Raw genomic sequence first — 144,179 nt, 5'->3', positions numbered from 1 at the left:
GCCACATTGGTCTAATTAAAATGTTAATCAGATTGTGTCATTTATCTCGTTAGAACCCCCCCAATTCCACCACCCCCAATGACTTTCCATCACGCTCAGCAGAAAAGTTATGCCCTACAATGGCCTAAGAGTAGAATAAAAAAGGAGCACCATTGATAACTACATCAGAACAATACACATTAGTTGGAAATTTGGGCAAAGTGAGAAGTGAATTTCACCTATGTGGATTTGGATCTTATGACCTACTAGTTTTCCCTTGCTTACCCTACTACAGCTGCATGGTGCTTCTCACTGTTTCTTGAATACACCTAGGCATGCTTCAGCCTAGGCCCTTTTCACCACTATTCTCTTTGCCTTAAACATTCTTCTCCAAGATACTCTGTCAGTCTGCTTCCTCACCTTTGAGTCCTTACCTTCCTCAGTGAAGTCAGGTGTCCTCTTGATCCACTATCTAAAACTACCACACAGCTAATCTGTATCCTTCTCCAGCTTTATTTTTCTCTTTGGTCATTATTACTATCTAACAGGCTATATATTTTACTTATTCATTTTATTCATTTTGTTATTATCTGTGTTCCAACGTAGGCACTCAAATATATACACTCCCTATAGGCAGGGATTTGGGAAAGGAGCTCCCTCAATAGACATTTACCTTTAAGTCTGACCGAGGGTGACCAAAGTTATTCAGTTCAAGAAGCCTCACTTCTCCAATATGGTCCATCTCACAAGAAACAAGACTTTCAGCATCTGGAATGTGGACTGGTTAGGTAAATAGAAAGAGCAAGGAAAACACTCAAGGGATAAGGATATACTTACTCATGACAGGAAAAAAGGAAGGTGAGAAAATCAAAAGAGAACCTTGGGGGCTGGCGTAGGAGAGAAGCCTCATAGAGAGGGAAATGGCTCTTAAGCTTGGCCTTGAAGAAAATGGAACTGGAAGGAATGAGGAGGAGGAAGAAATTTCTGAGCAGGGAGGAAAAGTTGGCAAAGCAGGAACAGAAATGATGACGGTATCTTAGTTTGGATTATCCCTCAAGCCGACCTGGGGGGAGGACAACTTATTTACATGTAATTCCAGGAAGCACAAGTGGGGAAGGAGAGAAAATGACACAGAAAAGGGACAGAAACTAATCAAGTGTATGACAATGACTGGGTAACCGCTATGGGCACTGTAGCTCAATTTTCCTGGAGAATCTAACACATTCTATTAGCTTTCTATAGCTGCTATAACAAGTTACTACAAACTTAGCAGTGTAATTCAACAGAAATTTATTATCGTATAGTTTTGGAAGTCAGAAGTGCAAAAATGGGTCCAACAAGGCTAAAATCAAGGCATCAACAAAGTTGTGTTCCTTCAGGAACTTCTATGGGAAAAGCTGTTTCTTGGCCTTTTCCAACTTCTAGGCATTGCCCACATTCCTTGACTTGCTGCCCCTTCCTTAACAGCCTCGCTCCACTTCCATCATTACATCTCTTTCTTATAAGTCCCCCTGTGATTACATTGAGACCACCAACATAATTCTCCCCATCTCAAAATTCTTAATTCAGTCACATCAGTCATCAAAGTCCCTTTTGATCTGTAAGGTAACTTAGTCACAGGTCTGTGGGTTAGCACGTGGGTATCTTTGGGTGACCATTGTTCCACCTACTTAGATACCATGTGGAAAACACTTCAGAACCATTCTCCCACCACTACAAGGATGGGAAACTTGGGGCACACGACTCTAATTTCTAGCCCGGACGACTGGTTGCAGGTTGCCCTGGGCTGTACCTGCATACAGCTGAGCAAATTCACAGATGTAGGAGATAGTCGCAGGCAGAGAAGAAGGCACCAGGGATGGGATGCTGCCAGTGGTCAGAAATTGTTCCAAGGGCAGGGCACCACTGTACCTGGTAGCCACGATGCAAACAGAGGTTAAATAGGGAGTATGTGTGGGGAAACCATAGGAATAGTATTGAACAGATAAGACTGGCACAGATGATGCAGTGCCCCAAAAGCCAAATAATTGATGCTAGGGAAACGTGAGTTTTTAAGAGAGGTGATGAAAGCAGTATTTTAGGGAGATTTATCTCACAGGAGAATACTGAGAGCCCAATACAAATAATGCTCTAATAATCCAGAGGTAAGATGATGAAATGCTATGACTCAAAGTATAGACCCAAGAATTGAAAGGAAGCAGCAAAGACAAAAAAATAAATAAAGGTCTTGGTACTAAAAATAGGATTCAAGGAGAAAGAAAAATCAATCATAAGTTTTCTAACTTAAAACGCTGAAATAATAGTATCTATAGGGAGTTGAGAATGAAAATTATTTTGGAAGGACAGATTGGTTCAATTTCAGGTTCATTAAATTTGAGATAAAGTGGTGATAGTGTATACCCAAATTGAGCTGTCAAGTCATAAAATTTTCCTAAATATCCCTCATCTACACATTTCTAATTAAATTAGAAATCTTATTCAAAACAACCAAGATCACTACCATTTTATTTCATGGGTAAATGGGAAAATATTGTAAGAATTCTCATTATTCCATTTCCATTAATATATTTCCAAGCAGCTCTCCAAATTCATCTATATCCCTTTTATTACACATTTAATAGGAAAGTAGACTTTCTTGAACCCAGAGTTTCAGACTTCTTGTTACAGTATTATTAAGATACTCTACAGACAAACAAGAAATGCAGAACTGTGTATTGAAAATTCTATTGGTCTTGGAGTTCAAACGTCTGGATCACAGCCTTACCTAGCCCTTACAGCATCTGACTGTGCAAACTTGGGTGAGTCACTCAAGTGATCTGAGTGTCTGTTTTATTGTTTGATACTGAGGGATAGGGAATGTACTACTTCTAATGTTTCTTCCAGCCCAAGAAGCCTCAGCTGTCAGCAGACAAACTGCCAAATTCATCACCAATTTGGTCAAATTCTAATCACTCTAATATCATACACATGTTATCTGAGTATATTATTCAATTGTCTATTTTTTAAAGCCAAAGTAAAAAGAGTTAAATGAATGCTGTGAATTGGAACTACCGCGAAGCAACCTGCATTAGTTTTATTAACAATATCTTACATTTGGTAGCACTTTATAGCAATCTTTTATATATTCTTCTCTTACTTTATCTTAAAAGCTAGTTTATATGCATGTTAATATTTGTCTCATTTTACAATTCAGAAAACTGAGACTCAGGCGATTGCCCAGGATTAAACAACCAGTGATAGAGTCTGAACTCAAACTCAGCACTGACACCAAGTCGAATAGTATTTTTATAACACTAAAATATTTCTCAATATGCCAGACATGTAATGTCTAAATATAATTTGAGACTTTAAGATAGAGATTTATTTTAACAAAGATAGTTTACTTACTGACAAATAAGTCTTATATTTTGTAATTATGACTTGCTGTATTGTAGAGTACATAGCATTATATTTTTAAGAGTTTACATCATTTACGTATCTATCTGGAGAAGGAGACTCTCAGGATAGAAAACATGTTTATCTGTATCTACCATGTGGCCTGGCACAAAGTAGGTTCTAAAAAGCTTTGAGATATGAATATAGTGAGTTTAAATGGCATATCCATGGAGTATTTTATTTCTGTTTAATACTTATAATTGCTGTCTGCTGTCTTTATTGTATGAAAGATGTTAAAAGTTACCGTACATTTTCACAAGGTACTTATTTAAACTGTCATACAAAAAAAGCTGTAAGTCAGAGAATAGACAAATCCACAATAATAGGTGAAGTCTTTAAAAATACTCTCCTAGTAATTTATTGAATGAGACAAAAAAGATAAGAATATAAAAGATCTGAATCTATCAGTTTTACATAACAACCTTTTTATTCATTCAACAACTACAAAATGCACATTTTTATCAAGTACACATAGAATGTTCACCAAGTTAGAAATCTGTTTGGCTACAAAATAATTCCTAATAAGTTTTAAAAGATTGAAATTTATAGAGCATGCTCTCTGATCACAAGATTTAACCAGAAATTGTGAATGAAAAGATATCCACAGGAAATGAAATAGTATGTGAAGAGATATCTGCATTTTCATGTTTATTGCAGCATTGTTCAGAATAGCCAGCATATGGACTCAACCCAAGTGTCCATCAGTGAATAAATTGATAAGGAAAAGGTGATATATATTCACAATGGAATACTATTCAGCCATAAAAAGAAGGAAATCTTGCCATTTGTTACAGAATGGCTGGAACATTTGGGGAGGGGATTTGGGAGGTTGGTAAAAGGACACAAAATTTTAATTAGTTAGGAGGAATAAGTTCAAAATGTCTGTTATGCAACAGGGTGACTATAGTTAATAACAATATATTGTATTCTTTAAAAATGCCAAGATAGTGCATATTGGGTATCCCCACCACAAAAGTGATAACTATATGAGGTAAAGCATATGTTAATTAGCTAGATTTAGTCATTCCAAAATGTGTATATATTTCAGAACATCATGTTGTACATGACAAATACATATATTTTATGTCAATTTTTTAAAAATATATACACACGTACACACGCACCTGGCGAATCCCCCATTTAGAATTTTAAAAAACAACTTATAAATAACCCATAAATAAAAAACAAATCACAGATGGAATAAGAAAATATTTTTAATTGAATGACAATTTAAAAAATTGTGTGTGTTTCTAAACTTGTGAATACTACTAAATCAGGGTTTAGAAAAAAACTGATAGATTTGTTTATTTTCTAAAGAGGAGAGGTTCAAAATCAATTATCTATGTGTCTCCCTACAGAAATTAGAAAACAATAAGCAAATTAAACCTGAATTAAGCAGAAAGAAAATAAGGGAGGACTCAATGAAACAGGAAACAAACTATGGAGAAAATTCACGAAGCTAAATGTTAGCTCTTTGAATCTAAGACCTTTGAAAGATTAATGAGGACGAAAAGAGAGAGAAAACACAACTTACCAATAATACAATGAAAGAGAGTTTTTCCCCAGCGCTCCTATAGATATTACAAATATAATGAGTATTATTTGCAATATTATGGCAGCAAATTTGAAGGCATTGAGATCAGAATAAAAGAAAGAAAACTGACTCAATTTGAAGATGATATAAAACTCTCAGCAGTTAAAACAGAAACTGCTAAAACTAACAAGTGAATTAATAACATTGTAAGATACAAGGTTAACATACAAAATATAATTACAGTCCTATATACCAACAGCAAAGGTTTGGAAAATAAAATTTAAAACAATTTTTTAACACATGGTAAAAAAAAAATTAAATATTTGAGAATAAATTTAACAAAATACACACAAAACCTCCACAAAAACTATTTCTGAAAGAAATTAAAGATCTAAATAAAAGGAGAAATATATACATGTTTATTGATTGAAAGACACAATATTGTTAGGATGTTAATTCTTCTTAAATTGATTTATAGATTTAATACAATCTCAATACTAACACAAGATAATTTTTTAATATACTTTGATAAGATGCTCCTAAAATTTATATGGAAATGCATAGCCAAAACAATCTTGTAAAAGAACAAATCTGGAGGACTTATGGGTCCTCACTTGGAGATTTATTACAAATCTATAGCAATGAAAATACTTTGATATTGGTACAAGGATAGGCAAATGGAGAATAAAGTCCAGAAAGAGACCCACACTTAGCCAATTGATTTTTGACAAAGGGACTAAAGCAATTTAATGGAGAAAGGAAAATCTTCTAACTGATGAAATATAAAGAAGTCTATATCATACGGGAAAAAAAAACCCTCAACTCTTACTTACACCATACATAAAAATCAATTTGAGATAGATCATAGACCTAACTGAAAATTCAAAAACATAAAGCTTTTAGAAGAGAAGATAGGATAATAGCATTACTACCTATCAGTAGGAAAAGATCTAGATTAGACACAGAAAATAATAAGAAAAAAGGAAAATATTGACATATTGGACTTCATCAAAATTAAATATCTGCTCATCAAAGGAAATTGTTAAGAAAATGAACAAGCAACCACCACTGGGAGAAAATATTCACAAAACATATATCTGATCATGGACCCATATCCAGAATATGTTAAGAATTCTTAGAATCCAAAGTTTTAAAAGACAACTCACTTTTTTTAAATGAGCAAAAATGTGAACACTTTACAAGGAAAGATGTACAATAGTCATTAAGCTCACAAAAGTGCTCAACATCATTAATTCATCATCAGAATATTACAACTAAAGTTACAATAAAATACCATTTATAGCCACTAGAATAACTAAAATTAGACTGAAAATATCAAGTGATGCATATGATGCAGATACAATTTGAACTCTCATTCATTGCTGATGAGAATGTAAATGGTACAACCCCTTTGGACAAGTGTTCCTCGGTTTCCTGTAAAGTTAAATATTCACCCCTACTACAACTCAGCACTTCATTTCTGGGTATTTATTAAACAGAAATTTAAAAACATCTGTTCACACAAAGACTGGTACACAAATATTTACAAAGTTTCCTTCATTATAGCCTCCAAATGAAAAAAACTCAAATGTCCATTAACAGGAAAACAAATAAATTATAATATATTCACAAATGGAATACTATTCAGCAACAAAACAGAACTATTATAATAAAACATGAATAAATCTTACAGACATTGTGCTGTGCTAAAGGATTTGAATATGGTAGAGTACATATAGATGAAGTTCCAGAACAGGAAAAATTAATCTATGGCCAATAAAATCAGGAAAACAATAATTAAAGGAAAGGCAAGGGTATTGACTCAGAAGGGGCTTCAGGCAACTTTCTGAGATGATGAAACTACTCTCTATCTTGCAGATGTGTGTGCTTCACATCAGTGAATGCATTTGCCTAAATTTGTTGTATTTTCCACTGAATTTTGTGCATACAAAATTTTGGTATATAATTTTGCCTTCAAAAAATGTTGCAAACAAATATTGAACTCTTGTTTGGAGACTGGCTTTTCACGGTAGTGTGGGTTAGCAATTCTGAAACTATTTTCTAGGCATTCTAGTCTAGAAGGGTGTATTAGGGCTCCCAAGATAAACAGAACCAATAGGATGTATGTAGATATACAGACAATAGATGGATATAGATATAGACATAGACATAGATATAAAGATATAGATGTAGACATGAATACAGAAAAAAGATAGAGCGATTTATTTTAAGGAGTTGGCTCACATGTTGATGGGGGCTGGCAAGTCTAAAATCTACAGAGCAGGCTGGCAAGCTGGAGACCCAGGGAACCACTGATGCTGCAGTCCAGAATACAAAGGCAGTCTGAAAGTGGAATTCCCTTTTCCATGAGGGATCTCAGTCAGATGAGTCCCACCCACCACATGCAGAGTAATCTGCTTTACTCAAAGTCTACTGATTTAAATGTTAATCACACCTAAAATATCTTCACAGCAACATCTAGACTGTTGACCATATAACTGGTTACCATACTCTGGCCAAGTTGACATATAAAACTAACCATCACAAAGGGATTTACAACTATAAAAATGAAGAAGTTTAAAATATATCCTGTGACACTGAATTGGAATTGGAGGTATCAGTATGAATGCATGGTTTCTACTGAATAGATACAGCTGCATGTACACCCACATTCACGCACACACATTTCCTACCTCTGTTTGCTGACAAAGCCTAGGAACAAGGACAGGCCAGTAGTAGTAACCATACCTAGCACGGAGATTTTAGTTTCTAAATACCATTTTACACTAAATGGCATCGAGGCTCCCTGGAGAAAAGGCTGATTCTAGGTCTGGGACAAGGAGGGCATAAATGAGCCTAGAATATCTGACTTACAGTACAAGAAAGTACTCAAAAAGTTATGTAGACAACAAAAGGACACAGAGACCAGTGTGAAGAGGCCCCTACCAGACAATGAAAAAATTCTGGAACAATGAATAAATAAATGGAGGAGAAGAAAACATCCTTTGAGTAGTGGAATGCTACTCTAATACATGTAGAAGTAACAAGGAGAAACACATTCATGAATGCTAAAATCAGTGAATGAAAATTTTAAGGAGCATCATTTACATGTTATCAGTGTATCTCCCCACAAGTTACTTGTTAAATCAAAAGGAAAATTATTTTACAATGGAGAGACCTGGCTGACATAACCTTAATGATAAGCAGTTTTGGACCAAGCCAACATCACATGATTCCTGACATGATGCACTCAGAAGGACACGAATCATTGCTGTGGTATTTCAGCTGAAAATGGATAGCTTTAATATAATCATGAAAAACTGTCCCACAAATCCAAATTGAAGGTCATACTACAAAACAGCTAGTCCATAATCTTTAAAAAATACCAATCAAAACAGTCAAAAACGACTCACAAACTGTTCTAGCTTAAAGCTGGCTAAAAACCGAAGGCAATGCATGATTGAATTGCTTCATTACTAATTTACTATTAGATGGATCCCGGATCAGGGAAAAAAAATAGCTATAAAGGAAATTATTGGGACAACTGATAGAATTTAAATATGGGCTGTGTACTAGATAATACTAATGCACCAATGAAAAAGCACATGGTTTCAATAATTATACAATGGTAAGGTAAGAAAATCCTCTAATTTTAGCAAGTATACAAGAAGAATTATTGTAAAAGGGTACCATATCTCCAGCTTATCCTAAAATGATTAGGAAAATAAACTATGATCACATACATAAATATATGTGTAAATATAAATATTAAAAATACAAATAAATTATACATGTATATTATAAACATAACTTATGAATTTATAAATTCATAATTACAAATTTAAATTATATATATTCATATGAATTTTACAAATACATATAAATATAAATGATAAAGCAAATGAAATAAATGTAAACAATTGGCAAACATAGATTAAAGAATATCCAGGGTACTTTTGCTGTTCTAGCAACTTTTCCTTAAGTTTACATATAAAACTAAAAACAAATCAAATAAAAACTCTAAACTACCAAAAAAAGCCTGCAGAATATTTTTAAATGAGTATGAAGTTTCTTATGCACAGAAAAATACTTACCACAAAAAAGGTGCTCAATATATATTTATTAAAGGTTGAATGAATAAAACTGTCTTCTTACAAATATAAAAGCTCTTTGTAAGTTAGGAAAAAACTATGAAACAGTAAAGGTTTTATTAAGAATTCGAGATCCAATCTTTATAATTCATACCACATTTTTCAGTCCCCAGATAATCATATCACAATACACACCATGCAAATATTTTTACTTGATTGGACAAATTCGAGCACAAAGATAAACAAGAAGTCAATTTATCCCCAAAATCATTTTGGCTTTTCTTCCCAGTGGATTTAAAGATAGGTTAAAAGGCTAACCATGCAGTCACTTTCTACTTCAACCTGTACATAACAAATTAGCTCTCAACTCTTTAACTCTCATGGAGCGTGCAACTTTTCTTTTGTGTAAAATATTGAACATCTATTTGATAAGGTTTCGGGATGCCTTTCAGAACAGGATGACATAACATATTTTCTGTTTCCCATATGATCCATCCGTCATTTTTACTGCTTGATGCAGCATGTCACTAAATTTGTAAGAAATCCATTTCACAATTACACCATCCAGACCACCTGGGTCAGAGTAAAAATCTGTCTTCATGAAGGTTTATAAGTTGTTAAAAATGAATATCTGAGAATTTGAATAATGATGTACAGTAATTTTTATTACAATTTGATCACTATAAACACTAGAAAAAGTTTATTAAAATCATCTTATTTATATTTTGAAGGAATGATAACAGAAAAAAATATTATTTAGTGAGAAAAACATTCTTCCAATATCCGCAAAGCTATCAAGATTTTAATAAACAACTGGTAAGCCTATTTCTATACAAATCTAGGCAATTGTTATTGTAATCCACATTTGAGAGCAAAACAAATATTGAAACTATGGCTCTGTTTAAGGAAGGAAGCAATGTGAGAGATGCTGGCAATAGTTATCAATGGTTTATTATATGCTAGGGACTACATTCAATATGAATATGCAGATAAGAAGACCCTATCACAGTATGCAAGCAGGAAATACTATAAGGAACATTGGAAGAAACCTCACCTCACTTGAGGTGGCACGCTTCAATAATTCAGTGAAGGCGTCCAATAGGAGCTAATTATGCCTAAGCTGAGTTCTGAAGGCTCAGTGAAATCTATCCAGATAAAGAAAGCAAGAGAATGTATTTCCCGGGAAGGGAGCAGCAAAAATGAAGGCAACGGGGTAGGCAAAGACATGCATGCTTGGAAAACTGCAAGGAGTTCGATAAGCCTGGAGCAAAAGTTGACAGCGAGTGTAATGACAAATCAGACTGAATAGTTGATCACGGACTTGGGTATAAAAAGGCTAGAATGCCATGGCAAGACAGCATGGATTTTGGATTACATCCAAACAACTATGGAAAACCAATAGGGAAATTTTAACTGAGGGGGTGACATAATCTTTTTTTTAAGAGAACATTTATTCCAGTGGATTTTAAGTGCAGTCAGACAGTCATCAATTCAATGTAGATATCTCGAAGGCCTGATTAAGTTGATGATTGAGGAGAATAACATGGAAAAGCACTTCTTTTTCCTTCTCTCCACATTTCCCATCAACAACACATAAAATACAAACACCACCAAAAAAGTATGGAAGGTGGCTTCAGACCTCCTCTCCACCACTTCACCAACCCACCTGCTCACTCTGCTCCCAGGAGGAGAACTGATTGACCCAACGGACAGCACAGGGGAAAGGAAACGGCTCCACTGTGCAGGCTTTGCCTCTAGTTGCCTTTGAGAACAGACCCACATGAAGGAGGGGTCATTGCCCTTCTCCACTGGAGTCCACCACACACTAACAAACCCGTGTCAGAGTCCAGGGACTGCCTTTCAGAGGCAAGTCAGCAGGCCCATGTCTACTTAGAGATCCCTGTTTTCAGGATTTCTCCTCAGGTGTGTAAGTTGAGTTTCTGTTCCCTGTGCTGTCTGCTACATAGTGTAGGCTGTACCGTGGTTTCCCCAGATGAATCCTGAGATTCAAACCTGGGTAAAGCAGTGGGAAGCCTCATTTTGACCATCAATTCAGGCTTCATTTTCCAACCCAGTTTTAGCAATAATAAAGGTAATAATCTTTATCAGACTTCCACGTCTAATTCTGGTTTAGTATTCAGAATCAGAATTTCCAACAATAGGGAGAGGAAGATAGAGTTCACAGAACTATAGATGAGTATAAGGTGGAGATAAAGAAAAGGATAAGAGAGTCAAAGGTGGCCCCTGCATACAACACTTTGTCAACAGCTTCTCCACCATAGTCACGGAGAGCTGAAATTCAGAGAAGAAGCAGTGATTCATCTAGCTTGGAAAATAAATTTTTCTCTAATATGCCATCCTTGGTCTCAGTGTATTCAGGCAGAAATGCCTTGGCAGGACATTCGAGGAAAGGAGGAATGCCAGAATATACATCTTCAGCCCACAGCACTAAGAGGAGGCAAGCAGAGGGGAAACAGTTTTATTAACACCACATAGTTACTGCCTTCCTTGCAGGTAGGCTGAGACCTGAGACCTCAAATTAGGGACTCGACCAGCAGTGATTCACATTTCTGAGAAAAGTGCTGTAAGACATTAAGTGACATTCAAAACAAATTTGTTATTTCAGGTAAAATTAAATAAGTGTCACTGACATCTCACATTATGCCTCTATGCGTAATGCATTCTATTTTTCCTTTCTCGACGTTAGGATTTGAAATCTAAGCAGAGCCAAAATCCAATACTCCATCATCCATTGACTAACATATTTTCCAGCTCCTTCTAGGCCTGTTTTCTCATGTTGTGAAATCTAAAACTATCCAAAGAAAATGTGTGCTGTGGATTGACAAATTTCTCAGATAACTTGCCACTTCATTATTTTTTGGTGTATAATAACATTGAGAATTAGAACAGATGTTGTAATATATGAACTGAAATCAATATAGCATTTTGGTAGAGTATGGAATTTCATGTTATCCTAATACATCCTCAGGGATCAAGCTTTTTAAAAAATTAATGCTTGAAGAACTGAGTAAAAACAATAAATTCATGTCTTTAATATATTAAATATTAATAAACAGTACCACACAAAAATTTGATTGCAATATTGACTGAAAGACATTAACGTGTTACATCCTACCATTTTATAGCCTGGAATATCAATAATTTAAGAAGAACTTATTCAAATTAGTTCTTGCTACTACGAATATAAAGAAATTTTTTACATAGTCTATTTTTTACATAAATGAACACTTTGTTTTGTCTTTCCCAGGAGAGTAGGCATAACGAGTGATGTGTTTCCACTTGGCAGTATTTCTTTTTTTTTTTTTCAAAGGAGCATTGGCTCACTTGATACACAGCCCTCAAACAATATTTGTTGAATAAATGAATGAATGAATGATGATCACATGTGATCCTGATTCATCGATACAGAGAGGAAGAGAGGTAGTTTAGGCAAAAAAGGTAAAATAAAATTTATTTTTAATGAACAAAAATCCTACTATTTAAAAAGGGAAAGTGAAAAGTAGAAAACCAGAAAAGAGTATCACTCAAGAGCTATTTTTTAATTTGGCTACACTCCACCACAACCCACCCGCCCCCTGCCCTGCCCACACACACACACAAACAGAGGCTACCCCGTCTATATCACCCCTCAGATAAAGCTAAAGGTGGGTCATAAGGAAAACTCTGGAAGCATAAAGAGCAGGAAATTTTTATCAGTGCTTTTTTTCCATTCCACAATACATTATCCTAGTTATTGCTCTTTATTTCAAAGAAAAATAATTGTCAATCAAGAGCCCTTGGTATTCAGGAAAGCGGTGTTTGTAGAACACACTCAAGCTTCTCAGAGTAAAACATAAGTTGGGAATCTGGAAAACACACATTTTCTAAATTCCTAATAATATATTCATATGGAAAACTTACTTTCACATTAATAATACTCTAACCCAATTGACTCCACTAAGAAACAGAGACTACCAGGTTTATAATTTGGATAAATAGTAAGCTACTTGTATCAAATTTACAGAAGTTCGACATCATAGATGCTTCAGAAAATTTCTCACATTTGGAATGGTAGACTAAAAAGGCTATACTTGCTCTTAGCTGTACTACAACTCAAAAGAAATCCTGCACTAGGCTTGGTTAACACAGTGTTCCATCCAAAAAAAAAAAAAAAAATTCCTCGAACAGTACAAATAATCTCATTAATAAGGCAAATAACCACAAACAGGCAAATAATCTCATAAATAAGTCATCAATAATATTCTGGTTGCCTGAATCACATTTGCAATGGTTTAAATTTATCATTAAAGAATGGAATTGACATTGAAACGTAAAACATGTAGATAAAATTAATAAATATTGTATCATCATGTGTGTATCTTGCTAATAGTTGGTTAGTAAGTAGGACAAAGTTCTTAAAAGACATCTACTAAGTTTTGATAGTTTCTTAAAAGACATCTACTAAGTTTTGATAGTGATTATGCCTGTGTACTTGGATTAGAAGTGATATCTTTTTTGTTTATCTGCATCATTCAAATTTATTTTTATAATACACAATTAAAAAAATTATATTCATGTTCATGATATATGGTAATCACTTGCTAATTGAAGATAAAAAATTAGATTCACTTTCCTTTTAACTTCCAAAAAAAAAAGGCTTATGGCTGCTTACTCGTGTGTCTACTACAAGAAGTCTGAACTCTGGAAATTCCTGTCAGTCCCTCATTTACTGCCAACTTTAGCAACTGCTTTTGTTCATTTTGATAGCTCAGCTGCCTCTTTACTCCCTACAGATCAATGGTGAAGCTCAACTACGTGAATCATAGTCACTTACCACATTTTATTAATTTAGTTGAACTTGGTATTTCTTAGCTGTGGGTTTCATTCAACTTTTAATTTTCTGTGTATAACAGAAGGAGCAACTCATTGAGGATGTACAGCTCCAACTTTTCTCCTACTGACTTTCTGCTCCTTTTGGAAAATCCCATCTGCAGAAGAAAACAGCAATTGGACAATTTGATTGAATGTGCTCCTGCATGTAACCTAGAAGGGACTTCAGGGATCAACTCCGGATTATAGTTCATGGTGGTAATTTTGTCAGCTTTCATGCTTATAAAAGTACGACATTATTTTCTTAATTAGTAATTTCAAACAGTTTTCATGTGTTGAGTTTAATGGTTCCCTCACTGTCGACACCAGGATGTTGAAGCAAGATCAGTTTCCTTTTGCTCCTGTCTTCTCCTCTCCTATCCCCTTATAATATCCAATAACTAATCAAAGTAGTTAGGCCTGTGTTATTCCAAGGAAAGTCTTCCAACTCTGTCTAACTACTCTTTCCACAGCTGGATGAAGCTAGCCATGTAGGTAACAAGTTTATATTTTCCAGTACATCTTTATTTCCACGCAGACAACCACCCTTCTCTGTGGATGTGAGTCTGAGGTGGGATTTCCCTATCATCTCTGTGAAAGAGTAATGAGAGAAGCTGAGGCCCAGGAAAATGAAGCAACTTGGCAAGACGTCCCAGGTTCACTCTCTTCAGCCATGACCATCCCCACTGGGGACTGACAGCTGACGACTCTCTATGGGCAGTAGCTTCCGGAGTGAGTCCTGCGTTCCTGAATGTCCAACGAACAAGGTCATAAGGAAGATAGTGGAGCTGGAATTAACCTGGGAGTGTACTTACTTCAGGTCTCCTTCTTCCATTTAATTGGCTGAGCACTAAATTCATTCCAGCCAATAATCAACCACCACACAAGTTCTAGGGCTTCACGACCAGAAATGAACACCCACCAGAACAAGAAACCAGAGGTTTCCCTCAGCCTCTCTTACTTCCTTTTTAAATATCAAGATAATTCATGTGTGCCCGGTGAGATGGCTCACGCCTGTAATCCCAACACTTTAGGAGGCCGAGGCTGGAGAACTGCTTGAGGCCAGGAGTTGGATGCCAGCATGGGCAACATAGTAAGACCCCTTTTCTACAAACACACACAAATGGCAGGAAGATCCCTTGAACCAGGAGTTCCAGGACTGCAGTGAGCTATGATCATGCCACTGGACTCTAGACTGGGCAAGAGAGTGGACTTTGTCTCAAAATAATAATAAGAATAAGAATTCATGTGCTTAGCTTTAAAAGATAGTACTACAAAACTTATAATGTAAAAAAAAAAAAGAGTCCTTTCTACCATACCCACCCTTTTAGACCTCCCAGGGCTCTCTCCAGAGGAAACCAATTTCAACTCCTTTTAGATGTTTCTTCTGGTATCTGTCTCTATACTTCTAAATGACAGACATACATATCTATTTTTGACTTGACCGTTTCAAACATTATTGATCAGTTTCCTCCTATGAAGGATGGAGATTTACCTGTTTTGTATTCCCACAAACTTGCTCTCTCAATCCTCTTCTACCACCCCCCTCTCAATATCACTCCTCTCAATATCACAAATGTTAAGCAATGGTCATAGCTCACATTAATAGGACTTAAATATTATCCACAACTGATTCAGATCATGTACTAAAATTTTGCTCCTCTTGGAATTGCCAATTTTTGCATTTTTCTTGTTTTCTATACACCTAACACTAATTCTTACCCAAGTTATTTTAAAGGACTAGTAAAAAAAAAAAAAAGCTCCTTTAATACAATCAAACGTCCTAATCAAACAGTTCCAACTTCTCTTTCTTTGCTGCAGGGCTCCAGGAGCACTCCCTATCCCGCTCCAGCCTGTTGTCAGCTATACCTGCTGCTCAGCTGGCCCATGGTATTTCTCTCTATCCACATCCTGGAGATTTCTTCTCTCCTGCTGGACTCTATTTTCTGGACCCCAGGTCATCCTCATTCATGGCTTCTCCCTCTTTCTGTTGTAGCAGATCAACTGTTCACTTCATGAGATAAGAGTGCTTTTAAGAGACATACATTTTTTAGAATTCCCATGTCTCAAATTGTCTTATTATAGCTGCAATGTATGATGTATAATTTGGCTGGATGTATAATTCTAGGTTGAAAAGTTAATTTCCATGGTCAACTTGCTCCTTTGTCCACCAGTTAGTATTATTGCCCTTGAAAAATCTGTCATCCTGATCTCTGTCCCTTTGTGTATATAGTCTGCTTTGGTTCTCTTTGGAAGATTTTAGGGTCGTCTTCTTCTTGGTATTCTGGACTCTTGCAATTATGAGGCTTAGCGTGACTCATTTCTCATTTATGTGCTAGATACCTGGCCAAACCTTTCAGTCTAGAAACTGATAACTTCAGTTATAGAACATTTTCTAGCATTGTGTTGCTATTTTTCTTCTCTCCATAGTCACTGTCCTCCTTTCGAAACTAAGATTAGCTAGATGTCAGATCTTCGAGCTTGACTGTCTACCTCTTGTATCCTTTATCCTTTTGCTTATATTGTATCTCTTTATTTACTTGTTTAGTTATAAGGAAATTGCATTAATATCTTCCAAACTTGACTAACGTTTTTATTCCTGCTCTAGTATTTTTCATCCCCAGGAGCTCTTTTATTCTGCAATGCTTTCCTTCTGCTTTTAAAGTATTCTAGGATAACTTTTCCAAATCTGTCTGAGGATGATTTTTAGTTTTTTTTTTTTTTTTGTCCTGATAACTGTGCTGTTTTTCCCTCTACTCCAAATTCTCAAAGGACTTAAAAGCTAGCATTCAGTAAACAACTTATTTTTTTCTCAGGAAAATATGTAAGTGATCATACAGCTGAGGAGACATGGGTTATTAAATATTTTGTATTAATGATTACTCTGACAATTTAGTATCAAAATAAGCTTTTATTTATGCCCTAATCAACAGCACAAATATGAATAAATGCTAGCACAGAAAATCAGAAATTCCTGACAACTATTTAATCAATAGTTACTTGCTCCTTGTCGGACATCAGTGAATGAGTGAGAGCATCACAGTGACCAGTCCTCAGTCAGACAGATTCTTTTCCTTCACAATTAGCCCAACATAAACAAACAAGTTAACACTTGTGTACATATTACATATTGTTTATTATTTACTTAACCTTGAATAACCTCAAGAAAATCCAAAATGAGGTTAAGTGATGCAGTAGGGTTTTAGGGTTTGGTTTTTGGTTTTCCTTATAAAAGTAAAGATTAGAGGTTGTGAAACAGCTTTTTTCCAAAGAAGAGGAAATGAAACGTGTTGATAAATTCTTAGGAATTTAGGGACCAGGAAGTGCATTTTACAACAAGTATCTTAAACATATTTCCATGCTTAAAATCTACCTCTCTGGCAATTTCCCTGATAGCTGAAGAGGATATGCTAGTTCATTTTTCCATTTATAAGAACATAAAAAAAAAACAAGGTTTTAAGGATGAATTATCCCTTGTAGCAGCTCTGCTTTCTCATGGAATGTGATCTGTTCACTGAAAACAGGCTACAGAATGAAAAAGCAAAGACAATTCACAAGGAAACAATGAACAAAATGAAAACAAGGTAAAACTTAAGGCACATATTGGAGCATATTTTCTTTCTCTCTTTTTTTTTTTTTTTGATTATTTTACCACTCACTTCTATTTAAGCATGTAAACATTGTCAGGAAGGTTTTATTCCCATAAACATGACCCTGTCCTTAGTTTACCTTGTGTCTTATAGTGCCTCAGTTTTGCTATTACATAGCCTAAGGAAACATTTTGGAAACATTATATCATTTATAAAATCCAGAATACTTATTAACTTCAAATGAAAGCAATGATTTCTTAAAATACAAAAAGCTAAAGAATAAAAAATAAACAATTTTTAAATTCTGTGATTTCTACCTGCAGAAAAGGGTGTAACAGAATTGTTGATCAAAACTATAATATATAATCCCATAGTGGGATGTTTCTCCAGTTTGTAGTTAATGATTTTAAAATGCACACTAAATTCTAAATCTGTGCCTATAAGGCTCTCATGAAAATCTGTAGGTTATTTTCATATAATAAAGAACACAAAAATTCCATTAACCTGATCATTAAGATGAAGCAATTGATTAATAGTGGAAGAGAAATCCAGTAGCATATACAGGAAACAGGGGCAGTGGTACCTCTAAATAAACTCACAGCACAATTAAAACCCAATTTCACAACCTATTTCTAAGAAAGTCTATTTCTAATAGTCAAAATATTCATGGATTCAGTTAACAAACATTTATTTGCTACTCACTATATGTCAGCCATGCGCATGGGTGTTGGCAGCATGGACATAAACAAGACAAATTCCATTTCTCCTGAAAGTCCTCACTTGACTACTAGAGATTGCCTGCAAATGACCATCACAGGAGGGTCAATCTGCAGTATCTTCCACTTCCAACCCCCAATAAGAGCCACTGGATAGCCAGACAATCTGATATCGCACCACTTTGGCTTCTGTTCTGTCACCTACTTGCCTTCCATGATTAATTAGCAATCAAATCATCAAGTCATGCTTACCTCTTTCCTCTTAGGGAAGGGTCAGTTTAATTGTGGATGCCCAGACACAAGCTCAACCTTCCAAAACACTTTCAAAAAGACACATCAATGTGCAATTTAAGGACCTGATTAAGTATCTTCTCCAGCTTTAGTATGTTGATATTGTTTTCATCTGTGGCTTATTTGAAGTCTCCAGTGTTAGACTTGACCTTTTACTTTTTTTTTTTTTTTTTTTTTTTTTGAGATGGAGTCTCACTCTGTCACCCAGGCTGGAGTGCAGTGGCACAATCTCAGCTCACTGCAACCTCCACCTCCCAGGTTCAAGCGGTTCTTCTGCCTAAGCCTCCTGAGTAGCTGGGACTATAGGCACCTGCCACCACTCCCGGCTAATTTTAGTATTTTTAGTACAGATGGGTTTCACCATATTGGCCAGGCTGGTCTCGAACTCCTGACCTTGTGATCCGCCCGCCTCAGCCTCCCAAAGTGCTGGGATTACAGATGTGAGCCACCGCGCCCGGCCTGACCTTTTACTTTCTGGCCTACCCTCTTAGTGTCAGACTGCTCCCTTCTCAGCCACTCCATACTAGTGTTTCCATGAGTTAAACTGCAATGAGGAAACAGCTGCTGAGACAGTGGAAATCAACCCTGGAGAACAGGCTGGCAGGAATAAAGGTGCAGATGTGGGAAAGTACCTGGGAAACCCAGGCTCAATAATGAAAAACAGGACTGAAGAGGAGAGGCCAAACAGGTAGGGTAGATCTATTTTCCAAGTTGAAAATAAGGATATTATAGTCCTTTTGAATTTGGGGAGCTATTTAAAGTGTTTTGACAAAAGCAGTGACGTGCTTGGAGCTATTAACAATTTTTCAAGTTCAGTATATCTTCAACCTGATGTACACTTTCCCAATCCATCCCCGTATTCTTACTCCTTTCCTTATCTAACTTGGATCTGATGGCTTTCTTTTTTAACTATTTTCTCCAGTACCTCCAATCCCCCTAACAGCTCACTCTCACTGAGCTGACTCACCTGTTTCCAGCTCTGGGTCTTACCAGCATTGAGCTCTGGCTGCCCTTGCCCATACACAGCCGAGCCTTCCTGGAGAAAGTCACCCAGCTGTCCTGGTTGGTACCATTTCAAAGTTACAGTTGCTAACACAAATGAGGCCTTTGAAACTGCTAGACAATTCTATTTATCCTTTGTCAGCTTCTTTTCTCTGCTCCTCTAGATGCCCTCCCAAACCTTTACCACTGTCCTCAAGCCTCTGATTTAACCCCAGGCTCTTTTGAAATCACTTTTAACTTCTCTGCAAATTTATTTAATCTCCATTTATCTTTATATCCTACCCTTCTATTTTAACCTATTAGTAAGCAGTGACAAGCATGTATCCAAACCAACCTGGACTTTTTATTCATAGCTCCGAATTCCTGGCTTTCAGACTCTCAGTTTCTTCATTTATAAAATGGAAATATTAGCTAATGCCATTGAAATAAAGATTAAATAAAATATGTACAAATTGCTAGCATAGTCCCTACTGTTGAATCTCTTGGAAAATCACAGAGAACAGGGCAGACCCAGCCCTGGCCCATTTTGTGTTATAACATAGCAAGAAAAATAAACAATAAAAATGATACAGAAAAGGTAAAGAAAGACTGCCATAAGAGCATTTCACAGAGAAACTAAAGCTAGGTCAGGGGATCAAGGAGGAACTTCCTGAGAAAGTGACATAACCTGGAACTTTAAAGGATAAGCTAGAGTTAGAAGGGCTTATTGAGGCAACAGACTCCCAAGGGCAGCCAGAGAAAGTGCTGCAGGCAGGTGGACCAGCATGTGTGCTAAGTCCTGAATCAGAAGCATAGCAAGGAGGTGAGAGTGCACTTCAGTGTGGGGGTGCAGGGGTTGGGGAAACATGAGCAAGGGCCAGATCATGCAGTGACTTAGAAGCCATGTTAAAAATGGGGGACATTATCCTAAAGTAATGGCAACTGCTGGAAAGTTTTAGCACAGAGATGACATTATCAAATTTACATTTTTTAAATATGCTTACTAAATCATGGTTCTCTAAGCCCACCTCCTTCCAAAACTAATGTACTTACCTCTCATGTTTATTATGGCTATGTCTTCCAAGACTAATAAATTGGAAATTTTAAAATACACCATTTGAAAATTAATATATGGATGAGTTAATAAAGTTCAGTTGTCTTAGTTTGGGCTGCTAGAGCAAAGTACCATAAACTGGGTGACTTACAAACCACAGAAATGCAGTTCTGGAGGCTGAAAGCTCAAGAGCAGAGGACCAGCATGATCAGGTTCTACTAAGGACTCTTGACTAGGTTGCAGATGGGCCAACTTCTAACTGTGTTCCCATGTGAACTAACTCTCTGGCCTCTTCTCATAAGGGCACTCATCCTATTCATGAGGGTTCCACCCCATGACTTAATTAACTCCAAAATGCCCACCGCCAAACACCATCACATTGGGGAATGGATTTCAACATATGAATTTTGAAGGGAGACAAACATTCAGTCCATTGCAACCATTAAAGTCCAGGTAACACATCTGAAAAGGGAAATAGGTTGTTACCATTTTAAATGTCATGTAAATGCAGTAAGTTACTGGATACTTTTGTTCAGGTACTTACTGCACCCTGTATTTCACCTGTGTTCTGGTACTTACTACACTCTAAAATCAGCTTATGATGTCTTACTTATACCTAATCAGAGGTATAAATAATCATAATCTTTCTTCTCTACTATTTATTGGGTTCTAACGTCTCTTTTTGTCACTAAACTACCAGGTAGGATCTTTACACTTATGAAGTACAGACCCCAAATCATAGTAGGGCTGACTGTTGTCATTAATTCTCAGCTCAAATATAATGGAGAAAGGCCCTCCTCCACCATACTACTAAAACAGCACCCTCTCTATTATCATCCAGTTACAGATAATTCTTCACAGCAATCAGTACAATTTCAAATGAACTGTATTGTTTACATTTCATTGTCTGGGTTGCGCTGGGATAGTACAAACTCCGTAAGATCACAAACCTTATCATCTTTTTCTCTGCAGTATCCCCAACACAAAGTAAGTGACTCAATGAATGTTTGTTGAATTAATTAATGTAACTCCATTTACAATTATATATCCCTCAGTTTTTATTTAATCATCAAAAATATTCTGTGCTGTGATATTTTTATCTTCAATTTCAAAGAGATAAAAATTTGTAAAGAATGAAAACCAGATTTGAAAAAAAAATTACTTCTCTAATACTTCTATTCATAAACAACCCAAATATTATCTAATATAAACAAACATTTCATTAATCCAGTCCTGCTAGCCTCTATGACATTAACGAATTTAACTTTATTTCAAATGAGTGTGTGGGATAGATACTTGTGATAGGCAATAATAAAAAGTAAATTTCAAAAAAAGCAACTCTATTTTTAATTTTTATGATTATTTGGGCATTTTAAAGTATAAAATTCGAAACTTTTTAGCAATTCTATTGATTTACTTAACAGTAAGTCCATCTATTTTCCCAATTCTTCTGAATTATTTCTCATTAACAATCAAAAAACACATCAACAAATATTTTTATATAATTAAAATATACATTCAAATATTTTTTGGTTAATATGTGTGTATTTATTTATACTTTCATAGAGAAGGGAGTTCTTACTATTTTAAAGACACGACACTGAATTCTAGACATGTGCAGCCATGCAAAATGAAAGTCAAATGAATCCCATTACATTCTTATTGGTGTTTTCATGCCTCTATCTGTCTTTTAGAACATAAAAGTCATCCACTTTATACTCTGTAAATGTATGTGCCCTTTATATTCCTGAAAATTACAGACAGCAGGAATAATAAATAAATGCCATCCTTGTTTTTTCTATCTTTTCTAAAACCCATTTACCAAATGAAATCGTCTAATTCAATTCCAAAAATAGTTAAATTTTTAGATCTTTAATTAGTTGCGTAAGTTGTATATCCAGGAAAACTTGTGGAAGTCCTTTTTCATGTCATTCAATGACTTTGATAAGGAAACAATTATAAATATTTCCAAAACATACCAAATACCCACCCTCCACTACATAGTTACCCTTTTAAAATAATTATGTGCTGACAAGTTGCTATAAATCAGTTCTTGGGTATCTTTTGAATCTAATCAAGTCCTTTGACACATTGGTAAATAAAGTTAAAATTAATTTTTTGTTTGTATTATAGGCAGGAAACAAATATTTGTATCTAGGCAACAACCATGTAAGTTAGATTTGTTTTGTAAGGTAAAGTCAAGCAGTGGCAGTGCAAAAATTGTACTTCTTTCTCAACGGTAGCAGGATGTTACCATCTTGAAGACTGGCACCAGCTAGAAACCAAAAACCAAGAGATTTTGCTGTTTGCTCCTGCTGAATGCAGTCATTTCATTTCTGTTAAATTCTATGTTTTGGACTGAGATATACTGGATATTTGTTTTTTGGGGTTTGTTTTTTGTTTTTGTTTTTGTTTTTGAGATGGAGTTTTGCTCTTGTTGCCCAGGCTGGAGTGCAGTGGCACCATCTTGGCTCACTGAAACCTCTGCCCCCTGGATTTAAGCCAGTCTCCTGCCTCAGCCTCCCTAGCAGGTGGGATTACAGGCGCCTTCCACCAGGCCCGGCTAATTTTTTGTATTTTTAGTAGAGACAGGGTTTCACCATGTTGGCCAGGCTGGTCTCGAACTCCTGACCTCAGGTGATCAGCCCACCTCGGCCTCTCAAAGTCCTGGGATTACAGGCATGCCACTCTATACTAGATATTTAAAGTAGCTATTGTGTGTTGGCCTTTTCCCACTAATCCACACCTTAACCGCAAAGAGACATATATCAGAACATAATCTTATAGGCCGGGCGCGGTGGCTCACGCCGGCAGGCGGATCACGAGGTCAGGAAATAGAGACCATCCTGGCTAACACGGTGAAACCCCGTCTCTACTAAAAATACAAAAAATTAGCCTGGCGTGGTGGCGAGCGCCTGTAGTCCCAGCTACTCAGGAGGCTGAGGCAGGAGAATGGCGTGAACCCGGGAGGCGGAGCTTGCAGTGCGCCGAGATTGCGCCACTGCAGTCCAGCCTGGGTGACAGAGAGAGACTCCGTCTCAAAAAAAAAAAAAAAAAAGAATATAACCTTATAATTGGAAGATAAATGAAACACTTTGATTTTGATAATAATAACTGTAGAAATTAAAGTGAAATCTTCTTGGCCTCTTGGAAAAATATTAGAAAATGGGAGCACAAAGTAGGGCTTGCACCTTCTACATTCACGAGGAGGAAGCATGAGTTCCAAAAGTTGAGAAGCACTGAGCTAGAGAATGCGCGTGCCATGAACTGCCCCAGTGAGCATACAGTGATGATGTGAGAGACCAGAAGAACAGATAGTCAGTGTGGATGGAGTGGAGGAAACAGATAGAGGCTGGAGATTTGGGTGGAGGCCAGATTACTAGGGCATTCTTGGTCATAATAAGGAATTTAGATTTTATTCCAACTAGAGGGGAAAGTCATTAAAGTGTTAATTGCACATGATTATAGTGGATTAAAACGAGATAGAAAGTGTTGAAAGAAATAATAAAAAAGCATTCCCTGACCAGAGAAATCATTTTTATAAAGTGAAAGAGATCTAGAACACAATAGCAAAAAAAAAAAAAAATCCAATTAGAAAGTGGCAAAGTATGTGAATATACATTTTCTCAAGAGAAGAAAAATAAATGGCCAACATACCTAAGTAAATATGTTCAAAATCACTAATCATAAGGGAAATGCAAATCAAAACCACAATGAGATATTATCTGACATCTGGTAGAATGTTTTGCTATTAAAAATATACTGTATATAATAATTTTAAGTGTTAGCAAGAATTGGAGAAATTAGAACCCCTCTGCTCGGTTGGTGGGAATGTAAAATGGTGCAGCCACTATGGAGAACAATATGAAGGTTCCTCAAAATGACTACAATTTAAAATGTAAAAACTATTTTTAAAAAACATGATCTAGTTATCCCATTTTGGGTACTTATCCAAAAAATATTTAAATCAGAATCGCAAAGAGATATTTGCACTTCATGTTCACTGGAATGTTATTTGCAATCCAAGATATAGAAACAACCTAAATTTCCAACAGTGGATGAATAGATAAGGAAAATGTGGCATTTACACATGATGGAATGTTATTTAGCCTTAAATAAGAAGGGAAACCTGTTATATGTGACAACATGGATGAACCCTGAGGACATTAAGCAAAATAAGCCAATCACAGAAGGACAAATACTGTATGACCCCACTTATACTAGGTATCTAATGTAATCAAATACACAGAAACCAGAGAGTTGGTTGGTAGTTGTCAGGGGCTGGAGCCGGAGGGGTTAGGGGAAATGTTTGCCAAAAGATAGAGAATTTCAGTTACAGAGGAAGAATAAGTTCAAGAAATCTATTGTGTATCATGTCTACTCTAATTAATAACAATATATTATATACTTGAAAATTGCTAAGAGAGTAGATTTTAAGTGGTCTCTATCACAAAAACACAAGCATATGAGACAATGCATGTGTTAATTGGTTTGATTTTGTCATTCCACAGTGTATACAAGTTTCAAAACATGTCATACACCATACACATGTATAATTTTTTATTCATTAATTAAATCAATAATTAAAAAATAAAACTATTTTTTCGAAAAGAAAGATAAACTACAGACTAGTATCTCTTATGAACACAGATACAAAAAGTTTCAACAAAATATTAGCAAATAGAATCAATGCATAAAAAGAACTACACATCATAACCAAGTGGATTTTATTTCACATATGAAAGCCTGGTTCAACATTAGAATATCAGCCTTATCCATTACATCAACAGGCTAATGAAAGATAACACTTTTTTATCAACTGATGCAGAAAAAGTATTTTGACAATCCAAAACCTGCTTATGATAAAAACTCTCACCAAACCAGGAATACTGGAGAATTTCCTCAACTTAATGGTGAATATTTATGAAAAACCTACAGCTAATATTAAACTTACGGTGAAAAATTAGATACTTTATTGCTATGATTAGGAATGAGGCAAGGATGTCTCCTCTCATCCTACTTTTATTCAACATTGTACTGGAATTCCTAGGTAATTCAATAAGATAATAAAAGCAAATAAAAGGCATATGGACCTGAAGAAATGAAGGAAAGGGATATATAACTAGGTTGAAGGTAACAAGGGCAGGAGAAACAGAGTGGGATTTTGTGATAAGTTTTGGTTTTTGGAAGGGAACACTTTGAGTATGCCTATGACATAAGAAGTTATATGCCTGGGACAAAGAAGTATGCCTGGGACAAAGAAGTTATAAAAACAAATATATTTAAGATGTATAAAACAGAGACAATAATCCATAAAGCAATGCTCCTCAGAACCAGTAGGGAACAGGATTCAGAGTAGAAACAAAGGAAGATAAAGTTAAATACTCCCAGAATTGTCTCAATCACAGACAAATAGGGGCAGTAGAAAGGGAAGAACTGGGTCAATGGCTCTCCAGAATTCTGGGGTTTTCTACATTTCAAAAAAAAACCTCTAGGCTACCCAATTTCATTTCTTGAAATAGTTATTCTTTCCCCTTAGCCTCTGCAAAAAAAAAAAAAAAATTCAAATGAAAATTTCTGTTCTCCCTCCCTTCCAATCCCTGACTCATAGAATTGTTGCAGTGTTTCAACCATATGCAGTTTTGAAAGATTTTTATCTCCAATTACTAATTGTTCTGGGCTTTTCACTTACCTATAGTCAATGGGAAGAAAATCCCCTGAGAGAAATGAATTATGGTAATTAATAATAATATTGATAATTACTTCTTACTGAGCAATATTTTGTGGCAAGGTAAACTGTATCTGCTCTGATGCTTCACCTCACCCTAGCTGAAAATTAGATACCACTGCAGATTAGATCTCTAGGCAATTTTTAAAGTGCAACGCTTGTTTTGAAACTATTCTTAAGCCAAACTGGTATATAACATGAGGTGAATTTATTAGGTATGGTTGTGGAGGAAAGGTAACTTTCATCATATTTTATGCTTTTTAAAATATTACTGGTAAAATATTACCTAGGCTAAAGAAAAATTGGCTCACTGATCATAGTAACTCATTAGAAGTTGGAGAGTAGAATCTGTTTCCTGGCAAATGTTTTCTCCTGAAAACTGGAAAGAATCATTTTAGCTGAAGCCAAAGTGAAAAATAACCTCATCATGCCATATTTGAGAATGTCAAGTAAGCAGAACATTAGTTAAACTAAACTTAGCATTGTATTAATAGATGCCAGATTAGTTTATCATCACCATCATTATCATCATCATCATTGTCATCATTGAAATTAAATTTTGCTTTAATTTAATACATAGCTTGAAGATGATTTTTTTTCTCACACAGTTATGTGTGATTTTAGTATCTTTCTGATGGTTAAATCATCCTTTTTGATAATCCTTATTTAATTGCTAAAATTTGGTCTATGGTATAGTAATTTTAAAATATTTAATTTTTAAAATCTCCAAGATAAACAGGATTTCTAATGTAGAACTACTTTTAAGTAGGCAGTATTTACTACTTAGATTTTTAAAACTATAACTTCTAACCAGTCATGTAAAAATAAAGATGCCATATTTCTGTAAATATAGGTTTTTAAATACTTTGCTTTTTTGTTTTAGAAAATATGTTGCTCCCTGAGGAACTGGAAAATGGCAATGGCTGGGTCCAGTGCTTGAGTGTCAGAAAGGGAAGGTAACCTGCAAAAGAAGGCTTGCACCCAGGTCCAAAATGCAGCTCAACAAATGAGCAAGCACAAATATTCAGAGAACCAAGACAGAATAAACCAGGAAGCCAGAGAGACAAGGAATGAAGCCAGGATAAAACCAGAGAAAACCTCCAGATAATAGAGAAAAGACACCAAATTCAGAGATTTGCAGATCCCAAATTGCAGAACGTTTACTCCAACAAGATTGGTTGCTGGTCCAAAGTGTTTTCTTGCTCCTGGATCAGGATGTTCTTGAGGCATTTAAAGGGTTGATGTGTGGTCTAAGAAAACAATAATAATAATGGTAGAGATTAGTATGTTAGTACCCTGAAAATATTCCTTTTTTCCTGTCAACAACTTTTATCCACCTTCATTAGGGATACACTACAAAGCCAGAAAAATAGACTTTGTTCAAATAATATTTCTAAATTTCTCTGGGGTTCTTGGATAAAAGGAACCACAAATGAACTATATTAATTTGATCTCTAGAGTTTATTTTTCAGATACTACCAGTATTCTAGGACATAGATAAGAGAGTTAAATGAAATTGAATGGGTGCTTTGGGAATTTAAAACAGATTTAGTCATTCATTCACTCTTTTGTCGATTCATCAGACATTTGTTGAGTAATTATACCATGAGCAAGGGAAAGTGCTAGACATTGCAAACACAGTGGGGAAAATAACCCCTGCCCCCAAGGGATTTATAGTCTAGTAGAAAATATAATGATATAAAAGCAGATGTAGGCCGGGCGTGGTGGCTCATGCCTGTAATTTCAACACTTTGGGAAGCCGAAGCGAGTGGATCACTTGAGGTCAGGAGTTCAAGACTAGCCTGGCCAACATGGTGAAAACCTGTAAAAATACAAAAATTAGCCAGGTATGGTGGTACATGCTTGTAATCCCAGCTACTCTGGAGGCTGAGGCACGAGAATTGCTTGAACTCAGGAGGTGGAGGTTGCAGTGAGCCAAGATCACGCCACTGCACACCAGCGTGAGACTCTGTCACAAAAAAAAAAAAAAAAAAAAAAAGCAGAGGTACATAGTATACAGGATACATATCAGAAACCCTTGTCCCCAACACTCCATAAGTCCATAAGGAAGATGACAGGATAGGGATCAGGGAAAGCTGTCCAAAGGTTGAAAGCAAACTAATATTTCTGGGCAAAGGTGGGAAAGGTTGTGAGAGAGAAACAAAGAAAGATGTTGTTTCAGGCAAAGAGAAACATATGAGATGAACTAAAGACAAGAGCCCAGTGCATCTGAGGAAACAAAAGAAAATGCATTCAGACATTTATTCAACAAATATTTATTGAACCATTAGGTGGCTGGGAATAGAGCCATGAAAAAGAGAAACAAAGCCTCTGCTCTATTACTGTTTACATTTTGGTTAGGCAAAATACATTTAAGGCAGAGGAAACAGTAAAAACTGCAAGGCCCTGATGTGTTTGAGAAACAAAGAATGGACCAAAGTGGCTGCAATATACTGTCCAAGGAGAAGAGTGGCCTGCAATAAAGTGGGCATCTAGGCAGAAATCAAGTCCTATATGGCTTTCTTAGAATAAGAGGTTTTTATTTTATTTGCCACCAGACGGCTTTAGGCAGAGGAAGTAAGTAGTCTGATTTACATTTTTCAAAGATCACTCTGACTATTATGTAGAAAATGCATTGTGGAGAGCTGACAAAGGAAGCAAGGAAATCAATCAGAGTCTACTATAGTCAGCCACGATAGAGAGAATGCTGGCTCAGTCTAGAATATAAGCACTGGAGATGACAAAAGTGGTTGCATTTTGGATATAGAGTTTTGGAGTTAACAGCACTTATCCATGAATTCAATAGACATGAGGAGCTAAGGGGAAAAATAAATCAAGGTTAACACAAGTTCTACCTGGCTGGAATTTAAAGAGAATGATGAGGCTAGTAAGAAATACACATCTCCTGTCAGAGTCTAAATGTTAATACCAAGGGTAATGAAAATATCTTAAAAGATTTTAGGCAGCTCTCTTGCTTTGAGCAAATAATGCTCAAAGATCATTGAGTGATTTGAAAGATTACTCTAGTAGAAAAATTCTTATTCAAAATAGCCTCAAAAATTATAAGATACTCAGAGAAAATTCTAAAAATATTGAAAACACTTTCATAGAGAAAAATATAAAGCATTATTAGAGGAGATAAAAGAATAATTAAATGAAGGGATATGCCATATTCATGGATTGGAAGACTCAGTGTTATAAAGATTTCTGTTCTCACTCAAGTTAATGTATAAATTCAGTGCTATTCCAATTAAAATCCCCAAAAGACTTTTTAAACGTAACTTAAAAACATGGTTCTAAATTCATATAGAAGAGAGCCCCAATAATAGATAAAATCATTTTGAAGAAAAGAATGTGTAGAAGGAATTGCCCTTCAGATATCAAGATCTACAAAAAAGCTGTAGTCATTAAACTATGTGATAATTTACAAATGAAAGAGAAATCGACTTATTAACCAGATACAGAGTTCATGAACAGAGCAAGCATAAAAGGAAAAAAATACGGTAATAACTTTTCAAAAAATCCTGTGAGGAAATTACTTAATCAATACATGGCCTTGGGACAACTAATTATTCATATGGAAAAAGTAAAATAAAATTGGTCCCTAGCTCACAATCTACCCTTTAACAAAAAGGAAACAAAAGATTCAAAGGCTGCTGTATTTTAGGGTTGGTGGCAGGAGGTTGAGGTGCTCTCACCTGGTGGTTTCTTTTTTTGCGGGGTAAGAACGCCCAATGAGAGTGACAGCAAAAGTAAGAGAAAAACATGTTTGAAAAAACAAAGAGCTTTGTAAGTTGTGGAGAATAGGAGAAAGAGTTGTTCCAGGCAAAGGTAGAGGAAATTCTGGACAGTATTAAAATACCATAAGAGATAGGAAACTGAATTTACGGTGGCACCCATCTCAAAGCTATTCAGCTTTCCAACAGCTTTCTGGTATAAACTTAATGGAGACATTTTGCATAAGTTGCTGATCACAGACTAAGAAATTTAAAAATGGGTTGAAAGGAGTTAAGAATAATGCCAAGAGAGTGATAAAAGTGATTGAGTATGAACTACAAGCTGGTCAGGAAAGAAAACAGACACAGGAGGAGACAGAAGAATAAATATAAATCAGTTCAAGGACCTAGGTGTCTCTTTATTTATTTAATTTTAATGGAGGCAAGGTCTCACTCTGTCACTGAGGCTGGAATACAATGGAACAATCCTCAGCCTCTGAGTAGCTAGGACTACAGGCATGCACCACTATACTTTGCTTATTTATTTATTTATTTATTTATTTATTTATTTATTTATTTATTTATTTATTTTTTGTAGAGTCGGGGAACTTACTGTGCTGCCCAGGCAGATCTTGAACTCCTGGCCTCAAATGCTCCTCTTGCCTTGGCCTCCCAAAGTGCTAAGATTACAGGCATAAGTCACCATGCCAGACCTGTCCCTTTATTTTAGCACTGATGCAGTGAAAGACACTAAATGAGAAAGAATGTCTTAATTTAAAATTTCAGTGGTAAAGTGTCTGAGTAATGACAAGGCCAAGGGAATGGTCACAAAAATGAGTGACTGAAGTGGAGTAGAGGTAAATAACAAGGGAAATGAGGCCCTCAAAGAACTGGGAATCCAGCATTTGGATCCATCATCATCAGAACTATTGAAATCAACCAGGATGAAGATAAAATATGGAAAAGAAGGGAAGACAGGAAACCACATGCTTGTCTTCTCAAAACCCATGAAATAAGCATTTCCCTTTTCTCCACGGTACTTATTGAATTTTTGGGAGGAGCGATTAGAACCCATTTCCCAGTTTAAGCCAGGTACCTTGGCAGTGCTAGAAACTGCTGTAAGGCTGACAGTGGAGAAAAACGTAGAGAAAACCATAAATAACAAAGAGAAAAATTATAAAAATGTAACAGCCTAGGACCATTTACCACAGTGAAAAAAAAATAGCCCTACATACATCAGAGATCCAGAAGATAATATCCAAAGCACAATATGATAACACAATAAAATCCCAACAGTCAGCAAAGCTTAGATTCTAGTCCCTGTTCTCCCTTGGGACAGTCTCTAGGCTCAGTTTCTGCAACCATCTAATGAAAAGATTAGACAAGACCATTTCTAAATTTATTTCTAGCTCAAAGAATCTGTAATGTAATGTCCGTAATGTGATCCTGATATATCACATGATAAAAGTAAAAGATTTTTATTCAGGAAGAGATTATATGTCATAAAAATATCAAGGTGGTACGTTTCCATTATTTGAAAAAATTCCCAAATGGAATATTTTATTTTCCAAGAATAGAGATAAATTTTTAAAAACATTGTAATAGAGACCTAAGTGAATTACTGTATTTCAGAATTCCTTTAGTCCATAATCTAACAACATCTTGTAGAGTACTCTCTTTGCTTTATTTGTGTTAATGTCTCCTCAAAATTAGACTGTGAGTTCCTTCAATATAATCTTACTCAGCAGTTCTCTTTTCTTCTCCAAGCCTGTTCTCACAAGCTCTGGGTATATTCAAGACACAATATTTTTAATGTCCAAAATGAATAAAGACCACATCTGGAAAGTGTTCTCTAAAAGTTTCAGATGAAAAGGTACGATTATACCCACACACATAATACCCTAAGAACTTCAGCCCAGAGCCTGTGATTGTCTTATCTATTTCAACAGAAAACACTTAGGAGACTCCTGATATCCCACATCAAAGAGTTGGATGGGGCTGTTGGGGGGTGGGTTATGTAATGTTAAATGGATTTTTGCACATCAAACAAACCTATTCCTAGCCGTTCCCATTTCTGGCTCATACATCAAGAACTGCAAGTGTTTTTAAAGCATATTTTCTCCTGCTCTGCTTTCCAATTAAGTTTAAAAAGCATGTCAAACACACAACTAGAAATTTACAACTGTAGCAGAGACCTAGAGTTCAGATTATTCTTATTTTCCCCGATGTTTTTCAACACAGATCACCAACATAAAAAATTATTGCAAAAAAAGTTAAGAAAATGACAGTTCATATTTTAAAGAATGCAAAGTGAGGTACTAACTAAGATGACAGCAATTCTTTAGCCCAGGCTTAATGCTTTAGTGAAAAGATAACGCCAGGCTCCCACTCCCAGCAACTAAAGCTGCACCCATCCTTGGCAAGAAACGACAAATAGCATCAGCAACCTCAAGCTCATGTGCCGCGTTCCTCATATTAACTTTGACTATCCTGGTTTGTCTCTCCATCGAACACTGAGAGCTTCTTCCAAGAAACTTCAAAGACCCCTCAACAGCAAAAATAAAACACGTCAGGAGAATTGGGCTGTTGATAGAACAAAATTTACAACACTCTCTACCATAGGATTTGAACATCTCTTATTCTATGAGGATTCTGGCATTAAAAGAAAAATAAAATCCCTCATTCATCTTATCGTACTTAAAAACCTGATGCAATTTCAATAGATTTTCCAAATGTGGACATAATCCAAATTTGTACATGGGTTTTTTTTCATTCATCAATATAACTCATAATCATAAGATACTAAAGACAGAGTGGGATAAGAAAGGAATCATACAAGGAAACAGAGGCCCAGAGATCATCAAAGGGCAAACACATAGTGATAGAAGTAGGGCTGGAACCCAAGATTCCTAATTGAGAGTCTAATTTTCTTTCCACTACATCAAGATGCTGATTGTGTCAAATTTCATATTAATATATTCACTATTAATAAAAACACCTATTTTAGGCAAAAGCATTTTCTTTTTTTAGAATTAAAGTGTGGCCCACTCTTTAAAAAGTATAACAGTAGTTGGTAACTTAGATTTTTATGCCATTCTGGTATGTTTTTTAAAATAGGCTAATACAATAATCACTTATCAATCAATATTAATCATTATAATTGCTGTAGCACATGTATACACTACAGAAACATAGTAAATGGGACCACAACTGTTGATGTTAAAGAATATACACATAAACTCTTACCTTTTCTTTCTCATGTATAATTCTGAAGTACAAAGTAGTAAATGAAAACTTCACTGAATTCAATCATTAAGAGAATAGTAGAAGTCAGCTTCCCAAACATGCATACTGCTATTGGTTATAGAGATGGTGATTTAATATTTGTACAAATCACCAGAAATACATATATTCCTAGAATCCTCCTTATTAAACTTAAAAGGCCACCACACTCTGAATCTAAATATAATGTCAAGTATAAATAATTTCATTGTCATTATTCCAACAACTAGGGAGCTCTGGATGTATAAACAGACTTAGCTAGAAAGAAAAAATATCCATAGCACATTCATACTATACCAATTCACCAATATATTACAAATTACATATAAATGGGCATAAAAGCCACCACAAAGAGGTTTGACATCTGCCTATGGTCAAGAGAATTCAACTCCTATTGCATTATTAAAAGCTAATGTCTGTCATAATTCTATTTAGGATCTGCCTCACAGGGCAATGGAAATGACCTTTCATACAGCAAACTTGATTAGAATCAGCCCCAGGAGAATATCACATGATTTGAGATTATACAGAGTTGGGACTACTGCTCCATTTTTCATTTACTCTGCACACTTCCCCTAGAGCTACACAGGATGCTAAAAAATTAACTCTTTCACTTCCAAAGTCACTTCCAAAGGTTAATCTGATTACATGTTGTTTTTTTCCAAATCAAAGGCACGTTAAATAAATAAATAAATACAGCATAAGATGAGCATTAAAAGTTCTCTATAACTACCATGGTGTAAAAGCTACTAAAAAATTTCCCTGGTACAAATTATATAAAATCAGGTATAGAATACCTCCTACAAAAGATAGCATGATAATTAAAAGTGGGCCTTTACAGAGGAGAGATGTTTATCATATCCAATCTTTCTGAAGTCTTAGCAAATTTTTCCTCTCTGCGGTTTCTTCTCCAATTATCTCTAAGACACTATTCTCTCTTGGTTCTCCCATTGACTCCCGCTTTCTCCTTCTCAGTGCCCACCGGGGTTTGTCTTCCCCTGCCTCCCTATACATGTTGGTGAGGCTCATTGTTTCAACTCAAGAATTTTTAGAATCTCATTTTACATAGCCTCTTTTGATGAGTTCATCTATTTTCATGGATATATCTATTATCTATATGCCGATGAAACTGCTAAATATTAATATATATTCACTTTAGGGCCTACTTCATTTATTTAACAAATACAGCATTTTGAATACTTTTCATGTGCTGAGCACTATTCTGGAGTCTGGAGGTACAACAATAAAGTAAAGGGGGAATTCATTTGTGGTTCATTAACAAGTACAAATGTACAGTTTGATGGAAGAAATAAGATCTAGTGTTTGATAGATCTGTAAGGTGACTATAGTTTATAATAATTGGTTATACTTCTATTTTATATTAAAATATGATCTACTCTGTATATTCAAAATAGCTAGAAAAGAATAATTTAAATGTTGCTAGCATAAAAACAAATATTTAAAGTGATAGATATCTCAATTAAATGGATTCGACCTTTACAAATCACATGAATGCATTAAACTATTATATGTATCCCAAAGATATGTGCATCTATGATACATCAATTTAAAAAAAATTTAAGTTACTTTCATCTTAGAGATTACATTCTAGTGGAGGAAGGGAAAAGCAACAATAAGCAAAATAAATAAGCAAAATACATATTAGATGGTAGTAAATGCTATGATGAAAATAATGCAGAAGGAAGAAGATAGTACTTATTTGAGCATTAAACAATAGGAATTTAAAGTCCAGCAAAATAAAATCTTTCTGCAACAAACTTTGGAAATTTCATGTATATTTATTGGGCCTCATGTAATAAAACAATACAACATCTCACATCTTAAATTAATCCAAAAAGATTAAAAACCATCTTTCATTCTAAAGTCCTTAGATCTTCTCGAGATAATGTGAAGTATAAAGTATGATCAGTGTCACAGAAATCTTATCAGTAAATAATTTTAGTTTATTTCCTCTGTACTTTGTGGAAAAGACCATTGGGCACAGTCCTCTGTCCCAAGAATGTCATAATGCCAAACCACTAGTGTGGTGTAAGTTCAGAGGCAATGGACAAGCCCCCTAAAGCAGCATTTTCAGTAAAGCTTTTCATGAAACACTTACTCTGATAAATATTAATAGGTGATATAGAAACAAATAATACTGTCACAGGATCCTCAGGGTGTTGCTTTTCCCTGGAAAGCTCTGTGGCCGATGGCTCCTTTGCCCGAGTTTTGCTTGGACCCCCTGGGCTCATTCCGCCACTCTGCCTGGCAGGCTGTGCTCAGCTCTCGCTAGTGGCCTGGATCCCACACCTGCAAAGGTTGAGCCAGGTGCAGACTGGCAAGGGTTGTGTGAGCAAGCCAGCATGAGGTCAAGCCACTGCACACAGGCAGGGACACTAGCTGTGGTGGGGAGGGCAGCTCCAGGTGCCAGCATGGGTGCCAGCTCCCTTTGAGGCTGTGGCTAGACCAGGCATACTGCAAGCAGCTTCCATGGCTGGCAGTGGGGAATGTGGTGGCACCCAGAAGCTTGGAGACAGCAAGAACTGCAGAGCCCCAAAGAGGGTGTCACAGCCCTGGCTCAGGGAGCTCCTAGGTCATCACCCACAACATGGTGAACAAGGGGCATGTTTCAGCCTTTTTTCCAGGCCCACCCATGGCTGCCCATGGACCAATCAGCACATACTTCCTCCCCTCTGCAGCCCATAAAAACCCTGGTTACAGTTCTTTCAGCCCTACCATTTGACAGGTCCCCAGTTCTTGTCCTGTGTCCAGAAAGAATAAGGTATGCCAACAAGTAGAGGGTGAGCAAGGTGAAGAGGTACTTTATTGAGCAACAACAGCTCAGAGGAGACCTTCAGTGGATAGCTTCTCTCTGCAGGCAGGGCATCCATTGTCTGTTCAGCTCTCAGCAGACAGGAAACACGCAGTGGTTAGCTTCTCTCTGCAGGCAGGTTGTCTTTTTGTCTCTCAGAGTGTGGCTGAGTCTAGGGTTTTTATGGGCTTTAGAGGGGAGCAAGTGTGTGCTGATTGCTCCATGGGTGGCCATGGGTGGGCCCAGAAAAGCACTATAAGTTCTCACTCTGATCCACAGAATTGGCAGCCCAGTGCCCAGCCCTCAGGCCGTCCATGGCCTGAAGGTGGGGTTTCACTGGGACCCATCCCTTTCCACCCAGGAGCCTGTCTGCCTCCTACTGCCATTAACCTGCCATCCATGGTGCTCATGACACCCAGGCTGTTTGTGCTGAGGGGTGGCTGCAGGCCTGCACCAAGCTGCCCTTAGTCTCCCTTGGCCTCCCTCCCATGCTCGTCAGTGCCCAAAGTTTGGAGAGGATTGAGGCAGCAGGGGCCTGGCATGTCAGCACTGCCCCAGGTGTGTGCACACTCAGCTGGTTGGTGACAGTGCCTAGGCTTGGCCACAACTTTGCTCCAAAATCGAAGCAGGTGCTGGGAGCAGGGAAAGGCTAGGCAGCGGGAGCAGGCACTTCCAAGCCTGCAGGGGAAGAGGGGCTTCCTGAGCCCCCAAGAGTGCTGAGATGCCCGGATCTACAGCCATGGCTGGGTGGCTGCCACCCAAGAAGGTGGAGCTCCTGCCCCTCCAAGTTGGAAGGGGGCAGGGCTTCTGCCTGTTCCTGGCTACTGCCAGGCTCCATGGAGCATGCAACCCCAGCTGCATCTCCCCCATTGCAGCTGGCGTCATGGCAGCGGCTGCTCCAGATGAGCTACTGCTGCCATCAATAATCATTCCTTGATATCTTTGGACAGCTGCTACCAGGATCTCCATGGATACCAAAATGTAAGGGTGCTCAAGTCCCTGATATAAAGTGGTTATTTGTATATAACCCATGCACACCCTCCCCTATACATTGAATCATTGCTTGATTACTTACAATACCTAATACAATGTCAATGCTGTGTAAATAGTTGTTATACTGCATTGTTTAGGGAATAATGACAAGAAAAAAGTCTGTACATGTTTAGTATAGACACAACTTTTTTTTCTTTTTTTGAGATGGAGTCTCACTCTGTTGCCCAGGCTGGAGTGCAATGGCACAATCTCGGCTCAGTGCAACCTCCACCTTCCAGGGGTTCAAACGATTCTCCTGCCTCAACCTCCCAAGTAGCTGGGAGTACAGGCACCCACTACCATGCCCCGCTAATTTTCATATTTTTAGTAGAGATGGGGTTTCAATCCTGTTGGCCAGGCTGGTTTCAAACTCCTGACCTCAAGTGATCCACCTGTCTTGGCTTCCCAAAGTGCTGGGATTACAGGCATGAGCCACTGCACCCAGCCCAGGCACAACTTTTTATCCAATATTTTTTGATCTGTGGTTAATTGAATCTGTCAATGCATAACTCACAGATACAGGGGGCCAATCGTAATTGCTTTTCCTAGTCAAATACAATTGCCAAATGCCACGTTAAACAGAATTAAAGAATTTTTTTTCAAAAACTGAGTCTTAACTGTCCTAAAGTGAATACTGAAATCCCAGTATAGGGATAAATACCCTTTACTAAACATTTGACCATAGAACCTTCTTTTAAAAAGTTACTTAAGACTCGGGTTCCCTGAACATTCTTTCAGAATTGTAGGCTTTACCTACTTATTTTTAGTCCATACCTCCTATTAAAAGTCCTCAAAAGAGCTTTACAATTTTGGCCCATCTTTTTAATGTGGGGTTATTATACCAAGAAATATGTTTAGAATGATACGAGTGTGTCATATCTTAATGTGTGACTGAGGGCAGACTTATTTTTTAGTTGACAAATAAAGAGTATGCATATTTTATGGGGTATGATGTTTTAAAACATGTATACATTGTGGAATGGCTAAATCAAGCTAATTAACATAATAATTGCCTCATATACTTATCTATTTGCATTTAGAATACTTAAAATCTACTCACTTATGTGTGGACTCTAAAAAAATCAAACTTATATAAACAGAGGAGAAGGATGGTTACCAGAGGCTGGGGAGAGGCAGTTGGGGAGATGTTGGTCAAAGGGCACAAAATTTTAGACAGGAGGAAGAAATGTGAGAGATCTTTTGTACAACATGGTGACTATAGTTAATATTAATATATTACAGATTTGATTATTGCTAAGAGAGTAGATTGTTAGTGCAGAGATTGGTGATGGAAGCTACCCAGGAAATAAGGAGTTGATATGTTGAAATGGGTGGAGGCAGAGAAAGGAGATCATAAAGGGAGAAGAAAGCCAATAGATTATCTCCCTAGAGGCAAATTTCTCTTACAATTTTGCTAAGAGCTAACCGTAAATTGAATAAATCCATAGGTTTAACAAATGTTAGTTAATCTTCCTCCCTCAAGCCTTCCTTCGTATTTAAAAATTCAAAGTTCCTTGAGGATACTGGCCAATCATTTAATAATATTAATGGTTCTCTCCTGGCTCAGTAAAAACTTAAAATGCAAGTTTGGCATCCACTATTTATAACCTATCATATTAGCTCGTTTACAAGCAAAGGAAAAAGCCGTTGAATCAGAGCTGAGTTGCTCACGTGTACAACACATGTAAAGAAAAAAATTAGAGTCGATTTTGCCTCTAGATCTTTTTGAGATCACAACTCTTCACATATACAGAATTTATGTATATTAACATTACCTATAACTGACAAGTAAATGACCTATTCCAAATTAGCCATTATAATATCTGTGTATATCTATAGATGTAATCAAGCGAACAGATGTTTTTCCACTTAATACCTGAAGGAATTATGAATCATGTTACTATGCTGCTGTGGAAAGCATGTGTTTGCTATATGGAAGGAAACAGGAATTTGTATCAATCAGATTGTAGTCTGTACTTTCCTTAGTTACAAGCTATGGAAATTTGGCAAGACTAACATTCAATGCTGTTTGAACTGCAGCCAGCCACTTCCCCACCACCAACTTCCCTAGTCCTAGGGTTTTATAAACTTACATAATTTGTCCAGACCTGTAGGAAATTACGCACTGCAGAGAAAGTTGCTGATATATGAACTATGTTAAAATCCCCTACCCACCTTTCACTAAAAATTACTCTTTGTCCTGCTTTGGCACAGAATAGTAGGCTTTAACTACTTATTTTTAGTCTATACCTCATATTACCTACAAACAATACAATAATTATACCATAATTTGTATAATACATGTAGAAATATGTATGAAGATTGGAAAATTTTTTAGCTAAAGAAAGAACATAAGAATTGCTTTATAAATAAATGATGGATCCAGAAATCCTCTCGGTTAAGTACTTTTTCTATCCTTTGAGCCCTACCCAGTGCTTTGGTTCACATTGTAGTTTCTCCCCACATCTCACCCCTATTGAAGGTTTAGAGACTCGGGCTAATTGTCATTCATAATTCTATTTTTCCCAACAATAATAATAATAGCAATAATTATATGATACATGTTTATTATCTTATATCATATGCAAAAATACAGTAACCTCATGTATCTACTGGTTCCACAGCTGCAGATTCAACCAACAGATTAAAAGTATTTTGAAAAAAATAATAAAAAAAACAAAAATTTTAAAAATACAAGTTTAAAAACAATACAGTATAACTACTACTTACCTAGTATTTACATGGTACTAGGTATCATAAGTAATTTTGAGATGATTTAAACTACAGGGGAGGATTGTGTAGGTTACACAGTATGCAAATACTATGCCATTTTATATAAGGGACTTGATCATCTGGGGAGTTTGATATCTGTAGAAGTCCTGGAACCTATTCCTCAGGATACCAGAAAGATGACTGTGTATACAAATAATATCTTTTTGCAATGAGCCCTGCCTAGGCCACTTGTTCTAGGAACATAAGGATTTATCTAGCAATGCTATATCTCAGCTTCGAAAAATTAGGTTTTCCTAAACCTTGTCATGTAGTATATTATCTGCAAAATTATAAACTGCATCTTCCTAAAAGAAGACTCGGATACAACAACTAGAATTATTTTCCTTAGAATTTGGAAAGTTATGCATTAATACGCAAAACCCTATTTTCCTCACTTTTTGTGGACTGTAATAAAGTTTTGCAAAAAGCATTTTCCTTATTTCCACATTTTGGGTCTTTCTTCACATTATCCATCAAAATCAAATTGTAAGGCTTTATTGAGGATTAGTTGTTGAATGGAGCATTTCACAAAACTGTTTCTTATATTTCCAATCAAAAGCAGCATTATTCATTACCTAATGCAAATTTTAACTAACAATTTCAGGGAATGTTTATACTGAAAATGCTGATGGTGTTTGCCCAGGCATGCACATATGCACACATATGCACATACAATCACACCCTAATGAAATTATCTATATGGGAATTGTTTCAATGTTAGGATGCAGGCACTGAAAAATAATGAAATAATTGCATATGTGTATAAAGTGGAGGTTTGAGATTGCTTTTAACAGACATAAGACCAACACTATAAAATTACCAAAGCAGATGAAATACAGGAATCTGCATTTCACTAACAAATGCAATTTTAAAATATATAATGTTATAGCCACCCTATATTTTTATACTGTTTTAAAATTTGTTTACAAAATTGACCATTAGAAATCTTGTTGGGTTGCCCATTGTTTTCATATCTGTTACTATACAAAAGGTCTATCACATTGTTTCTAATAACCTGTTATGTATCGATGCTTACTTTTCCAATCCATCATCTATTTATAGTTGCCTATCAAAGGATATGTCCACCATGATCTTTTAAGTACCAGTTACTAAATGTATGCTGCCCAAATGGGAGTTCACATTAGGAGAAATCATCTAAGAAAGTCACTACTCTTTTCTATGTCACAATATAAAGAATACTTTTGACACTACACCTAAGGCCCAGATTATTTTCAGCTTGTATCACACTTCCTCATTTACTCTAGTCTATAGTTTGTAATTAGTTTTGGCACAATATCAATACATTAGCTAAGGTCATTTCCCTCATTCCTTCATCATATACAAATAAGTATATATCACTTATTGTAACACTAGTTTTACTGTAGTGTATCCTCATACTTTTGTTCCGTCTTTTTCCTGAACTTACACAAATAGGCTGGCTTGTGAGCTCATTTATGTTAAACATACTATTTTAAATATCAGAAATATTTTATATTTCATTATATCTTTTTGCCTACTTATGCTTATTTTCAATTAAAATGCATATTACTTTATTAAAATTAGTTTTATTCTGCTTCTCTTCATATTAAAATTAAGCCCAGATAATTATAATAATTATAGTTAAATTATGTGTCTAGGCATATTATACTACCTGTGAATTTTATTTCAGTATGGTAAGAGAGAAATTACAAATAACTTTTAATAAAGAAAGGGTTAAAGTAAATTGAAAGCAAATTGTTTTATAGTGTAAGAACTTTCAAACAAAGGAACTAAAAAGTCTTTTTAAATAAATATTTATGCATTAAACAGTATTGGAAACAAGATTATTCCATATAGAAATTCATGAGGATTAACATGTTGACAACTTCCTATTATATATTCATAAACAGCATGTAAAGAATAATAATGGAAATGCAATGAACAATATTTTATTGACATTAGTTATAAATTCACCGAATTTGGGCCCCAAATTTTAGGCATTTTGTCATTACATATTTTTAAATTATAGAAATAATTTCAAATTGTTTTACACAATAATAATAATACTTTATAACAAACAGTTGCCTCCAACTCAAAGAACACAACAAAAACTATGTATGTCCCTCAGGCTTTTATAAATATGCATATGTGTCATTTTAAAACATCGTAATATTTCATACCTTATTTTTTCTTTACTTAGCATTTTTCCACTGTTAATTCACAATATTCATAGCTATCATTTTTGTCATTATAGAGCATATTATTAAATAGATAAATTGTTATTTACTTAAATATTGTCCTAATATTAACCCTTTATATTGCTTCCAGTATTTCACTGCTTTAAGGAACAGCGCCATAAACACATTCAAGCATTTGCATTTTCTCCATATTTCAGATGACTTTATTAGATTAACATCCAAGAAGTGTGATTATTTGATTAGATGTAAAGAAAATGTTTACATCTCTTGGTAAATATTGCCCACATAGGTTATATCCATTTAAATATCATAACCAATACAATGTCTCAACACCGTTTTCCTACTTTGGAAATTCACCATTTTAATTGAAAGATCCTGCAAAAATGAATAGGATATAGCACTTTGCCTTAAGGAATTAATAACACAGTATGAGAAACAGAAACCTAAATAATCAAACCGAAATAATAAGCACTGGGGTAAATGGTGTAATGGAATTATTAATTTATAATAATCTTGTTATAAATTAATAACATTTGTATAAACATACATATTTATGTATTTTTCCCTTCTCTCTTTTTCATTGTCTTATTTAAATATATGATTTTTTAGATCTTTTTATCTATAACAATATTTGCCTTCCGAGTGGTGGGTTTTCAAGCTAGGGCCTATGTCATCTGAGAAAGTGTCTACCAGTGACAATCACATTTCTGTTTTGATTCAACAGTGATAATCACGTTTCTGTTTTGATTCTGAAAATTCCATACGGTGTAGGTATTAATGAAATATATCACATAAAAATTAGAAAAATAGATTTATTTTATGAATTTGTTCATGAAGTGTTTGCACTTATTTTCCAGAATCATAATGGCCAAAAGACAAAGAACTATATGAAACTGCCGACACTTGAATTTATAAAGACCGATATAAAAGGCAATTTCATTGATTCAACACAATATACGTGTGTGTGTGTGTACTTTTGTTTCAATATTATGTATACATTCCACCAGAGGAGAGTAAGGATGCAGCAATCTCAGAGGAAATTACGTTTGTGCTGGTCTCTACCAGATGCACAGGAATTCACCAAATAAAGAGACCAGCTTCCTAACAAAGAATTCAGAATGAGCAAATCCATGAATGCATGAAAGAATCTGCTATGGCTAGGCCATAAAAAGGGCCCAGCTTGTCCAGTGTGCAGTTTCTCTATGGAGGAAGGGATGGTGACTGGAGGTAAATAACAACAATCTTTCGGCCCTAAAAACTGTAGCTAATTCACAGCAATGTCCTAATAATTAGCCATCCTAATTAAAAATTATTGTTCTGTTCTAAAAGGAGATGCATCAAATGTTTAGATATATAAATATGCTTACTCTTTCACTTAATGCCCCCAAACTACTATACTACAAGTAGTTCTTCTCTTCATTGACATGATATTTTCCTCCCTTCTCTAACAGTCAGCCATCACATCACTTCTACCTCTAAAAGTTTTCTACTACCTCGGGCCACCTACATGTTATTTATCAACAGGAGAACAGGAGGCTGAAACACTATATAACAAACATACTAAGATCATGTCTAGTTCATTGATATAATCCCCGGATGAAAGCCTTTTTAACGAAAAATGTGAGCTTTATTACTGGGACTTGGTGAGTATAATTTTGACTTTCTGTGGTCTTTTTGGCTTATTTTATATTCAGAATTTTGTTCCACAGTCAAACATACAAAAGACTAAATTCTTGATCATCTGGGGTGATATTTACTTACTGGACTGAGTAGTTCAAAATTCACATGCCTAATTTCCCAGAGCCAAATATAATAACCTATCTGATGAACTATTGTGCTTCTGAGCACTGAAGTCTGAGAGGTGCAATGAGTACAAATGCCCACCCAGATGTGACTAGAAAAGAAGAGGAAAGTACCTCCTCCAGAGAAGAACGACTGGAGACAGAATCTGTATTACCATTCAGAGTAAACTTTTATATTATTTCTACTCCTTCGCTGTCTTTTATCCTTTGACCGGCCAAAGTTTGGAACACTATGCACCCCCTACGTAAATCTAGTTCTGCTGAGCTGAATACGCCATCAGTTACCAAGACCTGTGGTATATTCAAATTTTAGAATTAAAAGAGGAGAATTACTAACTTTCCCAAAAGGAATTCTAAAAAAGGCATATTTACTAATACAATGTTAATGTATTTTTAATTGGCCGAGTTTGCTTCACTTGGTAAAATCTGATCCTACAACTATGAATGCAAATCCAAATGAATTGCAAAGTCTGTGTTGGTTTGTTGGGCTGATTACTTTTTAAACTTGCTCTTTGTAATTCAGAAACTTGTATAGAGAAATGCAGATAAATAATGAAAGCAAGTAACACCAGAATTAGCATTTTTCCGTGCTAAATCTGATCAAGGCTCTCAATATGCAGCTTTTAGAGTGGTTTAATATATAATTCCATTGATTTATCTTGGTGAGAACAGTTAAGATTTCTAGCTGTACATTTCCTTAAACCTAACAAATAAAAGTTCGTATTTTATGCTTGGAAAGAGCCTTACAACATTTTCTTCAGCCAAATCGATTTATATCCAACAGTTATTATTATTTGACCATTATTATTAAGGTCTCACTGAGAACTAGTTGTTATCCAAGTCCACTTGCCAAGCGGTCAAATTCTTATTGTGCTGACAGTTTTTGCCATAATGGCAAATACGTGTCAAAAGCATTTTTCTCCAGTACCAATGAAATTAAATACCACAAACACACACTGAAATAGTGATAGCAATAGAAGACAATCACAATCATACTTCCAGCTTATTGACAAGAGAAGTCATACTAATTTTCAGGCTGATGTATTAAAAGACTGCAAAACTCAAAGATGAAATGCATCCCTGAGACCAAAACTTTATGGAAGAAATTTTTAAAAAAGAAAGGAGACAAACTATGTAAACATGGTAGATTAAGCATACATGTTTTTCCTACTGACACCACACAGAACAGAGAATTAATAAATTCTCAAAGGAATAAGACAACTCTAAAAAAAGAAGACTGGCAGTTAAAAAACATAAAATAAGAGGTGGAAACAAGTTGAAATCTAATACATGTGTGTTACCTAATTCACCTAATCTAAACAAGCCCAAAGAAGGAGGATGCGACTATAGGTTGCTGCAACTCCTGGAAACACTGGCATCCTGAAAGTGTGTCCAGAGTTTGTTCCTTCGGGTGGGTTCATGGTCTCGCTGACTTCAAGAATGAAGCTGCGGACCTTCGTGGTGAGTGTTACAGCTCTTAAAGGTGGTGTGTCCGGAGTTTGTTCCTTCAGACGTGTCTGGAGTTTTTGCAGTGGGTTCCTGTTCTTGCTGACTTGAAGAATGATGCCGCGGACCTTCACCCTGAGTGTTACAGCTCTCAAAGGTGGCAGAGACCCAAAGAGTGAGCAGCAGCAAGATTTATTGAAAAGAGTGAAAGAACAAAGCTTCCACAGCGTGGTACCAGACCAGAGCGAGTTGCCTCTGCTGGCTGGGGTGGCCAGCTTTTATTCCCTTATTTGTCCCCACCCTCCTCCTGCTGATTGGTCCATTTTACAGGGTGCTGATTGGTCCATTTTACAGGGTGCTGATTGGTCCACTTTACAAACCTCATGCTAGCTACAGAGCGCTGATCCGTGCGTTTTATGGAGCACTGACTGGTGCATTTTACAAACCTCTTGTAAGACAGAAAAGGTCTCCAAGTCCCTACTTGACCCAGGAAGTCCACCTGACTTCACCTTTCAAAAGTGTGTGGGTTGTGACTAAGCCCAGGAAGGCTGGTTTAAAAATCAGATAGAGCTGGCCGGGTGTGGTGGCTCACGCCTGTAATCCCAGCACAGGGAGGCTGAGGTGGGTGGATTACGAGGTCAGGAGATGGAGACCTCCTGGCTAACACGGTGAAACCCCTACTCTACTAAAAACACAAAAAATTAGCCAGGCATGGTGGCAGGTGTCTGTAGTCCCAGCTACTCAGGAATCTGAGGCAGGAGAATGGCATGAACCCGGGAGACGGAGCTTGCAGTGAGCCAAGATAGAGCCACTGCACTCCAGCCTGGGTGACAAAGCTAGACTCCGTCTCAAAAAAAAAAAAAAAAGTTAGAGAGATCCCTAGACACTTTGACTATCCTGCACAACCAGGAAACTCTCCTTCTGCTACCCTGGCTGAAAATGTGAGATTTACTCTCTGGAGAGTTTAGTCCAGAGAAGCTCTGAGCTAAAGGATAACAGTCTGAGCTAAAACTAAAAAAGAAGTGCCAAACTTAGAAATGAGAATTTAACATACTGAACAGAGAATAGCATGCATGCATTGATACCTCTAAGGTTGAGAGATTTAAAGATTCTAAAGAAACAGATCAATTCAAGGGAAAAAACTCACAGAATCAAACATTTGGTGGGTTTGAAAACCCCAATGAAAAAATCGGAAATCCACTTGGCAGCCCTACAATCCATACAGCCCCAATAAGCTTTTAAATGTCTTGTTCTTAAATATAAATAGCCTACAATGGCTAGATATGTAAGGACGCCATCCAACTTGAAAGAGATTCACTAAAATAAAACAAAGATGCTGCGGAAAACAGGAGAAAAGCTATTTTTTCAAAATGTTAAGATCCTCAGATGAGAGAAAATATTGCTTTTAGGAAACGAGTAGGATGCCATAAAAAAAAAAAAGATTTGAAAATATCCACAAAATAAGAAAGAACTACCAAGAGTTTTTAAATGTGGTGGTATAAATGTAAAAATTCAACATTACTTTTGTAATATATGGTAGGGGAAATCTCCCAGATACTAGCAAAACACAGAGACAGAAAATAGAACAGAACCTTATAAGATCCAATAATTAGCTAATTCAGTCTTTGCAAGTTTGATACTTTATAGAGTTTTAAATGAACAGATTTTAGAAATATACAGTATTTTGAATAATGCCTAAACCTATAGAAATTTTAAAAGGCTAAGATAGATAATGATAATTATACAACTCACTTAGGCATATTTTTCTACTCTTTGTAGAACTTTGGTGACAATTTTGTGGAGTAAGTAAAGAAATGTGATTTTCACCTAGCAAAGTTTAAATTTTCTGAAAGAATGAATAAAAACTGATCTATATCACTAATTGACTTTTCTTTACATAGCCAACTGATTCCCCTAGATATCAAGATAAACTTATATAATTTAAACTGTTGTCTACAGAAATAATATTCTGTGCAGGCTACTTGGTAGAATATTAGACTTGGAAACAGAAAGATGTGAAGATTTTTTTTCTATGTCCTTTTACATTTATCCCTTTGCAAGCAACCTGTCAGTACTATTGCCCAACTTTATTTAACAGGACAGACAGTAAAATTGGAATTTTCCTCACCACACCACCCTCAAATGGATGGAATTGGAAAGGGAATGGGAGGTTCAGGTTTTCTGTATGTATGTTCTTTCCTATCCAGAGAACAAACATAAGAAAGTTCTGTGATACCCTAGCACATATTTTGGAGCAGGAAAAAAGAGAAGAGTGATTGCTCTTTTGAAAAATCAGAAGTTTATCATCTGTTTAATAATTTAGAGTTTATGGAAATCTTTTTCTTTTCCACAAATATTATCCTAAATCAAGTTTTATCTTCTTTTAGCCTAAATTAAAACAAATAAATCTTTGGAATGCAGTATTTATCATTGATTAAAAAAAGTTTTTTCCTTAAATTACATTTTCTAAATATATCTGAGTTTAATGGAATGAAGTTTTAAAAAAAAAGAAAATGAAATAGGACAAGAAAGATTTTTTTAAATAGCTATAACACTAAGTATATCAAACATTCAACTAATTAGAGTTCCAGAAAAGGCAAATAGAGATAACATAGAATGGTAGATAATTGAAGGAAATGTATTTTTTATTGAAATGTTCAAGAGTCAGAAAGGTATCTGAAATCTCAAGACCAATAGTAGAAACTAGGAAAAAATATTTTAAGAGATAATAGTATTCACCCTCAAATTACATATTCATCCAAAGTATCAATCGAGAGTATAGACATAAAAGCATTTTCAGACATGCAAAATCTGAAATGCACCCCTGCATATACCTTTTCTCAGAAAGCTACTATAGAATATGCTTCAGCATAAGGAAGGAGTAAAACAAGAAAGAAAGAAAGAAACATGGGGTCTAGGAGGAACTAGAAGACCAGAATAGGGGAGGAAAAAAAAGAAAATTCCAAGTTCGGTGGTGAAGAGATATCCCAGCACAACAGCCATGCAATAAGCCTGGAGAGCAGTTAGTGCAGCTTGGAGGAAGAGAGAGAAGACTCTGAGGGTACAATGGGAGGAAGCAGGGTATATAACAAAGAAAAAGAAATAAAAATGAGGTTTTACCTCATGTACTCTATCAGATTAGAATCTAGAGATCTGAGAAACAGAAACACATATTTGAAAGCTTGATACATGATTCTAAATCAGTGGGGAAATGTAGGATTAAGCAACAAATAATGCCGGGGCAGTTGCTTATTTATATGTGAAAAAAGAAATTGATCCCTTTCTAACACTAAACCAAAATGTTGATTCCAGATGGGTTTTTAATTTTTTTTAATTTGGAAGAAAATGTAGAACAATATCTTTACAATATGGGGATAGGGAAGAATGTCTTTCAAAAACACCTGAAAAGTGCCTTTGGAAGGGGAAAACTAACAAGTCTGACCTCACTAAAATTGAAACTTCTGTTTACTAAAAATTCTTTAAAGAGAATAAATTTCCTGATGTTTTTGGTTCTATTGAGAGGAGTCTGCAGGGTAGAGAGAAATACAGAAAACTAAACAAACAAAAACTAAGGTAATTATTAAGTTCAGGAAAAACCATTTAAATGCTGTATAAGAAAGAGTGATCATTATATAGTAAGTCGCTAATATGTATTTACAGTGTTATTAATCTTAACACTAAATATTGATTTATTTCAAAATCATCATATAATAATATTGGGAAGAATATAGAAGCGAATATTGGGAAGTATATAGGGAAATGTAAGAACCAATCTTTCTTCTCCCATAACAGTAATTAAAAATTAAAAGTAACAGCTAGGTATAGTGATGTGCACCTATAGGTCCAACTACTTGTGAGACTAAGATGAGAGAAACACTTGAGCCCAAGACCTGGGAGACATAACAAAACCTTGTCTATAAAAAGTAAAAAAGAAAAATTAAATTTAAAAATATTAATGAATTTTAAAAGTAACAATAACAACTGATAAGGTTTGCCTGTGTCCCCACCCATATCTCAAGATGAATTGTATCTCCCAGAATTCCCACGTGTTGTGGAAAGAACCCCGGGGAGGTAATTGAATCATGGGGGCTGGTCTTTCCCGTGCTATTTTCGTGATAGTGAATAAGTCTCACGAGATCTGAAGGGTTTATCAGGGGTTTCTGCTTTTGCTTCTTCCTCATTTTTCTGTTGCCACCACCATTTAAGAAGTGCCTTTTGCCTCCCACCATGGTTTTGAGGTCTCCCCAGCCATATAGAACTGTAAGTTCAATTAAACCTCTTTTTCTTCCTAGTCTTGGTTATGTCTTTATCAGCAGCATGAAAACGGACTAATACAACAACTAACACATTTAGCCCTTACATTTTATATATATTACTTTATTTAATCTTCCCAACATTCCTATAAGGTAGGTGCTATTATTATTCACATTACTTTAATATTTAGAAATATGAATTAAAGGCCAAAAGAAGAGGTAAAAACAATTGCCTTTTCATTTTCAACCTATGTCATATAAAATATTAGAAAAGGATGATTCTGATTAAGTTATCTTATAATAATATTTGATTTTTTTCACCAAATACATACTTTGATAAAATAAAAATAAAAATCAACTAAAAAATTAAACTTGCTAACTCTTTTCCCAAGCATATTGTCCTTGTTTATCACCTACAGTAATGTAAATAACCTAAGTAAAAGGACAGATCTTGATTCTAGGTTTAATTTACCACTTGCTACTCTTATATAACATGGTACTTATATCTCTCACACAATGGTCCTTATTTCTTTGTTATAAATTTATTCTCTATTACTAAATGTTGCAGTCAGAATTCAGTTGTTGATCTCCTAACCTCTTGTCTTTTTATACTCACTCCCTAGGTGACCTCATCTGATCCCCTGGCTAAATACTGTTATGCACTGATGACTTCCACATATAACTCTAGCCATTAGTCTTTTCATTAAATTCTAAATTTTTACATTGAGGGTGACCACTCACCCCTAGGACAGTTCAAGTTCATACCTGTCTTAGCTTCCCACAAGTTAGTAGTCCCTTTCACTCTAAAAAAGTGCCTTGCTTAAAATGATCAATTATTTGGTCACCCTATTATATCTGACTTACTAATAATGTCTGCATTTGAATTTTAAATAAAACTCTGAAATCTAAATAACCAAAACATAACTTTTTATTCCCTTCCATAAAACCCATCTTCCCCCATATTCCACATGCCAGAAATGCAACACCATTCTTTCTGTTTAGAATAACCATAAATCATAAAAGTGTGGAGTCATCCTTAGCTCCTCTTACACCCCACAATCAATCAGTTATAACTTTAAAGGGTATCTAGGATGTGAGCATTTTTCAACCCCTCCTGCTCAAGGATCTTTGCCTAAATCCTCTCACATTTCTCTCACCTGGGCTATTGCCACTTCATATGTTTACCAATGGCCTGAATATATGTTCGCTCAGCCCCCATACCTTCTCAAAACCTTTCAGTGAATTTCCATTCCACTAAAAATAGAATTCAAAGCCTTACTCAATTTAGCGCCTGGCGCCCTCTTCAATCTGATCTCACTACTCTATTCATTCATTCTGTTTCATCCACACTGCCCTCTTTGCTGTTCAACAAACCAAAAATGCTTGAAGCCTTTATAATTCCTTTTTCCTCCAGCTGACATGCACTCCTCTCAGTTAATAACAAGGTTCATTCCTTTCCTTCAGTTAAGTCTCTACTGAGGCTTAATAATAGCTACAACAGAGGCATCTCTGACCATCTAATCCAGCAGCCCCTATCACTTTTTGACCTTCATCTTGCTCTATGTCATAGCCCTTATCTCTATGTGACATTACATGTTTACTTCTTTTGTATACAGTGTATGGTCCCACACTGGAGTGTACATTACAAGAAGGCAGGGAGTTTGTCAATTTTATTTACTGCTGTATCTCCAGCACTTAGAATGATGCATGATTACAAATATCTGAGAACTATCAATAATTTACTAGGAAATGAATAAGGATTATGTGAAAAGTCTTCTGTGGGCTGAAACATAAGGAAACTAGCACTCTTTTAGTGCCCACTGTGTAACCGGCACATTACTGATGACAATGAGGAGCATTTGCTGCATGTTTATAACACAGCAGTCATGGTATTAAGTGCTGTGCTTCCACTAGCCCAGAATTCTCACAAAGACTCCAAGAAGCAGTTGTTTCCCTTTTGAGAGATGATGAAATAGGTTCTTAAAAGGCCAGTGATATCCACACAGTCACACAGCTAATTAGTAGCTACACCAACTTTCCAATCAGAGCTATGTGAATTCACGGAGTGTGCTCAGAGCTGATGAGTGTTTTTCTTCCCAAGAAGTTTAACAATACATATGCATTATTCTCTAAGGTTTGAACAAAAAAACACTCTAATCTGAAAAGGAGAAAAAAAACAGAAAAATAAACATAAAGGGAAATATATTCTTTTTCATATGACTTCTACATAAATCTTCTCTTAAACTCATTATTATTATTATTTAATTTGTCAAAGTATCATTTAATCATTATGACTAATGAAATTCTAGAAGGACATTTACAGAGAATGTAAGTCATCTCCTACCTTTTCCACTTTCCTACCCTCAAACATACACAAACATATCAATATCTGCATCCAGAGCTTTCTATACTGTTTTTGTTTTATATTTAAAAAGGTATCTAATTGTAAACATTATTTAAATCAATTTGCTCCTTCAGTTAAAATAGCAACATGGTCCTTCAGTTTAAATAATCATCTCCATTGGTTCACCAGGAACATCTCCTAAGTGAGCCAATAGAGATCTAAATGATTCTTTTCAATAGTTGCACAGTATTCCATAGATTGAATGTAAAACAGTTTCTCCAACTGCTCCCCTAGTGAAGGATATTTGGGGTGTTTTAATGGAATTTTATTATCTGTAGGTTTTTTGGAGATTTTTGACACCGTTAACAATGCCACAATAAACAGCTTTTAAAATAACCTCTTAAATACTGATGTTTTAAATTCTGTAACATAGATTTTCATATGTAGATGAAATATTTTCATATGTTGGCCAAAGAATATGCATACATTAATTTTACTAGATACTGCTAAACACATTTAAAATTATTACAGCAAGGCCGTGCATGGTGGCTCATGCCTGTAATCCCAGCACTTTGGGAGGCCGAGTCAGGTGGATCACCTGCAGTCAGGAGTTCCAGACCAGCCTGGCCAACATGGTGAAACCCCATCTCTACTAAAAATACAAAAATTAGCCAGGCGTGGTGGCAGGTGCCTGTAATCCCAGCTACTCGGGAGGCTGAAGTGGGAGAATAGCTTGAACCCAGGAAGCAGAGGTTGCAGTGAGCCGAGATCGTGCCATTGCACTCCAGCCTAGGCAACAACAGTGAAACTCCATTTCAAAAAAATAAAAATAAAATAAAATTATTACAGCAATGTATAAAATATACCGTATCTTCATAGATACTAGGTGTTATCATCCTTTTGTCAATTTGATGGATAAGAAATACCAGCTTATTATGTGTTCAATTTGCATTTTGAAGACAACCAGTGAAGTTGAGTGGCTTCATTTTATTCCTTGGCCATTTGGATTTTCTCTTCTGTAAAATGCCCACACAAATTATTCTGCATAAAAATGAATTCCTTCAAAGGGTAGACAAATGATAGATGGCATTTGTTATTTCCACAGGCATTAAGTTGTTTCTATCTAGGTAGGTAGATTTGGCATATAAAGATCCATCTATCTAATGACAAACAAGTGATTCTTTGAAGCAGCGTCACTTGTCTTTTCACATTTCAACTTCAATATAATAACTAGATATTATTATTTATTGTAAAATTTTTCTTATTCATATTTTTGCTTTCTTAAAAAAATGAGTCAAGACAAATTGACAAAATGGCATTTTTATTAAAAGGCTTAAGTCTCATTTCTGTATTTTACATTACTATATGAGGCTCAAAAACAAAATTATCAAGAAAATGAAAACTACTTATTCAATTATAAACCTTTCAAAGTCAATCATTACAAAATTATTTTGATTAGAAACTATGAAATAAGCCTTCTATTGAGATGGAATTTTGGCACAATTTTTAAGTTCAAAGACATCTATTACACTTTTGGAGAATGGGCCATAATGGTTGTATTATTACTACTATTTTTTTTGTCTTTGAGACAGAGTTTCACTCTTGTTGCCCAGGCTGGAGTGCAGTGGTGCAAGCTTGGCTCACTGCAACCTCCGCCTCCCAGGTACAAGCGATTCTCCTGTTTCAGCCTCCCAAGTAACTCAGATTACAGGCATGCGCCACCACGCCCAGCTAATTTTTTTGTATTTAGTAGAGACAGGGTTTCACCATGTTAGTCAGGCTGGTCTTGAACTCCTGACCTCAGGTGATCTGCCTGCCTCGGCCTCCCAAAGTGCTGGGATTACAGGCGTGAGCAACCATGCCTGGCCAATTGTATTGTTTAATAGAGACATAAGTGGTAAAAAAAATTAGAACTGAACCACACTTTCAACATTGCCATTGAGTTACTTAGCAATTCTCAATATCAGTCTTATAAATATTTAATATTTGTGGAAAACTTTAAATAGCCATATAAACATAATAATATTTTTATACCACACATGTCATTCATCAAGGTGTTATTTCTCCATCTTAAGAATAAATTTTCAGACATACTTCAACACCTCCTCTAGGTAATAAACAAAAGATATTCTAACAACATAGCTAAGTATAGTATTAAATAATTTTTAACAGATATAATCATGACTCATACAAATATAAATACATGTCAAATATTTTATTTAACTTGTGAGTTAATGAACAAACAAGTAAGTTGTTATAACTGCTGAAATTAACTTACACAATTGAAAAATTAGCTTATTCCAAAAGATGAGAATAGGGAATCAATTGCACCACACCCAGATGATATTCATTTGCATATCTATGTGCAAGAATAATTTGCAGTGAAAGGTTCAGAGACATCATAGAATCAAGTAACCCGGGGGATGTACTTAGACAAGGCCTAGTTTTTCCGTTGAAGACACTCAGTAAACTTTTTGCTCTGCTTCAAGTTTTTATTGAAAAACTGCTCTCTTTCAAGTCTTTCACAAGAGTATTAATAATACTATTAGTATTATAAAGGCAAAAACTTTTCTCCTTTTTTTGACATATTTTAGTTCCCTAATAAAACCAGGTCCTGTGAATTAACATAACCATAAATGTATTATTTAAAAGACGTATAGCCAGAATCTTTTTATTCAAATACCGATCTGTTCACTCAAGTTTATTCTAGTTTATCATTGATCAGAAATATATTTTGAACTTGCTGGATGCAGTGGCTCACTCCTGTAATCCCAGCACTTTGGGAGGCTGAGGCGGGCAGATCACCTGAGGTCAGGAGTTCGAGACCAGCCTGGCAAACATGGTGAAACCCTGTCTCTACTAAAAATACAAAAATTAGCTGAGCGTGGTGGCCGGCACCTGTAATCCCAGCTACTCGGGAGGCTGAGGCAGGAGAATTGCTTGAACCCTGGAGACAGAGGTTGCAGTGAGCGGAGATCATACCCTTGTACTCCAGCCTGGGCGACAAGAGCAAGACTCCATCTCACATGCCTCTCCTATTATCTCTCATTGCTTTAATAAAACACACACACACACACACACACACACACACACACACAATAAATGTATGGGTTTATCTTTAATAAGAAACATAAAGTCAAAGATTACTAAGCCATAAGCAAGATGATCTTCACTCAGTTCGTTTAACACTAATTGGAGGTTTCAGACAGAAAGTCCTTTATAAAGTTCTATCATCATTTATTTATATACTGGGTATGTGCTTTAAAAGTTGGCTATTTAATCATCAAAATCCACAGTAAAAGATGAAAATGCACACACCGGTCAGGAAGCATTTTGTGTTTAGTTTGTAGTTGCGAATGGTTTTAATCTACACGTCAATATATATTCCTAACGCTACAGTCCTTTTACCCTATTCTTCATTTATACACCCATTTATATTGCAAGGAAAACTTTATTTATATATTTATTATTCCAATATTTATTTTCAAAATAAATACATAAGCCCAACAAGTTAGACTCCTGCCCTCCCACAGAGACTGGCACAGAGGGGCTCTATTTTTCCTGCTGATGACATTTCAAAGAGATGGCTTCCAGGACCTTGAGAGAGACATTCCTGAGTTGTAAAATTGGCAAGAAGCTTTTAAAAAGATGTGTATCTCAAATAGACAAAGAAAGAATTGACAATAACAAGTTTTCTCAAGAAAATGTTCTAAGGAAAAAGGAGATCAGGGGCCTGAGTTACAAAGAAGCTTGTTAAATTAAGTCAATTAAGGGAAATGCTAAGGCCATCTTGGCCAGACCATTCGTGGTCTCCAGTTACTTTATCTTAGCTTGGAAACAATATTCACTCATGAGCAGCAGTAAAGATTGAATACGATCATTTAAATAATACACTTTGTTTTGTATCTAACACCAAGTAAATACTCAATAAGTTGCCATTGCTATGATCATTATTATAAAGAAACAATATCACAAGATTCTCTACTGAAACCTTAAAACCCATTCCTTGGTACAACTGGAAAAATATGACAGTGCTTCTTTCTAATATGCACTTTCTAGAAGGCATATTATCACATTTCTTTTGTAACCAAAATACTACATCAAGGAAAATTAACTGTCCATATGATTGGAAACAAAAGGAAATAAAATAAGGTTTAAAGCCATTGTCTGAGTACCTGATAGTGTGCATAAAAAGTAGGGAAATGATGTCTGATATTGAAAAGAAGATATATCAGAGATGTGGAGGAGAGAAGGTGAAGTTGTCCTACAAATATGTAAGTTAAGTAATGACAAAAAGAATTATGCCACATAATAAAATAATAAAGATTTATCTTCTACTAACAAAAGAAAAATATGTAAGAAAAAAACTTGATTCAGAGATTATATTTGGGAAATATTTTGTTTTTTCTTTTTCTTTTTCTTTTTTTTGAGGCGGAGTCTAGCTCTGCCGCCCAAGCTGGAGTGCAGTGGCGCGATCTTGGCTCTCTGCAAGCTCCGCCTACCGGGTTCACGCCATTCTCCTGCCTCACCCTCCCGAGTAGCTGGGAGTGCAGGCGCCCACCACCACTCCCGGCTAATTTTTTGTATTTTTAGTAGAGACAGGGTTTCACCGTGTTAGCCAGGATGGTCTCGATCTCCTGACCTCATGATCTGCCCGCCTAGGCCTCCCAAAGTGCTGGGATTACAAGTGTGAGCCACCGTGCCCTGCCGTTTTTTATTTTTCTTCCAACTTTTACTTTAGGTTCCAGGGATACATGTGTCTGTTTGTTATATGGGTAAATTGCATGCCACGGGGGTTTAATGCACAGATTATTTCATCACCCAGGCAATAAGCATAGTACCTGAGAAGTACTTCTTTTATCTCCACCCTTCTCCCTCTCTCCACTCTCAAGTAGGCTCTGGTGTCTATCCTTCCTTTCTTTGTGTCCTTGGGTACTCAATGATTAGCTCCCACTTATAAGTGAGAACGTGAAGTAGTTGGTTTTCCATAACTGCATTAATTCACCTAGGATAATGGCCTCCAGCTCCAACCAAGTTGCTGCACAAGACATGATCTCATTCTTTTTTATTGCTGTATAGTATTCCACGGTGTATATGTACCCACGTTTTCTTTATCCAGTCCACCATTGATGGGCATTTGGATTGATTCCATGTCTTTGCTATTATGAATAGTTCTGCAGTGAATATGTACATGCATGTGCCTTTATGATTGAATGAATTACATTCCTTTGGGTATATACCCAGTATGAGATTGCTGAGCTGAATGGTAGCTCTGGGCCGAATGGCAGCTCCATTTTAAATTCTATAAGAAATCTTCAAACAGCTTTCCACAGTAGCTGAATTAATTTACATTCCCACCAGCAAAGTATAAGCATTCCCTCTTCTCCACAACCTTACCAGCATCTTTTGTTTTTTTACTTTTTATTAATAGCCATTCTTACTGGCGTGAGATGGTATCTCAGGTAGTTTTGACTTGCATTTCTCTAATGATCAATCATGTTGAACATTTTTTCATATGCTTGTTGGTTGTATGTATGTCTTCTTTTGAGAAGTGTCTGTTCATGTCCTTTGCCCTGTTTTCAGTGGGGATGTTTTTTGCTTGTTGATTTAAGTTTCTTATGACTCTGGATATTAGAACTTTGTCAGATGCATAGTTTGCAAATATTTTCTTCCATTCCGTAGGTTGTCTCTTTACTGACAGTTTCTTTTGCTATGCAGAAGCTCTTCAGTTTAACTAGATCTCATTGACAATTTTTGTTTTTGTTGCAATTGCTTTTATAGTCTTCGCCATAAAATCTTTGACAGGGACTATGTCCATAATAGTATTTCCATTTTCTTTTACGATTTTTCTAGTTTTAGCCTTTACATTTAAGTCTTCAATCCATATTGAATGGATTTTTGTGAACGGTAAAAAGAAGGTGTCCAGTTTCAACCTTCTGCATGCTAACCAGTTATCCCAGCACCATTCCTTGAATAGAAATTCCTTTCCCCATTGCTTGGTTTTGTTGACTTTGTCAAGTATCAGTTGGATGTAGTATGGAGCTTTTATTTCTAGGATCTCTATTTTTATCCCATTGTTTTATGTGTCTGTTTTTGTAGCAGAGCTATGCTGTTTTGGTTATTGCAGTCTTGTAGTATGGTTTGAAGTTGAGTAATGTGATGTCTCCAATTTTGTTTTTTGCTTAGGATTGACTTTGTTCTTCAGGCTCTTTTTTATTTCAATATGAATTTTAAAATAGCTTTCTCTAATTCTGTGAAAAATGTCATTGATGATTTGCTAGGAATAGCACTGAATCTATACATTGCTTTGGGCAGTATGACCATTTTAACAATATGATTATTCCTATCCATGAGCATGGAATTTTTTTCCATTTCTTTGTATTGTCTGTGATTTCTTTCAGCAGTTTTGTAATCCTTGTTGTAGAGATCTTTCACCTCTCTCATTAGTTCTATTCCTAGCTATTTTATTCTTTTTCCAGCTAATTGTGAATGGGATTGATTTTTGATTTGGCTCTCAGCTAGGATGTTGTTAGTGTAGAAATGCTTCTGATTTTTGTACATTGATATTGAAGTTGTTTATCAACTCTAGGAGCTTTCGGGCAGACACAATGCAGTTTTCTAGGCATAAGATCATATTGTCTACAGAGATAGCTTGACTTCCTCACTTCCTATTTGGATGCCTTTTATTTCTTTCTCTTGCCTGATTGCTCTGCAAGTGCTCCCAGTACTGTGTTGACTAGGAGTGGTGACAGTGGGACTCCTTGTCTTGTTCCAGTTCTCAAAGGAAATGCTTCCAGCTTTTGCCCATTTGTTATGATATCAGCTGTGGGTTTTTCATAGATGGCTCTTATTATTTTGAAGTATGTTCCCCCAATTCCTACTTTGTCTAGAGTTTTCAACATGAAGGTATGTTGACTTTTATCAAGAGCCCCTTCTGCATCTATTGAGGTAATCATATGGTTCTTGTTTATGTGATGAATCACACTGATTTAATCGTGTATATTGAAACAACCTTGCATTCCAGGAATAAACACTACTTAATCATGGTGGATTAGCTTGTCAGTGTGTTGCTAGATTTGGTTTTCTAGTATCTTGTTGAGGATTTTTGCATCTATGTTCACCAGAGATATTGCCCTAAAACTTTTTTTTGGTTGTTGTATCTCTGCCAGGTTTTGGTAATAGAATGATGCTGGCCTTATAGAATAAGTTAAGGAGGAGTTCTCCCCTCCACAAATTTTCGAAATAGTTTCAATAGGATTGGTACTAAGCTCTTCTTTACATGTCTGGGTGAATCCATCTATGAATCCAACTGGTCCAGGAATCTTTTTGGGTTGTAGACTTTTTATTATTGATTCAATTTTAAAACTCATTATTGGTCTGTTCAGGGTTTTCATTTCTTCCTGGCTCAATCTTGGGAGTTCATATGTTTTCAGGAATTTATTTCTTTAAGGTTTTCTAGTTTGTGTGCATAGAGGTGTTCATAATAGTCACTAAGGGTTTTTTGTGTTTCTGTGGGGTGCCAATGGTAGCGTTCCCTTTGTCATTTCTAATTATATTTATTTGGATCTTTTCTCCTTTTTTCTTTATTACTCTAGCTAGAAGTCTATCAGTCGTATTTATTCTTTCAAAAAACAAAGTTTTAGTTTCATCAGTCTTTTGGATGATTTATTGCATCTCAATTTCCTTCAGTTCAGCTCTGATTTTGGTTATCTCTTTTCTTCTGCTAGCTTTGGGATTTGTTTGCTCTTCGTTTTCTACTTCCTCTCAGTGTGATGTTAGGTTGTTAATTTGAGATCTGTCGTATTTTTTGATGTGGGCATTTAGCAATATAAACTTTCCTCTTAAAACTGTTTTAGCCTGTCCCAGAGATGCTGGCATGTTCTGTCTTTGTTTTCGTAGTTCCAAAGAATTTCTTGATTTCTACCTTAATACACTGTTTGCCCAAAAGTCATTCAAGAGCAGATTGTTTAATTTCCATGTAATCGTGTGGTTTTGAGAAATCTTCTTAGTATTGATTTCTATTTTTATTGGTGCTATGGTCCAAGAGTGTGGTTGGTATGATTTCTGTTTTTTGAATTTGTTGAGAATTGTTTTATGACCAGTTGTGTGGTCTATTTCAGAGTATGTGCCATGTGCATATGAGAAGAATGTATATTCTGTTGTTGTTGGGTGGAGTGTTCTATAGATGTCTGTTAAGTCCATTTGGTCAAATGTCAACTTTAGGTCCCAAATATCTTTGTTAATTTTCTGTCTCAATGATCTGTCTAGTACACACTCAATGGTGTGTTGAAGAATCCCACTATTATTTTGGGGTTACCTAAGCCCTTTTGTAGGGCTCTCACAACTTGTTTTATGAATCTGAGTGTTCCTGTGTTGGGTGTATATATATTTAGGATGGTTAAGTCTTCTTGTTGAATTGAATCCTTTATCATGTAATGGTGTTGTCTTTTTTGATACTTGTTTTAAAGTCTGTTTTGTCTGAAATTAAGACAGCAACCTCTGCCCTTTTTGTTTTCTCTTGGCTTAGATTTTTCTCCTTCCCTTTACTTTGATCCTATGGGCGTCATTTCATGTGAGATGGCTCTCTTGAAGACAATATACAATTGGGTCTTGCTTCTCTATCCAACTTACCACTCTGTGCCTTTTAAGTGGGACATTTAGCCCATTTGCATTCACTGTTAATATTGATATGTACAGATTTGGTTCTGTCATCATGTTGTTAGCTAGTTATTATACAGACTTAATTGCGTAGTTGCTTTATAGTGTGAGTGGTCTGTGCACTTAAGTATGTTTTTGTGGTGACCAGTAACAGTATTTAATTTCCATGCTTAGCACCCTCTTGAAGACCTCTTTTAAGGTGGGTATGGTGGTAATGAATTCCCTTAGCATCTTCTTGTCTGAAAAGGATCTTATTTCTCCTTTGCTTATGAAGCTTAGTTTGGCTGGATATAAAATTATTAATTGGAATTTATTTTAAGAATTTTTAATATAGGCCTATTCATCTTTTCTGGCTTGTAGGGTTCCTCTTGAGAGGTACGCTATTAGGTGTCTTTATTTTTTTTTTCTTTCTCATTGACCTTGGAGAACCTGATAACTATGTGTCTTGGGATGGTTGTCTTGTATAGTATCTCACAGGGGTTCTCTGCATTTCTTGAATTTGAATCTCAATCTCTCTAGCAAGGTTAGGGAAAGTTTCATGGACAATATCCTCAAATATGTTTTTCAAGTTGCTTGCCCTTTCTCTCTCTCTTTCAGGGATGCCAATGAGCCATAGGTTTAGTCCCTATACATAATGACTTGTTTCTCGGAGGTTTTGTTCATTCTTTTGTATTCTCTTTTCTTTAGTTTTGCCTGACTGAACTGATTCTAAGAACAAGTCTTTGAGCTCTGAGATTATTTCCTCATCTTGGTTTATTTTGCTGTTAATACTTCTGATTGTGCTATGCAATTCTTATACTGTATTTTTCATCTCTATCAGTTTGGTTTGGTTCCTTCTTAAAATGACAATTGTTGTCTTTCAGCTTTCGTATCATTTATTGGAATCCTTAATTTTTTTTTTGGATTGGGTTTTTACTTTCTCCTGAATCTTGATACTTCATTCCTATCCAGATTCTGTATTCTATTTCTGTCATTTAAGCCATTTCAGCCAGTTGAGAACCATTGCCAGGGAGTTAGTGTAGTCATTCGGAGGTAAGAAGACACTCTGGCTTTTTGAATTGCACTGGTTCTTTTTCATATGTGTGGGCTGATATTTCTTTATTGTTTGAAGTTGCTGTCCTTTGGATGGGTGTTTTGGGGTTTTGGGGTTTGGGGTGTTTTTTTTTTTTTTGTCTTTATATTCTTTGATGTCCTTAAGTGTTTGACTATGGTATAAAGTGGGTTCTGTCAACTGACTTCATTTCTGGAAGATTCTAGGGGTCTGAGACTCAGTTTAGCACTCCTGAGCTTCATGCTTTAACCCTGCAGGGCAGGTACCAAACACAGGGCTTTGTTCTCTGGCCCCTCGAGGGTAAGCACCTGCTGTGCTGAAAGAGCGAATGCGTTCCTGGTCTGCTGACAATAACACTCAGTGGAGGATGCCAGCTAAAATGTTTCATTGGGATGGTGGCAGCAGGGCCTGCACTCACATGTGCATGCCAGCAGCAGTGGCTTGTGGTGGGGGCATGCATTGGTGGAAGCAGAGCACTGGTGGGGATAGGGTAGTAACATCCCTGTGGAGGCAAGGTGGTGTCTAGCCAAATGTGTTGACAGCAGAGGCTGTGCAGCAGGGCACACTCACATCAGGGGCAGGGTGCCAGCAAGGCAGGTTGGTGGCATCTGCACAGGGGCAGGATAGCAGTGTAGGTGTGCATGCATCGCCGGTGCATGGCAAGGTGCATACACTTACGCTGACAGCAGCTGGGTGGTGGGGTGCACATATGTGTGCCAGCAGAGGAAGGCAGTGAAGTCCACTCACTCATGAGCACTGGCAAAGCAGTGGTGGGGGCACAGTGGATGAGTGTATGGCAGTAAAGCAGTGGGGAGAGGGGCTGCAGGTGAGTGTACCTCAGCAAAGCAGTTGGGGAAGGCTGTAGGTGGGGAGGCCACAGGTGGGTGGGTGCCTGTCAGTGGGGGCTTGTTTGCTGGAACCCCACAATGGTCAGGTGCAGTCTGCCACCAAAGGAGCTATGGTGGCCGCTGCTAGAAGTACCATAGTTGGCCATTCCAGGCTACACTGCTAGTGGGTGCAGCCAGGCAGCCACCTTGAGAGAAGCCGACAGAAAGGGAAGCACTCAGATCAGACTGGCCCCATTCCACAGGCAAGACCACCATGCTGTGTCTAGGTCTGACAGTCAACAAGGGCCCAAGCCACCTAGAGGAACTGGGTGAGCCTTGGGGGATGGGCATCCCTGACTGTGCCCTACCACAGTCGTTCTTGTGCTAAACCCCCTTGGCTCTGTACAGGCTGGAATCCTGTCCCTGCCACCTCTCCCAGTAGCTCTCTCTGTCAGCTCAAATGTCTGTGGGGGACATGGCATTCCCTGATGCTAGGATTCCGGCGGTCTATGACAAAAGTGGGCCACTTCTCACCTATTTAACTCACCCCTTCCCCTGGAGCCGCTGGGGGTCAAGTACAAGTCCTGATGCGTAGCAGTCCTATGCAGGGTTGCTAGTTTCCTCTCTCTTTCAGCCCAGGGTCTGCATCCTCCCTTTGACCACTCTCAATGCCTTCCTCCTGAAGATCTGCTCAGAGTAGTGTATCAGTCTTTTTGACGGTCTGGTCTCTTGCTGGGAGAGTCTCTTTCTGGCTGCATCTAGTCAGCCATCTTGGCTCCCTCTCCCAGGTTGTTTTTCCTGGGGAAGTTTTCATCATGAGTTTGTTACCATAAAAGGCTATAACAGGCAATGTGAGAAATTGAGCTTTTACTAAAACTCAGTAAAGTGGACAACAAATTCCAATTTTTATTTTCAACCTCATGAATACGTTTTCTTCGAAGATGCTTTTGGATAGATAAGAAACTCGACACATAAAAAATAATAGTGGTATTGGCAAAATTAAAAGGTCAATTTTCACCAATAAAAGACAAGCTATAGCACTGATTTGCTAGTGGAAAGTCAAATTTAGGTAAAACCGGATAAATATTTGCTTTATTTTTCATTGAGAGGAGAAATATTAAATAAAATATATTACCCACACCGGAACTCTTGGTAATGCATAAGAAGCTATCCAAAAAACACAACAAACCTACTGGCAAGAATTCTAGCACTGACTCACTGAAAACATTTGGATAGAATCAATGTGCATTGATTTCTGGCAGTCATGTGGTTGGTTTGTTCATAAAGGAGACTAAGCTGCTGTGGAATTTCATTTCGGAAAGCAAGTTTTAACTAGTCCTACAGAAATGTTAATGTTTCCCCTACATCTACCAAGACACCTGTGTGTGGAATAAAGTGCTTCCTATTGCATTCTTAGTGGAATACTCCCAATGTGCCAAACAAAAAAGATGGATAGGAGCCTACCCTGCAGGCTTAGAATTTGAATTGTGCTGAGAGGCAATTAGATTTGTTCCAACTTTTTTGAAAGCCAGAATCATGCACCTGGGTGCTTCCCCACAGCTTGTCCTGTACCTTCGGAGATCAGTGGAAGTGAACTGAAGGAGGCACCAGACAGCCCAGCAGGAAAGCATCATTCTGTAGCTCCATTCAATCAGGAAACTCTCTTGGTTCAAAGGGGTGTCTTTAGGTGACTGGGTTGCCTCTCCCCTCAAGATACAGCTGCAGTCTGGTCCTTCTTGGTGCAAGGCTGGTCATCTCCAAGATGGCTGAGTTAACGTTTCATGCAAGCCTGGCATGGTCTTTCAGGTTAGCTACCTTCTCTATATTCCAAGGGCACACAGGTCCAGATATCAAATTCACATAAAGGAAACTAGGCTCAAAGAAATGGGTTCGTGATAACTTAAGCAATATTGATAGCCACTGGACTAGCCATATGTGTCAGTCAGATAATCAAACTTTCTTCTTCTTAAAATGAAGTTATTTGGGAAATCTAATGCATAATCAGACTTCTGCTTAATGATAACCAACTCAGGGCAAACAAGTGAATATTTTTCTCAAGCTATAGTAATCTTTTGATTCTCCCTTTTCTCACTCAAAAGAGTATAAATATCAACCCAAACAGGATCCTCATGTCAGTGGGTCAAGTTATCTCCTCCTTGTGTAATACTGAAATTACAATGATATATTTTTACTTTACATTCTTTTTATACACAAGGGTCATATTCCGTCTGCTTATACTTACTATTACAACATCTCTCTTTTTCTGTAATCTTGTACAGCTATTACCAACATTTAACTTTATAAATCCTCTTAGATTGGTAACATTTCGGGGTAAGGACTTTCTGATAATGTGTAGAGCAACAGTCTATTATTTTCTATGGCTACAGCCAATTGTCACCAGGGAAAGGTTTCCAAATTTGTAAAAATCCTTTTTTTTAGCTTCTCTTCTAATATTTGCCTATTTCTGTTTTTCCCTAATATTTAATGTTCATCTTGTAATCTGTTGTGACTTATTGCAGGGGACTGGAGGGTTCTCGCTCTTTAAACATGTGTGTGTGTATGTGTGTGTGTGACTAGATGTTACAAGAAACATCTCCTGAGAGGTATTAAAAATTTTCAGAATTAATCAAATTTTATCTTAATTTGTGTAATAGGTAATTCAAAGGGACTTATGCTATTGTCTTGGAATTTGAACTGAGGCCCCCTGTATTAGGATTCTCCAGAGAAACAGAACCAATAAGATATGTACATATATCTCTTAGGTAGAGATAGAGAGAGATTTATTTTAAAGAATTGGTTCAGACAATGTGGGGAGCTGACAAATCTGAAATCTAGATTTCAAGCATGTTGAAAATTCAGATAAGAGTTGTTGTTCCAGTCTTGAGTCTGAATTCAGCAGGGCAAGAGGCTGAAAAAATAGGTAGGGTTTCCATGTTGTGATAGTCTTGAAAAGAATTCCTCTTTCTTCAGGAAATCACCATGCTTGCTCTTAAGGCCTTCAACTAATTGGATGAGCCCCCCCACACACATTATGGAGAATAATCTGCTTTAGTCAAAGCCTATTGATTTAAATGCTAATCATGGCTAAAATATATACCTTCACAGTAATATCTATACTGGTATTTGACCAAACAACTGGTCACCATAATCTAGCCATTTTGCCACATATAATTAACCATTACGGGCTCCAGAGCACAACGGGTGACAAGTATTTTTATATTCTAAAGAGAGGCAGCAGGGAAATCTCCAAGCTGATCAGAAATTTATTGTATCACTAAACTTCAAATAGCCTTTATAAAACTCCAACATTTTTGGACATTTACATATTCCATGTTTTCACATTTCAAATGTACAAACACAATTTCATTTTTCTTACATACATAGATAGTCACCATAATCTTTCTCTGAAGTGTTTATATTTTCTGAATTCATTGCAGTTGTCATTGTGTGATATCTTGCTGACAAAGGTACTATGAGGGAGGCAAATTAGTCAAAATGTAAACAATACTGATTATTCTGAATAGGTGGCTCCATGTTAAGCAGGATGGTGTTAATTCAGGGAGATCATATGCCCTTATGCCTGGATTCTCCCAATGACAAATCACTGGAGGCCACGGAGTTTTAATCTCTTGAACCACAGGGATAATAAATAGTGTCAGGCAAGGCAGGTATGGTTACCATAAAGTATGGGTTTCTTTTCCTTTTTCAGTTTATACATATCAAAAGGCTGGGCTTAGGCAGCCATCATATTTTACTAGAAAAGTATTCATTCAAATTCTGTTAACCTACAGACAACTTTTAAATGCCTCATATTACACTAAACTTGGTAGAAGTGCTTAAGATGAAATGGAGCAATCAAAACCAATGTGACATGCCAAGTTACTTTTCCACAAAATTCTAGAATTGCATAGTATCTGTTGTAACAAATCTCTGTAATCCAGAGTCTCACACAATTGCACACCACAAAGTGAGGCAGACATCTGAAGAAGACATCCCCACCTTTTTGCTCTTTGCCTTAACTATGGCAGTGTATCTATTAGAGTGTGTTTACAAGTGACGGAAATCTTAATGACTTAGATCAGACATTTGACAAGTCCAGAAGTAGGCAGTATCAGTGTTGATTCAACCATTGAACAATGCCATCAGTAAACCTAGGCTCCTTCTGTACTTTGCTTCACCATCCTGAATATTTTGACTCCTTATCCTTAGATTTGTCTCCTCATGAGCATAAGATGGCTGCTGTAGAGCCAGATGTTATGATTGCATCCAAAAACAAAAGGCAACAAGTAGCCAGAGTGCTCTCCTTTCATAGCACTCTCCATATGTGTGTGTATTATAATATATATAGAGAAAATGTTTCCCATAATCCCTAGATACCCAGACAGACTTATATCTCATTAATAAGAATTGGTCAAATGCTCATCATTAGAATGTCATTGGCAATTAGGACATCATTGACAGAGAAAAATAATATCATCTACTGATGAAAAAGGAAATTACCTTCCTGAGAACATTACTATCTGCCCAATACCTAAACCAATGTGGGTTTTGTCAAGAAAGAAGGATTGGGGCAATAGGCAATAGGTCAATAGGCAACAGTGACTGCCACTAGCACCTCGCTGTCCATAAATTCTTTATGAAAGTCCAAGTAATCCAAAACATCTTTAACACAAATGCTCTCTCCTCACTGTGAACATTCTTCATGGGTCTCTGCTTTCACAGTTCAGTTCTTGAATTTTCTATTTTCATTTTTTACCTGCGATAATTATCATTTCCAGATGATTTTCAAAATCAGTGCTTATGGATGATTATTGCCAAAATCTAATTTTTTCAAGCCTCCCTTCACAGTATTTTGGCCATCCCTGAGGTGCTTTTTGGAGTGCATACAAAATATGCCAACTGGTGGCATATAAGTATAAATAACAACCCTCAAATGAGAATAAGAAAAATATTGGAATATTCAGTTATTTTTATTATAGCATAAAACACTGGCAAGAGTAAAACAAAAAATTAAGGAAAAATGTCTGCAAGCTTTTCCATTTTTAAAACACAAATATAAAGCACTGTAATAGTCACTGGCAATATAAAGGTAAAAAGAGACTTGGTTGTTTTCAAAGAATACAGTTTGAGGAACAGAGAAAATAATGAACTATTAGTTATAATATGCTGTAAAATCTGCTGTAATTGGAGTACCAATAAAATAATGTGTGAACACAGACAAAGGAATGGCTAAAAAAACAGGAGTAACTGGTAAAAATCAGCAGACAAAAAAAAATTGTTTTAATTCATTTTAATGCCAGAGTGAGGTACAAGAGAAAACAATGTAGGTGGCAAGATGTATCTTAAGATCAGCCCAGGAAATAAGGAAAGTGGATCTGGAATGTAGGATGTTTTTTCTTTAAAAATATGGAAATAAATAATTTATAACAAAAATGCTGTAACATTAAATTCATTAAGTGTAATAAATTATATATTTCTTGTTCAAAAATGTTTATTGCATACCTACTCTGTGCTAACATTGTGGTAGATCTTCATCTATCACAACAGCAGGTAAGACAGACATGGCTCTCATGGAGATTACAGTCTAGCAAGGGAGTCAGGTCAGATCTTACATAAGCAAAAATAAGAAAGGGTGATCAGCATTGTAAGAAGATATATTGGTTAGGACACTTTTTTAGTTGTAAGTTAAACATACACACACACACACACACACACACACACGCACACAGAGGTTTGGCTTAAGCCAAAAATATATATATATATGGGGGACATGTAACGGCTCATACAACTGAAAAAATTTAAACATACATTTAACGCCAAGTGATGTTTGATAGACAAGTTTAAATGATGTCACCCCGAACTTTTTTCTTTGTCTCCATCCTCTGGCTCTCCTTCTCTGAAATGATGGCATTATCCAACTAGCTCTCACCTCATAGAGACAAGATAGCTATAGTAGCTGTAGCCTCATATCATCAAAATTTCAGGAACAGCAAAAGAGAGCCACTTTTCCAATAGGTTCCTCAAGAGCCCTGAGATTCACTCTGATTGTAGCTGCTTTGGTCTTATTAATAGATGCATTCTGAGCCAACAATCATAGTCTGGAGAATGTGATTGACTAATAAGCCAATATTTATGGCAATTGTCTCATGGAAACAGATACCATATTATGTCAGATCCAGCCAACACACTCACAATTATTTGTGTAGGCCTAGACTTAGACATCAATGTGTGCATGTTGTTGCTAAGCGTTGTGAGAAAATATGAACATCTTACTTTGAGAATAACTTCCTGGACCATTTCTTCTTTCCTATGTAACAAGGACTCATCTTAACAGAAATGTATTGACAATTACTGTATTTTCCCCTTTTTTTCACCTTTACACTTCAAACCACAAGAATCTAAATGAAGCATTCTACTATCAAAATGCCATAATCCAAGAATCGGGTTCTTCACCATAGCAGATGGTATTTAATATAAAGTATTATTTAACTATAATTTTGTTATGTGTTACAGTATTAAACATTTCTAGAACCTTATGACTGCCACACACTCTATAACTGGACAACTGTAAAAGCCACCATGTAACCCAAAGATATGACATTTGTTTTTTAATATCCGTCTGAGAGAAAGGATTGGGGAGCCTAAAATGGGAGATTCCTAGCAATAAGAGAAACCTGGCAGTGCCCAGACGGTCAAATAATTTAAGGGTCCCCAATATATATGATCAGCCCCAAAACCCAGACATAGTGAATGTCAAAAGACACCTGCAGAATAGAACTTGAAATTCCCTACGGATCACAAATTTGTCCCAAGGTTTATTTTACATTTGGGGAGAGGAAAGAAGGAGATAAGGAAAAGGAAAAAAATTCGTACAAAAGGAGAAAGAAGAAAGTCAAACACCTTGACACAAGGTGCTTAGTCCTCCAAGGTAGAAGTTTATAAATATTCATGTACATCAGGTCACCAGGGAAACACTTAAAATGCAGATTTTTGAGCCCTACTCCCAGACATTGTGATTCTGTTTGTTTGGAAGGAGGCTAAGATACTATCTTTTTTTTTTTTTTTTTTTTTTGAGACAGAGTCTCATTCTGTTGCCCAGGCTGGAGTGCAGTGGTGCGATCTCGGCTCACTGCAACCTCTGCCTCCCAGGTTCAACCAATTCCCTGCCTCAGTCTTCTGAGTAGCTGGGATTACAGGCACCTGCCACCATGCCCAGCTAATTTTTTTATTTTTAGTGAAGACAGGGTTTCACCTTTTTGGCCAAGCTGATCTTGAACTCCTGACCTCGTGATCCACTCGCCTCAGCCTCCCAAATTTCTTTAGGGCTAAATCAAAAACTGCTCTAACTAATAAACCCAAAATTTTAAGAAGAACTACAATGCATTGTAAGAGTAGGGGAGAGTGGACTTACCAGTTCCATCCTTCATTCCAGAGTAAACGCTACCAACTAGTTCAGTTCTGTTTTATAAATACAAGCCTGCAGAGAACAGAAAACGTGGATGAAGACCAGTTACTAGAGACATAGAGAGCAGAATTTATGATGAACACAAAGACTCCTGAAAACAAACACTGACACAATGGGGACATGGTGCATTTTTGAGGTGAAGACAGTGAGCAGGATTATATAAAACAAAGGGCTTAAATCTAGAAAGATTACTTGAAGGTCAGGCACAGATGTTTCTGGAACAGGCATCAGATCAGCCCTATCTGCTCTACCTGTAAGCATTTTAGCAAATGTCCCTAACAAATCTGGAGCTTTGGTTGATTTCCAAAATGACTTCAGGGGATTTGGGAATGTCTGTAGAAGCAATGACTAGTAGGAAATTGTGGTCATCCACATCTCCCCATGCAGATCCAATTTCTGATTCATCGGGTTACATCATGTAATGTGACCAGAGAAAAGAGCAAAGTATAATAAGCAGTCAAACTACTGCTCATGCAAATACCTGTTCATTTTCGAATCTACTAGTAATCCAAGAAGTCTGCAGTGGCTTTATACTCTCCATTAATTTTTATACCCAGTCTATCCCCATAAAGTTGATTTCTGCTGGACCTGCAGAAATTTTCTGTACTATATATTTTCACAAAGCCCAAAAATCCATGGGTAATAACTGAAAATCTAAAAGATTTTATCTCTGAAACTTACAAAATGGCCTTATAAACATATTCAAAGACAGTTTTAACAATAATTCAGATACCCAGAAAAAAATTTTTATACTGTGATGATATATACTGTGTGTGTATAAACAGTATAGTAGTAACATATGTATATATTCAGTATATATGTGTGTGTGTGTGTGCGTGTGTATATATATATATACTCTTTTTTAATCAATGTTAATTTTAGAAGCAGCAGCAGAGGGCTAGAATCAATACAGCATAGTAATTAAAAGCAGATTTTGAATTGAACTTAAAAGTTCAACTCTGCTACCACTTCTGAGATTTGGTGTAAGTTGCTTAAATCTCTCAGCATCAATATTCACACTCTAACATGGACACAAAAATATCTACCTTACAGGATTATTGAGAGTATTAACAGACATAATGTGTGTAAAGCACTTAGCACAGTGACTATAACATAGCAGGCAATTACAATGATGATATTGATGAAATATTTAATTTTATTAAATCTTAGAAGTATCAACTCAAATCGTTTCAGATTTTATTCAAAAATGTGTTAGGTGACCTAAAAGCATGCTGTACTTCTTGTTTGTCACAAAATAAGGAGGCCAGAATGGCACAGAACAGCTTTTTACCCACTCTTAACTATAACCCATGGTGAAGATGTGAATTCTAAAACAGCCGCTATCCTAGGTGATGTTGAAAATCAAAGCATGTAACATTTTTACACATCCCAGAGTACTGTGTTCATTAGGATAAAACAACTAAAAACTAAAATTCACCTCTGAAAGGGCAACCAGAATACATACAAGTCTAGAAACGCTGCATATTTGAGAATGCTAGTTGTTCTCCAAAAATTATTCTGCTCGTCTATCATGTTGACAGGACACCTCATTTCAGCTGGGCATCTAGCGAGCCACAATAAAGACTCCCTTACAAGTAGATTTGGCCAAGTGACCTGGTTCTTCGGGTCAATAAGATGTAAGCAGATGTTCCTTGAGGTAGCTTCAGAAAACTTTCCTTAAAAGGTAGGCCAGGCATGGTGGCTCACGCCTGTAATCCCAGCACTTTGGGAGGCCGAGGCAGGCGGATCACTTGAGCCCAGGAATTTGAGAACAGTCTGGGCAACATGGTGAAACCCATCTCTACTAAAAATATAAAAACTGAGGTGGGAGAATCACCTGAGCCTGGGGAGGTCACAAGGCTGCAGTGAGCCATGATCACGCCACGCAGTGGCCTGAGTGACAGAGTGAAACCCCATCTCAAAAAAAAAAAACCAGAAAGAAAACTTTCCTTAAAAGGCAGCTGATACATGATCTTCCCTTTCTTCGTTCTCCTTTGCTTTTACTTGCTAGCTAGAATATGAATATGATGGCTAAAAAGAAAGCTGCCATTATGGGCCATGGGGTGTCTTTGGAAATGGAGGACATCCCAGAAAAACTGTAAGCTAGAAGAAATCTTAAGTCCTTACTGCTTTGTGAAGCAAAGCCACCACAACAGGGCTGATCTACATACCTACAAACCTTTGCCTTACACGGATCTCACTTTCTAACTTTTTTAAGTTACTGTCATTTTGGTATTCATCATTGCAACAATTATGTCAAATAAAAAATTTGGTATTAATATAAAATTTTTTTGGTATTTTGCCACCTTTAGGATATGATCTAGTATTTATTATAGTTATACACATTATTTTATTTATTCAAAATTTTTAAAATAATTTTTCTATATGTTTAATGATTCTTTTGATTCAGTGATTTATTTTATTTTATAAATTATATACTTAAGATATTTAACATCACAGATTGAACAATTTCAAATATTTTATGCTCCACAATCACCAGATTTTAACATAAAGGCTCAGAAACGTAAACAGTCATTTGTCTGGGACACATAATTCTTGGGATGCCTTCTGGTAGAAAGAGAGAAAAATTCATGACATACTAATAATTCTCTAAAGTTTATTCTGTGCCTTCAACATGTTAGAAATTATTCTCCTCACTTTCTCTTTAATTAACATTGTGATTTTATTTCTGGGTTTAATATAGAACGTGGAGGAATGTATTATTTACAGATCAAAAGAGATATTAATGAGAGAAAAATTACATTATCCCACCATTACTTTTTCTTTCTTCTCTCTCCTTGGCATGGGGCACACATGCTAGTCCGTTTTCACCATTAGCAAAAGATCCATTCAGGAGACCCTCTCTCCTGGCCTTTCATCCTGTAGTCTGGTTCATCGATGTCACAGCACTTCTCTGCAACTCCTTATACAATATTTTAATACTTTTAGTGTTCTGCATTTAATACTTTTACTGCTCTTCTCTAGCACTTTCACATATCTTTGTTCCTCCAAAAAATAATCTTTGTCACTTTCTAGACTTTGAGGATATCCACTTAGCACTTATTCTTCCCCACTAAAAGTTTGGAAAAATAACAGCCTAATGTTTTGGTCTGTTTCTATAGAACAACACTTTTATCTCATTTAATACTTTAAGTGTGCTTCTCTGACACTTTCAACATTAGGTTACATATTTCTTGAGTTTAACAGAATTTTCCAGTGGAAAATGAAGAAAGAAGGGAAACCATAATATGAAAGAAACAAATTGTTCAGCCAACTGATGCTTACTGTAGGAAAAACCAACCGCTGCTTAATTATATACACCTAAGGCGAAAGGAAACTTTCAAATAAGCACTCCACCCCTTTCAGTGTTTCTATGCTAATGGCAATGAAACAGTCAAGTGAGTCATACATCTCTCTTTCCCCTTCATTACCAGGATCAGGGATTGACTGGAGAATTTGAAATGGAGAGTTGAACAGAGTAACATATTTTCCTAGGTCACATCCTACCACAATCACTGACCTAGTTCCTCCTCTTCCTAGCTCTATAACCTTGGATAGTGACTTAATCTTTCTCTGCTTCAGTGTCCTCATCTAAAAATTGGGACTACCATAGCACCTCTGAATTGAGTTATTATAAGGACTAATGAGACCATCTCTATAAAATAATTACCATGGTATTGGGTGCATATCAAGCTTGCAATAAACAGCTCTTCTTGCTTTTTGTCACTAGGATTTTGCCACCCTCTCACCAGGCCATGGTGGCAGCCATGAATGATACTGATGGTGTATTTGGATGCTTACTTATGAACATAAAAAATAATGCTTTGTATGCAGCCTATTTCCTAAAACTTTTTAAATACACACACCAAAATGATTTTTATTAAAATATGCATAAAATACATATTTTTAGCCCTTCAGTCTTAGAATATAAAATTTCAATATTGACTGTATTATATCTTAAAGGAAGTGTCACACACCATCGATGTGTTTAGCACTGCTTGAGATATCTTGAAGAATGTAGCAGACATATGACAGAGCCTGTCTTCTAGAACTCACCTTATGCTAATATGCCCAATATATTTCCCAGCTTTTAACATCAAATGCACTATTAATACAACATAAGATTAAAGGATAAATTGTATTTGAGGAATTTCAAATATTTTTCAGGGCAGAAAAGGATAAGAGAATTCAAGATGTGAAGAAAGATTCTATGAAATATCTTGGTATTAAACTAAGCATTAAGGAATTCTTGACTAAACCTTGGCTGTTTCTTCAGATCAAAACCTGCCTCTGAATATGGGTTAGGTCATGCTTCTCTTGCACATTTTTATTCGTTGAAAAAATTTCTGAGCACTTTCATGCATCAAGAGTTGTGAAAGTCACTGGGAGTATAACATGAAACTGAGTACCTTTCTCTCACTGAAGAAAGCCTACAAGATTGCCTGTTCCTGATGTTAGTGCAGAATTGCAGAACAATTCTTCCACAAGCTTAGTCTGAAACGATTAGAAAAGTTGGAGAAAATACACCATGTATTTGTTTGAAGATAATAATTTGAGAATTCAAGATCATGAAGAGAAGGGAAGTGGAGCATAGTGCTTTTCCCTTCCAGGCATTTGTCAGGCTATAAGAAGAGCCAGGTAAAGAGGCCAAGAAGCAAAGCAGAAAACAGTGACCAAAACCCTGAAACTATGAGTTGAGTTGCGTTTTCAGCCTAATGAGCCTGAGGAGGAAAACATTGGAGTTCTGGGGCTCCCAAAAAAGACAGCCCCGATAAACAACCCAGACCTCTGGAAAAGACTTTGAAAGGACCAGACTGTAGGATTAAGAACAAAGCTCTTATAAAAATCCAGTGTTGAACGAGCTCAATCCTAGATTTGGTAAAGGTAATCTGCTCCCGCTCTAACTGCCAGGTAGATTAACATTAAGTCCTCCCTGGAGAAAAAGGCAAAACTCTACAAATTATCTCTGTATTTTTTCAGTCCTATCTGGCATTTAATTTACAAAATTATTAGGTATACCAGGAGAGAAAGAGTTAAATGTTCAGAAATCAAGAAAAAGTGTAAAAATAAAATACGGGAAGAGACTCCAGGTAATGTAGACTTTTGAGTTCTCACAGAAGGATGTTAAAATAAACGTCATTAACATTTTTTAAAAATAGATGGCAAGATAAACTGACCAAAAACTATAATCATTTAAAAATTCTATAATGAAAATGGCAAATATTAAAATTAAGAACTTTATTAAATAGATGAGAATTTCCAGATTAAATAAGAGAGAATTGGAACTGGAAAATAGGTCAATAGGTCAATTTGAAGTATCCAAACTAAATAACAGAGAAGGAGAAAAAAGATGGAAAATAAAGAAAAGGTGATAAGAAACTTACAGGACATGATTCAAAGATCTAACAGACAAGTTACTGAAACCCTAGAAGGAGAGGAGCTGGTAGGGCACAAGTATCCTAGTTGACATTGCTTGAGAATATTCCAAAACAACAAAGACTTCAATCCACAAATTCAAAAAGCTCTATCAAACCCAAGAAGGATAAATACAAAACAACATATCCAGTTTTGTATCATAGTAAAAATGCCAAAAACCAATGGCAAAAAGAAACATTTTTAACTAGCCAGAGGGGAAAAAAATAGTTAGTAGCTCCAAAGAATAAGGCTGACTTTCAACAGAAGTAATGAAAGCCAGCCGGGCATGGTGGCTCATGCTTGTAATCTCACCACTTTGGGAGGCCGAGGCAGGCAGATCACCTTAGGTCAGGAGTTTGAGACCAGCCTGGCCAACATGGTGATGCGCCGTCTCTACTAAAAAATGCAAAAATTAGCCGGGCATGGTGGCGGGCTCCTGCAGTCCCAGCTACTTGGGAGGCTGAAGCAGGAGAATAGCTTGAACCTGGGAGGCAGAGGCTGCAGTGAGCCAAGATCGTGCCACTGTACTCCAGCCTGTGTGATAGAGTGAGACTGTCTAAAAAAAAAAAAAAAAGAATGGAGGCCATGAGATGATAGAAGAATGTGACTGATGTGCAGAAAAGCAACTGCTAACTTAGAGTTCTACATCTGGAGAAAATATTTTTCAAAAAGGAAAATAAAATAAAGATGTCTTTAGACAAACAAACATTGAGGAAAATCTATCTCCAGGAGAACTGCTCCAAAAAAGTATACTAAAGAGATTTCTTCGAGCAAAAGGAAAAATATCCTAGATGAAAGCATGGAAATTGAGAGACAAATGAACAACAATAGAGAGTAAAAATATACGAGTAAATCTAAATGACTATTTATTATATAAAAATAATATTAACTTCTTTGAATTTAAAATGTGTGTCATAAAATCACAAAAAGGATGGAAATACACTGTCCTAACATGATCTAGAAAGTAATAAAAATACTATTTTGGAGTAGATCTAATATGTCAAAAACATATGTATAATCTCTTAGCAACTAGGGTAGAAATTCTGTTGTATTTACTATTTTTTCTATTTTAATTGGATTTACTTTCCTAATTTTTTTCTAATTTGTTGAGATGAATATTTAAATCATTAATTTTATTCTTTTTTCCTTTCTAGTATACGCAGTTATAGCTATACATTTGCCTCTTTAGCTGTTTCCCACAAGTTTCAATATGTCCTATTTTCTCTTTTATTATTAATTTATTTTTCTTTTTGAGACAGGGTCTCACTTTGTCATCCAGGCTGGAGTGAAGTGGAGTGATCTCGGCTCACTGCAGCCTTGAACTTCTGAGCTCAAATGATCCTCCCCACTCAGCTTCCTGAGTAGATGAGACTACTGGCATGTGCCACCACGCCTGGCCAAATTTTTTTACTTCTTATACAGATGAGGTCTCATTATGTTGCCCAGACTGGTCTCGAACTCCTGGGCTCAAGTAGTCCTCTGGTCTCATCCTCTCTCTCAGTCCCTTTGTGATTTTCCTCAATATCAAAGAGCCATCTTGCTCAAGAGCACGCCCTTCCTGAGGCAGTTCACATACAATAACTGATCATCCTGGAAGGCAATGAAACTGCCTTTGCAAAAATTATGACAGTAAGAAAAATCTGACATAGGAAAATTATGACAGTGAAACAAATCTGACCTAATCAATTTCATCTTGCTTCTAACCTCCAAGTGGCCCTTACTCATTCCTAGGCATAGGCCGAACTAACTATAGGAAGAATTAAGAGTTTAACTTTTAAACAAAGATAATAACAGCCCCTTCCTAAAACAAATCCCATCTTTGTTTGGGGACCAAAACTGCCTTTGTAAAACCAATAAATTGACCACAAGACTAGAAATTATGGCTCAGGAGTCATCCAGCCAGAGGCCACAAGATTTGTAACCTCCGCAATTGCTCCTGTGGATAACATCACTATGATAAAACCTAAGGTTGGTGTTCAAGACATTCTTAAGACCCTGCATTCTGTTGGACCAGCCAGTGCCACCCAGACCAATAAACTGGCTCCACCAGTCCTGTAATGCCACCCAGGAACTGAAGACAGAAGGAAGATTCCACTTTGACCCCCTGTGATTTATCCCTGACCCAATCAATCAGCATTCTCCATTCTGTAGGTCCCCACCCACCAAATTATCCTTTAAAAGCCCCAATCTCCAAATCTGGGGGAATTGATTTGAATAACAAACTGTGGTCTTCTTTTCAGCTGGCCCTGCATTTATTAAACTCTTTTACTATTGTAGTTCTGCTGTCCTGTCTCAGTAAATCGGCTCTGAGCAGTGCCTCAGAGTGACTGCAGCAACTCTGATCAGTTGACTGCAGCAACTCTGACAAGACTTATTTGCTTAGAAGTTTCCCTGGGGTTGACCAACGTTTTGTGACCACATTGTGACAGGCATGGAAACCTGGGCTTGAAAACAGCAAGGAATTTAGGATCTCAGACCCATCAGGATTAGCTATAAAGATAAGCTGAGACTGAAGGAAATCTGGAATAGAGAGTAGGGGTAGGAAGTGGAGGTTGAAGAGACAATGATATGGTTTGGATGTGTGTCCCCTCCAAATCTCATGTTGAAGTGTAATTCCCAGTGCTGGAGATAAGGCTCAGTAGGAGGTGTTTGGGTCATGGTGGTGGATCCCTTGTGAATGTCTTGGTGCTGCCCCTACAGTAACGAGTGAGTTCTCACTCTGATAGTTCATGTGAGATCTGGTTGTTTAAAAAAAGTGACACCTCCCCCATCTCTTTCTCTTGCTTCTGCTCTTGCCATTTGATGCACCTGCTCCCCCTTTGCCTTCTGCCATGATTGTAAGCTTCATGAGGCCTCATCAGAAGCAGATGCCAGTACCACACATCCTGTCTAACCTGCAGAACTGTGAGCAAATTAAACCTCTTTTCTTCATAAGTTACCCACCCTCAGATATTTCTTTACAGCAATGCAAAAATGGACTAACACAGACAATGAATACCAATTCCAGCCCAACACCATCTGCACTGTTGGGGGATACAGTTCTTCCTACTAAACTTCCTCTTCTAAGTTCAGGTCCACCAGAGTCCTGAAGGAGCTACTGCTTGAATTACATGAAGAAGTGGATTTGAGCAGCATAAAAGGTCTTGTGTGATGGATACACCACAGGGGGTAGACTATAGTGGACATAGAGATGCACCACCTAGATTCCACTCCAAAGAAGGTCTTATTGTCCTAGGGGCTGGGAGCTCCGGGAGCTCCTTAAAGATGTCAGCTGCAAAGAGCCACCTCACACGAGTGTGTACTTTTCCAAGGCAGTCCATGCCCAATGACTGATTGCTGCAGGAGCATAAAGGTCTGACCATTTCAGCCCATCAAGGGTCTTCTCTGAAGAGCTATATTTGCTCTAGAACACCTCATTGGGTTGGCTGAGTCTTTGTCACATTTACATTGCAGTTTGACTTCTTCATCTTCCCAATCCTGCCTCCTTTTCCTTCCTTCCGCAGGTGTTGACCCCTTATAAATAGCCTGTTCACTAAACCTTTTCTTAGCGGCTTCTGAAGTACTCTACCTATGATGATCATCGAAAAACACCGAATGGCCAGGCATGATGGCTCACGCCTCAGCACTTTGGGAGGCCAAGGCAGGCAGATCACGTGAGGTCAGGAGTTTGAGAACAGCCTGGCCAGCATGGTGAAAACCCATTTCTACTAAAAATACAAAAATTAGCTGGGTGTGGTGGGAGGCACCTGTAATCCCAGCTACTCAGGAGGCAGACGCAGGAGAATCGCTTGATCCCAGGAGGCAGAGGTTTCAGTGAGCTGAGATCGTGCCACTGCACTCCAGCCTGGGCGACAGAGCGAGACCCTGTCTCAAAAAAAAAAAAAAAAAAAATCCCCAAATATCCAAGAACAAATCTAACAAAAGATGCATGAGGTCTCAAAAAATGCAAAATTATATTAAGAAAAATTAAGGAAGATAAAGTAAATGAAGGGATAATTCATGTTCATGGACTGAAAGTCAATATTGCACAGATTCGTATTCTCCCCAAATTGACCTACAAATGAAATGTAATCCCAACAAATACCTCAGCAAGTTCTATTTGAAAAAAAATTTCGCTGGGTGCACTGGCTCACACCTGTAATCCCAGCACTTTGGGAGGCCAAGGCGGGTGGATCATGAGGTCGGGAGTTTGAGACCAGCCTGGCCAACATGGTGAAACCCCGTCCCCACTAAAAATACAAAAATTAGCCAGGCATGATATTGCGCATCTGTAATCCCAGCTACTTGGGAGGCTGAGACAGGAGAATTGCTTGAACCCAGGAGGCGGAGGTTGCAATGAGCTGAGATCGCACCATTGCACTCCAGATCTGGGCTACAGAGCAAGACTCCGTCTCAGAAAAAAAAAAAAAAAAAAAAAAAAATCATGCTGATTTTAACATTTATATGGAAAGTAAATACCTCCTCCCTCAATTGAAGAAGAACAAATTTGGGGAATCTACTTAATATAGGAAATCGTAACTTATAGAACCACAGCCATGAAAAGAATGTGGCAGTGGCAAAAAGATGGCTAAATAGACCAATGGAATAGAATAGAGTGTTCAGAAACACACAGATTGACGCTTGACTTATGACCAGGTGATGCTGAAGAGCAACAGGGGAAGAATGGTCATCTCAACATAAGGTTTTGAATCAATTCATTTGTATATGAAAAAAATGAAACTTATTACCTACCTCATCTCATACTCAAAAATCAATTCTACGTGGACCGTAGATATAAATATAAAAGATAAAAGAGTAAAGCTTCTAGAAGATAATATAGAGAAGTATATTTGTAACTTTGGTATAGGAAAAGGTCTCTTAAACAGGAAACACACACACACACACACACACACACACACACGACTAATCACCTGTTCATCAAAAGACCCCATTATGACATTAGAAAGACACAGAATGGGAGAATCAACAAAGAATTTGATTCTATATAGTCAAAGGACAACTATAAGTCAATAAGAAATAGATAATCCCAATACAAAGCTAGGCAAAAAACTTGACAAATTATTTAAAAGAATTGGTTCATATGCAAATAAATGACCATTAAACATACGAAAAAGTGTACAACTTCATTAGTCATTAGGAAAAAGCACTTTACAATTATGAATGGTAAAACTGAAACTATCAGCAATACTAACTGTTGGTAAGCATCTAGAGAAACTGGAACTCTCATATATTGCTGATTGGAGCATGTGTTATGATTGCTTTGGAAAACCTTTCAGCAATATCTTCTATAGCTAAAATAAACATACCTCATGACCCAAAAATTCTACTTTTACTTTTATAGCTAACAAAAATGCACACATAAATTTTCATCAAAAACTATACACACATGATCACAGATGCCTGAGTTACAATAGTTCAAAACTGAAAACAACCCAGCTATCCATTCACAACAGAACGGATCAACAATTTTGCCATACTCATGCAACAGAACACTATGACAAAAAATAACAAGTTATGGCTACCTACAATAAAATGGATGCATCTCAGAACCTTAACTTTGAACAAAACCAAACCCTGAAAAAGTACAGACTGTATAATTTCATTTATATATACTTCAAAAGTATGCATGGAGATTGTTCAGGAAAAGGAGCATCAGGTAGTGACAATGAGGGGCACAGAAAGAATCCTGGGGTGCTGATATATGTCCCATTTCTTGACATGGGTAGTAGGAATATGAGGGTGTTTACTCTGTGAACATTTATGGAGCAGTACACATACGATCTGTGTACTTAACTTTTAAAAAATAATAAGTTGCATGCCTAGTACAATACTAGATAAAAGGAAACATTTATCTATTGATTTAATTTGTGGACTTCACTTGTCATACCCACAGTGTATCAAAAGAATGGGAGATCTGGGCACAGGAACAAAATATAAAAACCAGAACATTGTTCTCACACCTGTGTAAAGTCAGACCCAAACGTCTGTGCCAAAATCACTACACCCTTGGCACAGCTATGTGTATGCCCATGTGCCACTTTGTAGAAGAACTCACAATCACTTTGCAGAAGAAAACATTGCTCTCTGAGGCTGCAGGCCCAAACACAAAATTCTGTTTCTAAGATAACATCCTGTACCATACCTTATGCTTTACTTTGGCAACTGAACTGGAATAGTCATTGCCTCTCTTATTTTTAATTGGGGGGCTTCTCAGTGCTACATTTATGAGTTTCTTGTTTTTTTAAGTGGATAAAGCTGACCCACACCACAGCCCTAAATACTTTTACTAGTACAAGTACTATCCACTGCAGACACGTTCTTCACAGAGTAAAAATCTGTCTTCTCGATACTTTTGTCTGGCCAAAAAGACATCCTGCCAGGTTTATAGTGAAAGATCAGAGTTTGCTGACAACAGCGTGAGGAATATTTCCCATCCAGGGATGAGTGACTTCTGACAGGAGTTGCAGGTTTGGCAAGACATCACATGGATCAGGCCAAACCAAACACTGAGTGGAAAACTCCACTCAAACAGTGTACCATGGGCGCAGGCCCCCTGTGGCCAGCCCACGTGTGCAACCTACTCTGATTAGTAGTGAAACAGCAGTCTAACAGTACTGCACATACTGTACAGAGGATGTGCCTCAGCCAGGTGGAGGCAAGGAGACAAGACGGCTGGGACAACATCCCAGGCCTAATCAGAAGAGTACACTCTGAGTTTTTCCAGGAACTCGTAACGCCAGAGATATTTAATCATGGCTTTAAGGAAATATTTTAAGCATAAATGGCTTTTGTGACCCATATGTCTAAATATTTTCCCTTTTAGGCCAGAAGAGAAGGCACCTCGTCTTCACATCTCTACAAAGTGGAGAAAAAATAAAAAGAGAAAACTTAACTCACAAAATGTACCCTACCAGATCCACCATCTATTCTTGCCCTTGTTCTTCAATTGCAAATTCAGTAGTTAGAAACCGAGTTTCTATACACCTTGCATAGTGACAAGTACATGATTCATAGCCAATTATTGAATATTTATTCACACAATCTTTAAGTCTTCTTTGGTTAATTTATTTCAAATGCTACTATGTGGCATTTACTCATTATGTCTAAAACTGGAAAACATGAGCATGCCTGTACGTGGCAAATGCAGAGCAAGATATTCTCCCAAAACAGACGGGAAATCACTTTACATATAGCATATTACAGTAGACTTCACGGAGCACCTGAGCATGCCAAAAGATCCTATAAGTGGAAAGAAAGGTTAATTATTAAAATTCTGTGAACTTCAAAGATTTGGGAAGCTATATAAATACGATTACTCATGTCACACATACTAACATTTCTGTCTTACAATGGCTATTTACATTCAATTTACAAAAAGATACATATTTTCTGACACAAAAAATCTTGTTACTGAAACAACATATTCTTTCCAAATAAATGTATTGAGGTTCTATACAATACATTAAATAAAATAAAATCCTATCTGATCTATGTCTTATCATGCAAAGAATAAGGGAGAGCCGAAAATTATCATAAGCTGTTAATTTTAACAAAAAGGTCAGTTCCGCCTTCTGCTGTGTTTCTTCATGCCTTCCTGGGTCCACATCACTGTGCTTTGCAACTCTATTTTTTATTATTGTCTCAGTAAAAACTCAGAATTATGATTCTTCTCCCAAGTGGCAACTAAGAGTGAAAGACTTCACCCTGGGTGAGTTCCCTTGCCAAAGCAGCTAAGATTTCCTCTGCACCCATTTTCTAACGTCAAAGAGTTTAAGAGGAAACACAGGTTATTTTCTTCAACCCAGAAAATATTTTGACTGACATTTTTATATCTTTTTCTTTTATAATAATATCCAAAAATGTTTACAGCCATTTATAGTTTACAAAGTGCTGCCCCACAACCAGAACACTAAGAATCATATGTTCTGACCACTGTTTTGTAGATGCAGAAATAAAAGCCAGAACCTAATTCTAAGCCCCTGACCCTCAGCACAAAGCATTTTCTGCAACTGCTCCGAAAATGTGAAAGGGATGAGGCCGCTTAGAATTCCCTTCTATTGGGTGAAATGCAAAAAGAAAACACATGATCTAAAAGGAAGAGAGACTAATGGAGCCTCAAAAGATCCTTAGCAATTCTGACTAGGTCTCTGACAGAAAATTTTTAATAAAGGAAGGAGAACTGACATCAAAAGTAATAATTTCAACCTCTAAGGAATTCACTAAAAAATGAGAACAGCTTCAGCATTAGTATGACTGACACTAAAGCAGAAGCCCTGACAGGTGCTATAAAAAAAAGAAGAAGAAGAATCTGGGATTAGAACACCACGATTTCAGCCATAGCAGGATAGCTGTGGGTGAAAGTTGCTTGTAACCGGTAATTAATATCTCCACCATAGTCAAGTAAAAACAGAGTTTAATAGAATTTGAGTGTAATCGTAAGACTCCCAAAAGACATGACAATTTGAAAAAGGCTTGTGAGGAAAATTACAGTATTATCAGGCAAAGGGAAAACTCACAGTCTGGAAGTTGATTGTAACTGAAAAGAAAATCGTTAACCACCTTCAACTGATCAGGTCTTGTAACTATGCCAGCTGTGTCAGTGGAAGTTACTGGTGGATATCCCGTCCCACTAAATCTGAATGAGACTTCAGCCCACAATTCCACAGCTGTGGGAGTGTGTTAAGCCTTCCCATGATCTCCTTCTGCCTCATCCTCTCCTTCCCCATGGATGGTCCGTCTCAGTGTTTCATGGTGGCAACTGAATTGTGAAAACATACCTTTCACTGATTTCAAAAACTTAAAACAAACGTTACCTTATTTAAAAAATTATACTCGAAGAAGGAGCCAAGATGGCCGAATAGGAACAGTTCCGGTCTACAGCTCCCAGCGTGAGGGACGCAGAAGACGGGTGATTTCTGCATTTCCATCTGAGGTACCGGGTTCATCTCACTAGGGAGTGCCAGACAGTGGGCGCAGGTCAGTGGGTGTGCGCACCGTGCCCGAGCCGAAGCAGGGCGAGGCATTGCCTCACTTGGGAAGCGCAAGGGGTCAGGGAGTTCCCTTTCCGAGTCAAAGAAAGGGGTGACAGACACACCTGGAAAATCGGGTCACTCCCACCCGAATATTGCGCTTTTCAGACCGGCTTAAAAAACGTCGCACCACGAGATTATATCACGCACCTGGCTCGGAGGGTCCTACGCCCACGGAGTCTCGCTGATTGCTAGCACAGCCGTCTGAGATCAAACTGCAAGGCGGCAGCCAGGCTGGGGGAGGGGCGCCCGCCATTGCCCAGGCTTGATTAGGTAAACAAAGCAGCCAGGAAGCTCGAACTGGGTGGAGCCCACCACAGCTCAAGGAGGCCTGCCTGCCTCTGTAGGCTCCACCTCTGGGGGCAGGGCACAGACAAACAAAAAGACAGCAGTAACCTCTGCAGACTTGAATGTCCCTGTCTGACAGCTTTGAAGAGAGCAGTGGTTCTCCCAGCACGCAGCTGGAGATCTGAGAACGAGCAGACTGCCTCCTCAAGTGGGTCCCTGACCCCTGACCCCCGAGCAGCCTAACTGGGAGGCATCCCCCAGCAGGGGCACACTGACACCTCACACGGCAGGGTATTCCAACAGACCTGCAGCTGAGGGTCCTGTCTGTTAGAAGGAAAACTAACAAACAGAAAGGACATCCACACCAAAAACCCATCTGTACATCACCATCATCAAAGACCAAAAGTAGATAAAACCACAAAGATGGGGAAAAAACAGAACAGAAAAACTGGAAACTCTAAAACGCAGAGCGCCTCTCCTCCTCCAAAGGAATGCAGTTCCTCACCAGCAACGGAACAAAGCCGGATGGAGAATGACTTTGACGAGCTGAGAGAAGAAGGCTTCAGACGATCAAATTACTCTGAGCTACGGGAGGACATTCAAACCAAAGGCAAAGAATTTGAAAACTTTGAAAAAAATTTAGAAGAATGTATAACTAGAATAACCAATACAGAGAAGTGCTTAAAGGAGCTGATGGAGCTGAAAACCAAGGCTGGAGAACTACGTAAAGAATGCAGAAGCCTCAGGAGCCGAAGCGATCAACTGGAAGAAAGGGTATCAACGATGGAAGATGAAATGAATGAAATGAAGCGAGAAGGGAAGTTTAGAGAAAAAAGAATAAAAAGAAATGAGCAAAGCCTCCAAGAAATATGGGACTATGTGAAACGACCAAATCTACGTCTGATTGGTGTACCTGAAAGTGATGGGGAGAATGGAACCAAGTTGGAAAACACTCTGCAGTATATTATCCAGGAGAACTTCCCCAATCTAGCAAGGCAGGACAACGTTCAGATTCAGGAAATACAGAGAACGCCACAAAGATACTCCTCGAGAAGAGCAACTCCAAGACACATAATTGTCAGATTCACCAAAGTTGAAATGAAGGAAAAAATGTCAAGGGCAGCCAGAGAGAAAGGTCGGGTTACCCTCAAAGGGAAGCCCATCAGACTAACAGCGGATCTCTCGGCAGAAACCCTACAAGCCAGAAGAGAGTGGGGGCCAATATTCAACATTCTGAAAGAAAAGAATTTTCAACCCAGAATTTCATATCCAGCCAAACTAAGCTTCCTAAGTGAACGAGAAATAAAATACTTCACAGACAAGCAAATGCTGAGAGATTTTGTCACCACCAGGCCTGCCCTAAAAGAGTTCCTGAAGGAAGCGCTAAACATGGAAAGGAGCAACCGGTACCAGCCACTGCAAAATCGTGCCAAAATGTAAAGACCATCGAGACTAGGAAGAAACTGCATCAACTAACTAGCAAAATCACCAGCTAACATCATAATGACAGGATCAAATTCACACATAACAATATTAACTTTAAATGTAAATGGACTAAATTATCCAATTAAAATACACAGACTGGCAAATTGGATAAAGAGTCAAGACCCATCAGTGTGCTGTATTCAGGAAACCCATCTCACGTGCAGAGACACACATAGGCTCAAAATAAAAGGATGGAGGAAGATCTACCAAGCAAATGGAAAACAAAAAAAGGCAGGGGTTGCAATCCTAGTCTCTGATAAAACAGACTTTAAACCAACAAAGATCAAAAGAGACAAAGAAGGCCATTACATAATGGTAAAGGGATCAATTCAACAAGAAGAGCTAACTATCCTAAATATATATGCACCCAATACAGGAGCACCCAGATTCATAAAGCAAGTCCTGAGTGACCTACAAAGAGACTTAGACTCCCACACATTAATAATGGGAGACTTTAACACCCCACTGTCAACATTAGACAGATCAACGAGACAGAAAGTCAACAAGGATACCCAGGAATTGAACTCAGCTCTGCACCAAGTGGACCTAATAGACATCTACAGAACTCTCCACCCCAAATCAACAGAATATACATTTTTTTCAGCACCACACCACACCTATTCCAAAATTGACCACATAGTTGGAAGTAAAGCTCTCCTCAGCAAATGTAAAAGAACAGAAATTATAACAAACTATCTCTCAGACCACAGTGCAATCAAACTAGAACTCAGGATTAAGAATCTCACTCAAAGCTGCTCAACTACATGGAAACTGAACAACCTGCTCCTGAATGACTACTGGGTACATAACGAAATGAAGGCAGAAATAAAGATGTTCTTTGAAACCAATGAGAACAAAGACACAACATACCAGAATCTCTGGGACGCATTCAAAGCAGTGTGTAGAGGGAAATTTATAGCACTAAATGCCCACAAGAGAAAGCAGGAAAGATCCAAAATTGACACCCTAACATCACAATTAAAAGAACTAGAAAAGCAAGAGCAAACACATTCAAAAGCTAGCAAAAGGCAAGAAATAACTAAAATCAGAGCAGAACTCAAGGAAATAGAGACACAAAAAACCCTTCAAAAAATCAATGAATCCAGGAGCTGGTTTTTTGAAAGGATCAACAAAATTGATAGACCACTAGCAAGACTAATAAAGAAAAAAAGACAGAAGAATCAAATAGACACAATAAAAAATGATAAAGGGGATATCACCACCGATCCCACAGAAATACAAACTACCATCAGAGAATACTACAAACACCTCTATGCAAATAAACTAGAAAATCTTGAAGAAATTGATAAATTCCTCGACACATACACTCTCCCAAGACTAAACCAGGAAGAAGTTGAATCTCTGAATAGACCAATAACAGGAGCTGAAATTGTGGCAATAATCAATAGCTTACCAACCAAAAAGAGTCCAGGACCAGATGGATTCACAGCCAAATTCTACCAGAGGTACAAGGAGGAACTGGTACCATTCCTTCTGAAACTATTCCAATCAATAGAAAAAGAGGGAATCCTCCCTCACTCATTTTATGAGGCCAGCATCATTCTGATACCAAAGCCTGGCAGAGACACAACCAAAAAAGAGAATTTTAGACCAATATCCTTGATGAACATTGATGCAAAAATCCTCAATAAAATACTGGCAAAACGAATCCAGCAGCACATCAAAAAGCTTATCCACCATCATCAAGTAGGCTTCATCCCTGGGATGCAAGGCTGGTTCAATATACGCAAATCAATAAATGTAATCCAGCATATAAACAGAGCCAAAGACAAAAACCACGTGATTATCTCAATAGATGCAGAAAAAGCCTTTGACAAAATTCAACAACCCTTCATGCTAAAAACTCTCAATAAATTAGGTATTGATGGGACGTATTTCAAAATAATAAGCGCTATCTATGACAAACACACAGCCAATATCATACTGAATGGGCAAAAACTGGAAGCATTCCCTTTGAAAACTGGCACAAGACAGGGATGCCCTCTCTCACCACTCCTATTCAACATAGTGTTGGAAGTTCTGGCCAGGGCAATTAGGCAGGAGAAGGAAATAAAGAGTATTCAATTAGGAAAAGAGGAAGTCAAATTGTCCCTTTTTGCAGACGACATGATTGTGTATCTAGAAAACCCCATTGTCTCAGCCCAAAATCTCCTTAAGCTGATAAGCAACTTCAGCAAAGTCTCAGGATACAAAATCAATGTACAAAAATCACAAGCATTCTTATACACCAACAACAGACAAACAGAGAGCCAAATCATGAGTGAACTCCCATTCACAATTGCTTCAAAGAAAATAAAATACCTAGGAATCCAACTTGCAAGGGATGTAAAGGACCTCTTCAAGGAGAACTACAAACCACTGCTCAAGGAAATAAAAGAGGATACAAACAAATGGAAGAACATTCCATGCTCATGGGTAGGAAGAATCAATATCGTGAAAATGGCCATACTGCCCAAGGTAATTTACAGATTCAATGCCGTCCCCATCAAGCTACCAATGACGTTCTTCACAGAATTGGAAAAAACTACTTTAAAGTTCATATGGAACCAAAAAAGAGCCCGCATCGCCAAGTGAATCCTAAGCCAAAAGAACAAAGCTGGAGGCATCACACTACCTGACTTCAAACTATACTACAAGGCTACAGTAACCAAAACAGCATGGTACTGGTACCAAAACAGAGATATAGATCAATGGAACAGAACAGAGCCCTCAGAAATAACGCTGCATATCTACAACTATCTGATCTTTGACAAACCTGAGAAAAACAAGCAATGGGGAAAGGATTCCCTATTTAATAAATGGTGCTGGGAAAACTGGCTAGCCATATGTAGAAAGCTGAAACTGGATCCCTTCCTTACACCTTATACAAAAATCAATTCAAGATGGATTAAAGATTTAAACGTTAGACCTAAAACCATAAAAACCCTAGAAGAAAACCTAGGCATTACCATTCAGGACATGGGCATGGGCAAGGACTTCATGTCCAAAACACCAAAAGCAATGGCAACAAAAGACAAAATTGACAAATGGGATCTAATTAAACTAAAGAGCTTCTGCACAGCAAAAGAAACTACCATTAGAGTGAACAGGCAACCTACAAAATGGGAGAAAATTTTCACAACCTACTCATCTGACAAAGGGCTAATGTCCAGAATCTACAATGAACTCAAACAAATTTACAAGAAAAAAACAAACAACCCCATCAAAAAGTGGGCGAAGGACATGAACAGACACTTCTCAAAAGAAGACATTTATGCAGCCAAAAAACACATGAAAAAATGCTCATCATCACTGGCCATCAGAGAAATGCAAATCAAAACCACAATGAGATACCATCTCACACCAGTTAGAATGGCGATCATTAAAAAGTCAGGAAACAACAGGTGCTGGAGAGGATGTGGAGAAATAGGAACACTTTTACACTGTTGGTGGGACTGTAAACTAGTTCAACCATTGTGGAAGTCAGTGTGGCGATTCCTCAGGGATCTAGAACTGGAAATACCATTTGACCCAGCCATCCCATTACTGGGTATATACCCAAATGACTATAAATCATGCTGCTATAAAGACACATGCACACGTATGTTTATTGCGGCATTATTCACAATAGCAAAGACTTGGAACCAACCCAAATGTCCAACAATGATAGACTGGATTAAGAAAATGTGGCACATATACACCATGGAATACTATGCAGCCATAAAAAATGATGAGTTCATGTCCTTTGTAGGGACATGGATGAAATTGGAAATCATCATTCTCAGTAAACTATCTCAAGAACAAAAAACCAAACACCGCATATTCTCACTCATAGGTGGGAATTGAACAATGAGATCACATGGACACAGGAAGGGGAATATCAAACTCTGGGGACTGTGGTTGGGTGGGGGGAGGGGGGAGGGATAGCATTGGGAGATATACCTAATGCTAGATGACGAGTTAGTGGGTGCAGTGCACCAGCATGGCACATGTATACATATGTAACTAACCTGCACAATGTGCACATGTACCCTAAAACTTAAAGTATAATAATAAAAATAAAATAAAATAAAGAAATAAAAAAAGAAAAAAAAGAAAAAAAGAGAAAACATTATAAAAACAAATGAAGCCAAATGCTCAAAATTGGTTAATCTTGGAAAAAGTATACAAGAGTTTTAACAACTTTTCTGTATATTTGATAATATTTTAAATTATTTCAAATAATTTAATAATTTGTTGGTACTTTTTTTAAAAAAAAGAAAGGAAACTTTCAATGGAACTTAGTGGGTATCCACAGGACTAAGATGGACAATTAGTTGAAATGCATGTATTGAAACAGATATGTAAAAATTTTTGGTTTCATGATACTTAATCATCGTTGGAGGTTGCTAGGTCACCAGTTCATTACTCTGAAGATTGAGAAAGGAATGAATTAAACATTTTCCCCTGCCATTATTGTATATAATGTATCTCAGAGTAACCAGGTAAGTGATGGATGAGGAAGTGCTTTCCTTTATAGGATTCCAGCTAATAAATGCAGAAGAAATGACAGAATTGGATAAATCAACATTTGTAACTCCTAATGTAGTATTAGGTTTGGTGCAAAAGTAACTGCAGTCTTTGCCATTACTTTAAAAGGCAAAAAGCACAATTACATTGGCACCAACCTAATAACAGATCCAGTTGTGGCCATCAAGAGCCGCTAAAACCATCAGGAGAGAGTTTGATGGGGAACTTGATAATGGAGGGATCAGGTTAACACCTGAAACTCAAGCCTAAAAATTAATCCTAACATAACTAAAAGTGAGATAACCAGACATAATATACCTTATGATGCAATGCAATAGGAAATATATACTGCATCAATTATGCTTGACCAAAAAAAAGAACCTGAATCTAAACAAAAGTCTACATCCACCTATACCAATTAAAAAAAAAAAAAAACTAAATCCAGCATGTGGGGCAATCTACTAGGCAAATGGCCTAATTTCCTCAACAAATACATGGCATGAAAAAAAGGGGGTGAGAGGTAGTGACTGGTAGAGATTAAAAGGGATTTAAGAGACATAACAGTCAAATACAATGAATAAACCTCATTTAGACCCAGAATTAAAGCAACCAATGGTAATCAAAAAAAATTTTGAGATAATCATGGAAGTTTGAATATAGACTAGGTACTAAATATTAACAAAAGTAGTAACTTTTCAGTGTGAATATATCAGTGTGGCTTATAGAAAAGTTTTTTGTTATTTTTAGAATAAAATTTTAAAGTGTCCTTATCAGTTAGAGAAGCAGCCTCATTTATTTACTGGTTATATCACATGATGTCTGGGATTTTCTTTAAAATATTCCAGCAAAAACAAAAGTGGAGTGAATAGATGAAATAGGATTAGCAAAATGTCGTTAATAGTTGACGCTGGGAGATGGGTGTGTGAAGGTTTCATTTCTATTAAAAAGAAAAAAAATTAAAAGCCTGGAAGACATATCAAAAAAAAAAATTATACTCACACCGACCTTTATGAGCAATGGAGATTGTATTCAAGATTTCAGAAGAGAAGGATGTGGCATAGCTCAAATTTTAAATTCCATCTTTCAGACACCCTTTTTTCTCAAAATTTCCCTGACAAACATGGGTTTTGGAATTTCTTTCTTTACCCCTTCTCCAGCTTGTACCTCATCTGGTCTCCCAACCTCACATCTTCCTAACTGCTCTTACTTCCCACTGACCTTTTTTCTTATTTTCTTCCCCCTCCATCTTAGGAAATGAAAGTTTTTTTCTTCTCTATGGCTTAACAATTTGGTGACTGTTTTTCATTGTTGAAATGTTCACAAGGTCTCACCATCCAACCCATGAGCTTTCCCAAGCATTTTTCTCCAACAATAGCTCTTAACAATAGTAAAGGGAAAAAGAAATGGGGCAGAGTCTTAAATGACCAAATGACCCTGGCTGGCCATTAATTTCCAAAAAACATACATTTAACAATTAATTTAGATAATGTATGATTTGTGTTATGCATTTAGTATTCATAGTTGTTTTAGAAGCAAATTGCTTGGACATATCTGGATCACAACAATTTGAAGGACCAGCAACCAAAGTTCCTCATGCAGAGTCTTGAGCCCTAATTAAGAACACAGCATCCGAAGCATGACAGCTGAGGTGCAAATTCTGACTCTCCAGAATTCTTAGGCAAGTTACTCAACCTCTCTGCAACATGGAATGATAATAATATCATTCCATATATAGCTAAAATGGCCATTAAAAATTAATCCTACCTCAACTCCAGCTACATACAAATAAAGTAATTTTCAAGGAAAATAAAAAACACAAGAGAAAAATCTCATCCTAAAGTATGTTCACATTTTCCAAGAGATTTCAAAATGGCAACAAGAAGTATTCATTTTCAATTGTTTCCACATTTACATTGAAAATATCTTGGCTATCAAAATTACTAGAAAACAAATACATATATGCAACATGGAATGATAATAATTGTTTCTACCTCGTAGGGTTATCATATGGATAAAATTAGTTAATACATGTGAAGTCCATAGAACATTGCCTGGCCCATAGTAAGGGTTGAATAAATGTTGGCTGATGCTAGAATTAAACTCATCCCAGAAGGCAGTGGTGTCTTTCTGCCTTACTTCTCCTCTTAAGCACTTACTAGTTTTACTATTTATTTGTCAATTATTAATGTGCTACTTTGAAATAACTTATACATCTGTACTATAATAGACTACATCTTACATGCATAGCTGTATTCAATAGCATATATACAACTACCTGTTCTAGACTGTAATCCTCTTACACACATTGAGTCCATTTTAACATCTTTGTATCTACCATAGTGCTCAACACAGTACTTCCCCCAAAATAGGGATCTAATTAATATTTATTAGTTTATGTTATAATAATGACAATTGTGTTTTGATATATTTTTAACCTGGGTTATGGCCTTATCTGAAATCACCTCGAATGATATTTACCAGGTAGTACTTGCCTTTTACTTCCTCTTTCTTTCTGGAGACATTCTAATTTTTATTTCCATGGGCTTTTCACTGTCCCTGCTGAAATTTCAGCCCCCGCCAAAATGAAAGAAAGCAGGCTAAATAGATATTAGATTCATGACGATGCATCTATATCAATGGTAAAGAACACATTTCTGTATTTGTTTTCTAGTAATTTTCATAGCCAACATATTTTCAATGCAAAATGTGGAAACAATTGAAAATGAAGTATTGTTGCCATTTTGAAATCTCTTGGAAAATGTAAACATACTTTAGGATGAGATTTTTCTCTTGTGTTTTTTATTTTCCTTGAAAATTACTTTATTTGTATGTAGCCGGAGTTGGGGTAGGATTAATTTTTAATGGCCATTTTAGTGGAAAGTCAAGGATTAAACACTGCTTTCTAAATGCTTATGTCATGTTACCTCTTCATTGCTCTACTTACATCTCTTATTCTTATCCTCATCTGTACACATAGTCGACCTTAAAATGAGTTCTCAGACTCAGAGATTAATTTCATGAACTAAAGGAAGTCAGCCAAAGTGGAAAAGAGGAGTCAATTTCAGGTCTCTGATTCATTTTGGTCCACAAAGTCTGAGGTTTGAGTTGCCTCCAAACACCTGCACATAACTAGGAGAACAAAAATATGTTTTGTGACTCTCTAACCAACCACCTCTTAATGAAATGAATATTGTCATTTCCACAGGATAATTTTCATGGAAATGCACTTGGCTAAGCAATGGTGAATACATAAAGTCCAATTATTCACATACCATGCCTCTCTATTCATGAAGATAAATATATATCAGATTATGGAGATACATATACAACCTGTCTTCTATAATAGTAGTAAACACCCAAGGGTGTTTAGAGTAACACTGAAAAGAAGTAAAACAAAAGGTACACAATCTATGGTCTAAGGCAGATTAAGTCAGGGCTCATCACCAGGCCACCATCCATCAACCCTCATTCTGACACCTATATCCAAGATAACCATTTGCAGCAAGTGATATACATAGGAGCTTGTGTTTTGCAAAAAGAATAAGAAAAGGGAATTTGTGACTGGAGTTTTATACTCTGAGAAGAGACAAATGGTAGGGATGCTATCATGTCTGTTCCAAACAGAACTACAGTTCTATGTTTCAGCCCGTATAATTAGTGGGATGAGGTCAAAAATTACTAAACTCTTCTCCATGAAAGATTCTGTAAGACATTGAGCCCAAGAAGAGGTTCTCTGGGCCTTTAACTTTATTTTAAGTTGAGGGATAGTATTGGGAAAAGGCCATCCATGAAACCCTACAACATTTTGGCAACTCAAGGGCTATAGCTTGATGCAAAGTATTTTGGGGGGAGACATTTATCTTAAAGTAAATTAGTAAACCATGATGTGCAATGACAATAATGAACCTTCTCAGGTAGCAGTTCTATACACTTGGGAGCTAAAACATAAGAAGAAAAAGTCTGGGCCCAAAGGACAACCACATCTAGAGTGTGGACATTTTGAGACATCATTCTGGAAATATATGGAAATAACTGGGAGGTATTGAGATCCTGCTGTTATGCAGATAGAGGCTAACAAGTCAGCAGATATGTGGGTTAAATGTATAATAGGATTTTTTAAAGCTAATAAGTGAAAGCATCCTTTTCCCTCCTAACTTTAGAAATGTTTGCAAGATTAAAGCAGGGTTAGGCAGAAGGAAAACAAAGATAGCTTTTATTACTGATGGATTCATGAATGTGGCTTCAGTGTTCAGTAATCACGAGCTTTCTAATACTGGATCCTCAAATTAAACAGAGTTACTCCAGTCACAGGCAATATTGAAGGCTGTAGATCTCTCCACTGGAATAGAAGGAAGGTCATAGATGAATACGCTCTCTCTGCAGGCTGACCCTGATGAGATAAAAAGAATTAGGCTACCTATGCAAAATTCCTCTTTCCAAACTCACGAGTCATCTTGGGAGCACTGAAGGAGAGAGTTGGATAAGCCACCAAGAGTCTTATACTTGTGGAATTCCTTCCACATGGAAAGACAAACTCTGTGGATAGGACCTTTCTAAACCGCCAGCAATGTGCAAAGAGCCTGGCACAGGGCCTATCATGTAACAGACTACAAAACAACCTACCGTGCTCCAGGCACTTACTTGCTAACAACAGGAGTTGGATACCAAGAAATATTTGTCTTCCTTACTCCCAGAACACAGTATATACTGGATATTTGCTGAATTCTACTCTTCCTCCTTTTTCAAAGGGTTAGAAGAAATATGCTTCTTAAAAGTAACAATTCGTAGTAAACAAGGCTATTTAGCAACTCTACAATTACAAAGGTGATGTGAAAAAGACTTCTACCTCCCAGTTGGATGATCCATGGAGGTAAGGACAGAGGAGCAATAGAGACCATATTCAGATTCAAAGTAACTTTTATCAAGTGCCCACTGTGTCAAGCACTAAGCTAATACTTTCATAAATGATTGCATTTTTTTACAATTAAATACTTAACCACATCACAGGAAGAAAAATTGAGATGCAAGAGTGTTAAGTAACTTATTCAAGGAGTCATAAAAAAGAAGAGGTAGAATAATATTTTGAACTAAGTATGACCCAGACTCATTTCATTCCACTATATTGCACACAACTTCAGCATATAGATATAAAGACAATTATAGCTTTTTTAAAATGGATTTTGTGGGAAAAGCAAAAAAAAAAAAAAAAAAAAAAAAAAAAAACACTTGTGCTACTTTGAATCATACTATTAGGTAAGTTAAAATAATCTACTTAATATTATACCAGTTCTTCTAAAACTAGTTTTAAAGGATTTTTAAATCCTCAATGCATGTTTTTAAAAAAACAGTTTAAAAGACCAAGAGCTATATGGCCAATATATCAATAAATAGTCTTTGTTTCTCTTTAAATCATGCTGTATATGTTCTTCTTCAAACCCAAACCTTGGATAGTTACCAAAATTAGAGAAATTTTCCTTTACACTGCTCAGATACAGGATAACCCAGTGATCCCACTCTCTTGCAGGCATTTCACATGAGACATTTTAAACACAGGTGGAGATAATCTATGGATGCAAACCAACATAAAATCTGAAGTGGAAGAAAGCAGAGCCCCTCTTTTGTGAAGTGATAGCGCAGAGAAGCAGTACAGAGCATCTAGAAGGAATATCAGGAACCTTTCGGCATAGCCTGCTTTAATTGTTCCCAGGAGCTCCCTTGGCTGTTCTGCACATTTCCTCTTAGCCTTATTTTCCACCACAACACTTCCCAGAGTGATTAGAAGCAAATAACAATGCCAGGCAAGTCCAAGTACACTGCAGATCCTCCCAAACAGTTGACACTTCCTGCTGCTTTCATTGGCAACTGCATAATGTAGCTTACTAGACAGATTTTAATTTGAGTTCTATTCATGCAATAATTTGAAATTTTTATTGATACGTTTTCAAAATTATTTCTAGTTTCCTATTTAGAAAGAGCAAGTTATACTTTGGGTTAAGAGACAGAGGTTTTACATTGTGCTGGCCTTAAACATAAATGGAATAAGCCATAATCTGAAGAGTATTATTTGAGAGACATCCACGGAAGTCTAAATTATCTAAATTTTTTTGCCTTGACATTTCTCACCTTTTTTATCCACTTTATCTTATATATATTCATTGCTAGAGTCTCTCATTTGAGTTGGAAAAATAAAACAAATTATCTCTGAAAGCTATTAAAACACACATTATATAGAAAGAAATAAATAGAGAAAGATTATACACAAGAAGATTCCATATTGCATTGAGAAATCATGGTAAATTTCTTTATGTGGCTACAAATATTTCATCTTTAGGAGCAGAGATCGAGGAGAACATATGTAGAGTGCACCGAATTAGAGAAAACATCCGAGCCTATTACTTTGTTAAGTTTGCCAAAGAAGTTTTTCACATAGTTATGGTAGTTACGTCATGTCTCTTGTTTCTAAGACCTGTGAGTACATTAAACTTTGTTATTTTGAGTCTGTCCTATGTCCCCTCTTGTGGAAACACCTTACTGATAATCCCAAAAAAAAAAAAAAAACCAGGAGGACTATGGACATAGCAGGGAATGACTTGAGAAATTCCTAACTTCCTGCTTATGTTGACCATGAGTCTCTGTACAAGCAAAATAAAAACTAAACAGAGTTGTAAACTACCAGGACAGTGAAGGTATGTCCCAATTTTTACACAGAGACACTCAAAAAAGGTTGAGAGACAAGTTGGGTAAGGTAATAAGAACATCTCTGTCCAGGCTTTGGCTTACCACAAGCTTAACGAAGTAGAGACTTCAGTGGTCACACATGAGAAAGAATAGAGACTTTAGAAAATTAGTTCAGGAAAGTCACTAAACAAACAAAATCAACAGCAACAACTACAAAATAAAAACAGCAATAAAACACCTTAGAGAGGAGATATGAGTTCCAGAGTTGCCTCATTATATTATCTTAAATGTTCAGTTTTCAACAACAACAACAACAAAAATATGAGACATGCAAAAGACAGGAAAGTACAACTCATATGCAGGGGAAAACCAGTCTCTTAGGAAGTCCATGTTGTAGACTTACTAGACAAAGATTTTTAACTCCTTATGATAAAGAAATAACAGAAACCATGTCTAAAGAACTAAATGAAAGCATAAGAATGATATTTTACCAAATAGAGAACATAAATTAAAATATATAAATTATTTTTAAATGAGCCAAATAGAAATTCTAGAGTTGAAAAGAATAACAATTTAATTTATAAATTCACTAGAGGGGCTCAACAGCAGATCTGAGCTGCCAGAAGAAATAATCAATGAACTTGAATATAGGCAAATTGAGATTATCCTGCATGAGGAGCAGAAAAAAAAAAAGAACAAGAAGCATGAAGAAAGCCCCTAGAGACCAATGGTACACTATCAAACATAGCAACAAACACATAATAAGAGTCTCAAGGGAAAAGAAAAGAGAAAACTGACAGAAAGAATATTTGAGGGAAACAATAACTGAAAACATCCCAACTTGGATAACAAACATCAACCCATACATATAAATAGCTCAACAAACTACAAGTAGGATAAACTGAAAGAGATTACCTACATACAAAATAATCAAACTGTCAAAAGGCAGACAGAGAACTTTTAAAGCAGTAAAAGAGGTGATTCAACATTTAAAAATAATCATCAATAAGATGTATAGGCAACAGTTCATCAGAAACAATGGAGGCCAGATGGCAGTGGAATTGCATATTCAAAGTCATGAAAGAAAAAGACAGCTAACCAAGAATCCAGGAAAATAACCCTTCAAAAACAAAGACTAAATTAAGACATTTCCAGGTAAACAAAACACTGAGAGCACTTGCAGCCCTCTAAGAAACAATAAGGAAGCCCTGCAGGCTGAAATGAAATGATTGTTCCCAGGGGCTCCTAGGGAGCCCTGGACACTGGACAGAAACTTGAATCCATACAAAGAAATAAAAAACATCAGTAATGTTAACTATGTAGGTAAACATAAAATACAGTATAGATATCTTTTTCCTTTGCAACTATTTTCTTTTTCTGAGTAATTTAAAAGAAAATTGCATAAAGCAATATTTATAAAATGGTGTGAATGGACTTGTAATGTTTAAAGATGTATTTTATGACAATAGCACAAGTGGGGAGGACATGGAGCTCTATACAGGAACAAAGTTGTGTATACTATTAAAACTAGTTGGTGTTATTTTTGAACTAGACTGATATAAATAAACTGTTAATTGTCACCCCTAGGAAAATTCCGTAAAAATAAGTATGTCTAGATCTAACAGATATCTGCAGGACACTCCACAAAAACACCAGAATACACATTTTTCTCAAGTGCACATAAAACATTACCCAGGATATGCCTTATTTTAGGCTATACAACACCTTTAATAAATTTAAAATAATTTAAAAGGATTAATTTTAAATAATTTAAATTACACAAAGTATGTTTTCCAACCACAATAGAATTAAATTATAAATCAATAATATAACTTTGGAAAATTCACACATATGTAAAAATTAAACAATACACTGCTAAATAAACAAGGAGTTAAAGAAGAAATTGCCAGGAAACGAATCACAAAGAGGAAATTAAAAATCTGGTCTGAAATTAGAAAATACTTTTTAAGATAAATGAAAATAAAACATACCAAACCTATAGAATGCATCTAAAGCATTGATTACAGACAAATTACAGCTTTAAGAATATTATGCTATTTTAAAAGTAAAAATCTAATTATTAAAAAAAAGATAAATAACCCAACTTTTCACCTTAAGAACGTAGAAACAGAAGATGGCCGAATAGGAACAGTTCCGGTCTACAGCTCCCAGCGTGAGGGACACAGAAGACGGGTGATTTCTGCATTTCCATCTGAGGTACCGGGTTCATCTCACTAGGGAGTGCCAGACAGTGGGCGCAGGTCAGTGGGTGCGCGCACCCTGCGCGAGCCGAAGCAGGGCGAGGCATTGCCTCACCTGGGAAGCGCAAGGGGTCAGGGATTTCCCTTTCCCAGTCAAAGAAAGGGGTGACTGAAGCACCTGGAAAATCGGGTCACTCCCACCCGAATATTGCGCTTTTCAGACCGGCTTAAAAAACGGCGCACCACGAGACTATATCCCACACCTGGCTCGGAGGGTCCTACGCCCACGGAGTCTCGCTGATTGCTAGCACAGCAGTCTGAGATCAAACTGCAAGGCGGCAGCGAGGCTGGGGGAGGGGCGCCCGCCATTGCCCAGGCTTGCTTAGGTAAACAAAGCAGCCAGGAAGCTCGAACTGGGTGGAGCCCACCACAGCTCAAGGAGGCCTGCCTGCCTCTGTAGGCTCCACCTCTGGGGGCAGGGCACAGACAAACAAAAAGACAGCAGTAACCTCTGCAGACTTAAATGTCCATGTCTGACAGCTTTGAAGAGAGCAGTGGTTCTCCCAGCACGCAGCTGGAGATCTGAGAACGAGCAGACTGCCTCCTCAAGTGGGTCCCTGACCCCTGACCCCCGAGCAGCCTAACTGGGAGGCACCCCCCAGCAGGGGCACACTGACACCTCACACGGCAGGGTATTCCAACAGACCTGCAGCTGAGGGTCCTGTCTGTTAGAAGGAAAACTAACAAACAGAAAGGACATCCACACCAAAAACCCATCTGTACATCACCATCATCAAAGACCAAAAGTAGATAAAACCACAAAGATGGGGAAAAAACAGAACAGAAAAACTGGAAACTCTAAAACGCAGAGCGCCTCTCCTCCTCCAAAGGAACGCAGTTCCTCACCAGCAACGGAACAAAGCCGGATGGAGAATGACTTTGACGAGCTGAGAGAAGAAGGTTTCAGACGATCAAATTACTCTGAGCTACGGGAGGACATTCAAACCAAAGGCAAAGAATTTGAAAACTTTGAAAAAAATTTAGAAGAATGTATAACTAGAATAACCAATACAGAGAAGTGCTTAAAGGAGCTGATGGAGCTGATGGAGCTGAAAACCAAGGCTGGAGAACTACGTGAAGAATGCAGAAGCCTCAGGAGCCGATGCGATCAACTGGAAGAAAGGGTATCAGCGATGGAAGATGAAATGAATGAAATGAAGCGAGAAGGGAAGTTTAGAGAAAAAAGAATAAAAAGAAATGAGCAAAGCCTCCAAGAAATATGGGACTATGTGAAAAGACCAAATCTACGTCTGATTGGTGTACCTGAAAGTGATGGGGAGAATGGAACCAAGTTGGAAAACACTCTGCAGGATATTATCCAGGAGAATTTCCCCAATCTAGCAAGGCAGGCCAACGTTCAGATTCAGGAAATACAGAGAATGCCACAAAGATACTCCTCGAGAAGAGCAACTCCAAGACACATAATTGTCAGATTCACCAAAGTTGAAATGAAGGAAAAAATGTTAAGGGCAGCCAGAGAGAAAGGTTGGGTTACCCTCAAAGGGAAGCCCATCAGACTAACAGCGGATCTCTCGGCAGAAACCCTACAAGCCAGAAGAGAGTGGGGGCCAATATTCAACATTCTGAAAGAAAAGAATTTTCAACCCAGAATTTCATATCCAGCCAAACTAAGCTTCCTAAGTGAAGGAGAAATTAAATACTTTACAGACAAGCAAATGCTGAGAGATTTTGTCACCACCAGGCCTGCCCTAAAAGAGCTCCTGAAGGAAGCCCTAAACATGGAAAGGAACAACCAGTACCAGCCGCTGCAAAATCATGCCAAAATGTAAAGACCATCGAGACTAGGAAGAAACTGCATCAACTAACGAGCAAAATCACCAGCTAACATCATAATGACAGGATCACATTCACACATAACAATATTAACTTTAAATGTAAATGGACTAAATTCTCCAATTAAAAGACACAGACTGGCAAGTTGGATAAAGAGTCAAGACCCATCAGTGTGCTGTATTCAGGAAACCCATCTCACGTGCAGAGACACACATAGGCTCAAAATAAAAGGATGGAGGAAGATCTACCAAGCAAATGGAAAACAAAAAAAGGCAGGGGTTGCAATCCTAGTCTCTGACAAAACAGACTTTAAACCAACAAAGATCAAAAGAGACAAAGAAGGCCATTACATAATGGTAAAGGGATCAATTCAACAAGAGGAGCTAACTATCCTAAATATATATGCACCCAATACAGGAGCACCCAGATTCATAAAGCAAGTCCTGAGTGACCTACAAAGAGACTTAGACTCCCACACATTAATAATGGGAGACTTTAACACCCCACTGTCAACATTAGACAGATCAACGAGACAGAAAGTCAACAAGGATACCCAGGAATTGAACTCAGCTCTGCACCAAGCGGACCTAATAGACATCTACAGAACTCTCCACCCCAAATCAACAGCATATACATTTTTTTCAGCACCACACCACACCTATTCCAAAATTGACCACATAGTTGGAAGTAAAGCTCTCCTCAGCAAATGTAAAAGAACAGAAATTATAACAAACTATCTCTCAGACCACAGTGCAATCAAACTAGAACTCAGGATTAAGAATCTCACTCAAAGCCGCTCAACTACATGGAAACTGAACAACCTGCTCCTGAATGACTACTGGGTACATAACGAAATGAAGGCAGAAATAAAGATGTTCTTTGAAACCAATGAGAACAAAGACACAACATACCAGAATCTCTGGGATGCATTCAAAGCAGTGTGTAGAGGGAAATTTATAGCACTAAATGCCCACAAGAGAAAGCAGGAAAGATCCAAAATTGACACCCTAACATCACAATTAAAAGAACTAGAAAAGCAAGAGCAAACACATTCAAAAGCTAGCAGAAGGCAAGAAATAACTAAAATCAGAGCAGAACTCAAGGAAATAGAGACACAAAAAACCCTTCAAAAAATCAATGAATCCAGGAGCTAGTTTTTCGAAAGGATCAACAAAATTGATAGACCGCTAGCAAGACTAATAAAGAAAAAAAGACAGAAGAATCGAATAGACACAATAAAAAATGATAAAGGGGATATCACCACCGATCCCACAGAAATACAAACTACCATCAGAGAATACTACAAACACCTCTACGCAAATAAACTAGAAAATCTAGAAGAAATGGATAAATTCCTCGACACATACACTCTCCCAAGACTAAACCAGGAAGAAGTTGAATCTCTGAATAGACCAATAACAGGAGCTGAAATTGTGGCAATAATCAATAGTTTACCAACAAAAAAGAGTCCAGGACCAGATGGATTCACAGCCGAATTCTACCAGAGGTACAAGGAGGAACTGGTACCATTCCTTCTGAAACTATTCCAATCAATAGAAAAAGAGGGAATCCTCCCTAACTCATTTTATGAGGCCAGCATCATTCTGATACCAAAGCCGGGCAGAGACACAACCAAAAAAGAGAATTTTAGACCAATATCCTTGATGAACATTGATGCAAAAATCCTTAATAAAATACTGGCAAAACGAATCCAGCAGCAGATCAAAAGCTTATCCACCATCATCAAGTGGGCTTCATCCCTGGGATGCAAGGCTGGTTCAATATATGCAAATCAATAAATGTAATCCAGCATATAAACAGAGCCAAAGACAAAAACCACATGATTATCTCAATAGATGCAGAAAAAGCCTTTGACAAAATTCAACAACCCTTCATGCTAAAAACTCTCAATAAATTAGGTATCGATGGGACGTATTTCAAAATAATAAGAGCTATCTATGACAAACACACAGCCAATATCATACTGAATGGGCAAAAACTGGAAGCATTCCCTTTGAAAACTGGCACAAGACACGGAAGCCCTCTCTCACCGCTCCTATTCAACATAGTGTTGGAAGTTCTGGCCAGGGCAATCAGGCAGGAGAAGGAAATAAAGAGTATTCAATTAGGAAAAGAGGAAGTCAAATTGTCCCTTTTTGCAGACGACATGATTGTTTATCTAGAAAACCCCATTTTCTCAGCCCAAAATCTCCTTAAGCTGATAAGCAACTTCAGCAAAGTCTCAGGATACAAAATCAATGTACAAAAATCACAAGCATTCTTATACACCAACAACAGACAAACAGAGAGCCAAATCATGAGTGAACTCCCATTCACAATTGCTTCAAAGAGAATAAAATACCTAGGAATCCAACTTACAAGGGATGTGAAGGACCTCTTCAAGGAGAACTACAAGCCACTGCTCAAGGAAATAAAAGAGGATACAAACAAATGGAAGAACATTCCATGCTCATGGGTAGGAAGAATCAATATCGTGAAAATGGCCATACTGCCCAAGGTAATTTACAGATTCAATGCCGTCCCCATCAAGCTACCAATGACGTTCTTCACAGAATTGGAAAAAACTACTTTAAAGTTCATATGGAACCAAAAAAGAGCCCGCATCGCCAAGTCAATCCTAAGCCAAAAGAACAAAGCTGGAGGCATCACACTACCTGACTTCAAAGTATACTACAAGGCTACAGTAACCAAAACAGCATGGTACTGGTACCAAAACAGAGATATAGATCAATGGAACAGAACAGAGCCCTCAGAAATAACGCCGCATACCTACAACTATCTGATCTTTGACAAACCTGAGAAAAACAAGCAATGGGGAAAGGATTCCCTATTTAATAAATGGTGCTGGGAAAACTGGCTAGCCATATGTAGAAAGCTGAAACTGGATCCCTTCCTTACACCTTATACAAAAATCAATTCAAGATGGATTAAAGATTTAAACGTTAGACCTAAAACCATAAAAACCCTAGAAGAAAACCTAGGCATTAGCATTCAGGACATAGGCGTGGGCAAGGACTTCATGTCCAAAACACCAAAAGCAATGGCAACAAAAGACAAAATTGACAAATGGGATCTCATTAAACTAAAGAGCTTCTGCACAGCAAAAGAAACTACCATCAGAGTGAACAGGCAACCTACAACATGGGAGAAAATTTTCGCAACCTACTCATCTGACAAAGGGCTAATATCCAGAATCTACAATGAACTCAAACAAATTTACAAGAAAAAAACAAACAACCCCATCAAAAAGTGGGCGAAGGACATGAACAGACACTTCTCAAAAGAAGACATTTATGCAGCCAAAAAACACATGAAAAAATGCTCATCATCACTGGCCATCAGAGAAATGCAAATCAAAACCACAATGAGATATCATCTCACACCAGTTAGAATGGCAATCATTCAAAAGTCAGGAAACAACAGGTGCTGGAGAGGATGTGGAGAAATAGGAACACTTTTACACTGTTGGTGGGACTGTAAACTAGTTCAACCATTGTGGAAGTCAGTGTGGCGATTCCTCAGGGATCTAGAACTGGAAATACCATTTGACCCAGCCATCCCATTACTGGGTATATACCCAAATGACTATAAATCATGCTGCTATAAAGACACATGCACACATATGTTTATTGCGGCATTATTCACAATAGCAAAGACTTGGAACCAACCCAAATGTCCAACAATGATAGACTAGATTAAGAAAATGTGGCACATATACACCATGGAATACTATGCAGCCATAAAAAATGATGAGTTCATGTCCTTTGTAGGGACATGGATGAAATTGGAAACCATCATTCTCAGTAAACTATCGCAAGAACAAAAAACCAAACACCGCATATTCTCACTCATAGGTGGGAATTGAACAATGAGATCACATGGACACAGGATGGGGAATATCACACTCTGGGGACTGTGGTGGGGTAGGGGGAGGGGGGAGGGGTAGCACTGGGAGATATACCTAATGCTAGATGACGAGTTAGTGGGTGCAGCGCACCAGCATGGCACATGTATACATATGTAACTAACCTGCACAATGTGCACATGTACCCTAAAACTTAAAGTATAATAAAAAAAAAAAAAAAAAAGAACATAGAAACAAAAGGGCAAACTAAGCCTAGGAAGAAAATAATTAAATAACAACAGAAATAAATTAAATAGAAAATAGAAAATAATAGAGAAAATCAGAGAAACCAAATACAAGTTGTGCATAACCTTTTCTAATTGGATAGCCCCAATAGCAGGAATGACCACCCAGAATATACACGTGAGTAAAACATCAGTAATACCATCTGGCAACTTCTCTGATTAATATCAAGAGTGCATGTATAGGAGGAGAAGGCCACTATCATTATAACCTAAATAGCCCCAGTGGTGGATCCTGCACCCTATCCTACAGATGTTCCAGTTTTGACAGGAGGAGTTTGCATTTAGGAAGACATTTTGCTCCTGCAGTGTCAGAGTCCAATTGCAGAAATGCATCAAGTCTAGATTAATAAAGTTAGGTACTTGAGGTATCAGAAAAGTCTATGGTTAGGGAAACATCCATTTGTGGCACAGCAATCAGAGCATTACTTAATTTTCTGGCATGAAGGGTTTAAAATCAAAATAGTCAAAAATAACAACAGCTACAATTAGTGGCTAAGGAAGACATAATAGATAAAGAAGCAAATTACAGCCACAAAATATGAATTATGAGTGGAGGGGAAAAGTCTAGAGTATTTTTATGCAATCAAAATTAAGTTGCTATCAGTTTAAAATAGTCTATTAAACTATAGCACTTTTAATCCTAGCCCCATGGTAACCACAAAGAAAGAAATTGCAGCAGATACACAAATAAGAAGGAGAAAGAAAACAAAGTTTAGCACCACAGAAAACCACCAAACTACAGAGGTAAACAATAAGATAGGAAGAAAAAATCAAAGCCTGTGCAAAGAAACTAGAAATAATTAACAAAATGGCAAGAGCAAGTCTTTATCTATCAGTAATAACCTTGAACATAAATTGATTAAATTCTTCAACTAAAAAATGTATAGTAGCCAAATGGGTTTTTTTCAAGACCCAAATATGTGCTGCCAAGAAGAGACTCACCTCGCTGCTAAAAACAAACAGAATAAAAGTGAAGAAATGGAGAAAGATATCTCATGCAAACAGAAACCAGATAAAATAGACATTAAAAATTGTAAAAAAAGAGACAAAGAAAGTCATTATACAATGATAAAGGGACCAATTTTACAAGAAAATATAACAATTGTAAATATATAAGCACCCAACACCAGAGCACCCAAATAAATAAAACAAACATTACTGGACCTAAGAGAATAGATAGCCTGCAATACAATAAATAAAAGTAGAAGACTCCAAAACCCTACTTTCAACAATGGCCAGATCATCTAGACCAAAAATTAACAAAGAAACATCATAGACTTAAATTGCACCATAGACCAACTCAACCTAACAGACATTTAGTTCAGGAACAATTCAAAACAATTACATTATAATTCAAAACAATTTACAGAACATTCTATCAAATAACTGCAGAATAAATACTCTTTGTAACTGCACATAGAACAGCCTCCAGTTTAAATTAGATGGTAGGTGACAAAACAAGTCTTAACAAACTTAAGAAGACAGAGATTGTATCAAGTCTCTTTTCTGACTACATGGTATAAAACTAGAAACCCACTACAAGAAAACTCTGGAAACTTTACAAATACATGGAAATGAAACAATGTGCTCTTAAATTAGCAATGACTCTCTCAAAAAATTAAAAGAAACATAAAAAATTTCCTTTAGATAAATAAGAATAAAAACACATCAAATCAAAACCTATGGGACACAGCAAAAGTAGTTTTAAGAGGAAAGTTTATAGCAATAAACACCTGCATGGAAAAAACAAGAAAGTTTTTTTCTTTTCTTTTTTTTTTTTTTTTTTTTTTTTTAAGATGGAGTTTCGCTCTTGTTGTCCAGGCTAGAGTACAATGGCACGATCTCGGCTCACCACAACCTCCACCTCCCGGGTTCAAATGATTCTCCTGCTTCAGCCTCCCGAGTAGCTGGGATTACAGGCATACATCACTATGCTGGGCTAATTTTTTGTATTTTTAATAGAGATGGGATAACCTAATGATGCATCTCAAGGAACTAGAAAAACAAGAACAAACTGACCCAAAATTTGGTAAAAGAAAAGAAATAATAAAGATCAGAGCAGAAACAAACCACAGAGACTGAAAAAGCAATTCAAAAGATTAACAAAATGAAGAGATTATTTTGTGAAAAGGTAAAATCTACAAACATTTAGCTAGCCTAAGGAAAAAAAGACTCAAATAAATAAAATCAGAAATGAAAAAAAGACATTACAACTGACATCACAGAAATACAAAGGGTCATAATGTACTACTCTGATCAGCTATGCCAATGAATTGATAACATAGAAGAAATGACAAATTATTGGATACATACAATCTACCAAGATTGAATTATGAAGTAATAGAAAATCTAAGCAGACCAATAACAAGTAAGGAAATTAAATCAGTAATAAGAAGTCTTCCATTAAAGGAAAGCCCAAGACTCAATGGCTTGATCGTTGAATTCTACCAAACATTTAAAGAAGAAATAATGCTAATTCTCCTCAAACTATTTTAGAAAATTAAAGAGAGAGGAATACTTCTGAACTCATTTTATGAAGGCAGCATTACACTGATTCCAAAATCATACAAGGACACTACAAAAAAAGAAAACTACAGGCCAATATCCTAGATGAATATAGATGCAAAAATTCTTAGCAAGATACAAGCAAACTGGATCCAATAGCACATTAGAAATATCATTCACTATTATCAAATGGAATTCATCCCAGGGATGCAAGTATAATTTAACATACACAAATCAATAAATGTGATACACCATGTTAACAGAAAGACAAAAATCATGCGATCATTTTAATAAACACAGAAAATGCATTTAACAATCTTTAACATCCCTTCATAATAAAAACTCTAAATGAATTAGGTATAGAGGTATGTACCTCAAAACAATAAAGGCCATATATGACAAATCCACAGCTAACATCATACTGAATAGGTAAAAGCTGAAAACTTTCCCTCTAAGATCAGGAACAAGCCAAAGATGCCCACTTTTACCATTTCTATTCAACATAGTATTGGAAGTCCTAGCCAGAGCAGCTAGGTAAGAGAGAGAAATGATAGGCATCCAAAGTGGAAAAGAGAAAGCCAAATTGTCCTTTTTTGCAGAAAACATGATCACATTATATAGAAAACCCTAAAGACCCCGTGAAAATACTGTTACAACTAACAAACAAATTCAGTAAAGTTGCAGGATACAAAGTCAACATACAAAAAATCAGTAGCATTTCGATATGCTAATAGTGAACTATCTGGAAAAAAATCAATAAAACAATTTCAATTACAATAGTTATAAAAGGTAATAATATACCTAGAAATAAATGAAACCAACTAGGTTTAAAAAAATCTCTACACTGAAAACTATAAAACTTTGATGAAAGGAACTGGCACATATAAATGAAAAGGTATCTCATGCTCATGGATTGGAAGAATTACTATCGTTAAAATACCCATACCACCCAAAGCGATCTACAGTTTTAATGCAATTTCTATCAAAATACCAAAGGCATATTTTGCAGAAATAGAAAAAAAATCCTAAAATTCATATGAGACTCCAAAAGGGCCTAAATATATAAAGCAATCCTAAACAAAAAGAACAAACTAGAGGCATTTCACTACCTGACTTCAAAGTATACTACAAAGCAGTAGTAACCAAAACAGCTTGATACTGACATAAAAACAGACACATAGGCTGATGGAATAGAATAGAGCCCAGAAATAAATTCATGCACCTTACAGCCAATTGATTTTTTGAGAAAGGTTCCAAAAACACACATTGTGGGAAAGGCAGCCTCTGTAGTAAATGATGCTGGGAAAATTAGATATGTACATGCAGAAGAATGCGACTAGATCCCTACCTCTCAACATATACAAAAATCAACTTAAAATAAACCAAATACTTAAATGTAAAACTTGAAACTATGAAACTACTAAAAGAAAATGTTGGGGAACTCTTCACAACATCAGGCTGGGCAAAGATTTTTTAAAATAAGACCTCAAAAGCACAGGCAACAAAAGTAAAAACAGACAAATAGAATTACCTTAATGTAAAAAGCTTCTGCATGTAAAGAGACAACCTACAAAATGGGAGAAAATAGTTGCAAACTACACATCTGACAAGATGTAAATATCCAAACTTTACAGGAAACTTAACAGCAAAAAAATAAGTAACCAACTTTAAAAAAAGGGTGAAAGACCTTAATAGACATTTCTCAAAAGAAGACGTACACGTGGCCAACAGGTATATTTTAAAATGCTCATTAATAATCATCAGGAAAATGCTAATCAAAAGTACAGTGAGATATTACTTCATTATAATGGCCATTATGAAAAAGACAAAAGAAAACAAGTGTTAGTAAGGATGTGGAGAAAAGGAAACACATACTGTTGATAGGATTATAAACTTATACTGCCATTATTAAAAAAAACAGTATGGAGATTCCTCAAAAAATTAAAAATAAAACTATCATATTATTCAGCAATTACCCTCCTGTGTATATACCAAAAGAAAATAAAATCAGTGTTTTGAAGAGATATCTGCACTCCCATGTTTATTGCCACACTATTTACAGCAGCCAGGATATTAAATTAACCTAAGTGTCCAACAACAGATGAATAGATAAATAAAGTGTGATAAATATACACAAGGGAATTCTATTCAGCCATGAAAAAGAATAACATCATTTGTGACAGCATGGATGAATCTGTAGTACACCATGTTAAGTGAAATGAGCCAGAGAGGAAAAGAAAAATACTGCATGATCTCATTTTTATGTGGAATCTAAAAAAGAAAAAAGTTATAGAAGCAGAGAGTTGAATAGCGGTTACCAGAGACTGCTTGGGAGGGGATGGAAGAGGGGATGATGGGGAGAGGTTGGTCAACGGGTACAAAGTTACCAATTAGATATAAGGAATAAATTCTGGTGTTCTTTTGCACAATAGGGTGACTATTGTTAATAGTAAAATATTGCATATTATAAAATAGCTAGAAGAGAGGCTTTGAAAATTCTCACCACAAAAAAATGGTAAATGCATGAAATTATGGATATACTAACTACACTGATTTGATCATTATGTAACATAGATATGTATCAAAATATCAAATTGTACCCCATAAATATGTATGATTAAAATGTGTCAAATAAATAAATAAAGTTAACCAGAAGAAGCCATCATACAACTAGGGCCATTCATGTTCCCCCATTGGGTCAGTGGAAGTAGCAGCTTTTGGCAGACAGAGGGACATTCCTGAGACCTTTTCATAGAATTGGGAAATCTCATCCAGAGTTTTTCTCACTCCTGGATGAGTCATTTTCATTTCACTAAAGAGAATTCCTGAGCCACCCCTATCTTACACTTGAGGCTTCTGCTTGGCTCCTCAACTTGATTGGGATTTCTGATAATGAGAGTATTTCAAAGCCATGAGCCATGCATTCAAAATCCACTAAGGCCCAACAAGAAGCCAATAATTGTCTCTCAAAGGGTGTATAGCTTTTAGGTGATTCCAGGAGCTCATGGGTCTAAAAGTCCAGTGAGAATTACTGGCCTATGGTGGTGCCCTTCTGCCACAGATTCTAGTCGGCAAACAGAGATTGCTAAAACCTGTAACTCAAAGGGCAATTTGGATATGTGGGGCCCAGGGGGAGGGCAGCCTGAATGTCTCATTGGAGGACTTCCAGAACATCCTATGGGTCATGGCCTCACTCAAAGATAGCAGCCTGTCTGGTAATTCAATAGAAAGGTACTATCAAGATTCTCACATACCTTCAATAAACTGGAAGAATGCCAGTAGCCACATAGGTCCTCCAATCACTAGGTTTTTTTAAAAATCTGTTGGGGCAGACAAGGCCAAAACTTGGCAATCATCTCTGGAATGAGACATTCTTCCCCTTTCCAGATTAGGCCCAGCAATTTCACTTGGGTACTAAGTCCTTCTACATTGTCTGTGTTAATGGCCTAGCTCTGTTACTGCACATGGGTCAACAGGATATGCACTTTTTACCAGGCAGTTCCCTTGTCTGGGCTAACCAAGAGATCAACAGAGTGAAAGGCCAGTGCTCCACTGGGAAGCAGGACTTTTACCAGGGCATGGCATACCCACCGATAGCAGGTAGACAAGGAGGGTAGGTACCTTTGTGAATGGACATTAGAGGCATGTTGCTCCCACTTCCAAATAAAGGCAAATTGATCCTGATCACCTAGATGGATGACTAGGATCAATTCATCAGTTATGCTGAAGAAGCCATTTGAGATGTCAATTGCTGTACACCAAGTTCTCTCAGATTGGGCAACAGCATCTGTGATAGTCACATTAGGTTCTGCCAGTGCCAAAGCCAGCACTGTGTTGAGCCACCTCCATGGTGATTTTTCAGCTACCCAGTGCCTTCCCTTACACGCAGGCCAGCTGGAACTACTGAGTGGAGAAATAGTTTCCAGGGGATTTTGGCTTCCTTAAGCTTGGCAGTGTGAGGGCAGTTCTTTCTTTTGTTTCCCCAAGCTGTCAATGTCGTTTGGGAAAGACAATGGTACTAGGCACCTGTAGTCAAGTAGCTCATGGTCTTCTACATACCCTATTAACACAATCTTAATTACAGAAATTCCAATCAGAGTTTGAGGAGAAACTTAGTCATGAATGCACACAGACAATACATCGATACCATTAATACTTTTGGTAGTGGAGGCCATAACAATGGAGGGTTGAGGAGCCTGAAAGTACCCAAGCAAGAGTCTCAGTGATGCTAGCCTTAGCATCTAAAACCTAAACAGAACCTAAAACCAGACAGCATCATCTGCTTCACCCACACTGTAGTACCAAGGGTTGTGGAGATCACAGTCACCTGTGCACCGGTATCTGAAAGGTCCAAGAAGTGCAATGGGCCCTCACCCATTGACCCCTGACCTTGGCATGGAAACTCTGCTCCCCCCAGGGATGGGGAAATCTCAGCTTGACCCCCTAGTCCTCTTTCTTTTTGAAAGTTTAGAGGTCTGGGTAAGGATTGATGTGGTCTCTGGTTCCTCCAACTCACTGGGAAGAAAGGAAAGGATAGCTCTTGTCACAGGGGCTGTCTTCACACAGAACCTAGCAAAGCTGACCATCAGAACCCACAACAGCCCAGTAGCTGGTCCTGAGTTCCTCGGTAGGAAACTCAATCTTCTCCATTAAGTCCCATTATCAAGTGACCAAATCAGAGATATTTTTGAGAAGGCCCTTCCCCAAGTCACGCAGGAGAGGATGCCCTGTTACTACTCTTACAGTACTCCTTCTCCTGCATGGAAGACAGAGACCATGGAAAAGGACTCATGAAGAGAGCAGGAAGAAGTAGCTAGAAATAAAAACAAAAACAGGAAGCTGAGAACAGACTGCAGACCCTAGAAGAGGGGCCACAGTTGCCCTTGTCCGAGGAGATCAATTTTGAGTGGCCATTGAATGAATGGGGCTGATCTAGAATGACACAGTTCCTGCTCCCCACATGGCTGTCTAAGGGACTGCCATGGTTTCACATACCTCCCCACATCTTCTTACCATAAAATCCTACAAACTAAAGAAACCAAGGATGTTTGTCTTCCTTACAACTAACATACGGAACCACAAATCCTTTGACATTGTTGCAGTCTAAAGTTTGTGGGAAGATGTGGTGATGTCAGCCAGTCAGTGCTTGCAGAGGTTTTTGTACAAAGCTAACAAACTACAACTGGACCCTCAGAAAAATCACTTTACAAACTATATAGAGACTGGGTTGGAGGGGCTAAAAATAGGTAGAAGGAGAGAACACTAGAATAGAGGAATTTTAATGCCTGGTGTCCCTGTGTGATGTTATTTTTTCTGCTCTTTTCTTACTGAGTTTGTATCTGTGGGAAGCCAACTGAGTACTAGCAGTTACAGCATAAATGTGAGCAATTGCATAACCTCAATAAATCCAGATGAGAAATCTGTTTTGTTGTCAATCATAGGGCTTTTCCCATCTCTTCTTTATTTCACTTGACCTAAACAGAGACAGTCAGACTGTGCATGCATTAAACTATAAAGGTGAGAAACATTAAAACTAAGACAGAAATTTGAAACAAAGCAGTGTGAGTAATAAAGAAACTTTCAACTATGGCATTGGAATGACTCAAGAAACAATGGCCCCAGCGATACAGTAATAATTGTCGTTCACTTTCTTTCCCTATTCAGAGTAACGAATTGGAATGCAGGCATATATCTTCAGTACAGTAGTCCCCAAGGACAAATATATAAAGTTTTCTAAGTCTATATAAAGAAAGGCTGAGTCTAAATATTTAATAAGATCTTTAATTTAGTTATTTTTAAGCTTTACCTTTCATCTTCACTAACATTTCTAGTTTATACATTTATTCCCCTTGGGTTCCAAATCTTTGGTAGAAGTTTCAAGAAAGCTATTTAAATGTTCAATCTAAACAATAGTACTCTAAAAAGCAGCCAAATGAAATAAACTGGGGAATTTTCTGATTAAAAAACCCAAAGAAATTGCAACCAGCTGTTCTTCTTCCACCATCAATTTATTTTCTCTGAAAAGCGAACAAAAAGAAACAGGCTGTGGTAGAAAAGATTGGTTTAGACTCTCTGATAGTAAGACCTGTTAAAGAGAAGAACAGTCAACTGAAAGGGAGAGAGAACCAAAGAGAGAAAGAGAACTAAATTTGTAAAGCACTTTTAAGAGCTGATCACCTCTAAACATACGGATTCTCCTTTAAAATTTAAGAGACTCCATAAATAGTTTCCCTTTTCCTAGCCAAAGATCAGAACCAATTAAAAAGCAAAACAGTTTATCCAGAAAGAGATGGAAATATCACCTTCATCACTGATGAAGTCATGGGAGAGAACATGGCCAGGTGTGTTGAGTCCTGGAATTAGGCAGGTTACCCCAACTGGACCAGTGATCAGTCCAGGATCCTTATCTGTACAATCTCATACCATAGCACAAAGTATAGACAGGACAGGAGTGGGTCCAAGAAAAAGAAGGGAGAATAAAGGCTTGAGCTAAGCATGCTTAGTTTCTCTCCCTAATCTACCATCAATAAGCCACATCTTCCCTGGAGAGATGCTGATGGCAGAATGAGGCCATCTGCTAGTGAAACTAAAGCCTCTTTCACTGGGAAGAATCTACAGGGCAAGGAATACGTGCTGTCCTCCCCAACTCCTTCAAAACTTACCACCACTTGATCATAATTAGCTCCCTGAGGCAAGGCTCAAAAAACTTTTAAGTTACTTATTCAAGACCTTTAAATATCAAGTGGTAGAATCAAGATTTGAAATCCAAACCACCTGACTCCAAACTTTTTTCTACTGCCCAGGATTGTTTCATCTTTTTCTTAAAGTATTATAGAATGAAACTGTTTGAACTGTTCCAAAGAGCCATAAGGGATTTTAAGATTCCTTCTAGCTCTCAACCAGTTGTAACAAGACACAAATATTTAACCTATTTTTAATATGAAATCTCAATTGTATTCCACGAATTTATTGTTTTGGCTAAGAAGGAGGACAACCTTCCCCTCAATGGAATTTGAATCTTTGCTCTCAGATGTGAGGAATAAGAACCAGATACTGTGTTTCTAAAGAGGAAGCCTTTCTACCTAAAGGGAGAGGAAGGTGAGTTTTCTGTTTTTCTACATTTGTTTTTGGAAGCAATTTTAAACGAGAGATTGCAGACCTTCCAGATCAGATATCAAGGTCAATGTTATGAGAGAAAAGAAAAAGAATAAGTTTCTTGCATAGGGAAATAAAACCAGGGAAGAGTAGACAGTGGGGAGCTTGGGAAGGAATGGAAGGAAGACAGATGGAGAAAGGAACCTAATTGCCATGGGCCACCAAACTAAGAGAGTTACAAAAGTGGAGTGTTGCTTTGGGAGGTTCTGGCAAGTGACCCAGGCAAGAACTGCTGCTGTGGCCTCTGCTCAAGTCTAGAAGCTCTGTTGTTGAACAGTCTTAGCCAGCTTGCTACACTGTCTGCATCTGAGTAAACGAACTTCCCTTTACCTTCAAAGAGTACCTTACCCCATTATTGTGGGAATGAGAACCACACACAAGCTAAGCTTCAGCAACCCATTGAGGACAACCCATGAATACCTAATGGATTGGTGAAGAGAGGTTCTGTCCTCCGAACTTGAAAGCCAAAATGAGTATGCCTAGGCACCCCATGAGATGAAACTAACACCCCTAGTACCTGAGGGCCCAGATGGGCATGAATACTAAGATGCTACAGTCAGGCAGGCAACAGAGCTGAGAGTTTGAGCCCAGGCTCTAAAAATAGACTTGCCTGGGTGCTTATCCACCTCAGCCACTTGCTAGCTGTGTGACCATGAGCAGTTGCACAATCCCTTCATATCTCAGTTTCTAAACCTGTACAATGGGGATAAAAAAACAATGCCAACTCCACAGGATCAATATCAGGATTTCAAAAGTTAATATATATAAAGAACTTAAAGCCATGCCTGACACATAAGAAACACTCAGTAAATGATATTGCTGCCATCTAGTATCTGGATTAAAGTTGAGAATCATCACCAGTATTCCAGAATTGTTAGCACTATTCCATAACCTAATAAGTCCAATAATATTTGGAAAAACAAAAGAACTGATCTTACCTATTGAGTAAGGGACCAGTTGTCTGTGAAACTTCAGCATCTATTATTACAGTTCCTTTCTGAAATATGTTTCCACAATGTGGTCCAGGAGACAGCGCATAGCCCTTGGAGCCAGGCAGACAACCCAGAGGATCCAGCAGCCTATCTTTTGCCAAAGTCACTGTCATGGGTAGAATCCTGCCTCAGCCTGGGAGCCAGCTGCCATCTATGGACTAAGCCTGTTTTTACCTACCCATGCCAAGAAGAAGGCCTAAAGAGAAGCCAAATACAGTGCTTCCCATCCTGAGCTTCTCCCCATCTTAGTCCTACTAACCTGGCTCTTGGGATGCTGTCCCAAGAGTCCTACCTCTACTCTCCTACAGATCTGAGCCTTTGGGATCTGACTCTGAATGACCTTAGATTTTGACCCATTTTCTAATTGCTTCCATTTAATTTGACATGAAAGAAGGAATGCTGCTTCCTCTTCCTGCTTAGATACTGAACAAGTCTCTCTCTGCAGGTACAGAATTCAAACTCTCCCAGTGATGGTTTTGATGAAGCTGCCATTTACCAAGAGCTAAAGATCATGATTTGGCTCTTGGAAACCTTATAGATGAAAGCCTTATTGGATTCAATATCCATGTCTGGTGGAAATTAGCAGTGGCCAGTGTTGGCAGGATGAATAGAGGAGATCTCAGGGAAAAGAATAGAGCTACCAGGTGCACAAAGAACCTCTCAGAAAGAGTCTGTGGGCATGAAAAGCACTTGGAGGCCTCTCAGAAGGAGGCAGCATGACTGCAGATCATTCTAACCATCCAAAAGCATGTATTTAACATAAATAAATATATACATGCTTCTGCTTTGGTGGGATAAGGCCTTTTCAGTCTTAAAATTTCTGCTCTTCATAAGGATATGCTCTGCACAAAGGGCACCCCATTACCTTACATAACCTCCAACTTTGGGACATTTCCAAATCAATTTTCCTCATCCTTGCAATTACCATTTAGATTAGTGGGAGTTCTCCAGAGAAACAGAACCAATAGGATATACAGAGATAGAAAGAAATGGATTTATTATGAAAGATTGGCTCACATGATTATAAAGGCAGAGAAGCCTCACCATCTGCCATCTGTAAACTGAAGGCCAAGAAGAGCCAGTGCAGTAATTCCAGTCCAAGCCCACAGACCTGAGGACCAGAAGAACCAACGATGAAAGTCTCAGTCCAAAAGCCCAATAACTGGGAGTGTAGAGGGGACAATTGTTTATGTCTGAATGTCCAAGAATTAGGAGCATCAATGTCAAGAGAAGGAGAGCAGGAGAAGACAGATGTCCCAGGTCAAGCAGAGAGGGTGAAATTGTCCTTCCTCTGCCTTTTTGTTCTATTCAAGCCCTCCAGGGATGTGGCCCATCTACATTGGTGAGGGCAGATCTTCTTTACTCAGTACTGATTCAAATGCTAACTGGACTGGAAACACCTTCTGGGACACATCCAGAAACCATATTTTACCAGCTACTTAGGCACTCCTTACCCCAATCAAGTTGACACATAAAATTACCCATCACACCACTTGACCTCATCTACTTGGAGTCACTGTTTCCTCAGGCTCTGAGTGGTCTCTAATTCAGAATTTCTTAGCCACAGCACTATTGACACTGGGGCCAGATAATCCTTTGTTATGGGGGGCTGTCCTCGCATTCTAGGATGTTTAGCAGCATCCGTCATCTCTACCTACTGTATGCCAGTAGCAACACTCCCCACACCTTTCCCCCACATTTATGACAACCGTAAATGTCTTCAAACATTGTCAAATGTCCCCAGTGGGTGGCAGTGTGGAGGAAGAGAAAAAAATCCCCCCACTTGAGGACCACTGCTTTAGTCCAAAGTCTAAAGTATGTATACGCTGTGGGAAGCCTATGTATGTATATGCTTAGTATGTATATCCTGTGGGAAGTGTGTGTATAGTATGTATACATTTAGTATGTATACACTATGGGAAACTCATTTGCTCTGACCAAAGGTACGTGGGCTTTCTCAGGCACCTTTTTATTTTTAACAGCTCCTCAGTGTGTTTTCTTTTGTTTACCCTTCATAAATTACTTGTATCCTTGCCAATTTTTCTAGCATATTAGTATATACACCTGCAATGTCTTGAAAAACCCAACCTCATGTCTATATTTTAAACATCTGCATGAGCCAAAACAGCTGTTTGTGGGCAAAAGAATTCTCTTGGCAAGTATTTGAGAAGATGCTTCATCATTTTATGACTAGCTGGTTTCCTCATCTGTAAAATAAGCATATTTATAGCAGACTGTGGTTCCCTGCATAATTCATAAGTTAATGAACAGAAGGAAGAAAATTGCAAAAAGCAGGCTTTAAGGGAGCCCTCCCCACAGTAATGCTCACAGGTCCAAATGTGAAATATAAGCTATAAAGCTAATAGAAGAAAATACAGAGGCCCTCTCCCTCTCCCTCTCCCTCTCCCTCTCCCTCTCCCTCTCCCTCTCCCCCCTCTCCCTCTCCCCACGGTCTCCCTCTCCCTCTCTTTCCACGGTCTCCCACTGATGCCGAGCCGAAGCTGGACTGTACTGCTGTCATCTCGGCTCACTGCAGCCTCCCTGCCTGATTCTCCTGCCTCAGCCTGCCGAGTGCCTGTGATTGCAGGCGCGCGCCACCATGCCTGACTGGTTTTCGTATTTTTTTGGTGGAGACGGGGTTTCGCTGTGTTGGCCGGGCTGGTCTCCAGCTCCTAACTGCGAGTGATCCGCCAGCCTCGGCCTCCCGAGGTGCCGGGATTGCAGACGGAGTCTGGTTCACTCAGGGCTCAATGGTGCCCAGGCTGGAGTGCAGTGGCGTGATCTCGGCTTGCTACAACCTCCACCTCCCAGCTGCCTGCCTTGGCCTCCCAAAGTGCCAAGATTGCAGCCTCTGCCCGGCCGCCACCCCGTCTGGGAAGTGAGGAGCATCTCTGCCTGGCCGCCCATCGTCTGGGACGTGAGGAGCCCCTCTGCCTGGCTACCCAGTCTGGAAAGTGAGGAGCATCTCTGCCCGGCCGCCATCCCATCTAGGAAGTGAGGAGCGCCTCTTCCCGGCCGCCATCCCATCTAGGAAGTGAGGAGCGTCTCTGCCCGGCCGCCCATTGTCTAAGATGTGGGGAGCGCCTCTGCCCCGCCGCCCCGTCTGGGATGTGAGGAGCACCTCTACCCGGCCGCGACCCCGTCTGGGAGGTGAGGAGCGTCTCTGCCCAGCCGCCCCGTCTGAGAAGTGAGGAGACCCTCCGCCTGGCAACCGCCCCATATGAGAAGTGAGGAGCCCCTCCGCCCGGCAGCCACCCCATCTGGGAAGTGAGGAGCATCTCTGCCCGGCAGCCACCCCATCCGGGAGGGAGGTGGGGGTCAGCCCCCGCCAGGCCAGCCGCCCCATCCGGGAGGGAGGTGGGGGGGTCAGCCCCCCGCCCGGCCAGCCGCCCCATCCAGGAGGGAGGTGGGGGGGTCAGCCCCCCGCGCGGCCAGCCGCACCGTCCGGGAGGGAGGTGGAGGGGGTCAGCCCCCCGCCCGGCCAGCCGCCCCGTCCGGGAGGGAGGTGGGGGGGTCAGCCCCCCGCCCGGCCAGCCGCCCCGTCCGAGAGGGAGGTGGGGGGGTCAGCCCCCTGCCCGGCCAGCCGCCCCGTCCGGGAGGTGAGGGGCGCCTCTGCCCAGCCACCCCTACTGGGAAGTGAGGAGCCCCTCTGCCCAGCCAGCCGCCCCGTCCGGGAGGGAGGTTGGGGGGTCAGCCCCCCGCCAGGCCAGCCGCCCCGTCCGGGAGGTGAGGGGCGCCTCTGCCCGGCCGCCCCTACTGGGAAGTGAGGAGCCCCTCTGCCCGGCCAGCCACCCCGTCTGGGAGGGAGGTGGGGGGGTCAGCCCCCCGCCCGGCCAGCCGCCCCGTCCGGGAGGTGAGGGGCGCCTCTGCCCGGCCGCCCCTACTGGGAAGTGAGGAGCCCCTCTGCCCGGCCAGCCGCCCCATCTGGGAGGGAGGTGGGGGGGTCAGCCCCCCGCCCGGCCAGCCACCCCGTCCGGGAGGTGAGGGGCGCCTCTGCCCGGCCGCCCCTACTGGGAAGTGAGGAGCCCCTCTGCCCGGCCAGCCGCCCCATCCGGGAAGGAGGTGGGGGCGTCAGCCCCCCGCCCGGCCAGCCGCCCCATCCGGGAGGGAGGTGGGGGGGTCAGCCCCCGCCCGGCCAGCCGCCCCGACCGGGAGGGAGGTGGGGGGGTCAGCCCCCTGCCCGGCCAGCCGCCCCGTCCGGGAGGTGAGGGGCGCCTCTGCCCGGCCGCCCCTACTGGGAAGTGAGGAGCCCCTCTGCCCGGCCAGCCGCCCGGTCCGGGAAGGAGGTGGGGGGGTCAGCCCCCCGCCCGGCCAGCCACCCCGACCGGGAGAGAGGTGGGGGGGTCAGCCCCCCGCCCGGCCAGCCGCCCCATCCGGGAGGTGAGGGGCGCCTCTGCCCGGCCGCCCCTACTGGGAAGTGAGGAGCCCCTCTGCCCAGCCACCACCCCGTCTGGGAGGTGTACCCAACAGCTCATTGAGAATGGGCCATGATGACAATGGCGGTTTTGTGGAATAGAAAGGGGGGAAAGGCGGGGAAAGGATTGAGAAATCAGATGGTTGCCATGTCTGTGTAGAAAGAGGTAGACACGGGAGACTTTTCATTTTGTTCTGTACTAAGAGAAATTCTTCTGCCTTGTGATCCTGTTGATCGGTGACCCTACCCCCAACCCTGTGCTCTCTGAAACATGTGCTGTGTCCACTCAGGGTTAAATGGATTAAGGGTGGTGCAAGATGTGCTTTGTTAAACAGATGCTTGAAGAGTCATCACCACTCCCTAATCTCAAGTACCCGGGGACACAAACACTGCGGAAGGCCACAGGGTCCTCTGCATAGGAAAACCAGGGACCTCTGTTCACTTGTTTATCTGCTGACCCTCCCTCCACTATTGTCCTATGACCCTGCCAAATCCCCCTCTGTGAGAAACACCCAAGAATGATCAATTAAAAATAAATAAATAAATACAGAGGAATGCCTTTGCAATCTTAAGATGTAAAGGGGTTTCTTAAACAACAGAACAATATATATAAATTACATCATTTTGACAACCGTAAAATGTTCTTTTAAATAAAAGTCATCAAAGAAAATTCAATAGACCACTTGGGAAAAAATATTTGTGACATATAAAACTGACAAGGGATTAGTATCCAAAATATAGAGGAATTTTTCAATCCAAAAAGAAAATGTCAGGAAAGTTAACGAAGAAAAGGAAAAAGTACACAACTAGGCAATTCCTAGAAGGGAAAACAAAATCACCCAAGAGAGATAATCAGCCTCACTAGCAACTGAGGAAATGCAAACTCAACTTGCAAAATTAGTATATTACGTATTACCAAGGGCAGCTCATATATGCAGAGAAAGTTTAACTTCTTAAATTTGTCCTTTAATCACCTGGTCTCCCACATGATTACTTTGAACCCTTTAGTTAAAGACAGGGGAAAAGAAGGGGCACAGGAGGATGGAATAATGATGGAAAAATAATGGTGTTCAGTGTAGTTTAAACCTCAGTCCAATCTGATCATTTAAACTGTTCCTCTCACTATCTCATGAATGCCAAGTTGGCCTCTCAGACAGCTTTCCTTCCCCCCGGCTTGGTTCTCTAAGATACTGTGGGGATGCATGAGGGAAGGCTGTGGCTTCTGTCACCTACAGTGGTCTTCTGGCACCCCTGGTCTCAGGGCAATGTGCTTTTTGACCTGGTGTCACTTACCTTGCTGACATTCATGTCAGAGGTCCATTCGTGGGGCTGCTCTTGATCTTCTCTTCATCTGCTTAGTAAGGTCTGTGGCCACTTCCTGGCTGACTCAGCCTCACATCAGCTCCCATGGATGCTAACAACCCTTCTAAAGTCACCTAGGACTCTCTCCTGTCCCTGTCCAGGCAGTCCACTCTCTCTGGCGTGGCCATACACCTTGCCCCAGCTAGGGTGGCCCTCTCTAGCAAGCTCAGCAGCCAGACCCATCCACGCCTTAAGGGAACCACAGGCAGATGAGCAAAGCTCAACCTCAGGGATTCCCTCTGCTTCCCTACAGTACCAACAAGTCAGCTTGGCTCTATGGCAAGGTGATCACTTTCCAAAATAATAAACAGACATTATGGCAGGGGTAGAGAAAGGTAGGGGAAGAGGAAAGGGTCAAAGAGTGGAGGGTGAGGAGACCTCCCTACACTCTCCATGTTACCCCCACTTAACTAATGCACGTTACTTGGGGCCAAAGTTTGGGGAGTAGAAAATCAGAACACACACACATACCTGCCTTGTGCCCCCTCTTTCTCCACCCCACAGTTCCCGCATGGTGGAAAGAAGTTTGCCTTTGGTTTCACTTCCCCTGGGTCACATCCTCCCTGAAAGGAGGCTTCATGAACTTACTGTCATAGGCAAAGGGATATCATCTCTGTATGCAAGTGGAACTCTGGGAGCCTAATTCTCCAGGCTTGTTACTAACCATCTAAAGGGACAGAAGATATAATTTTTTAAAACCTGCCTAAAGAGAGTAATCTGGTTTGCAAGGTGGATGTTCATGGAAATGTCCTGTTTTGGACGTCAGAGGCTGCCTATTCCCCCAGTCATCCTTCAGGTAGAAGGGTACCTCAGGCCAACAAGGACAAAAGCAAGAGAGAAAACCATGTTACAAGTTGTTGTTATAAATTGTATCATATTATTTGCTTTTTTTTTTTTTTTTGAGACAGAGTTTCTGCTCTTGTCACCCAGGCTGGAGTGAGTGCAGTGGTGCTCTCAGCTCACTGCAATCTCTGCCTCTGGGTTCAAGCGATTCTCCTGCCTCAGCCTCCCTAGTAGCTGGAATTACAAGCATGCACCACCATGCCTGGCTGATTTTTTGTATTTTTAGTAGAGACGGGGTTTCACCATATTGGCCAGGGTGGTCTCAAACTCCTGACCTCAAGTGATCTGCCTGCCTCGGCCTCCCTAAGTGCTGGGATTACAGGCGTGAGCCATCACGCCCAGCCTGCTTATTTATTTATATTTATAGGAAGAGTAAAATATTATCATTCTTTTACTAGTTTTCTAAGGAATGCCATTAATCTATATTACATCCCAGACAACTTCAACTTGCTAAACTGCCTTGATAATTTAGTTTATAACTGAATAACCGAGGTTAAATGACATGAAATAATTTTATAGATGAGAATTTAAGCAAAGCATCCAATATCAATAGGTGCCCTCTTGTGATTCCAAAAGTTCTATAAATTAAATGTCCTTGGGAATTTGCCTAGAAATATTTTTTCTTGTTCTTACATAGATCTTCAAAAATTTCTTTTACCTCAAAACCCCTCTATTTGGCCTATTATTTGCTTTAGTTCTGGTTTCACAAAAACAGTTACTTCTAGTTCCTCACCCTTATTTATCACATATCTGGGATACATTCGATAGAAAAAAAAATTAATGAAGAACTTTAAAATGCTCATATATAGCCCACAATGTACATCCAAAAGCAACTCATGTTTAAGAGCAATTTTTTCCTTTTACTCTAATCTCATGACAGATTACTTTCATGTGTTTTAAATAGCCACAGGATTACAAAATATACTAATGCTATCATCATAATATTGGAGCCTAAAAGAAAATGTTTGTTGGATAGAAAAGGTTGTTTTTTAAATTTTCAGTGTAATAAATTCCCCTATTATTTCATAATTGCTTTTAGACACCAGTCGTCCCTGCTTGCCATCGTACAGTAGAAGTCCAGTCACTTCCGTGGCTCCTCTCACAGCTACTGCGATCAACTGAAAGTGCCCTAGACTAGTAACAAAAATGTCTGGATACCAGTCTCTTCAAAATTCAGGTTTTTAATGGCAGACTAAATATCACTATGTCTAAAGGCACCTCAAACTGAAACACAGCTGAGATAGAATTCATCTTCTTCTCTCCAAACACACTCTTTCTTCTGTAACCATTTTTCTGGCTAACGACAATCCCGTAACCAAAAATTTTGAATCACTGAGGCACTTTCAACTCAGATCTCTTTCAAAACCAACCATCCATCAGTCTCAAAATTCTCTAGATCATCCTATCTGAAGTCTCTGAAAACTGCATTTTTCTACTCACCCAAAGGAACACTGCCTTAGTATAAAGCCACTTCCTCACTGCCTGGATTACTATGAAAGCTTCCTAACTAGGCTCTATTACACAATTATAAACCTTTTCTAACTCACCCTCTGTTTGCAGAACTCAGAATGTCTGTACTAATGATAACTTTGATTTTATAGAAGCTTACTGTTTCCAGAGCATCTTTAGATATACTTCTCTGGACACTTCTTTTTTTTTTTTTTTTTTTTTTTTTTCTTCTGAGACAGAGTTTTGCTCTTGTTGCCCAGGCTGGAGTACAATGGTGCAATCTCGGCTTCCAGGTTCAAGCAATTCTCCTGCCTCAGCCTCCCGAGTAGCTAGGATTACAGGCGCGCACAACCATGCCCACCTAATTTTGTATTTTTAGTTGAGATGAGATCTCTCCATGTTGGTCAGGCTGGTCTCAAACTCCCGACCTCAGATTATCTGCCCCCCTTGGCCTCCCAAAGTGCTGGGATTACAGGCATGAGCCACCGTGCCCAGCACTCTCTGGACACTTCTGATCATGCTAATCCTCTCTTTAATACATTTGATAGATCAATATTTGCTTTAGCTTTTTCTCCATCCAGTTTTTGCCTGGAGAATAAAATATAATTTCCTTAGTATGGTATTCAAGGATCAAGACTGACTTTGATCCTGCATTTCTTGTCCTCCAGTATCAGAAAACTACCTGTAGCCATCTGTATTCATTTTCCAGGGCTGCAGTACACCAAACTGGGCACATTAAAGCAACTGACATGTATTGTCTCACAGTCTTGGAGACCTGAAGTCTAAAACTGAAGTGTCAGCAAGGACGTGTTCCCTGTGAAGGTGCTTGGGAAGGATCCTTTCTTGCTTCTTCTCGCTTCCGGTAGCCCCAGATGTTCCTTGGCCTGTGGTAGCATAATTCCAATCTCTGTCTCTATCTTCACATGATATTCTCCCTGTCTCTTTACAACATTTTTCCACTAAACTTGTTTGTCTCTGTGTCCAAATTTCTCCTTTTTATAAGGACATCAGTCCTATTGGATTAGGGCCCACCCTAATGACTGCATTTTAACTTGATTACCTCTGTAAGAACCTGTATTAGTCAGTTCTCACTTTGCTATAAAGTAATACCTGAGACTGAGTAATTTATAAAGACAAGAGGTTTAATTGGCTCATGGTTCTGCAGACTATACAGGAAGCATAGTGGCTTCTTCTTGGATTCTGGGCAGGCTTCAGAAAAATTTACAATCATGGCGGAAGGCAATGGGGGAGCAAGCAGTTCACGTGACCAGAGCAACAGGAAGGGGGAGGGGCGGTGCTGCACACTTTCAAAAGACCAGATCTTGTGAGAACAGCAAAGGGATGGTGCTAAATCATTCATGAGAAACTGCCCACATGAGCCAATCACCTCCCACAGGGCCCCGCCCCCAATGCCAGGGATTACATCCTGACACAAGATTTGGCCAGGAACATACATCCAAGCCATATCAGAACCTATATCTAAATAAGGTCTTGTCTTAGCCCATTCTTGCACTGTTATAAAGAAATACCTAAAACTGGGTAATTTATAAAGAAAAGAGGTTCCATTGGCTCACAGTTCCACAGGCTGTGGAGGGAGCATGGCTGGGGAAACTTTCAATCACAGCAGAAGGGAAAGGGGAAGCAGGCACGTCTTACATAGCTGGAGCAGGAGGAAGAGAAGGAAGGGGAGGGGGTGCGACACACTTTTAAACAACCAGATCTCGTGAGAACTCACTCACTATCACGAAAACAAGGGGGGAATCTGCCCCCATGATCCAATCACCTCCAACCAGGCCCCAGATGTAACACTGATGATTACAATTCAACATGAGATTTGGGTAGGGTCACAAATCCAATCCATATCGGGTCCCATTCTGATGTAATGGTAGTTAGAGCTCCAATGTAGCTTTTGGGAGGAAGGAGGCAGACCCAGTTTAGCCCATGGCATCATCCTAACAGGCCAAACGCTTAAATCCGCTGGTCATGATTCATGCTGTTTTCCTGACCTGAATGCCCATCTTCCCTGCCTGTCCTCCTCAACTGTGCCTTTTCTGTGCCACCAATTCACATGAGTCTTCCCTCCCCATTCTTGAAGTAAGGTGATCATGCTTTTACAGCCAGGGAGTTCACAGTCTCATGACCTGTGTTTCTGCTCCCGCAAACCATTGGCCATCTCCAGGGTTACCAACACTGGAGCAGAGGCCATCGGAGGGAGCAGAATAGCCGGTACAGGCTATGGATGCATGGATAAAGGATGATGCCCTGAAATGTGGTGGGATTCAAAGTAGAGGCCAGGAATACTTGCGTGTGGTGTGCGGTATGTGGTGTGGAGTGAGTGCGTGTGTGCATGCACACAAGACAATTAAATGGCACAGAGTATTCAGGGAAGACTGAATATTGATAATGGTAACAGAGGCTAGAGAAGTCACAAAGTAAAAAGACATAGGATAAAAATACTATGGTCTTATAAAATTAACAGAAATTATAGTCACTTGTATGAATTACTTGTCACTTATTTCAAATTATCGTACAATTTAATGCCATCATGTTTGTCATTCAATGTGCTAGGCTATTTTTGTTGAAAGGTCATTGAAGTCTTGTTTTCAAGAGCAAAATCTGTATCTGTGGCTAGCATTCATATCTTTGGCTCATGTAAGATGGTTGTCAGTCCCCCAAAATCAAAATAATTGAAAGAATCATTGCTTAACAAAAGAGAGCCAGGGCTGAGATAAACCACCCATAAGTCCCCGCTTTTTCTTTCTCCTCTCTTCTTCTCCCTGTCACCCTTACATCCTTTGTACTTCCCACCCCTTTCTTTGCTCTGGACTGGTCCTGATCTGGTTGCTCAGAACCAAGGGCACTGTGGAGAAAACTGAGTTGAGGAGGAGGAAAAAGCTTCTCCAAACGGCCAGACTCTTTGTATTTGGAGTTAGTTTCAGGCACTACTGCTTGTCTCAGTCCAGGGTAGTCACAGCAGGTGGGGGTCTGCTTTCTGCATAACCTGAGATACAAAGAAGCAGGTTCCCACAGGGCTCAGAAACACTCTTAACATTTCAACCTCTGAGTGACAGGTTAACTAGGAGGCAGGAGCACAACCCAACACAAAGGCTGCTTGGAAGAATCTCTTTCCTAGCTTTTGTTTGTGCTTTCCACTTTTAGAGCTGCAGGTTTGGTGTTGTGCTATTTGAAGGGATGAGTGTACATAAATTGGTGTTCTATAAGCCAGGAAGAAATGGAAAGCACACCAGGCAAAGAGGTTGGCTCCCAGTTGGGAGGCTTCATTTGTTTTCATTTGTGAATTCCACTTCCACGCTTAGAGCTGAGATATTAAGGAAATTTGCAACAGCTGAAAATAAAAGCCTTGTCATTTTAAAGGATGTTACAAGGCTACATTGTATTCCATTATATTCTTTCATTTAATTATAGTTTCATGATTTGGGACCTAGTGTGAGCCTTTAATAAGAAATTTAATGAATGTAAACAAATGATTTCAGTAAACACCGGTACACTGTTGATATGCAATGAGGGATAGCCTAAAGCTTTCATACATTCTTTTCCTTTCTTCCTACTCCCATTGAAACTTCTACACATTTGGGAGAGTTCTGTAAAGTTTATGTACATTTATGTATGTACATTATGTACATATATATGTACACTTATTTATGTTTTATGTACGTTTATGTACATAAACGTACATAAAATTCCCTTTCTTTCCTCAAAACTTTTCAAAAGGACTTTATAAATAGAAACAAATGAACTGAACAGAGCTCAACTAGGTAACAAAACACACATCCAATAATTTTAAATACACTGTCAAAAATTATAAAGATATATAAATATATTTTATATTTATAAAATATAAATTTATATTTTATAATTTTATACATATAAAATATAAATTTATATTTATATATTATATATATAAAAATATAATTTTATATTTATAAAATTATATATTTTTTATATATATAATTATATATATATAATTATATATATAATTTTATATATATATAATTATATATAAATATATATATAATTATATTTATATATAAATATATATAAATTTATAAATATAAAGTTATATCAGTAGAGATAATTGGTGTTGCTAAGTTAATATATGTCTTTACTTTTTAAAAAATACCTAAGCAGTATCTTTTACAATTTGAGATACTGTATATTCTTTTCTTTTTTTAAACCTCTGCTTTTATGGTCTATTGGACATACAGAAGATTGCATAAAACAACTGCAGCTAACACATAAAAAGGAAAGCCCTCACAACCACCACTCTGTTGAAGCACTGCTGGGCTGCAGGAGCCCACACACAGTCAGTATTCCTTCATGTTGAGGCTCTCATACAGAGCAACTCTGGCTTGGCATTTTATTGCCTAGGTTGCTTGACCACAAGAAGAAAAGAGCATTGATGTTGGAACAAGTATTCCATCCTTCATAAGATTCTTTTTCTCTTCTCTCTTTTTTTTTTTTTGAGATGGAGTCTCACTCTGTCATCCAGGCCTGGAGTGCAGTGGCACGATCTCAGCTCACTACAACTTTCACCTCTTCCAGGTTCAAACGATTCCCCTAACTCAGCCTCCCAAGTAGCTGGGATTACAGGCATGCACCACGATGCCAAGCTAACTTTTGTATTTTAAGTAGAGATGGGGTTTCGCCATGTTGGCCAGGTTGGTCTTGAACTCCTGACCTCAAGTGATCTGCCTGCTTCAGCCTCCCAAAGTGCTGGGATTACAGGCGTGAGCCACCGCGCCTGGCCTTTTCCCTCTTAATAATTGAATTATTATGTTGTCATTTTAGTTTTATATATGAGTATTTTTAACCTGGTTTCTGAGAATCTCCTCCCATGAAATGGATCTGATCTTGGCACTGCCAAAATCATATTTCTAATTCCAAAAGATAAAAGTCAGAAGAAGTTGGCATGAGATAAAATCATCAAGATAACACTGCTGGCATTCCCCAGGGCAACACGTGCTCTGCCTTCCCATGGGCTTGCACATACATGCCTTTTCCACAGAGATTTTGCTATTTCAATTTTGGAACAGGCAGTTTGTCTACAAATTAAACATGCAAAAAATGGCCTGAGGGAAAACATGATTGGCCAGCACCCCACACACCTAGTCTTTAATCTTAATTTCAAAAGTATTGCTGAAGCTGTGCTCCAAACCTGAGATGGGGTGTTTGCTGGGGAGTCTGTCCAGGGCTCAGAGAGCTCTAAGAGATAGACACTAGGTGCATAGTAGTCTCTGCCTCCTTCCCCTGTCCTGCATGAAGGGGAGTTGGCCTCCTATTACCAAATGTAATCACCCAGATATCCCACTGGGTTTCCGACACACTCAAAGCAACACAACTGAACACAAGTTATAATTTTCCTTCTCAACAGAAACAAGATCAGATCCACACAGTCTATTCACTGAGATATTTTCCAGATTTGAAAGACAGAAAATGTACTAAGAGACACGTGACAATCATTATATTACCTTGAACAAGAACAACTAGAAGCATCATGAAAATGCAGCTCTTTTGGTCTTCCATTTCAATGGGAGAAGCATGTCCCTGTCACTGGATAAAATCTCACCAGAAATCACTCCTGATTTTCTTTTCACTTTGCATATAAAATAATTCTACAGTCCCTTGGATGTATCACAGAAACGTAATCTGTTCAGTCGAAGGTATTAACTGACACTTTAATGTTTATTGAAATGTAGGACAACCTCCTGGCTGCCTAAGGCTTGCATTGGCAGTGTCTGAATTGGGGGATGGGGATGATGTGATTGTCTTCTCCTCTCACCTCCTCCTGATTCTGTAGCATTCATTTCCACCCAGTCAAGGCGATGGAGGAAAGGCAGGGAAACCAGATGGAAAAAGTTTTAGTTAGTGAATGGGCGGTCCTGGGATTAACTCTGGTCTCTTTGGCCCCATCATGTGTCAAAAATTTACTCTCTCTACCATAAGCTCTGCTTTGGACTCTTGTGGGCCTTTCTGTGGGTTCTTCTGACCACAGCTCCCCTGACGTGAGCTGTGCTGCGCCTCCACTGGCCACTTGCCCCATCAATGCTCAAGCGTGGAACGATCATCTAGGGTAGGCTGCCTGTCTTTTTGCCCTGCCATTGGTAGTAGTGTAGTTAGATCCACCCTCTCACTCTGCTCTTTTATATTTTCAAAGTGAGAAAGGGATTTAAGCATCACAAACGTAGTTCTTCAATAATCGGCTTTGAAGATTCCTTTGCAGTCATACGACTTACATTCACTTTGGTGTCTGCCTCAGCTGAAACTTGTTTTAACATGCTGTTACATGTTAATTCAATCTTCCAATAGTCAATTTAACAAATATTTATTGAGAACTAACTATATGCCCAGCTCTCTACTAAGTGATATCAAATTAAACATGGTACCTTCCTTTTCTCGAAATTTTACAAAATTTTACTCAGTCTTTGGAAGATGAAGGTACTGAAAGGATGTGTCAAAGTGTGTACATAAATAATTAAGTTCAATCTCTAAGTGCTACAGGAGAATCAACCATTTGCTGTAGGAGCACTGAGGAAGGAGGAATTCATTCTCAGGGATTAGTAGGGATGGTCTTCAGTAATCTCCCCATAACTGCATTATATTCAACAATATGCTCCCTTGGGATGAAGGAGAAGAAAGGCTTGCCTTACATATAGAGAAGTCTAAATTAAAGATTATTTGTGAAACAACTTGAATTCTGTTATTTTTTATATACTGTATACAGAAGGTTCTAAAAAGTCAACCCCTCAGTTAAATTCCAACCAAGTAGATATCCTCTTAAAACCAGTTTTAAAAAGAGTCTATATGGCATAATGGAAAGAGCCTCCTGAATAAGTTCCTCCTTAGCAGACAGCTTCTCTAGGAGAAAGCATACCTTGGTCCTTGATAGCTATGCTGTCATAGCACACCATGCTACCCAATCACACAGCAATGTAGCTGCCTCTGCTGATTTGCCTCCTATATTGAATTATAAGATACCTAGTGGAAGAGATTCTGATGAAGACTCTTGTATGTAGTAAGCATCAAGCAAAGGATGTTTGAATGAGTGGGTCTGTAATAATTTACCTGTCTTTGCTTTTCCAAATCCCATGGTTTCTCAACTTCTAGATAAAAAGCTTTGTTAACAATGCTTAAAGACCAGCAAGAACAGTTTTTAAAAAGTAAACACATTTGTCAGACCATGCATCTCAAGTTTGAGTCCAGAAAATAGTCACTAAATATTAGCTGATCATTTAACATTTCTTCCCTCAGTAATTAACAAGCTCAAATTCTAACATTTTGAGAAAAAAAAAGCTAGCCTAAAATATCAATTATAAACATGTTTTGGGGGATCTTGTTTTGTTATGTTTTAAGTTCAATGTATCAGCAATCAAATGGCAGGAAGGAAGATACATGTTCAAAATAAGATTTAACCATTATAAGGGGTTATTCATTTAGAGTCCATACATCTCCTAATGTTTCACTTTTTCCTAAAACTTGAATTCTCTGCACCAGGGACATCATTTATCCTTTTGTTGGACCATCTTTAGCTCTTCTATGTCTCTATTAAACTCTCCTTAATTGTTTTAATCTTCATGTATTTCTTTTCTACTTTTACTTTAATTACTTTAAGTCTTTCATTATGACAATAAACCATCAGCTATATCTATTCTGTTTGTAATTTTTTATTAGTTCTCCAATTGTAATTCTTTGTCTTCAATTTGTTTCCAGTTCCATGCAGTCTTTTACTTTTTCATTCTCAGTCTGATTTTTCTGTTTTTATCTTTGAGGGGCTTTTTAATTCATACTTTTTGTAAATTCTTAAATAATGAAATGCTTTTACAGAGATGCTTCTTCTATTTCTTGGGTCAAGTTGACTTCTAAAAAGTTTTTAAATCTGTATTTTTCCTGCAGCAATTTTTTTCTTTCTTCCCCTGCCTGTTACTTCTTCCCTAATATATTTACTACAATTTAGCTACATAGACTCCAGGCTTATGTACTGTTTTTTGTTTAATTTGTATATTGTTCATGCAAAGGAGCTGATTGAGTGACTGAGCCAGGATCTGCTATTTGATCTGATGGACTCTGAATGGACTTCCCTTTACTCCCTTTCCACACTGTGGTTTTATAGTTCTATTTTAATAGCCTCAGGCCTTATTACTTAGGTTTGGAGAAAAGTAAGTTTCAGTTGAGGTTGTGAGCAGTCTTGATTAGCAAAACTGAGCTCTTCTCTGTCTTCAGGGATTTTGTTAAATAGCCTGTCTCCCAGTTCTCTCTACTTAATCTTGAGTTTGTCTTAATCCAGTGCAAGATAATTTGAAATTTAAATAATTCCTCAATTAAACATAAGTCCCTACAGAGAGTTCTATGAAGGTCAGCCTGGATTTTTCCTAATCACATTTTACCTTTCCTTTCTCACCAGCCACTTCTATTCTACAAAAGAAGTTGAAAATTTTGCCTTTGTGGTTTTTTTGTTTCTTTTTGTTTTGTTGTTTGTTTTGTTTTACCCCTTTGTTGAGGCCACAGCTCGTTGGAGGAAACTTTACCAGAATCTCCCACTCACCTCCTTTTCTGTCTCCCTCAGAAGATCTCATCTAAGATCCCCTCTTTTGCCTTTTGTTTCACCTGATTTCTGGTTATTCCTGTATTAATGAGTATTTGTTATTTTTGGGATCATCATGTCTTTTTTTCCTCCTCTTTCATTCCAACCAGAGGGCTATCATATGGAAAACTCTTATTTTCTCTGACACTGAAGGGTAAAGGAAAAGGCAAAAAATAATTTTTATCTTTCAAGCAAATTTTCACTTCTCCCATGCCTGCCCTCCTCTTCTGTCTCTCCATCTGCCTCCTGAGGAGTTAGATGTTTCAGAGTTGTGTTTATTCGCAGCCCTCTCCCCACACTTCCATCTCCACCCTGACCTGTATGCCAAATTGTCTCTCTGTGAAAAACTTAGGAGATGCCCTGAGTGGCCCCAAGCAATGCCTTGCTAACTCTTGGAAACCCCACTTATTCTTTTATAGACCACAAGCTCTTCCTTTGGGTTGTTTAATGTGTGCTGGCATTTTTTTTTTTTTTTTTTTTTTTTTTGCCAGATTCTCTTTTTTCCTAATAATTTTTACTTATATTTTTAGATTTGGGGGGAATTTTAAAATCTGGCTCTTCTTTACTATCTTAAATAAGAAGTCATTTATTCTGATCTTAACAGGCCATAGATGATGGATCCCAGGTTCGTAAGAAAGACATTCCTGGGTTGTAAAACTAGCAAGATGTGTTATAAAATATTTATATACATCTCAAAGGAGTGGAGAAAGAATTTACAGTTACAAGTTAAGTAAATGCTTTAAGAAAAGGGGTGTCAGGAGTCCAGACTCGGGAATTAGCCTGTCTAAAATCTAGTCAATCTGAAGGGAATATTAAGGCTGACATGATTATCTAATTTGGTGTTAACTATAAAAGTATATTAAATGCAAGTCCCCAATTGCCTATCCTGTTCTCCTTCCTTAGTTTGATTTGTATGATTTGATACACAACTGAATAATCTTCAAGGCATGAAAATAATAAAGTAGTCACAAAATAATTTCAGTTGTTGGTACAATTATACAGCATTTGTAGATAACACCAAAGGCTGGGGAGAATGATAAGAACAAATTATCTGAAGCAAGAACACCAAAGTCCAAAAATGTCCTTTGAAAATCAATTTACTGCTTCAGATCATTATTTCAATACAGCCAAATGTCCCCATTTTCTCACTTGAGATCTACCTGTCTAGACTACATGCTGCTCAGAAAATATGCAAACAATTGAAAATTGTTCCTCAGTGATAAAATAGTTTTGTTCTATAGCAAAGGGTTTGCAAGTCTTCTCAGGTTGTCATTCCTAAACATCTTTTTAATGCTCAATAAATTAGACATCCTTTTATATGTTTTAAACTATGTTTTCATCTTATATTTATTTTTAATCTCAAATATATTAGACTATACATATTTCTCAATTGTTTATACTACTAAACAGGAGCAAGTGAAATAATGAAAATATTTTGAATTATTTTTAGAATTCTCTTCATGCTTGTATTTAAAGTTATCTGATATTACAAAAATGTATTTTGATTGACTTGCCTCAAAAAGAGTAATAGAGTTTCTGGCCCATTCAACCTGAATTTGATTTACCTCCCCACTGCAACCCATGATATATTTGTAATCAATCTCTTCATTGCTAGACCTTCCTTGGAGTAGATATCCTGGTTTATATGTTTAACCCTAAAAGACTTGTCCTCCTGACATTTAATTTCATTTTATTCAATTCAATGAACATTTTTTATCTCCTGCTGTGTGCCAGCCATTCTATTAGTCACCGAGGTGCCATGATCTGGCAGGATCCAGCTCATGATTGAGTAGGATTCAAATTAAAAATAGAGAGTGAGAAATAAAAATTGACGAATCAAAAACCAAACAATCTTACAATTGCTATCATAAACTTTAAAAGATGATATTACATGGATGAGTCACACTCAGATATAATATCAGTCCTAAATCCTATTCCTTCTGCCTGGAACACTGTTACGTACCGCCCTCGAAAATCCCACTCATCCTTTAAGCCTCAATCCAGATATCACCTCCTCCAGCTAATCTTCTATGACGTCCACTCCCACTCATGATAGATGGCTCATTAGATCCTCTGTCTTACCACTTATAACACTGAATAGTATTCATTTCTTTACTTGTCTCTATCTCCAACTGGACAATGAGTTCATTAGTGCATCAATGACTGGAGCAGAGTCTATCTCTGATTTCCACGCACCTAACCTGTGGGCATGCAATATAAAATAAGTTGAATGAACAAATGAATAGATGACTAAATTTAATAACCATAATAGCTAACATTTATTGATAATTTCTCTGTGCCACCCTCCATGCTAAGTGTTTTCATGTGTTATTTTATTTAATCTAATTATTATTTTCCATTTACAGAGGAGAAAAACAGAAGCTGTGAGAAGTTAAAAATTAACTAAGATTAAGCAACTATTTAATAATAGAGTTAGGATTTAAACACAATCAGTCTGACCTTGAAAACTGCTCTCTTAACCACATCATGAATGTCATTAGTTTTCAAATTGGTATTGCACAATTCAGGATGAGACTATCTTCATAAAGCAGGTAAAACAAATTTCTGCAAGATATAGTAATTTAGCCACAGTTCCAGCACAGGAGTAAAAAGCAAAAGTTTAAATTGCCCCACAGGGAAATTGACAAATACTAAATATCCCATGGGAGCTAGTTAAAGTATACCATTGCCTAAAGGCAAGAATAGCCTTCAAGTCTAGGGACATCACAACTTAATATTCTCAAAATACCCATGCAGCTGGAGAATATCACTGACACAATTTAGCAATTATGTTTTACTTCTTAATAACCGCAGTACTAGTTCATTTTTAAATGAATTTTTCCCTAATTCAATATCATAAGCCTAATAATTCAATATGACATGCATGTAGTGAATTTTTTTACTGAGTAATTAGGTTATTAAATGTGTACTCGGACTCTCATCATAGTTAAAAGCCCTCAATTCAGACTCAAATCAAAGTAGTACAGGTATACTCACATTCTGCCTCAATTTTACACTCATGAAAAGACTGATTATTTTGAGCCAAACCACTTAATAATCTTATATTAAGAGCATCATTGCATAAGGCAAGTTTCTGATCCACCCTTAAGAGCAGACAGTAAGACTGTACTTCTTTAGAAAAGAAGAGTTATTTGGCTGTTCAAACTGTAGCAAAATTTCCCTCATTTCATGGTTTCATTCATGAGGTATTATTGATTCCAGAGCACTGACTTCTGTTTCTGATCGTGTCAACTTTAAGTCATCCAAACTGCACAACAGGGGCCGGCTTAGCCTTTTGTTAGTTTTCACAGTTTCACCTTCTTCTGAATGGCTCTCTGGCGCCTCACCTAGTTGGAACACACAGGCCATGGTAGCTTATTTTGCTTTCCGTCAGTGAGTTGGTGTTTTCAGAACAGTTAACAAGCTTCTCAAGCATGTATTAGAACCTCACTTCTCAAAACATGGTCCTAGACCAACAGCATTGTCATCAAGTGGGAGCTTACTGGGGAACTAAGCTGGGTTAAAAACATTCTTTGGAATAGATTTGTTAATATTATTAACACACAGTTCATCAAAACAACATGATAAATTTTCATAAGTAACTTTAAAACACAAAAGTAAATCTTATTAGAAATGCATCCATTGATTAAAGGTATTTTTTAGTTTTTCCATTAAGTAATGTATCCACAGTAGAATATGACCTATGGCTAGCATGAAATACTGCACAGCACTGATTTTCCTTGTATTTTTTCATTTTTATAGGCCTAGGTACAAAGAAACCTTAGTCACATAAAAAGACAGATGATAATGGGAGAAATTTTGTTTGTTTAGCAAATGTCATGCAGTTTTCTGTACTTCTTCACCAAAATTACAGTGACTTAAAATCAAAAATTACTTTTTCTGATCAACCAGCTGAAAATTCAATTAGGTCTTTCCCCAGTACTGTTGAAAACAAAGCATTGGAAACCAACTGATTGCAAAGAATTTGCTACACAATTAACTCAATTAATTAATAGAGTCATTCATATTCTCATTTTATGAGAGGTATATCAAAATATCTTTGTCAAGTTAATCCTGGCAAATTACCTGCCACATTAATATTAGTTATACCCATTGTTCTTTCATTTAGAAGCACCTATTTAACTCTACATATGCAAAAAGAGTTAAGGAATCAAGATAATACGAATTCCAATGCACTTTTCTTATTTTAACAACCGTAATATATTCTTTAAATTATTTATCAAAACACCAAATCTGCAGGTTTAGCCTTTTAATTACTGTTACATGTTTTTATTATAGATTTTTCACCTCTAATCATAAATGTAATTTGTCTATAACTTTCTTTTCTCTTTCTGTCTTTGAATTTTTGATATCTACATTATACTAGCCTCAAAAAGAATTGAGTTTGGCCTAGCATGGTGGCTGATCCCTGTAATCCCAGCACTTTGGCATGCTGAGGCTGAAGTCTAAAACCAGGAGTTCAAGACCAGCCTGGGCAACATAGCAAGACCCCATCTCTACCAAAAATTTAAAATTTAGCCCAGCATGGTGGTGTGCACCTGTAGTCCTAGTTACTCAGGAGGCTAAGGCAGGAGAATAGTTTGAGCCCTGGAGTTCAAGGCTTCAGTGACCTATGATTGCACCACTGCACTCCAGCCTGGGTGACAGAGTGAAACATTGTCTCAAAAAAAAAAAAAAAAAAACCTCACAGGAATTGATCAGGTTTTTTTTGCCTCTTTTACTCTTTTCATGGACAATCTAATTTAGGGTAGTATTAGCATTGAAATAAAAATAAAATACAGAGACAAATCTCTAAATTTAAAGTTTTATTTCAGAATTGCTGAGTTGCGATTAGGGGCATACACACAGAGCAGGGTGATCTTCAGTGTGTCCAAAGAAGAAAGGAAAGGTTGGGGTTTTGTTAGAAAAATGCTAAATACTATTTTGAAAACAGGCTCATTGACACTAGAGAGGTTTTTGGGAGCTGGCAAGCTCTGATAGGTGAGTGATGCTGGCATCACAGCAGGTAGTTTCAGCAGCTACTAGGTAAAACTGATTTGAGGTTTACAGCAGGCCATTTCAGCCACTGGGCTTGCAGAAAATTCAGTTATTGGAGCAGGTACTATGTAACATTTTCCTTTGGCCCCTTGATTCTGATTTAGTGGGGTATGACAAGAATGACCCAATTTGTATAATCAACTTTCACACTTGAAAGTAGAACTAGCCTGAAAAATCATCTAAACTAGTACGTTTACAGAAGGGATAGTTTTATCGCTATTTCAAATTATTTCATGCTCATTATCTTTTCAAGTATTTTGTTTCTTTTCTATTTCTATTTCATTAAGAACCAATTGCAGCATTTTAATTTTTTCCAGAAATGTAACCATGTCATTTTGATTTTCAAATTAGTATGTGATTATTCATATTTGCTTATGATTTTTAAAATCCTTTTTATATATGTGTATAGTTACTTACATTTCATTTTTCACATTTTGTTTTTCTTTCTTCTACATTTTCTCAGGCTTTTCTACAGGTTTATCTATCTTATCAATTTTTTTCAAAGAAACATGTTAGTTCTCATAATCAAATGTAAGGGGTAATTAGATAAAAGAAATTCCATTCACAAAAAGCAATCCAAAATCTAAAATGCTTATGAATTATTATTTTACAAATGCATTTGTATCTTATGAAGGAAATATAAATCTTTATTACTATAGAAATTATAATTAGCCCTGTTTCTGCATTGAAACACTAATATAAAAATATCAATTCTTCCTACATTACTTTATAGCTTTAATTTGATTCCAATAAGAATGTCAAAAAAATTTTTTGAAATAACTTTAAATACCCCAAAAGGATTTTGAGTTTTATCTGGAAGAATAATCAGACAAAAATAGCAAAGACACTTTTTTTTAAAGGAGAGAGGGATTTGCACATAGCAGTTACTTAAATTCATTATGAGACTAAAATATTTTTAAATGCATTGCTAGCATGAGAATATTTCGGCAAGTCAATGTACTTTTTAAAAATATTTGCAAAGATATCCATGAAAGTGATAGACATTCATTGTTTACTTAATGTCCGTGGTTTCCCCTACAACTCTCAGCCACCTCGCAACTTGCTAGGGCCATGTTACTAAGTGATGAGAGTCAAGGCATACAAGGGTGAGCGTGAGTTGTGCACTTACTCTCTTCCCTCACTCTACCGTTAAGGGTACACAGATTCAGACGGCAACACCCACAATAAGAACAGCCTGAATCAATCATTATGTGGAGGATGAAAGATAAAACTGCCCTATAGAGTCACCTAATTCTCAATGAACACTGTGTAAGCCCCAAATAAACCTTGGTTGTTTTCATCTACTAAGATTTGGGGTTTAATTTGTTATTGCAGCATACATAGCCTATTCTGACTAGTAAAATGAAAAAAAAAATTGGTACCTTTCAATTTTAAAGCCCTATTAGTCATCTGCATTAAGTCCTATAAAACAGTCAAGAGGGCTGTTATGAACAGCCCCCAAAACCTTGAAAATAGGAGAAATAAAATAGCCTCTGAAAATTATACTAAAGAATTAACACTTAATAAATCTGAGTAAAGACCCCCGGATCAGAAACATGAGCATAATTACTCACAGCAATTGAGCTTTCTAGGCTTGCAAGTTGTGTATCTTCCTCTTGTCCCCCAGGTCCCACGAGGGCAATGTGGAGTGAGCCAGGTGGATGCATCACACACAGTGGGTTAGTGTCACAGATGAGGAAACTTGAGCTTAGGTAACCAAAATATTTTATAATGGGCACTAATCAAATCTGCTTGATCTCTGCTCTGAAAGAAATTGTCTTTATTATGCTGAAAAGTAAGTATATCTTCCGTCTGTTGCAGGGGGGGCATTACTCTATCTTCCAAAGATATTATCTATCCAAACACTTTTGAAATATAGTGTGGAACAAAAGTATAGTTAATGCCTCTGCTCATGACAGGTGCAGATGCCAGAGACACCCTTAGGGAACTATCTCTTAGCAGTCTTAAAAGCAAATAATTATTTCATTGTCTACCATACCTACTTTGGAGGGGTCCAGAACAATCTACTCAGTCTATCCCCAGGTTGTTTAGAAGAAAAATTTAGAGGCCTTATCTCCATAAAGAAATGTCTTGGGATCCAGCCACCTATCTTTCAATCAACTTCCGTAAAATAATCAAATTATGAGAGAGAAAAGGAAATTAAATTCAAGCTAAGCTTTATCACTACTCAAATACCATTTTGATAATTTTTTTTTGTTATTAACTCCCATCTCTAAAGATCCTTATATTTCACAGACATACCAACAGTTTTGGCAAAATTCTATGTTCATTATATTCTTACTTCCCTAGGGTAAAGTTTCTCCTCATTTGGTTTAACCAGGGAGAAGAGGGCCTTTTTTCCATACTTAAAAATGTAAGAAGTGAGAATACTTGCAAACTCAAGCCAATGGCCAAGTAAGTTGCCGAATTCCTTGCAAAATCATTAAATGAAAACAGCAGCTGTCAGACTGGGCTCAACAAACACCTAAACCTTCAGTAAAAATTTGGCAAGCCACTCAAAGCACTGCTCATGGGTAGAATCAGAAGCTCATTAGATGGATTCGAGTACAATGGAATAAATGGAGTAATGGTCTATGTAAAGAAAACCAAATATATATGTCATCTATGAATATGGAAACTCTTGAAGAGTGGAGAGTTATATGGTACTCTAATTAACATGTCAGGGTTTCGCCATATTAAAAGTTTTAAGACTATCTAGAGAATAGTGACAGCCACCAAGTAGTTCTTGAGTGTTAATAGTTCAGGACAAACTGAAGCATATTACTTCATAAAGAGAAATATGTTTATGTTTTTAAAAGTTGATTTTAAATCTCATTTTAAAGTACTCCAAAAAGTTAAACTTCCATTTGCTGTAGCCTTGTAGATAGGAAAGTTGTCGTAGTTATAAAACTAACAATAAAACATGAAATTTATAAAGATGAATGAGACTTAGAAATATCAGTGTGGCTGTTGCCTCATACCTTTTAAAATTCCAACATCAACTCAAAATGTGCAGAAAATACCTTGAGTAATGGGAGTAGCCTAAATGCCTGAACCAGTATTAAAATATAAGCCCATTTTCTTTCTGCAGCTTACCTGATATAGTATAATTTGTTCTTGGAGCCGTTTTCTAAAACATTGTGAAGAGTTATGGGTTTGTAAATAGATATTAAAGTTTCTACACTAATTACTTTCTACTGTCTCTCCCATTTGAAGTAAAAAGTCTTTTAATATGCTTCAAGGCTGTTATTTTGAAATATAATTTTTAAAAAACAAGAGTTTTAAACATCACAAGAAAAACCTGAAAATATAGAAATTGCTCATTCTCAACTAATACTAGATAGAAAATGTTGAGAATTTAAGCTGATTACAGGTCAAAATTAAAGAAATGAATTTAGCAGTTACCTACATAAACATGGCGTAGAAATTTTGAAGATAATATAACAATTTTTGCAAAGAAGGAGTTGAAAAACAAAAAGTGAGACCTGTTGAGAGATAGGCAGAAAATGAATTTTTAAAAACAAACAAACTACCAACATAGCATTGCAGTTAGTGGGAAAAAAAAAAATCTGTTCCATGGTAGTTCCTAAAGAAGTGCCACAAAGCAGAGTTTCACAAAATTATATTGGACATTTTTCTGAAAAGGGTTTAATGGTTTAGGAAATGAGACAGAAGGATTTCTCAGGCCATTAATATGGTAACATGTGTTATAAATATCCAATAGGAAGATACAGAATACAGTACATCCCACACTGGTTGGGCCTCAGAACCCACTAGACAGTACATCTAGCAGAACAGCATTCTGGGAAACTGCAGCAGAGAATCTAAATTCCAAGTTCTATACACCAGAATGAAGGACAGCAAGAAGGAAGATAGGAATTAGGGAAAGGAAATAGTTATAAAGTAGAGAGAAACGTTACCAGGAAAAGTGTCCTAGTGTAGTGGGCTGTATGGTAACCTCTCCAACAATATGTCTACCCAGAACTTACGAGTGTGACCTTATTTGGAAATCAGAGTCTTTGCAGGATGTGATTCAGTTAAGGATCTCAAGATGAGGTCATTCGAGATTAGTGTGGGCCCTACATCCAAGAACAAGTGTCCTTATAAGAAAAGAGAAAGGTAGAATTCATAGAGGAGAGGGTAGCCTGAAGACAGAGGTGGAGATTGAAGGGATGCATTTATAAGCCAGGCAACACCAAGGATTGCTGGCAGCCACCGGAAGCCAAGAGAGAAACACGGAACGGATTCTCCTTCAGAGCCTCCAGAGGGAACCAACCCTGCAGATACCTTAATTTCAAACTTCTGACCTCCAGAACTCTGAGAGGATGTATTTCTGTTGTTTTATAACCACCCAGTTTGTAGTAATCTGTTACAGCAGCACTAGGAAACTAAAGCTCCTATATTAAGAAAAGTTCCAGAAACAGAGAAGATAGAACTAGAGGTAAACAGATGAGAAAGAGAGAGAGATTGAGACACAGTGTTAGATAAAGAACAAAGAAGATGGAAATGAATTGGGAAGAGGGAAGAAAAAGGAATGAGGATCAGGAGTTCATTAGGCATTATCAGAAGCTCTTTGAAGCAATCAGCAGAGGAAACAAGGAGTAACAGCTGTCCTCTCCCCTTTTTCTCTTCTCATGCCTCTCAGTAGAAATGGGTAATACTTGTTTTCTTAACAAACTTTATTAATGCATCTAAGGTCTTCTGCTCCATTTTAATTCTCTGAAGCACGCGTTGACTATTTACTCTACATAGTGATATGAGCTCTGTGTTAAGATAGTAACAGCCGAGGGAAAAAAGCCTTTTTCTATCACTTTCCATCTCTCTTCCCTGCATTAGGCCTTCAGGAAGCAAAAGAAAATCTCAATCATGTGGTGTTCGCCTGAGTGATACACCAACTTGAGGTTAGCTAATCATGGGTTTGCTTCCATACAATGCTTTATTATTAAAACAACCAAGCACAATAAGTATAATTATATTTTAAAATTACTTTCAAATTACACAAAAGAAATAAACTTTCATGTACCTAATTGCTTAATTCCCACCGTGACCAATTTGTATATAAAAGTAGTTTTTTTATTGTAAAAAGTAATATGCTGTGAACCTAAAACTACTCTTTAAAAAAGTTTTTTTTTAAGTAACTATGTCATTATAGTCATTTTGGAAAACACATTAAAGCACAAAAAACAAAACATTAAAATCACTTTTTTCAAACCGTATGTATATAAACAGAGCATAAATACAAATATTTCTGAAGCTTTCAAATTCCACATGACTCCCAAAGAAGTTTAAACTTACTCTTTTTATTCTTTACAGAGCATTAAGCAAACCAATGTCTCCAGCTGATTGTCAAACATTTTATAGTTGCTCAGAGAACCAGCAACAGAAACAACTTTTTAAAAATATGTTTATTATTAGTTTTGTGTTTTAAAGGTTAAACATGCTCACTGCAATACATATATATATATAAAAAAAACATAAAAGTAGAGAGAAATAATAGAAGTCACCCATTCTTTCATTACTACTAGATGGTCACCACTGACATTTTTATCTATTTATATCCTTTTTAAAACTACCATTATATTATAAACATTTTTCATGCATTAAGAACTTTCAAAAACCATAATAAATGCTTCATAATAGTCCATCTTATGGTTAATATATAATACCCTCAAGCATATCTATAACGTTAAACATTTAGGTTCTCTCTGGTGAAACTAAATGAAATCAGTCTATGTGTATGAACTGCTTCAATGTTACTAATTTGTATTGCCAAAATTATTTCCAGAAAGATGGTATCAATATAAACTCCCATCAGACCCTGTAAAGGCCTGTTCCACCACAAACTCATCAACACTGGGAAAACTGATCTTTATCCAATGTTCAAAATGTAAATTTCACCGTGTCTGTAATTTGCATTTATTAGTGAGGTTAACTTTTTCAAATAGCTATCATCAATTTGCTTCTCTTCTTTATTGAATTGCCTCTTTTTATAGAAAACATAGATTTTTTAATTATTAAAAAATCAAGGAAAAGTTGTTTTATCACACTACACATATTTGTGGCCTTATTTTCTTTTCATGCTTTTTTTTCTGAAGCGTAAAGGCAAAATATGAGCAGTGTTGTCTCATTTTTCTTTGTATCTCCTTGTATCTTCTTTTTTCCATCAATGGAAAACCAAACCCATGTAAAAACTGGTCCAGATCCTTCTGAAACATGATGCTCATGACAAATTTCTCAAATGAAGTAATTTATAATATTCATATGTATA

General features: G+C 37.6%; 1 long non-coding RNA gene across 1 annotated transcript; it reads right to left on the bottom strand.

Moving 5' to 3' along the window:
- Nucleotides 1–25,099: 25,099 nt before the first annotated feature.
- LOC134728798 (uncharacterized) lies at nucleotides 25,100–84,263 on the bottom strand. The gene is made up of 3 exons (XR_010109607.1): nucleotides 84,134–84,263; nucleotides 69,852–69,917; nucleotides 25,100–27,518 (listed from the first exon to the last, which is right to left on the bottom strand). It is a non-coding gene; the product is annotated as an uncharacterized LOC134728798 (long non-coding RNA).
- Between the last annotated feature and the right edge of the window lie 59,916 nt (nucleotides 84,264–144,179).

Source organism: Pan paniscus, chromosome 14 (assembly GCF_029289425.2).
Source record: "Pan paniscus chromosome 14, NHGRI_mPanPan1-v2.0_pri, whole genome shotgun sequence".
In the NCBI taxonomy this organism is placed as follows: Eukaryota; Metazoa; Chordata; class Mammalia; order Primates; family Hominidae; genus Pan; species Pan paniscus.
The sequence above is the reverse complement of the archived record's forward strand: the minus strand, read 5'-3'. Positions and strand labels throughout refer to the sequence as shown.